The following is a 144,179-nucleotide window of genomic DNA, read 5'->3' as shown; positions in this document are numbered from 1 at the left end:
GACGAATTCTTCCTATATATAAGGAACTACAATATTTGGGGTGGGCACACGGATCTCCAAGGGTTCACATAGTGTTCCTTACAGTGTCGTTCAGAAGATATTTTAGTAATTTCGTGACTTTTCTATGTGCCATGGTCGTGCTTACATGTATTCAAGTTCTAGTTCCGATTTATTATGTGAATTGTAAAACATTTTATAGATTATAATAAAAATAATTGTGTAAAGATGTTCCGGCTCTCCTTTTGATCCTGTGACGAAAATAAGTTTCCCTCGATTTCAACATTTTGTATATATATACATAACTCAATGAGATCTTAGTAAGACAAACATTTTTATGCAATAGATAGTGATTCACATATTCTACATGTCATCATGAAAACGTTAATCTAAGCAGTACTTTTTAGTCATCCATATCTCTATACTAATATGGAATAACTAAGGGTGGTCAATAAAGGCCATGTATCTAAGATGAGTCTGACATGGAGAAACTGTCTACAGCATAGTGTGTGTATCCAGTGCCTACTCACTTTACTTGCGTGGTTCGGGTTTCGCATATTGCAGACAAATGGCAGGACTGTGACCCAATTTCAAGTTGCACACCACTTTTGTGGATCATGTTATGCACGATTTACATCTGTGGAAAGTTACGTCGTGTACTAGGGTGAGTATATGTATAAATATCTCCACAGCTAAATACCTTAATACCATCCATCCTTCCGGGATGTTCATTTGGCTATGCTGGAAATGAGGATTTGCCAATGATTCTCTCCAATCTAGACAAAAGCTTGATATATAGTGCTCGTTTCTGTAATTATTATATTTACTGTTTTAGATAAGATTATGTCAAATATATATGGAATAAACTGCAAAGAGATATAAAGTGATTCAAACAGATAATTTATATTCTCACTGGATAAAACCATCTTAAAAGTCATATTATCTGGCCATTTAATAAAAACTCTCCTTTGCCCTAAATTTACTGCATCAGAATCCCATCTCTATTAGTATTTCATCCAAGGTCCGTTCACTCCAAGAAAAATTGATTTTTTTTTTCTTAAAACAGGGAGTCTTCATAAATCCGTTTTCTGCCTCAAATAAAAATCTTCTATTGTGTACCAACATGTCTGTTGAAGTTGTCGACTGCAGCTTTCCTGTTATTCATTTGTTTCTTTCCTGCTGACATCTTTTGCTCATTTCTTTAGTAATTCTCTGTGAAACATCACAGTATTTGGCAGCTTGTTCTCTTACGGAAATTTCTAATTTCTCCTTTCGTAATTCTCGGTTTGTGCCTCATCAGTTGTCTCTATTATGAATAACTTTAAAACATAACTCTATAATAACTCACTGATTAAATTTCCAACTACTTTGGTTTAGATATCAATCCCAATAAATCCGTACTATTATTTTTCTCACGGTATATGGCATTCAAATCATTCTAACCTATCTGATATTTTTCCCCCCTTTCTTAACTGTACATGAGCACAAACGCTACTTAGGTGTAAATTTTTCTGACAATGCAATTCCCTAACCGTTTCAAATGTATATCATTTTACCTTTTAGGTGTGTTTCCAAATTATATGTAATACGCTTTGTCAAATCTGGCAACCTTTTCATAAGGGAAGCTAAATTTATTATTATTATTATTATTATTATTATTATTATTATTATTATTATTATTATTATTATATTTAGGATTTACCTTGCTTGACTGGTTTCGAAGTCTTGTGCTTCATTATCAAATTGCATTAAAAGACTTCGAAACTAGTCAAGCAAGGAAAATCTTAAATATTAACACAGTAAAGAAGTTGGAAATTTAATCAGTGGTGTATAAGTGTTAAAAGTGTATATAGAAAAATGAAGAAAGATAATTAATAACTCTTGATATAGGAAACTTAAAGACACAAAACAAAATAACGCTAATCAGACTAAAATGAAAACAAAATAACTAATTTCTATTACACTGTTTCTTAAAATAGCCTATGTGTAACTGAAAATTAATTGCTATAGGACTATGATATTGGTTAGTTTCACTTTCTTTAGGAAGGAATGTTAAATCTTTTTTACAAAAAAAAATCTTCAGCTGTATTTCAACCCATGAAATTTTGATCCAATAGCATGGTAACTACTAGACCAAGCTTTTGTGATGGTGCCAAAACTTTTCTGAGGCTTAATGAACCACATTCCCAGAATTCATGTTCCTAAAAGCTACTACTTTTATCAAGAAACAAAAATCCATATATTTATCCGTATATTTATGTCTATGTAATATACAGTAATACAACTCATAAGAACTTAATTCTGTTCAAGCTGAGGCCCGTGTAACAAACACTTGAGCTAAGTCATCATAGTCGTATGTCCTCTTCAAAAAGACATCTGTCAGTCGTATTCCAGATATGTTCTGCAAACAAAACAATATTAATTATGATTAGTCATTTAACTTCCAAATACAAAATTAAAATATTCTGCATATTTGTAAATTCATCCACATTTCCTTTCATAGACTTTTCTATGCTTTGCACCAAATATACTATGTCCACATTAAAGTATATAGAAATAACAGCTTATATCGTAACTTAGATAAGGTTTATTAAATAAATTTATTCTGCGTTGTATAGAGTAACTGAAGAAGTTTTTATTTCCACTAGTACACTTCAACATGAGCATCATTTATAGCTCGACAGGTACCAAAACGATACTCAACCTCTCGCCAGGTGTTCAGCAACATATCAAGTGTTATAAGCTCAACTGCTTGAATGATACGCTGTCTCAAATCAATCAAATTACGAACTTTTCTGCTGTATACAAAATTTTTAACAAATCCCCACGCTCAAAAATCCAAAGGAGTTAAATCCGGAAATCTAGGTGACCAGGAAGTTGGCCTGCCCCTACCAATCCAATTTCTTGGGAAGGTTACATCAAAAAACGTTTTAACATTTCGATGGAAGTGTGGTGGAGCACCATCCTGCTGAAATGTTAAACCTGGCGGAAATTGTGGAATAGCAAAGTTCTCTAGCACATCAAGGTACGTGATTTATGTGGGTTTCTAGCAAATGATTCACGCAGCTGATCCACAGTCATTTCGGCCACATGCTTTTTAGAATGTTTCGCTGTCTTTGAAATCAAGCTTCCATTATCTCGTAGAGTTCTATCCCACTCATAAATGGATTTCCATTCCCTCCGTATGCGCCGCTGAACACGCGTAACTGAATTCAATTCTGCAAACCAGAGCCCGGATTGAACTTTTTTGCTGTACCGTCCACATCCCTATTGACAAGGAACTAGACTGATAAAAATGCAAATTTTTATTTATGCAACAATAAGCTTGAAACGAAACATTGCACACAACAATTGCCATGGAAAAGGTATGAAACGAAATCTTGGAGAGTTTTTCTACTGAGTGAGCTTTATCTTAAGGAATTATAATATACGGTTGTGCAATTATAAGCTATTATTTCTGTATAGGCTACTCTAAGTGTGCACACGGTGTACATTACAGCCTATTCAATAATGCAAGCTGTCATATTATTCCTATTTTGTCTAAGGTTTCTGCAGTCTCAATTGAAACATTAGCTATCTCACACATTTGTCTGTAAAGGAAGCAACTAACTGATGAGAGTACTATCTAACTGATAATATTGACTTCAGGACTCTCATAAGAGACAGTGTTATATTAAGTGTCTCAAATTTTTCAACACGGGATATCTGGCTTTACTTCCCTTTTGACATGTTAATCACTGTTACATCGTCTCAAAAAAATCCATCATACTCGGCCAGATTCGAACCTACGAATTTCAGATCCAATAGCACACCAACCATTATGTTACTGGTGACTAAATTATACACATAAAATAGAGTTAAACATAAAAATATAAAATTTCATTTTCTAACCGATGATATTACATTTTGTACAATATATTCTGTAAGGCTGGGTGCACACAAGATGTGACGAAACATTTGGAGAAGAAACATTTTTTTGCAAGTGCAGTATTAGCATAGGCAGTATGTGGGGAATCCAACAGTGTGGATGAAGATACAGTTTCTCACTGGAAGGACACCAAAATTCGCGAGTTAATGAGGTGGTACGACCTGAAAAACATTTTCAATATCAACGAAACACCTGTTTTTCAACCTTCTAGCCAACAGAACTCTGTCGATGAAAGGTGAACCATGCCATGGAGGCAAAGCATAACAGAGTTCGTCTAACAGTGATGTTGGGGGTAAATGCTAATGGAAGTGAGAAGTTACGTCCATATGTAATTGGGAAAGCTTTACAAACATTAAGACCCTACCAACTGCGTATGAGAGCAACGGTCAGGCATGGTTGATCTCTGAATTATTTTCTAAGTAGTTAAATGCTCTCGATGCAAAAATGGGGACACACAATAGGAAGATTCTGCTTATTGTTGGTCAGTGCTCTGCCTAGCCTCAAACCTTGCACCTAAGAAATATTCAATTGGAATTTTTGCCAGCCAACTGTACAAGCAAATTGCAGTCTTTGGATTTAGGTATTATTTATGCTTTCAAGGCAAATTAAAGGAAGAGTCAGGTGCAGAGGGCTTTTATCTACATGGAGTGCGGCAAAGATGCAAAAGACATTAAGGTCTCAATTTTATAGCAAAAACATGGGGGGCTGTGACGCAGCTGAGCATTATCAACTGCTTCCAAAAAGCTGGCATCTTTTCAAGAATGACTGAAGAAGAATTGGTTGTGGAAGAAGAGGAAGTAGGCCTAATTGAAAATGCAAACTGGAAAATTCTTCAGCCAGATGCAACATTTTCAGATTTCATACCTGTAGATGATGAAATCTTGACTACAGAAGAACAATCATTGGAAGAAATGGTTGACCATTTTCAAACTGGCATTGTGAATTGTGGTGGTGGTGATAACAGTGATGATGATGATGATGATGATGATGATGATGATGAAGTTATTCCCAAAGTACACAGGTAGTAGGAACACTGTGGAAATATATTTCTGCTGCCAATGATGATGATGATGATGACACTATATTTGAGACCCTGTATAAACTGGAAAAACAAATACAGTCATTGCAAAACAAAAATAAAAAAAACAAACCAAAATATCAGACTTCTTGACAAGAAAAAAACTAGTGGAAAAATATAAATTAATTCTATGTATCAAATAAATAAATTATTGTGGTTTTGTAATACCACTAAACTGTTTCCCTCAAATCACACCATTTTTGCTGATCCCTTGGGGTTCTGCTATATGTGTATGTAACAAACGAATAAAAACTTATTCATAGTATTTTTTTTTTTTGCTCACAACGTACATGCAGGAAAAAGGAAAATTCAAACTATCATAAGAAGTATGAAAGGAAAATACAAAAATACATTAAATTATATAAAGAATAAATTAGGAGTGATAATACACACCTGTAATCCTGGTGAAAGTGCAACCATACACAAAGGTAAATATACTGATGCGCCAGGTTCAAGCTTTCCCATTTGTCGACCAGACACACCACTCCAAACGAGGCCTGAAGAAGGCGCTGATTCCAATGCAAGAACAAGATCCATTGAACGTTCACTATGAAGATAAACAAGGATGTCATCAAATATCACGTGACCTACAAATTTTAATGCACATATGTACGTAAATCAACAACAAATTTCCTTTTCAAGACTTTGTTATAGGGGCAAGGCATGTTCAAATAAATACAAGAATATGAGCACCTCCAGGTTTGCAGAGAAATGCGCTAGTTCATAAAAGTCCTTTTAACACTTTACGAACTTAGATAAGAAATTTTACTGTTTTTGAGTGATTGTACGAGTACAGCTGGGAAGCTAAGAACTGAACCAAACGTGCAGAAGGGAATTCAGTGCATTATCTGGCTGCTTTCCTCCCCTTCAACATAGTGAACCTAAAAAGGAGAACACAAATGTTACACAATCCACGCATAATAATGCAGCTGCTCGTCCTAACATGATAACAACAAAATATAAAAAATAATATCTCATTTTATTCACCAGTTCCTGAATGTCTTCCTTGTGTCTACAATATCAAAATTCCACTAATGTTGTTGTTGTTGTTTCTAATGCCAGGCGTTTGACAATAAAGTCATTTGACCTCTTGCACTCCAATATTTTTCAAAGATATTATCATGGTCAGCCACTGAAGCACAGATTTTGAGGTGTTCCGAATCCATTTCTTGGTTTGAGTTAGACAATGGGCAGTTAGGGGACTGATATATTCCAATTCTATGCAGGTGTTTGGCTAAACAATCATGGCCTGTTGCCAATCTAAATGCAGCTACAGACGATTTTCGTGGTAAATCGGGAATTAACTGTGGATTATGATGCAGAGAGTTCCATTTTTTCCCTTGAGATTGTGTTATCAAATTTTGTTTCTTGAAGTCTAAGTATGTAGATTTAATAAATCTTTTCACAGAAATTCCACTAATGTAATCGTCAGTGTCTCAAATTCCGCCACCACCAATCGCACTGCCACCATCATCAATCTCACTATTATTTACCAGCAGTTATGTTACGGAATCAATGAATGGTTCCTGAGACTGTCGAACTCACTGGCACTTTCTGTTGTTAATTGGCCTAGGGGTTCATTTCACTTTCCTTCCTCCTCTTTCTACTTTTCTGTTCCTAGTGCTGACCTGCTATGGCACTAAAATCGTCCTCCAGTGGCTTAAGGGGGGAAAGCTGGTGATCAACAAGATCTCCCAGCTAGGTCCAATGGACCCGTCGACCAACAGCAGGTGTGGTCCTCCAGACATTCTGGGGGGTTGTGTTGGATGAAGTAGCCACCAAAACGTTAAAATATGGTGTTCACTTAAATCGGCTACAACTTGCCATTTTCACTCCAATATGAAATGAGTACCATTAAGGTAAAATTATCCAGAGGTAAAATAGTCCCCCAATTGGATCTCCGGGTGGGGACTACTTTAATGTTACAGAATCAACTAAACATCCTACAATGGAATGCTGACAGTATAACATCAGCTATGATGGCATTTCTCGCATACCACTGTCCAGAGTGAAGTTCACATATTCTCTTATTAAACTCCATATTAATTCAATGGGGCTTAAGTTTGGATGCTAAGTGGAAGTTGTAGAATGGTATGACCGTACTCAGCAAGAAGAATGTAATTCTGGTTTATACATTTTTGGATCACAAGGAATGCCATGCTGTGTAAGCCAGGTTATTGTATCCGCTTTTCTGGTTGAGGGGATTTGTGTGGAGAGTTGGACAGTGTGGTATGGAGCATTATCAATAACCAGGACGGATTTAGGGGGGAGGTTAGATATTAATTTAGTTTTCAGTCACTTATCATAATTCACAAAATTCATATCATTATGATAATCTCAAGATTTAGCACGACAAACATGAGAAGAGCCCTCACTCCTATATGTACCAGAGACCTGTGTTTGTGTTGTCACACCAAGCATGTTTCTTAGTACGTGTTCCACCGACATATGTCTCATCTGCATAGAGAATGGTCGTCCTTCATGTCTGTAAATTCTTGTTATGTAAATATGGAAGATACAAATTCTGAATTTTCGTCTTTTCAGTCAGAATCTTCCGATTATTCACAGCTTTTCTCTACCTGAAACCTAAGTTTCTGAGAACCTTTCTTAAAGCCCACTTACTTGCAGAAAATTTAATTTTCCCTTTCAGAACAGGTAATAATGTTTTCAATGTTGGTCTTTCACCATTTGTTCATTCACTGTCATAAGAATTACACATTTATCAAAATCATCTACACCTGTTCTGTGGATAAGCTTCGGGGCTTCTACCGCGTTGTCTTGGTGTTGGTGGCTGACGTTTTGACCGCTGTGTTGTGGTCATCTTCAGAGCAGTTGGATAAGGAAATAGTCTGCGAGCTCGTGTATATATATATATATATATATATATATATATATATATATATATATATATATAGTAGTCTCGATGGGGGGAGTACTTTCGGTTATAGGTCGTAGGTTCTTCTTCTGGCATCTGATTGGTTCTTCGTTGTGCAATCCGGTTGAGGTCTGTATGGAAGGGAGTATTCATATTAAATACTGGCCCTCATAAGGTCCGAAAGAGTGACCTTGATACCGTGCCCGATGTCCGGATGAAGGGGGGGGGGGGGCGCCGCGTACATGTGGAGACCTGGTTTCTCGTTCCTAAGTATGATCTTGGAATAGACTTCCCCATGAGTTGCTGAGTTGTAACCCCTCTTCCTTGTTGATGTTGGGATGTTGTTTGATGTGGAAGGCTTCTTTGACCAGTCTTCTGTATAAGTTGTCTTCTTTATCTATTATCTTGCTATTGTCGAATTCAATAGCGTGGCTTGAATCTGCTGAGTGTAAGGCTATTGCTGATTTTTTTTTTTTCATCTACACCTGTTTTTGTTTCCATTCCAGGTCGCTTTTATGTGACGTACTGAATGGTTCTCCTTCTGTAACACATTTTTCCCCTTCTTTTATAATCCTCTTAATGCTGCCAACTGAAATGGTCATAGCCTCAGACACACGCTGTAGTATTAAATAATTAGATCATTTATCCATATGAAGCCAGTTGTGTAGACCAATTTACCGACAGAGTCATTGCCCAGGGTGCACCATAGGAGGCTGGTCTACATTACACCCGTGACGAGATGAAAAGATGATGATCGAGATTTGTTGGGATGCCGCAGGGGAACCAGGATCAAGGGCTGCCCCACCAAGTTATAAATTGGAGGTACACCAGGATCGAAGCCAGGTCCGCAGGACCTAGCCACTAGATCACCGTGGTGGTCAGTTTCAAATATCTATCTTTTCCTTCTCTGATTATGAAGCACTTTACTATCGCCCACATTTGTAACACGAGTACTATGCACTCTTCTTCATGATCTACATACTGCACAGACTGCATGTACACGCTGAACAACTACGTCATGAGGAAGTCTCCAGAAATCACACATTGCAATGACGTGGCTTCTTGCTACTGCCCATCTCAATGTTTGGGTCAGGTCCCACTTTCCCAGCTGTATATAGTGTTCCTTACAGATAAGAATTACTTAGTCATATTCGCTTAAATGGCAGACATATTTTTAAAACTGAAATAACTCAATATATCCCTTCATGGTCCAATTATCATTATTTTTCAAGTCTGATAAAGTCAAGGTATTCCAGAAAAAAATTAATTTGTGATCAGAAATAGCAACTTTTCTGCCTTTCCTACCTTAGAAACTTTTCTAACTGACAATGCCCTTTCCCTACTTCCTGATTTTTGTAATTCTGTATTATCTCCTCTCTCTGTCCTGAAAGCTAGTTTCCAGAAAGTTGCAGTGACTTCAATTGGATTCGAATCCATTCCTATATCGTACTTTGGAAGCTAACAGAACAACTGTGTGATATCTGGCTTTAAAATTAAATATTTAAATTCTGACAACGATTTTTTGGATAACAGTATGAGGTGAACATCCTGAACTTTCGGATTGGGATTAAAGTTGCTCATGCTATTTTCCACATCATATTAACCGCAACTGAGCTCAATGTACAGGATGAGTAAAAAATCAGGAACCATTGAACTAATGTGTGCTTTGGATGCTGAGATGGTGCTGACCAAAGACGAGCGTGTTGAAGTGATACTGCTGGCTGGCAGTCGCTCTGCAAGAGATGTTGGTACAGAATTCAACCATTAACACCCCGATAGGCAACCAATCATGCATAGTGCAGTCGTGAAGTTAGTCCAATGCTTTGCTTAAAGGTTACTGGCAGATGCGTCCAAGATGCAGAGTGCGAAAAAGACAATTATGTGGGAGGATCATTGGTCCATTTTTATCGAAGGTACCCTGATCGCCGAGAAGTACAAGATTCTCTTAGAGGAGTGTGTCTTGTCAACAGTTCTGAATGAGAACAGCAGATGGTGCCCTGCCACATTATGAATTAATCATATGTCAGTTTCCACGGCTGATGGATAAGTTGGCGAGGTCCCCTGAAGGCAATGGTTTATTCCACCAAGATTCGTGACCTACAACATCTGCAAGGGAGGATAATGAAATGTTACACGCAAATATCGCCTGCCACAATCTTCAATGTCCTGAAGAACTGGCAGCATCATCTGAACATGTGCTTTGTTGAAGAGGGTCACCATACTGAGAACAACATTTAGACAATACAAGCTGAAGTGAATAACACTATGGTTCCTGACTTTTGACTCGCTTTGTTCACCAACACATCACACTAGTTCAGTGAGTACAGAATGTTTTATTTTAAATTGTAACATCTGGTTAACTACAATAATTTAGTTCCTTCATAACATAGTCATTTTTAAATAGTACTAATCTATCCTTTAAGGTGGGTCCTGGACACGAAAAAGTTGAGAACCACAGCTCTGGAATATAGAAAATGTCTAGCATTCATTCACAATACCTACATTTGTGAGGACAAAATGAGCCAAAAGACAGAATACTTTTATAACAGTGATACTGACGGTAACAGGAAAATAAATACATACCATGTGTTTATTATTCTACATACAAATGTAAAGGCTTCTTCCAGATTTACAATATTGGGAAGTTCTTGAACAGACAGTCTAATATCCCCATAATCTGGAGCCTGAAATAAATACAAAGATTTCCACATTACCGATCTTTACAAGTACTCTTTATAAATTAATAACAAATTTATCTGTCCATAAAAATCCAACTTCAGATAATGGAGCTGACTAGTATATGGATCTCTAAACCCTGATGATGGGAGATCAGGAGCAGGGTATTATATTCCAAAATATTAAGAATGTTATTTCATACCATGTTCCTCCTCCAGTCTTGACACTGAATTGCTAGCTATTGATGCTGCTCTTCAATGTGTTACTCAAATTTCTCAAAAATCTATTTGCATACTTACTGACTTCAAGGGGGCTATATTTAATATAATCAAATATGTACCAAACCTACATATATGCACATAGAATTATTCCAATTCAGAAACAACTAAGTAAACTAAAAAAACTTCAAAAGGAAATAACATTTCAATGGATACCTAGTCATTGTGGTATACCTGGAAACGAGAAAGTCGATAATATTGCAAAACAGGCAACATATTTGCAACCAAGACCTCTTCAAGTGATATCTCTATCCAGTGCTTTTGCTTCAGTAAAGTCTCATTTTACAAACCTATGGATCAACAATTGGCTCTCTTCTGACAAAGGAAAAATTTTACAGTCCGTTCAAGAGGAACTAAATGACCTGGAAATGTACAAAAACTTGCCCAGACATGTTCAAACATTTTTAACAAGAGCCAGAACAGGTCACATTGTCACTGAATTGTACCTACACCGATTTCACATTTCTGATAATCCTACTTGTCTGTGGTGTAATAATCATGATGAAGATCTGGAACACATTCTTCTATACTGTCCATCCATAAACCACAAAAGAAGTAAATTAAAATCATCAGTACCAGTTGCAGAAGACAGGCCTGCAGTATATATTGACTACACCTTACCTCTGGCTACTAGCAACAGGCATCTAGTATGAACACCAATCAAAATACCCCTAATTTCTCGTGACAAACAACAACTGAATAGACTACATTGAACTATAGTTGTCAGCAAACAGCTGGAAACAATAATAAGATTGACTGATTGATTGATTCAAGTTCCAGAACACAATGGAATATCCAAAGTCTAATTCTGATCACAGTCACCATTAAATCAACAACTCATAATCATAACTTCTGTCAGGTCAGCAAAGAAAACAGGACTACCTGATGAAACATGCCTTAGCACTGTTCTTATTCATTACAAATTTCAATCAGACTCACAGGAATCTAAACACAGGTCTTTGGTGTAGCAAGCAGACTGAATTTGTGAAGACAAACAAAAACATATTTAAAAGATAAATAAATAAAAGTAAATTACAACTGATTATATATATATATCAACATCAGCTGTAATTTAGACACACACACATACCATCCTCTGTAACTGACTTGTCTGCAGGCGGCCTCTCTCTCCAAGATTTGATCGCCACACAATGTCTAATTTTCCAATATTGGTTGCTCCACTAAGAAGTCGCAAATCTGATGTCAGACTTGGTTGAGGCGCAAGACAATATAGGAATTGACGACTTGCTTGAGGCTGTAGTACATTCACGTGGCCGAAAACAGATTCTCCGTCTAGTGCAGTGTTCAAAGCAGTCACTGAAATATTTATATGTAGTATTAATGCAATGGATACAACTTCCACTACAATTTTGTAATTTTTATTCACAGGAGCTAAATATAATAATAATAATAATTTACTGCTAGAAAAAGATGTTACATACCTTTTTTTACATATAAAAATCACTCTAACACCCTCACTCATTCGAAAGTGGCATAATAAAAGTTTTATGTTAGATGGGAGGGGAGAAGAAGTGTATTGACAGAAGAAAAGTTAGCTGATATTCAGGAAAGATTGTAGTTAAGTCCCCGAAAATCGCTTATGAGAATATCTCAGGAAGTTGACGTCTCATACACAAAATGGCATGCAGTCCTTCAGTACACAGGAACGTCAGATTGTGTTTCCTGACTAGAGTGAAGCCTGTATTTAACCAGGAGGTGAACATTTCCAACATTTTATGTGATTTCGGTAAGTCTCAAAATTCTGGTTCTTTGTCATAAAGTCATCATCATCATCATCATCATCATTAAACTAATACTGGCTAGTAGAGTGGAGAATGAGGATATTTGCAACAAATCTTACAAATGTACTTTTTAATAGTTTAGAGTTTTTATTCTGTAAATAACTTTTCACTAGAACAATTCTCTGCCATTGTGTTAGAGTGACAGACAATACAATTCTACATGTACTAGAGCATGCCTGAGTGTTTCGTAATGTTCTGAGTCACTTCTTCTTCCTAATTGGTTATTTTACGACGATTTACCAACTGCTATGATTATATAGCGTCTGAATGAGATGAAGGTGATAATGTCAGCGAAGTGAGTCCAGGGTCCAACACCGAAAGTTACCTAGTTATTGAAAGGGCTGTATGGCTACTTATAGTATTAAGTACTGCACACGAATGTGTAAAAAGCCAACAAAGTCACATATAGAGGTTCATTTTTAACCCAATTGTAACCTAATATGTAATTTAATAGTTATACCATCTTCGTGTTACTATATTCTTACCATTAAACAGATGGGAAGATTCTAAAGAAACTTTCTCCAAGCAGATAGGTCCTGTTGTTATGTTTTGGACTTGGGCCTCCAAGTATACTTCATCTGACTGGATAAAAAACGATAAATGTTTGATTATATAAAAAGAAAAGAAGAAAATAAATTAAATGTAAAATAAAAAGATTAGGATTACGTGTTTGTATATACAGTAATAAAGCTAATTATGAATTGCATTAAGGCATAATATTGTTACAGCACATTCAATGTCCTTATAAAGTAATAAATACATCAATCAATCTATGAAAACATTCCTCCAGATGGCAATAAGGTAATTTAGATTTTAAATCGTTGTTTCAGCATCAGTGTATGATGGATTTTTGCTTCTCAATTTCTTTAAATTTTTATCTTAATTTTAATATATTTAATATCTTATCAATACTGCTACAATGTAGCAAGTCCTCTTTCCTCAGATCTTCTTGGTCTGCTAAGACGAATTTCATTTTGCGATGGGGAGCACATGTAAAATGGAATTCATTACCACCATGATAAGACAGCAGGCAAGGATGATAAGCAGTAACAGTTCAATTTTAACAATTGGAAAATTTTGCCTGGAGCCTCTTGATTCAGAGAAAACTTTTTTTTTGCGTGTTGTAAATCTACAAAGGACACCCAATTTTACTTTCCATTTAAAGAAAGTCATGCTAAGGATTTTTATCACCCTTACAAATCCATCACCTTTGGCTAGATCTGAACTTACAAATCGAATCTCATGTTATGCAAAATAACTATTCTACTGCAGAGAACTGTAGTAGATGTACTGTTTACTGTGTTAATCTCTTATATGCTAATAGTGAAATGTAATCAGAATGCAAACAGGAAGAATTTAAATGATTAACACTGAATTTAATCTACTTCATTATAAATACTATAGAGATTCTCAAACTTAACTCATGAATACATAATTATAAATAGCACTTGAAAGGTTTCTGAAAATTAATATAAGCTATTACAGCACACAAAGGTAACAATCTTTCTTTGTTACTTTGTACCAGGAACATATACAGATCAGAGGAAGAGAGTACATATTCTTCATCCTATTCCTCATCAGAAAGTCTGTTGGTTTACTGACATTACTTTCATATTAACCACATGACACAAAAAGTACAAGATGCTGTGCTACAAGAATGTGTGTAGTATAAATTAATGATGGAAGTCAAAAATTCAAAGGAAAAATACCAATTACATGTGAAATTATTTTAAATACTACACCAATTCAGCAGAGTTCTTCTTTTCAAGTTTTAAAAATTTAATAATTCAGATATGAAACTTCATTGCCATTTTTATACGCATAATAGATGCCACCATGCAATGGATGCACCTCAATAGACGCAATTTATTTTCAAACAAATGTCTTACTATAAAGTCGTAATGTTGGCTGCATTGCTTATTTCTTTACTTCAAATCTTTAAAAAACGAAACCTCTGGACCTTTTCAACACACTGTAGAATTAACTAATATCACAGTACCTTGTGACAAGTGCTGCAGTCAATTGTGTGCTAATTATTGTCCTCACAAGTTATCTTGGTAGCCGAAAGAGAGGAGAAGTCAGTTCTAGCAGCAGTGTTTTATACAGTCAGATGAAATACATTTTCTTTGTGTGTGGTCGAAAAGTTAGTTATGCCTACTACTGATCGTGTGAAGATACAAACAATGTCTCCTAGAAATATAAGACTGACCAACGTTAAGGAGGAAAGTTATGAAGTCTGTGGTTGCCTGTTGTGATGAAGAGATAAAAAACATATGGCTAACTATAATTAATATTAATAGGATAAATGATACGTTTAAAATGTATAAGAGTAGTGAGAGTTTTGGTTTGTTTAATTTGTATATGACAAACAAATTTAAGGTCTTAATTCCGTAATCTTGAGTAGCTCACATTGTAATTGGAGGTTTGATAACAAAACAATGTCGTATTAAATTTATGAATCTATTATTTAATACTGCAATAATACTGAATTATTATTTTTTTTTTCCGCTTTATTAATTATAATGTAGTGTATATTTAGAAGAATAACTTTTCTTTTCTTTTTTATTTTTAGAAATCATAAATAAATATCAACTTTTCCTATTCTTTCTCAGCAATACATATACTACTATACACACATCACCTACACAAAACACAACGTGGAGCAAAGTCGTATGATGGAGCTTCTGAGGGAAGTCAGTATGTCATAATCCATTAACACACTATAATCAACCATGCAGTCTTTGAAAATGAGTGGACAGAGAGATTGAATGACAGGCAGTCATTAATGAAATGAAAGATCGTCAAAATAAACACCTTATTACTTACAAATGGCTTTTAAGGAACCTGCATGTTCATTGCCGCCCTCACATAAGCCCACCATTGATCCCTATCCTGAGGAAGATTAATCCAGTCTCTACCATCATATCCCACCTCCCTCAAATCCATTTTAATATTATCTTCCCATCTACGTCTCTGCCTCCCCAAAGGTCTTTTTGCCTCCAATCCCCCAACTAATACTCTATATGCATTTCTGGCTTCGCCCATACGTGCTACATGCCCTGCCCATCTCAAACGTCTGGATTTAATGTTCCTAATTATGTCAGGTGAAGAATACAATGCGTGCAGTTCTGTGTTGTGTAACTTTCTCCATTCTCCTGTAACTTCATCCCTCTTAGCCCCAAATATTTTCCTAAGAACCTTATTCTCAAACACCCTTAATCTCTGTTCCTCTCTCAAAGTGAGAGTCCAAGTTTCACAACCATACAGAACAACCAGTAATATAACTGTTTTATAAATTCTAACTTTCAGATTTTTTGACAGCAGACTAGATCACAAAAGCTTCTCAACCAAATAATAACAGGCATTTCCCATATTTATTCTGCGTTTAATTTCCTCCTGAGTGTCATTTATATTTGTTATTGTTGCTCCAAAATATTTGAATTTTTCCACCTCTTCGAAAGATAAATCTTCAATTTTTATGTTTCCATTTCATACAATATTCTGGTCACAAGACATAATCATATACTTCGTCTTTTCGGGATTTACTTCCAAACCTATCGCTTTACTTGCTTCAAGTAAAATTTCCGTGTTTTCTCTATTGTTTCTGGATTTTCTCCTAACATATTCATGTCATCCGCATAGACAAGAAGCTGATGTAACCCGTTCAATTCCAAACCCTCTGTGTTATCCTGAACTTTCCTAATGGCATATTCTAGAACGAAGTTAAAAAGTAAAGGTGATAGTGCATCTCCCTGCTTTAGCCCACAGTGAATTGGAAAAGCATCAGATAGAAACTGGCCTATACGGACTCTGCTGTAAGTTTCACTGAGACACATTTTAATTAATCGAACTAGTTTCTTGGGAATACCAAATTCAATAAGAATATTATATAAAACTTCCCTCTTAACCTAGTCATATGCCTTTTTGAAATCTATGAATAACTGATGCACTGTACCCTTATACTCCCATCTTTTCTCCATTATCTGTCGAATACAAAAAATCTGATCAATAGTCGATCTATTACGCCTAAAACCGCACTGATGATCCCCAATAATTTCATCTATGTACGAAGTTAGTCTTCTCAAAAGAATATTGGACAAAATTTTGCACGACGTCAACAAAAGTGATATTCCTCGAAAGCAACTACAGTTAGTCTTGTCCCCCTTCTTAAAAATAGGTACAATTATGGACTCCTTCCATTGTTCTGGTACAATTTCCTTTTCCCATATAGCAAGTACAAGTTTATAAATTTCGCTAGATAATGCACTTCCATCCTCTTGTATTAATTCTGCTGGAATTTGATCAATACCTGGAGACTTGTACTTTTCAGATTTTCTATCGCAATTTCGACTTCTGAACGTGTGGGTTCGGGTATAAATGGCTCAGCAGTTTGTATTTCAATTTCGTCCCAATAATTTCTATTTGGCCTATGTACATTTAGTAGTTGCCCAAAATAGTTTTTCCATCTGTTCAGGACTGAATGAGAGTCTGCAAGCAAGTCACCATTCTCATCCTTGATCACATTTACCCTAGCCTGATATCCGTTCTTAAATTCTTCTATACCCTTATATAAATCTCGAATGTTTTTATTCCTACTATTTGTTTCTATCTCATTCAGTTTTTCCTTCAAGTAACCTCTCCTTTTATTCCTAAGTGTACGACTTGCTTCCCGTCTTTCATTGAAATAAATATCTCTATTCTCCTCAACCGGATCCTGTAAGAATTTCAATTTTGCCTGTTTCCGTCTTTCTACTACTATGCAACAATCTTAATCAAACCATGGTTTCTTTTTCTTAGTTTCATAATACCCTATGCTCTGCTCAGCTGCAATTTTGATATTATCTCTGATATTTTCCCACACGCTATTAACATCTAACTCTTTCTCAACTTCGTCGGAACTTCCTAAAGTGACAAACCTATTCGAAATTTCGACCTGATAATGTTGCTTAGTTTTCTCGTCCTTTAATTTCAGAATATTTAATTTACTAACATTAACTTGTTGCTCTACTTGCTTGGCTACTGATAGTCTTTCTCTTAATTCTCCAATTACCAAATAATGGTCAGAATTACAGTCTGCTCCCCTGAAGGTTCGAATGTCTACTATACTAGTATGTCTCCGTTTATCTATCAAGATGTGATCTATCTGGTTATGTGTCAATCCATCTGGAGAAGTCCAAGTATATTCATGTATACCCTTATGGGAGAATGTTGTACTTTTGACAATTAAATTTTTTGATGTTGCAAAGTTGACTAACCTAACTCCATTGACATTACTAGTTATGTGTATGGTCTCTTTTCCAATAGCTGGTTTAAAAATATCCTCCTGTCCTACTTTAGCATTGAAATCCCCCAATAAAATTTTCATGTGATATCTAGGTAACTGATCAAAAGTATGTTCCAATTCCTCATAGAAGCTATCCTTTATATGGTCGTCTTTCTCTTCTGTTGGGGCGTGAGCATTTATAACTACGATATCACACCATTTACCCTTAAGTACTAAATATGATAACCTGTCACTGATAAATTCGACCTTTTTTACTGCTGATTTTATTCTTTTATCAACAAAGAGTCCCGTTCCTAATTGGTGATTATTTTTTCCTTCCCCATCATACAACAAGTAATCTCCTATTTGTGATATGCCATCCCCACCTAACGATGTTATTGTAAGAGTCAGTACAAATTCTTTAGAAATTCCAAGCACGAAACAGAAAGCTGCAGGGAAGGCAGAAAGTACTAGGGAACCCAGCTATCAAGATAATTCGCATGGACAATACTGGTGTTTTCACAATGAATAAAGACAGGACTAAATGTCCTGCACAGCGAGTTTTAAGTTAAAAGTGATTGAATCCGCCGAATATCACAAACAGAAGCAGAGATGCTGGTCGACAGTGCAAAGTGCACAAGTGGTGGGAACAAAAACAAATCCTTTCAGAAACTCCAAGTAAAATATTTCACTCATACAAATCACCCACCCTGGATTTTTGTTGCAAAAATATGTTTAAAAAATAGGTGAATATAGTATTTTCAAATATTTCTCAACATATTAAAGAACATGAATCTACAAACATACCATACTTCTAAAATTATATAAAATAATCACTGTACAAACATCATATAGATCAGAATATTGGACTCTTTAACAAAACAGCAGAAAATCGAAGTTGCAGAAATGAAATTTCCTCAGGGAATTAGTGGGTACCTAAGTTTTGACTTTATTACAAATAAAGACATCTGAGCCAAATGAAATATTTTGAATTTACCAAGTAAGAGAAAATTATCACTTAAATGACATGACCATTTGTGAAAGATAAAATATTGAATATAAATCTTAAAGTTATTTTGTTAAACACAGCAAATTAAGAGAAAAAGCAATTACATGAAGGGGAAAACAATTTTAAACATTTTCTTTGAAGACTGAATGATCCATTAAGAGAAAAATTATTGTGGCCGATGATGTTAAAAAGTTAATCATCTTCAACATTGTTTAAATTTAACAACAAATGATATGTAAGGTCTTTATATGTCAACTGATAGAAAATTATAAACATCAGAACTTTAATACAGGAACTTGTGTGCTTTTATGGAATCTAACTTAAAGTTTGAGAATCTCTTATGTAAAGCATATTAGCATATTAACTTACTAAACAACTTACAATGAAGTCCTTGACATGCAATGAAGGCATCAGCAAGAAACATGCAGTTAGAAAAATGAAACAAAAGAAGAAATAAATACAATTTATCAACATAATTTCAAAGTACATGCACAGCTATAAACAAGTTCTTTAATCATTACATTATTAAGCAGTGACAGCGCTCCAGGAAAATATAATCACTTCCATAATAAAATAATACAAACAACAAAATTATGAATGTGAATGTTTAATGAAGTTGCATAAATTTTATTAGAATATGGTATGTGTATTTCTCCCCCCCCCCCCCAATTGCATTAAAGACAACATAACACTGAATATACACCAACTACAGAGCGAGGTTTGTACTAGCCACCAAGTGAACGAATCCAAAATAACCAATTAATAAGCATTTCTTCATTACATTTTGTGCAATAACCACCCCACCCACCAATGATTCATTAAGTCACTTATTTAACAATGCTGTATCAACTACTAGGTTATTTAGTTTCGATGAAATTGGTGATAATGAGATGGTATTTGGAGAGATGAGGCCGAGGATTCGCCATGGATTACCTGACATTCACTTTACAAATAGGTATGAAAATGTCTGGACTTCTAATTTATTTATTTATTTATTTATTTATTCATTTATTTATTATTACTATTTATATGCTGTACAACAGCCAGAGGCCAATTAAAATTCAGCACAGTACAAAATACAATAGATGATGATGATGATGATAATAATAATAATAATTTATTTTATTTATTATTACTATTTATGTGCTGTACAACAGCCAAAGGCCAATTAAAGTTCAATAATAATAATAATAATAATAATAATAATAATAATAATAATAATAATAATAATAATAATAAATATTAAAAATTATTTAATTATTTAATTTTACAGGAGAGCAAAAAAGAACTTTACAACATTAGCCAATATGTGCTTAAAATTTGAGTAAAATCAGTTCTAGATGTTATTTTTAACTTGTACCTATTTTAGTACTAAGAGATACTGCGAAATATGCACTTACATGATTTTGCCAAAGATTGACTTGTATGCCTGTCCCTCAAAACATTATAACTGCTTTAGGAGCAGTGTCATATAACGTTCATAAATTTTCAAAATGACAAATCTGGATTTGAATTTGAAATTATACAACTTGTCATAATAATGTAACAGACTATTGTACAGCAATATCTGTTTTAAATAGGAATATACAATAACATAATTTTTCGACAGTATATGTTAATAAATAATACTGACTAATAAGAGGTTTTGAAATGAATCAAGCAGTCAGTTTCTAGATAACTTTATATTAGGTACTAATATTTTACCGTATTATGTATCATGAAGAAAGTTTTAAAAGCTTTCTATATTATTTAACAATTAACAATAAAATCCAATGTCTTCTCTTTAATTTTCTCTCGAACTAGAAGCTCTGCAAACATTTCACAGAAATGAGTAATGAGTAGTATCATGTATGTGAGGATGATGATTGATGTTCCACTGAAAGTAATGTAAGGAACTTAAAATATTTATTTTAGAAATACTTTTCTTGATATTATCAATATTACTTTCTAAAGCACAAGAAAACACATACATTACAATCACAAAATTCATTTGCAAGAGAAAAAAAACCAATGTGGATATATTTACAAATGATCTAAAATGAAACTCTATATCTCTATATTATAATCTGTAAACTGATTAAATTATGCCAGTAACTAAATAATTTACACTTTAAGCAAACCGTTTAAGTACGTCAAGAGTCTCCAAGAAGTCATGTGATTTCACAAAACCTACACATATACTTAAGAATAACTGTTCAGTATAGCAACGTGCATGTTTGTCAAGTCAAACACAACCCACCTAAGTTTATGCATTCCTATGTTTTCAAAGGCAAGTCATAATTTTTGCAGAAAATGACTACAGAGCAGTGCATAAAGGCACATTATTTAAGTGCAGAATGAATTTTAATCATAAGCTTCAGTTGTAAAAGATAGCTTAGCAGATATGCGTGCCAGCTATACTAGCTGATATTCATAATTACCATGCAGATAAAATTAAAAGTACCTCAGCATTGTAAAATTTTGTTTTCACATCCAGTGGCTTGAGAACCTGGAATTTGAAGAATTTTCGAAACGACAATCGAATCTGCGTGGGTGAAGTATAACTTACTTCACATACAAGGCTGAAAATAAAAGAAACTTAAATTTACTTTTGTAGCCCACATTCATTCACCTATATTTTAACTAGCATTCCTCTAAAATGTTAGGCGATTGTCAAGATAGCCATGACTAGACCATGAGAACCACATGCCACAGCCTGTCTTTCTCGTTAGCCACAATGCAGCGCCTGTGATGTATGCCAAAGTTCCACTATGTATCTGCCTAATGAGCAGACATAACATTACTATTCTCACGTAAAACTCACATGTGTGTACCAACTTCTTTAACTTCGTGATGGATTACGTCATCCACTGTATCCTGAGGATGGAGTTCTGTTGCAACACTTTCTGTCTGATGTCCCGATAGTGGAATGCGTTGGGAACTCGTCTGAAGATCAGCCTGCAGTAAAAATAAACCATCAAGATAGATTAGATGGGCACTGATCTTGTTTCAACAAAACAAATTTTGAAATGTTCTATCTTCTCACTCCACTCTTCACCTCAATAATTTACTTCAATTACCTTCAGCAGTAATTTTGAAGAACTGGTGACAAAGCAGGCAGGACTACGGGGATGGCAGAGGAACCTGACGATTTTTAACACCTAATAAATCAGCTAGTTATAAATTTTTATATTTGATTTATTGTTACAAAGTAAATTAACAGAGAATTCCATTTGCAGACAATGCAAATGTTAACTTCGGCATCAGAAATAAGGTATACAAGCATCTGCAGGTGATTGCAAACTGTAATGCGCATATTCTCCACATTTGCTGCAAACAAGGGAGTGACTTGCTAGACATGGACATAGAAACTACTGCATGGAAATGTTTGAGCCACATTTCTTAATCAGCAAAAATAAATGCAGAATTAATTGATTTTTCAGAATTTCTAAAACACGAATTTTTCAGAGTTAGTGTGTCATGTCCGAATAAGGTGCTTACCATTAGGGAGGGAAATTGAATGTTTGCTGGTAAATTTTCTATCTCTGTGTAGTTATTTCAAAAGTACAGCAGAATGCCCTGCATACTTAAAAATGGCCTTTCATTATCAAAGTGGAATGAAAGAGATAGTGTCCAAATTTATCTTCCCTGTTCAATAATGTGGTCGACCTGGTTGGCAAGTTGGTATAGCGCTGGCCTTCTATGCCCAAGGTTGCGGGTTCGATCCCGGGCCAGGTCGATGGCATTTAAGTGTGCTTAAATGCGACAGGCTCATGTCAGTAGATTTACTGGCATGTAAAAGAACTCCTGCGGGACAAAATTCCGGCACATCCGGCGACGCTGATATAACCTCTGCAGTTGCGAGCGTCGTTAAATAAAACATAACATCAATAATGTGGCTCAACTATTAATTCAAGGAACACATTTTGATAAAATAAAAGCAATTTATCAATTGAGTATCTCCGTGGAAAAACGCTGGATGTAACATGCTGTTCAAGTGTTATTTCACGGAGGTACTTATTTGAAGTGATGAACAAGTTAAAAAATAAGCTTTTGAGCAGGATGGAAGATAACTTTGCTGAGTAACTTCCTTCGAAGAGAGCGGAAAAGTGAGAGGAGCTGAAGCTCCTTGGACATGAAATTCAGATAACTCTGAATCTTGATAGTTTTAACATAACATTAAAATGATACAATATTTTTCAGACAGTAAAAACAGAGAGACAAATATGTTTCATCAGGCAAACTGTATGCTCTTGTGATTTGTTATTTTCATGAATGTTATTAAAATATGTGATTAATTTCATTTCTTCTGTATGGAATTTTGTTCCATTGTTAGATTACCTATATGACTCTAGTAGAACTTCGTGAGGAAAATAAGTAAGTATTCCATACTGAGATTTTCAAAATCTGGCAGTCTAATCACATCACGTTCCTTTTGTATGGATGAAATTTGAGACTCATGTCTAGAATTTTGCTAATATTGTAGTTGGATTTTTAAAACAAGAGAATGACTCCTGGGACTCCTTAAGAATGCCTGTCTAACAGCCTCGATGTTTTGTGAAAAATAGATTGTGGATATTCTGACTAGTGGCTTAATTTTAAATTCAGAAGCAGCTGTTATGAAGTTCCCTACACGTAACTTTTTTGTAAAATGTCTCCAACTAAGGAACAAATCTGAGCACTCCACTGCTTCATGGCTACTAAAACAATAATAAAATTAAGCTAAGGAATGATCAATTTTCCTGCATTGTTAATATTATGATTTCCCAACAATGAAGATTATAAAATCGTCAGGATTTTCTGCTGCATTATACAATAAGAAGACTTTCTGGTAATTGGATTTAGTTTCTGTTTATATATCTGAGATTGGCTATTCGTCTTGATTCTGGAGCATTATGAAACACAATGCTAAAGAATTTTAAGATATTTGACAAAATTAATGTCATAAACAAATCTGCAATGTCGTTTGTATTGTTCACCTACAATTGCTACTTTCAAGTGCAGTAACTCTTGTCATTTAATTCCTGATGTCGCCCTATGGCCTCTAAATAGAGACACAATGTGAAAATTCCTCTAGTAATCAACCCCATTCCTATCACTGGGGTTATGAATTTCGCCTCATAGATACTTTCACCCCAGAAATGGAATTTACCCTACAACAATGACAATGGTGGTCTAGTAGCTAGAGCACTGGACTTATAATATTGATCCTTGATGTAACCCTGATTTATGGTCCAGGTAACATACATGTTTTCTCCGGGAGATTCGGTTCCTCTGTGGCATCCCAACAATCTCCATCACCTCATATCCAGCCTGCTATGGCACATCCCGGGCAACAACTCTACCGGAAAATTGATCTACACGACTGGCTTCATATAGGTGAATAACGAACAGTCAAGTATCCACCATTAGTAAAAAAAAAAAACAAAAACAAAACAGAATTTGAGAAAGGTTTAAGTTGGCCATAGATGGATCAATGTAAACTAACCAATCATATCCAAAATTGTTTCTGTGAAAGTGTTTCATCTTGTATTATACAGTATAATATAATTTATTGAAATAAGACAATACCTTAACAGATACATCCTTTGCAATTTGATTGCTATCATTATGGACACATATATAACTTGAAAAGGTTTCACCAAGGTAGATATTCCTGGAACAAAGAAATCAAGCTTCTTAGCAAACATACCTCTATTCCATTCAACTACATCTTCAGGGCAATTTTTTTGGATTCTATTTGCAGCAAACTATTTTATATTATGATGTAATTTTAAAGAATTTTGATATAATGTTCATCTAGAAAGAATGTTGGCAAACACAGTAACTTCTCTCTTTTCAATATAATATTAATATTATCACTAATAACATGAGATTTTACGCTTTCATACTGATTATGCTCAGAATCGAACTATTGGATATTCTACCATGTGCTGGAACTTAACAACTCCAAGTTTCGGAACTACATACATTAGTATACCTGCTACGAAGGCAAATAAAATCTTACAAAACCCCATGTCAACTTTATCATTTTCAACAGTTAAAAGATTATTCAACTCAAAGTATCAAGATATAATATCATATCATTTCCACGAAATGTCAAATAATAAAAGATTCGAGTGTCTCAATTTATAACAAAACATACGGAGTAATTCCTAAGCATCCAAGGAACAGTGCAGTTGCATCCTTTCGATTATTCACAGGGCATGACTGTCAAAACACTTGATCAAAATTGGAATTTTGTCCACTGTGCAATCTTCAGGAAGAAATGCATCAAAATCATCTTCAGTGATGTCCTGCCCCTTCCTGTATACCAGGCCAGCACAAACAGTGCTCAACGAGCGCACGTGCTCCTTCGGAGCGGGAGAGCGTCGCTGAAACGGAGAGGAAGATCAAAGACGTTTTATAGTTTAGGAAGATACGTCAGAATGACATAGACTTGCTATAGGTAGAGGAGAGGGAAACGACCACTCAGTTATCTAGTGGAGTGCAGTATGTAGGCCTATTCTCAGTAACTGTTTCACATTGCTTACCTACTGCTACAGTACAGTATGGAGGAATCTAAAAGACGGAACATAACATTTAATGATTTACAGCTCGAACTTATTGAACTTCAATGTGACCTAAGAGCTAAAGATCGTTTGAATAATACTACTAGTCTGGTTGAGTTTTACAAGACTAAACATTAGCAATAATATCCACGACTACACAGGCTGGCTGTGAAAATGATGGCTTTGTTTGGCTCAACATTTATATTTGTGAGCAACTGTTTTCTATAATCAACTTTAATAAAGGCAGACATTGAACATCTGTAACTGATGTTTCATTATGATCAATAGGCTACTGTTCCTTTCAGCTGCCAACAGCATAAAATCTCGTTTTGTTGTACCGATAAATAAAAATATATAACAAAATGATATTGTACATTTAAGTAGCTATAGAATTTCTATTATTTCTGTAAAATAAATATTTCTTTATTAATTAATAATAGTCCAAGATAGTTTTGCAAACACTGAATGGGAATTCATTTCATAAACACTCGTAATAGTACTTCCTTTTGTGTATATTTTGTACGAGATCACCCCTTCTTCCAGTCCACCCTTATACAAAGCGCAGCTAATATCTGCATTCCACTCATGAGCTGTGAGCCGGCTCAGAGAGCGCAAACCTTGTGCAGGCCTGATGTATACCCACTGTGGGTGAGAAATACTGGAGAGCAAGAGAGTTAATGGCCTTAATGCCAAGAACTCAGCATTGGTTAACAACATTAGTATGGCTAATTTTCCTTGAAGGTGAAACTTATATGCAGTTCGAAAATTTGGAGATGTTAAGTTCCAGCACATGGTGGTATACAAAAAAAAAAAAAAAAAGTTTGCTTCTGAACACAATTACGGTAAAAGGCTAAAATTGTATAGTACAATTGTTAATAAACTTGGCAGAGATATATCGAGTGATCAGCCTACACGATTTCAAGGAGCTTTTGTTCTCGACATGTGCCATCACAGTGCTTTACTCATGTAATTTATCCAAGAAGGTGTTGAAACTGCCCTACTTCCTTTACGAAATGTTGCATCACTCGCAGTTCACATCATGATATGGAGGCTATTTCCTGTCAGATATTGCTTCTCTGTTCATCTAGATTGTATGGGTTTGTTTTGTATACTTTTATTCCAGTACAATCAAAGGGGTGTAAGGTCAAGGAAAGGTGAAGTCCACACATTCTTGGTAATTATCTTGTCTACAATCACATCACGAATTGCCTGTAAAGAAATGTTGGCAACATGCACTGTTCCAGAATCTTGTTGACAGAAGCCGAAATTACGATCCTTTTCAATCAGCTGATTAAAAAGTGGCCGGAAAATCAAGGTGCCTATTGTCTACTCAAAAAAAAAAAATTGTGCACACCAAACACGGATTTTCTAGTTCTAGGGACACTTCATGGCGGAAGTCTGGTTTCTCTATACCTATTCCAATATCGATCTTGAAAATTTACATATCAATGCAGGTAGAACTAGACCTCGTCTGAAGAAGAATAAGAGATGGGTTTATCTCCCCATCATAAATGCAAGTCAAAATCCATTCATAAAACTGGATCACCTGGTCTTAATTCATTGTTAACTTTATAGGGCTTTAGTTTTAATAATTTTGTTACCGTACTTTCTGAACCCAACTGTAGTAAATTCTAACTTATTGAGAAAGCCACCTGTTTATAACACTTTCAGTTTTCCGAAATATGTCCTGACCTACATTAAAAGTATTAATTCTGTAAAAATTCTTAAATAATTAAAAATATTTCAATACCAAATGCAGATTAAGTAATCCGACGCTGTAGCTACACAAAAACAAAATAAAAAAAAAGATTAATTTTCTTTCAAAATAATTATCAAACTTTGCAGACTATCCATTTAAAGATACAGATTCCACAAATACATAAAAGTGGCGTTATTGTATAGAAGTATCAAGACAACCAAGTACTGTAGGCTATTATTTAGAAGTTTCAAAACCTTAATTAAGTACTGTAAGTTAACATACAAACTACTTACCCAAAACTTTGTGGCAACAAAAGAAACTGTCCTGCAGACAAAGTCTCTATCCCAGAAACTGATGTAATATCATGTTTGAGATCATTATTCAAAAGGTTTCCTGGAAGATCTTTTGAATCACTCGTAACAATAATAGGACTGCACAAAGTTGGTCTTGTTAATCGCATCACTGCAAATATAATTGTTATGAGCAAAGATTAAAACAATTCAATGTACATTACAAATTATTCACATCTATATGTTCCGATAGCTTTAAAAATATGACTTGAATAACCCCCGAAATTTACAGGACTGTGATGCATCTGGCAGTCAATGTCAACACATATATTGTTGTCGTTTGTTGTTTAGTCAAATGTACGAAGACAGGTTGAAACCTCATAAGTAACACCAATAGGGCATCACTTATGAGAAAACTAAGAAAGGAGATAATGGTATAGAGTGGTCAGTTTCTTCCCCTCCCACCCATATTGCATACATCACTAACTTAGTAACGTATTATACTAATCAAGACTAAAAACACATACATTAGACCTACATAATTATTCACTTTCGCGCCAGTGGTTTACCGTTTTTGACACATATTAATGGCAGCGTCTGATCGTGGGGAATGCGTTGCACTGTTTTTTACCCTCTGCCGACTTGTATTTCCGTAGGATTGCTAAGTGACATGATGTCATTTCTTGTCACCAGTACACTACACCGTGAAAGTGTGAGTCGTATGCGACAATTTGTGGGACATTCCAGTATAACATTAAAGTCATTAGATATGACACATAGGCTACATAATATGATTTTAATGTTTTATATTCAGTGGATAAAAATTGTTACAATAATGAATAAAAAAATTAGGAACTCACATCCACTCATTACAACGTGCAATAGGTGAATAGTACTAAGTTATTCTGTGGAAAGGGTGAGTGCCGGAAAGTAAAACCAGTGTTTAGTACTGTTCTATTAACAGAACACAATTGTTCAGAAAAATGATGCCCGTTTTGGTCTAGTTTTTCTGTAGAATCTTCAATAACTCTAACGTCCCTCCTATAGCTGATGTACCATACCACAAAAAAACGTGATTATAAATATTTTCTGTAGTATGACTGACATTCACACTAATGGTAATGATAGTTTGCTATGAAGACAAGTAGTAATTAACAATTAAATACGTAAATACACTAATGGACACTTAATTATAAACCTTTCAATGCTAAAAGGTGTTCATTTCTATCTCTTCCTTCCATTTTCAATGATTAATACTTATATTTTTAGCATAACCATTACAAATTCAATTACAATCAAAAACAATTAGCAGACCAACGTCAACGCTTTCATTTAGCGCCCCACCGTTGCCAACATCAAACAATTTTCCAGCTAGTTGCTACAAAAAATATATGCCAACATTTGACAGCTGGCGCGACAGTAGCCCTCTGGCGGCAGGCAAGTTAAAAGTGTGCACACGACATATTATAACACATCAGACTCGTTCGACTGTAATGGCGGTCTGATTCAAATGCTTATTTTGTCTAGACTAGATAAAGTGACTGTTATTTCTGAATTAGATAAAGTGATTGTTTGTTCTGTGTTCTAAAGTGAAGCATATTCTTTCCTGTGAATTAGTGTTTATAGTTTCTGAGTTTTTACATAAGTATTTTCCTTCTTTCTTAATTCTTTCTCTTATAGAACTTGTGTTTGTGCGATAGCTATGCAAGATCCTAGATCTACTAGCTTGGACACTTGTGAAATGAATGATAATCTCAACACATTATGTGACATAGCATTAATAAACTGCGATTCAGAAAATATGGAGATTAGTAATCAGCCTAATACTAATAATGATAATTTTGTTTTGAACACATCTATTCTTTCCAATGACTCAACAATCAAACAAATGAAAATCAGAAAATCAACAGATGAATACACACCAGCTAAGAAAACATTAAAAACAAAGGCTGCTAAACAAATAGCAACATCAATGAAGAATCCTAAACCTATCCAAACTCACAACAAATTTCAAATACTAACTACTGCCACGCCCACAGACTGTCATAATACCATCAGTAACACTACACCCTGCGTCGGCACATCTACAACTCCATCAAATATTAATCCCGCAATATGTGCAGTTTCAAAAAACACAATTTCTCAACCCAAACCTAAGAAACCACCACCAATCATTTTATTGACCAAAGTGAATTATTTTGATTTCGCAAAACAACTAAAACAATTTCTACGCGAAGAAATCAATGCACAATATTGCCCACAGGGCTTAAAAATCTTTGCTGCTAATAATGACGATTATAATGACATAGGTAATTACTTGAAAGCTAACAGTTATGAATTCTACACCTTCCCTAATGGACAAGTTAAAGTTCATAAAGTAGTTATGAAAGGTCTACCTGTAGAAACATCAAGTGATACAATTCAAAATGAACTTGTTTTGAAAAAATTTTCGGTCCAAAGTGTCAAACAAATGAAGAAAAAGATAATAGATGACATTTCTGGAGAATTAGTGTCCCTACCTATACCAGTATGGATTATCACTACATATCAAACTCCAGGAACCCCTGACATCCATACTCTAACAGGGCTTTTTAATCTGAAACTAAACATAGAAGATTATAAAAGTTTACAAGGCCCAATCCAATGTTTCAGGTGCCAGGGTTTTGGACACAAAGCTGTCACCTGTTTCGTCCAACCAAAATGTGTGAAATGCGGTAATGCACATTTTACATATAATTGTGATGCAGTCTCTGAAGCAATACCCAAATGTGCAAATTGCAATGCTCAACATACAGCTAATTTCAAGAACTGTCCAAAATTCCTAAAATATACTCAGGGAATGCAAAACAAAAGAGAACAGAGCATTAATAATTTTACTCTTAGAGACCAAGATTTCCCACGTCTTCCAAATAGGAATCCAACTCCCTACAGAAATCACAATCAGGATACGCTTAACAAACAAAGGGACAATTCATCTACAATAGAAGACTTACAAGACATCTGGAATTTTACAAAAAATATTAGGAATTATATCCAGAATTTAAAAGTATAATGTCAAAAATCAAATCAGAAAATAATACTTTGACAAAAATCGGAATACTAATTGAAGGTCTTATAGATATCCTTGATCTCGGAAACGGCAGTGAATAAACCTCTGAAACTAGCCTATTGGAATGCCGATGGCGTAAGAAGAGATTATGATATTCTAACTGATTTCCTTGAAGAGTTTGACATAGACATATTTTTAATTAATGAGACGCATCTAACAGCCAACCAACGTTTCACAATCCGAAATTATACAATATATCGCACAGATGGACCTCGAGGACATTATGGTGGCACTGCTATAGCTGTTAAATCAACTTTATATCACCGACATATATCTACACCTAACTTTACAAATCTTGAAGCTACATTCATAGAAATTCCAATAAACAACTCAAACTTGCAATTAGGAGCTATCTATTACTCTCCAAATCTGAAACTTCTAGACAATGATCTAGATTTGCTTCATGAAATGTCAAAAAACTACATTCATGCTGGTGATTTCAATTGTAAAAACCCAAAATGGAACTCAAGAATTATTACTCCGAGAGGAAAACAACTTGAAGCACACGCTTCCCTACATAAATATAACATAATAGCTCCTTCACAGCCAACTCACTTTCCATACAATAATCTGCATATGCCGGATGTATTAGACATTGCCCTTGTCAATACTACTATTACACCTCTATACATTGAAACAGTTTCTGCTCTGTCTTCAAACCACGACCCAGTCATTCTAGTTCTAGATCACATTCCAGCTTCTTCTATATTAAAAAATGACAAAAGAAAAACAGTCAATTGGAAATTCTTCAGGGAACTCGTAAACTCTTCCGTGCCAGGCAATATAATCATTGAATCAAGAGAGGACTTAGATAAAGCTGTACAAATCTACACCTCCACAATTAGCAGTGCTATCAAAATCGCAAAAACTGCATACAATAAGAACCCAGACACAGCTAAGAACCTAGAAATTCAAACTCTTTGCAAACAGAAACGCTTAGCTAGGAAAAAGTGGCAAAAAACTCGAAATGAAACTGACAAAAATATCTATAACAATTTAAAAAACAAATTACACAGAAGAGCTTTTGAACTGAAAATAGATAAATTTGAAGCCGATGTCAAGGATGCTGCATCTTCGAATACTATCTGGAAAATAACAAAAAGACTTACTTCATCTAACAACATCAATAAACAGCAACCCATACATACTACAAATGGCATCAAATACAATCCACAAGATAAAGCTGAAGCAATTGCTGAATATCTAAAGGATCATTTTAGTGAACCAACTGCTGACCCGAACTATATGATCTCAAATCAAGACATGATTGACAATATTAATAGAGATTTAAAAGTTCATGATGCAAGTACTATTCCTCATACAACCCCTTCAGAAGTTAAAAAAATTATTAAGACTTTAAAATCTTCAAAATCTCCTGGACCAGACAAAATTAGTAACTTAGCTCTAAAAAATCTACCAAAGAAAGCTATATGCCATATTACTAAGTTGTTCAACTCAGCATTGAAAACTCAATATTTTCCCTCATCTTGGAAACATTCACAAATCATTACAATTCCTAAACAGAACAAGAACTCTATGTATTGTCAAAATAGAAGACCAATATGTCTTTTGAATACACATGGAAAATTATTAGAACGGATCATCCTCAAACGAATGTTGCCTTATACAGACACCATTATTCCTCCTTGGCAAACAGCTTTTCAAAAAGGAAGATCAGTAACTCATAATGTAGTCTCTCTCGTAGAAGACATAACCAAAGGCTTTAACAACAAATTCTACACAGCAGCCATCTTTTTGGACGTTTCTAAGGCATTTGATAAAGTTTGGCATTTAGGTCTGCTGTATAAACTTAATAAATTTCTGCCTCGCTCATTAACTCACCTTCTAGCTAGCTACTTAGAAAAGAGATCTTTTCAAGTCCTCATAGATGGCCAACTATCTTCCACTTATATAGCAGAAGCTGGAGTTCCACAAGGCTCTGTACTTGGTCCTATATTGTACTGTCTCTACACTTCTGACATTCCTACTACTCTCAAAACTAAAACACTTCTGTATGCTGATGACACAGTTATATATAGTGTTAAATTCAGTCCTCAATATGCTGTCTCCGCAGTTCAAAACCATGTACTTCTATTAGAAGAATGGCTTAAAGAATGGCGTATTTCTTTAAATCCTGAAAAATGTCAGTCAATAATTTTCTCCAAGTGTTTAAAAAGACCTCGTGACAAAATAAAAATATGCAATCAAGAAATTCAATACAGTGACCATGTAAAATATCTTGGTATTACTCTTGATAACAAATTGTTGTGGCACAAGCATATAAAATCTGTAACAACTAAGAGCTCTCTTAGAATATCTCATCTTTACCCCCTGTTCAAATCTCCTGTCCTCAGTCTAAGAAGAAAAGTTATGCTATACAAAATGCTGATTTTACCGATTCTAACTTACGTTGCCCCGGCTTGGTGTTATATTCCAAAAACAGTGTTTCAACCTCTTCAAATTGTTCAAAATAAAGTGCTCCGAATAATACATAATTCAGACTGGTACACAACAAATGCACAAATACACTTTGATTTGGACATGACATTTCTGAAAGACTCATTACGTGAACAAGTTAAGAAGTTTTATAACAGTGCAAATTCAAGTGAAAATCCATTCATCAAGCGTCTTGGTCAATACAATGCAAATTTCTACAAGAAACACAGAACACCAAAATCCTTTTTAAGTGAATAACATGCACTTTTCCACAACCTCTGACTTCCTTAAACCTACACTAATGTCTCTGTGCCCAATTGTTTTGACAGCTGGACATGAACAATATTTGTGCATCGTTATTTTAATTTACACTAAAATACGAAAAGGCAGAAAACATATTTGTTTTGGAACTTTATCAATAAATTGCTGAATGTGAAAAAAAAAAAAAAAAAAAAAACACATCAGAAAACGGGTTTTGCGTAATTTATTATATATTTTTAGCTATACAATAAGTGTATATGGTTCTTACTAATTCTACTTTAGAATCCTGGAAGAATTTCACACGCAGTTAATTTACAAGTTTCACAAGCTGGGAATAAACGAAATTCTTTCTGCTCCTTACAACTGAATCATGGCCCTGATCACGTATCATGGTTTGAAATAATATAATTGTTTGTACGTGGACGGTTAATTCAATTCATTCCTAAATATATTTATAAACCATTGGAACTCTATATTTCCTGTGAGAAGGGTCAAAATTGTAGGGCATATCTCGTAGGGTACATCGCGTGGTGAACTCCTCTCTCTATTTCCTGAGAAATGAACTATTTTCCATACCGCAAATTGGGGTAAACTCGGCCGCTGAGGTAAACTTAAAAATGAAAAAGGGGAAGATTTAAACCTTAATTTGACAGACATTGATTTATTAAGTTCATTATTTTTTTCAATTTTTTATTATTTTTAGTCGCTAATAGTGCTGATATTATGGTTTAAATTTTTATGAAAACTTTGCCGCATTTTACATTACATTTCCCGTTTTCACACATAAGCTTAATTTCAACTTACCCTACCTATATAATACGTAATTTACATCCACTTACTGTTATTATGACGTAGGTGAGAACAAATGAATACACAATTTTGTTGAAAAAATTGTAACTTCAATTAATTCAGAAAAATGTAGACCTAATTTTATTTTCAGAGCAGAAGTGGTGTAAGTCAAAAATGGGTAATGAGGGGTTAAAGTAAACATTCTGTAAAATACAGCGCAAAGTAGCAGTTAATATTGAATTTATTTAAATTATTAGGAGTCAGTGAATAGCACGAAGGATATATTGCTACTTTGCGCTGTATTTTACAGAATTTTTACTTTAAACCTTATTACCTAATTTTGACTTATACCACTTCTGCTCTGAACAGCTCAAATAATCGCTAGTAATGTAAAATCAACACCAATAACAGTCATGCAAATTATTACAGAAAAGATTGATTTTTATATTAAATTTAAAAAGGCTCTTTTATTTCTTGAGAACCTAATACGTCATCACATGAATCTACACCAACACATCAGAAATTTATCGACACAGTCTGGATTTATTCAAGAAGTGAATATTTTGCTAAAGGATTATAATACGCCATGAATTCTTGAAAAATTAACACCATAATCCCTACTTGAATGCAATATAACATTCAACTTTTGAAAAATATAAAGAAAAAAACATGAATAGAACAATTATGGAATTACTTGCATTAAAAACTGTAGATACATTATCCAAAATCGGAATGGTTACACATTTACACATGATCTCTGCAAAACAATACTATACTGTAACAGGTATTTACTTTGTTTTTATTTAAACTCAATTTCCTGACATACAAATAGGGGAACAACTGGATAATACGCACGGCAGACCAATATCGATAGTCGACTCTACTCGCTGGCCACTAGTCACCGGGCCGTACCGAGCCGTATCAAACAAAATATAATCGAAATGGTGGTAGTCAAATTCGCGACTATATTCTTAAATAATTCACTCCATTAGTCAAGTTCAAGGTTTTATGTAGTACAGCGGCGGTTTTTTGAATGCATTAAATGATAATGAAGATGTAATAAGATAATAAACTAGGTTATCACAAGGAAATTAACAGGAAAAAAGATGTGTTTCACGGAATACAATTAAAATGACGGAAAGTAAATTTCCGGTTAATGTTCGCCAAAGCGTAAAGTACGTAATTATGACGGCGTTGCTGTTTTATTTCTGGCCTATAGAAAAATACCTAGCCTTTTACGAAAAAAAAATTTAAGGACCATGAAATTATTCACCGCTTTCATTATAGGCCTATTATTTTTTAACAATATTACGAATCAAAAACTGTCATATTATATAATTTTAACTACTACATGGACGAACCAAATCAAGCTAACCTAACCTAACCTAACCAAAGCTAACCTAACCTAACCAAAGCTAACCTAACCTAACCAAAGCTAAGCTAACCTAACCAAAACTAATCTAACCTAACCAAAGCTAATTTAACCTAACCTAAGCTAACCTAACCTAAGCTAACCTAACCAAAGCTAACCTAACCTAACCAAAGCTAAGCTAACCTAACCAAAACTAATCTAACCTAACCAAAGCTAATTTAAGCTAACCTAACCTAATCTAAGCTAAGCTAACCTAACATAACATAACATAACCTTCGTAAATGCAAGGCCTGTAACCGGAGCAAGAAGGGATCTCAATCATTTAATCTGCAAGTACACGCAAAAATAAATTCAAGTAAGGATCACGCTCCCACTGCATGATAGGTCCGCGCATGCGCTACAGCAAAACTGTTTCTGTCCCGAGCCTCTCATCTAAGGCACTCGTCATAATTTACTCGCAATATTTACGCAAATACACATTGTCGCTAACAGTGGTGCTATCTCTCAATAATGTTCAGAACGAAGGAGGTAGACAGAGAGAGAAAAAATTTCTCCCGCCAACTACGCCACACACCAACGTCACGTTCTTATGTTGGTGACATTGTGTATTTACTTAAATTTGGTGCTAAACGTAACGGCACGGTTCAAAGTGACCGTGCTAATTCTCCAGTATAGCGCAAATAGGTAACTGAAAACTAATAAATGTTTTATAGAACACAATACGTAGGCTACCTACAGCGTGGATTATAGGTTATGACTGAGTTATGATTTTCTCTTGGTCTTTAGGGAATCTGAAGAACGACAAATTCGGAGATTTAAACTTGTTGTTACTGCAATTTTCGTCATTGCACACATTGTCTTTATTCCGACGCATGATTAAAACGTTATTATAACATCTCGCATACCTTCAAAGCAAGTGCTGGCTGTATCAATCCTATGACCAGTGCCTTGCCTGCCGCTTGAGCGCTAGTGTCGTGAATGTTGGCAAAAAGAGTGTTGAAGTTGCGCGACTGTATATATTAGACTGTGATAATACTAACTTCATCACGAGCCCCTACCACGCCGTAGCGAAGAAGTGAGAAATATGTTCCCAAATAGAAGCAGCAGAAAGCCGCCATTTGTTAGGTAGAAAACGCGCGGGATTTCGAAACCGCTATTTCAATACGTGTTGTATTGCGTATCCGAAAGCTAAATGTTTTTGCTTAAAGGAACAATACTTCCTTTGCGATACCTTTAATACCGTGTCTCTACTGTCAGCAGAGTTGCTAGGTTTTCTGCGAGGGAAGTCGGGATATCAGAAGCTAATCTAAGACATTAGACTTGTCAACAATTTACCCTATCATAAGATTTATAGCAGTTTTCTGCACAGTGTTCACGTGCTTTTTAATGTAATAGGCCTATTCACCTTCGCGAGAAACACTAAAATACGAAGGACACACAGTACAGTGAACACGTCCACACATGTGGAGTAACGGTTAGCGCGTCTAGCCCCGAAACCAGGTGACCCGGGTTCGATTCCCGGTCGGGGAAGTTACCTGGTTGAGGTTTTTCCGGGGTTTTCTCTCAACCCAATATGAGCAAATGCTGGGTAACTTTCGGTGTTGGACCCCGGACTCATTTCACCGGCATTATCACCTTCATCTCATTCAGACGCTAAATAACCTCAGATGTTGTTAAAGCGTCGTAAAATAACCTACTACACTACAATAATTTTTTCTTGTACTAACCGCGAATAGCCTATGTTTTAACAATTTGCTAATAAATTAATTTTGGAACCGGTACTGCAACAGTATCACTATCTGACGATGAATCCATGTTTAAACGTAGTTCACTAAACTACAAAATGCAGCAATTGTATGTCTCTGTTATTAGTGTAATGTACGACATAAAAACGCTATCTTTCTTTCCAGTGAACGCACTTGAAATACACAATGTTTACTAATTGCGAGAACAGCGACTAGGGATCGGAACGGATTAATGAACAATGCGGTAGAACTAGAAGAAGTATTATTTTGCGAGTTTAGTTATCAGCTGGGCTACCTCATAGACTTACTAAATATCCGCAGGTTATCTCTGTGTTTACAATGTTACCATTTGAGTCAATATATTCGTGTAAATAAAAATATCGGATAATAGGAAATACAGACTAATTTGTTTAAATATGTTCAAGGCTAATAACTGTAAAATCGGGATTTTTGTCTCTCTTTAATCGGGACTCAACCAGGGAATTGGGAGAATCCCACCTAAATTGGGATACCCGACAACCCTGGCTGTCAAATTTTTAATTCAATCTGTAGGTTAAACTGCTGTATGAAGTCAAAAAAATAGTAGCAGCAGTAGCAGCAACAGTAGTAGTAATAATAGCAGTAGCAGAAGCAATAGCATAAGAAAATGTTTCATTAATCCGTAACTAAGACAGGAATTACTTTCAATCAGTTATATAAAAAAATATATTTCTTTGATTTATGCAGTTTATGTATGTTTAAGTTCGGTGAATAATTGTATTATTCATGTATGCACTGAAATAACAGCTGTTTGAAGAAAATAAATGCTATAGAGTGAGTGAAGGACAGTAACAGTGTATAATAACGTAGTTTGAAAGGTAATTACTATCTTCGAAATGAGTTGAACACACTGAATGATTCAATGTAGGGTAGAAATTCTCTCTGCGGATTTCACCTATCCACTTTCGGTTAAGGGCATCTTTACTCAGAGGAAACTTGAAGCATAAAGAGTCACATGGCAAGTACAATAGTTTGTCTTCTGTTACATAATATGGAGAACAAATCGTCGTAGAAATTAAGGATTAACTAACCAGTGAAATATAACATTTGTTCCTTCTTTATCGTTACATCCGTGTGCATTGCTGCAATAAAAAGCAGCACACGAAAGAACCATACTTATTCAGCTCTACCAAACAAATGGCCGCTCGTCGACTGTTCAATTTGGGAACATAACACTAGCGCCAGTGAGCGGTCTAGCGGTTATTTAGTAAGTCTATGCTTCATCACAGTCATGTCCTACAACATCCGAGCCACGTCCCTTTGTTTTGACTAACCGAAACATGGCGGACCAATGTTCAATTGTCAACTTTCTGAGGTCTTTGGCCTCTCTATAGTATCTAACTCGTTGGGTTAAACCACAGTCTAGTATATACAGTCGCGAAGCTCAATACGTAGTAAATATGCAAACATTAGATAGTTGCTCACCACTAGGATCGCTAATATCGCCTCATTACAGGCAATACAAAATAGTACCGTCACAGTCTATTGTTTCTAGCACCCTCAAAACTCAAGCTTCGTGACTGTATATAGTAGACTGTGGTTAAACTATAAAACGCCTTTGGTCTCGTTGGTTTGAGAAAACCGAATAGAAAACATTCTGAGATACGAAACGAAATTTTTCCAGAGGAGTAGTGAAATTCTGGTTTTCCTTGTTGGCTGCAATCAGTGTTGCCAATTCAGCAGTTTTCCCGCTAGATCTAGCGTTTTCCAGTGTTAGTTTAGCGGATAAAATTGATTAAATTGGTATTGCTGATATAGGGATTTAGCGGGTATTTTTAGCACTCATAGCGGCAAAATAATCTAATTTTACATTGACAATATAGCAATTTAGCGGTTTCTGCACGGTCTCATAGCGGATTTTTTAGAATCGAGTTGGCAACACTGGCTAGAATGTAAAATGGGGTCTGGCAGAAACCGCTGAAAGTGAATTGTGAAAATGTAAAAAAGAAAATATGTAGAAAATGAGTTTATTAAAACCAATAATAGTAGTAGTGAAAGAAATGTTCGTTGTGGAACAAATTTGGCATCATGTTAGTCTGAATTACCGGTAATAACGCAAAAATAAAGGGGTTCGAAATTCTGAAGTGATGTGAGGTTAAACACATGTGGAATGCATTTATATTCTTTGCCGAGTACCATTGTTACACTGTGAGAACGTCCTCATGTTATAAATTTGTATATGTGTTTGACCCTAAATGCCATTATCAATGTATATGCCTATGGCTCTTGTAAAAGCCTTTTCTTTCAACCACTGTAAACATGGAGTGGCAAAAGCAATACTTTTGGTTTTACGAACTACATGCAAAACATCTTGCAAGTTTTTTTCACTTAATTACCCAGAAAGAACGTTAATGAGCTCAACGACAGATGTGCTTGATGATTTTACTGATAAACTAATACAGGAGAAGTCTGACAAATGGAAGTGTATCACTGCACAGAAAGTTCAGTCAAAAATGTCATATGGTGGATGTCAGAAGCAGCAAGATGACATAGAGTTGGACAACGCAAAGATAAAGATTACTTCTGTAGACAAGTTGCTTGAAAATGCTTTAAATATGAAGGATTTTAAGAATGCTATGTTAATACTAAATTACTGTACAAAAGAACATTTTTGTCCTTCTTCAGAAATGCTATTGAAAGTCGCAAGTATGTTTTCAAGACATGGTGACAAAACTGGAGTATGTGCTATACGGAAAATTTGCAGAGTTTATAATACAGCATTACTTATCAGTCAAGCAGATTATAAACATTATTTGGCCGAAGCTGCTTGGATAAATGGTAATGTGAGGGAGGCTTTGGACTTGTTTGCGGATGTGTATAAGCATAGTGCCACTTTACGCAGGAAAGTTCGGAATATGACAAAATTTTTATTTGCAGAATGTATATCCAAAAGAAGTGAAGCATCTGTTGTTTTGATAACTAATTTTGCGAAAAACTTCGCCGACGACTATAAGGATTATTATTTCTTGTCATCCCTTTGGCAGTTTTGCTTTTTGAGTGAATGGTTTTCAGATCAGAAAATGGCTCAAGAACTTCTTGAGCAATACGAGGGTCTCAGAAAAGCAATCAAGGATAAAATATACGTAATTGCTTTGACTGCACTAAAACAAGACGATGTGGAAGTAGTCCATCGGGTTCTTGAAATTGTGTTGCGCTATAATATGAGACAACAATATACAGTCATACTTCGAGAATATTTTGATTATAAATGTAAGTATGTTTGAAGATGTTGGTGTTTGAAATGTCAGTACCTATTCTTTTTATTCATAGGCCTAGTTACCTACATAACGTACCACTACTTACTATTACCACCACCACTACAATCGATTAAAACAACTGAAAGGGTCACGGAAAGAATCTCAGTCACTTTTTATTTATTGGTCCCATCTGCTAGACCATAAATCTTTCTAGGAAATCAGAATAGGAAAAAGCCTGCATTGTAACAGGTAGCATAGTCGGTATAGTGCTGGCCTTCTGTGCTCAAGGTTGCGGGTTCGATCCCGGCCCAGGTCGATGACATGTGACAGGCTCATGTCAGTATATTTACTGGCATGTAAAAAAACTCCTGCGGGACAAAATTCCAGCACACCAGCAATGCTGATATAACCTCGGCAGTTACGAGCGTCGTTAAATAAACCATAATTTAAATCCAGATGTTTGAGATGGGCAGGGCATGCAGCACACATGGGTGAATCCAGAAATGCGTATAGAGTGATAGGGATAAAGACCTTAGGGGATGCCAAGACGTAGATGGGAAGATAATATTAAAATGGATTTGAGGAAGTTGGAATATGATGATAGAGACTGACGGCGGACTTATGTAAGGGCAGCAATGACCCTTCAGGTTTTCTAAAAGCCATTTGTAAGTAAGTAAATCTAACCAAGGATGACTGCACAGGGTAGGGACCAATGGTGGGCTTATATTATTGTGAGGGTGGCAATGTACCTGCGGGTTATTTAAAAGCCATTTGTAAGTAAGTAAGGATGACTGTAGTAAATTGTTTCCTCTTGAAAATTCGCTTTATGTTCATTACTAGTAGGGTATATTTTGATATTTTTAATAGTATTTGTATTGGAAGATGTGAAGAGTTGGGTAGATTGTTATGTGTTCTTATACTGGTTGAGTGAAAGAGAAGGCCTTATGGCCTTAACTCTGCCAGTAGAAATAAATAAATAAATAAAGATATGTCAGTGAAGTATTTATGTTTTAGATTTTGTTCTGTCAGTCAATATAATGTCTGATATGTTTCTATTGAAGGCTGTTTAGCGCATTTTGTATTTCACGGCTAATGTAACTTGTTGCAGGCTGTAGTCTATGCTTCTCCATCTGCTTTATGGATTGACAAGTACTTTATTCATAATCTTGACAGTGCTATGGTGTATTTGTATTATGTATTTACTTGTTCTTTACATACATCCAGATGTTATGTGGCCTGTTATGATTGTTATCATTATCATCATCATCAATTTCATCAACAACTTTATTTCTACTTTCTCACTTGAGAAAGTATTGTGAAGATGCAAAATACCGATTTCGAGATTTTCGCGGAAATATATATTTTTAGCACCATTGATACAAAAAAAAAAAAAAAGAAGTAATTTTGAACATGAACATTCTCCCTCTCCCACGTCCCCTTTTCTTTTTCAGTGTTTTTAATTTTCTACAGGGCACTACTTTAAATTAAATTCAAGGGTCATATTTTTGTTCTAGGTGCCCTGGGGGACCTCGAGGGGTGTTCAGCAATAATATCATCAGCATCAGAACTGAATGTGTCACTGAAAGCTGAGCAGCATGAGAGGTTTCTGGTCCTTCTGTTGGATTCAACGAGCAAGTACAAGCCATTCAGAAGGACTAAGCAACAGAAACGTCTGCATAGACCATTACAAGTGCCTTCGTTCCAATTGAAGTTCTGAACTTAAATGTACCTAACATGGAAAAGTAATTATGTACCTATTATAAACACATTGTTTCATTTTTTGTCTGATGATTTCAAACAAATAGGTCTCCTAGAAGCAAATTTGCTTATCGAATCCGAAAATGTCCTCAGTTTTTCTCCATCACGTCAGAATTTTCACTAATGGCGAGAATTATGTGAAAATGCAACAAAATTATGAGATGTAGATTCATTTTCCGGGCTGAGAGGCAGTGGTCTATTAGTTGGTTTTATACCAGACGTTTCGTCTGCAACTGCGGCAGACATCTTCAGTGGAGTGGTATCCGAGGTCGCAAGACTCTTCTCGGCGTACCTGAGGCAACTGAGGTACAGGTACGCCGAGAAGAGTCTTGCGACCTCGGATACCACTCCACTGAAGATGTCTGCCGCAGTTGCAGACGAAACGTCTGGTATAAAACCAACTAATAGACCACGGCCTCTCAGCCCGGAAAATGAATCTACATCTATAGACTCCGGCCGTGAAAGCCTACACTGCAAAATTATGAGAATTAGAATAATTTTAAAATGTGTTACAACACAATACAATATCCAACAAAGAGAAATAAAATAATTCTGTTAACAATACAAATGTTTGCTTTTTGTTTATGAGTTGAATTTCTGCCGTTTAGGCTCATATAGCTAGTGAAACCGTCTCTCTTCAGCATTAAACAGAAATTCGCCTTCATATACTTAGTCCATTTTCCTTGATACCTCTTTTCCATTTCCTTTATGTCTTGGTGAAATCTTTTACCTCGCTCTTCACTTAAACTACTCAGATTTTCTGGGAAATATTTCAAATGCGAGACTAAGAAATGCACCTTTACACTCATATTGCAACCAAATTTTTTAATGCTATATAGCATGTCATTCACAATTTGTTCATAGTTTGGATTCTGTACATTTCCTAAAAAGTTAAAGGTAACATTCTTGAAGGCATTCCAGGCCTGTTTCTCGCACTCGTTCATTGATTTCAAATTCCTTGTTCATCATTAATAACACGAAAATTCCGGCTGTAATTTTTTACATATACTTGAAACTTTCACTTTTCCTGCTGAGGACGTTTTCTAAATATTTCATTAGGCATAATTTAATGTGTAAGGGGAGGGGGGCGCAACACCTTCTTTGGATCAACTATGGGATTGTATTTTATATTTTTTGGTCCTGGAGTATACACATTTCTACAAGGCCACTGCTTTTCTTTCCCAATGTTCGTTTCTTACTTGACTGTCCCATTTGCAAAGAAAGCATTTTTGTAAATCCAGATTGTTGACCTAGAAATAAGCCAATTACTTTGAAATCTCCACACAGTAATCAACCATGATCATTGTAATAGACTATCTATCACCAATTTTATGTTTCCGTAAGTCTCCTTTAAAGAAACAGAATGCACTATAAGGATAGACGAGTGTAACAACTTCTTTTATTTAGAGGAGTCTATAAAGAATCTCCAGTCAGAAGCTTTATATGTAATGCCGAAAAAGTCATTAAATCAAGAATATTATTATAGTACATTAGTTTTAAAGGGGGTTTCCTCGACCACATGATCCTTCACAATAAAGGAAAGAAGGGGACTGCCTCATTCTTACTCAAAAAAGGAAACGTGGTTTTACAAATATTCTTGATTTCCCACAGCTTAGGTGATTTACCCCAACTACAAGGGTAGTAAACATTCTAAAACTTCTTCTAACATACTGAAAGACTTTATGATAAAATATTTTGTAATGTAATAGTATTTTTAAGATCCGCTACTTGCCACTTTTCATCATTAAAAATTATTTTATATATTTTTCCCCAAAATGGCCAAAACCTACTTCTGCCGATTTTATGGAAACCTGACGTGATAGAAAAAATTGATGATATTTTTGTACTCAGCTTCAAAAACTACATAAGAAACAATGTTTAATTTGCAATCATAAATTTCATGCATATCAGTGTATTAATTGTTTGCTCTGAATAAAGGAGTAATTAGTTAATCTTGTTTATTTTAAAAGTTGTCTTTTGCATTTAACATGTATATGCCAAAATAAACTTCGTGCTTACTGTGGCTTTCTTGAGATCTAGATCAATCATGTCAGACTGAAGCGTTATGCCAACCTTATTGATAGGCAACATCTTAACAGAGGAAAAACCGAATTCATCCAAGTTACAGATATGGGCAGATGAAAGGGAAACTGACATAAATCTTCAAACGTTTTCCAAACACTGGTGACAATAACACTCTCACTTCCAAGGACGTTGTAACCACCTTAAGTTAGAATGTTCAGAACGTTGCAAAAAGTATTTTTTAATGAAACATCCACGCTCTGGAAGGTTTATTATTTAAACCTGGATTTAATTACAATACACAACTCAACCTTATAGAGTGCAAGTGTTTCGTTAAAAAATACTTTTTTCAACATTCTAACTTCTGGCAGTTACAATGTTGAGGTGATCCAGTCAATTGTATATTAATATGCTTAAGCAAAGTGTTACATTAGTGTAGAACTGGCGCTAAAAGGCAGTGCCAAACATAATTGAAATCAATTCATTTTCCTTCCATAAGAACAGTATGTCTTTAGCGAGAGCCATCAATGTCTCTGAAATGGGCTGTGTGACACCTCTGGTCTAAATTAAAATGTACAGTAATCACTAATATACAGAGTGACTCAAAATAACACCGACAACTCTCAATATGTTTTACATGATAATTTTTTAAGCAGAGACCCATATCTAGAAATACATAGTTTGGGTACTGTGAGATGTCAAAGTGTGATGATGCTTCGGATATAGTAATGGACGTGTGTTCCACATTTTGTCAGTAAACATCCACCAACACAACAGCAGCATCACATCAAGCTTTAAATTATAAAATGGGTTCGATTTGTCGACCTCAAACTTGATTACAAATCGTACAGAGATTGGCATATGCAGTCAAAGACGTGTGGTTGTGTACTAGGTATTTCAGTTGCTGCGTGGATTTGTGTGGTAAGGTCCTCTGATGTTACAGGAGTCTCGTACACCATATCTTCATAGTCGAGAGGCGTAAGACAAACAGCTGCCCCTTATCATTGCCATCCATTCTGCTGTATGCAAGCAGGATATCAGTCATTTTCATTTTCGTAGTTGTGTACTGATACATGTCTTACTGCTGTCAACAAACTGCCCGATTAGGATGTGTAGCATGGACTATGGAGTGATGTCGCTCATGTGCAGTTAGTTCATCCATCTTGCGCTTATGGCTAATGGGTTGCATAACTACCAGGACGCCAAAAATAATAGGAACAAATTTTGACACCCCATTGCAGTCAAACCACGCATTTCAGGACATGGGTCTCCTCTTGAAAAATGATCAGTTTGTTGTCCTGTACAGCATACTAAGAGTTGTCGATATTATTTTGAATCACTCTGTATAAATACAGCATATAAATCAGTTAACTTGGCATATACCTATTTATGTTGTTTCCCTTTATTTCTCTAATCTTAAGGGAACTAAAGGAAAAAACAGAAATTTTACACTTAAGCTTCAGTTTTGTAATTGCATTCTCTTTATTTAATGTTTCCCCCCCTCCCCCAAATTACACAGGTTGTCTGAGACGATAAAATGATATAGCGATGGTGAAGCAAGCTGTAATAAAATGTAGAGCAATAAGAGTACTGCAGCTGTCACGTTGTCTCAGACTGTGTGAGATATCAAACCTTGGGTGATGCAATACTGCATCTGGACCTGACTAATGAATTTTACAAGACAAATGTTACAATTGGTAGAAAACTGTAATCCAATACTAAAATTATCTAGAACATAAAAATAACCAAGTAAAAAATTATGGGTGTAGCAGATTTATAACCCCTTTAGCATAGCAGAGGTATTAAAAAAATTAACATAACCTTCTTATAATATTCCTAACTGCCCCAACCTAAATCCTTATTTCAGTCCTACCATACACCAATTCCACAGATTATATTCTTTGTGCTTTTTCATACTTCTCGTTGGCATAGTTAATATTGACATGCTGAAAGCTGTGCATTCCTTAGTCTCTTAACCCTTCATCAGTCTCCAATTGTCTGGCGTTTCTCTGTGTACTCTTGACATTTCTCCCCTGTTTATTATTTTCTGAAGTCTCTGAATTCCTATTTGTCTCTGCAGTGTTGTACCAGCCATGAATTTCATTGCTAATTTCACCGATTTGCTTGCTTATAACACTAGCTCGTTGCCCTTCCATTGCTCTGTTCGACTATTCATCTTCAATTATTCAACTTTGGTCCAAAACTCTGGTCAATCGCAATTCGTTTCACACTATTCAAGATCATATATTTTTCCATTAATTTTTAATTTGTCTTTAATTCATAACTGCACAATGTCTTTCTTGCTGTTTTTAGAAATGGTAACAATTTTCTTCTTCTCATTTTCAGATCTCAATTTTGTCCCTTTAAGGTTTTTCAATTTGTTCATAATTACTTCTTTTATTCTTAAACTTCGAAATTTTACTAGTACTGGGCACATTTTTCCCCTTGCCTAATCTGTATATTTCTTTTATGTGGACGTCAACTTCTACTTTGAATAGTTCCATATATAATACAATGGACAAAGATGAGAGAGAGAATGTTTTTTCTATTCCCCAGGTGGATATGCACATTTGGACCATTTTTGCTCCTGTGTATATTGATTCATTAGGGCTTTAACTTGATGTCTGATAGCCTATGCCAGCTAACCATGGGTCATTTTATTTTCTCAATATGTGAAATATTTGTAGATGCTGCAAGAAATTATTTCGAATTTTTTACGAAATATATATATATATATATATATATATATATATATATATATATATATTTTTATTCCTAAGGAAGAAGTGTCGGTAGAAAAAAAAGGGAACAACTTTGAAAGATTAAGCAAAATCAATTAAATGAACTACCGGTACTCGAAGTATATGAAGTGTGGAAATGTTAAAGAGTAAAAGTGATTTTGGTTTTTGTAACGAGAGGTGGGAAGGATTGTAAATGTAATTATAGTTACTCTAAGTGTGATAGACACTAAAAAAGAATGATCAATATTCAGAAAGATGAAACAGATCAATAGACTAAACTGTATTAAGAAAAGTAGAGATTTCTATTGCTTAAAGTGTGAGAAGTGCTGAGATGTGGGTATTGCAGTTATTTTAGTAAGACCAGAATTCAAGAAGGAACTTTAGTGGAGTTGATCTGTGAGGAGAAATAACATAGTAGTGATGGTGAGAACAATAGTTTGGGAAATAGATTCCACATCAGGACATCAATAAAATTATAGACTAATGTAGACTAATTAGAGAGGTATGATGTGAAGGTGCACTACAACATAATTATATTGACAATAAATACCATATATCAATGGTGTTCAACAGCAACCTCATATGTCAAGATATTCAATTTTACAGAAGAAAAAAAAAAAAAAATTTAAATGTATGTACAGTATGTATTTACACTGCAAGTGGGCAAACACCCGATGGCAGTGATAACTTAATTACTTACTTACTGGCTTTTAAGGAACCCGGAAGTTCATTGCTGCCCTCACATAAGCCCACCATTGGTCCCTATCCTGAGCAAGATTAATCCAGTCTCTATCATCATATCCCACCTCCCTCAAATCCATTTGAATATTATCTTCCCATCTATGTCTCGACCTCCTTAAAGGTCTTTTTCCCTCCGGCCTCCCAACTAACACTCTACATGCATTTCTGGATTTGCCCATATATGCTACATGCCCTGCCCATCTCAAACGTCTGGATTTAAGGTTCCTAATTACACACAATAATTACATATCTTGATAACGAACAAATATCTGACATGAGGGTATTTAAATCTCTTCTTGTAAGTTTGCATCTATGCCTGGACATAAGATGTGTTTGCAGAAGACTTTCATAGGGAAAACTGAAATCTCATTTCGTTCATTTTTTAACATACAAGGTTGCTGTTCAACACTATCCATATAATATCACATATTTCCTAAGAGAAATAATTATTTACAGAATATTTCTACTTTTTGTTGCGATTTTAGTCCAAATTTTAACCGTCCTCCAGCTAGAAGATACACAGGCAGGGAAAGGAAGTCCCCCTCTTAAGAGATTAATGATCATTATTTAAAATACCCTTTCTTTAAGCATGAATGAAATTCCAGACGCAATAACTTACAAAAGGACTGGGAGAAAAAACTACACAATGTGAAAAAGAAAAATGCTTGAAATCTCATTTTAAACCATCATCTTTTAAAAATTATACCACTTAAAATACCAATTCTAATAAAAAGATAAATATTAGAAATGATTACAATATATGTGAATCTATGAAGAATTGATGATATACAGTAACCTATAATATTTATAAATCAGATTGTAAAGAATGTCTTTTGCTTGCAATCCAGAATACAAAAGTTTTATCTTTTGATTTGTAAAAAGATTTCATTTATGTTGAGCTTTTAAATTATAATTCAAGAAAATAAACTATAAACAGTGACTCATTACAAACATGACAAAGGAACTGAATTGTCGCAAAACCCATAAAATGTATGAGAAAGTATGTTGTCATGACATTTGATTTGTTGTTGTATGATATACTTATTTCACCAGCTTACATCACAGTGCCATCACCTCTTGGATACATATTCTGCTAAAGTTTTTTTTTATCATCTGGCTATTACATAATATGTTGTTGTTGTCGTTTTCTAATGCCAGGCGTTTGACAATAAAGTCATTTGACCTCTTGCACTCCAATATTTTTCAAAGATATTATCATGACCAGCCAATGAAGCACAGATTTTGAGGTGTTCCGAATCCATTTCTTGGTTTGAGTTGCACAATGGGCAGTTAGGGGACTGATATATTCCAATTCTATGCAGGTGTTTAGCCAAACAATCATGGCCTGTTGCCAATCTAAATGCAGCTACAGACGATTTTCGTGGTAAATCGGGAATTAACTGTGGATTTTGATGCAGAGAGTTCCATTTTTTCCCTTGGGATTGTGTTATCAAATTTTGTTTGTTGAAGTCTAAGTATGTAGATTTAATAAATCTCTTCACAGAGTAATACGTAGATTTAGTAACAGGTCTGTAAGTAGCAGTGCTGCCCTTCTTTGCTAAAGCATCCACATTCTCGTTTCCCAGGATTCCACAATGGGATGGTATCCATTGGAATACAATTCTTTTATTGAGTGATATTAATTGAGAGAGCATTTTAGTTATTTCTGCTGTTTGAGATGAAGGTGTGTGTTTAGAGACGATTGATAGAATAGCTGCTTTGGAGTCTGACAATATAACTGCATTCCTAAATTTATTGATGTGGCATAGAAGATTCCTGAGACATTCACTTATTGCAATGATTTCACCATCAAAACTTGTTGTTCCATATCCAAGTGATCTATAAAGTGAGAAGAGACAGCACGTAACACCTGCACCGGCACCTTGTTCTCTGGAGATCAAGGATCCGTCGGTGTATAAATGAAGCCAGTTTTGTGGAGGGTACCTAATATTAATTGTCTCTAAAGACAATTGTTTCAGTATTTCAGTGTTTACTTCTGATTTCAGTATTTCTTCTGTTAAATTTAGATTATATTCTATATTTAATAGAGTTAAAGGGTTTTGTTTAATTTGTAAGTTTTCTTTTAAATTCGGGATATTGATTTTCTGTTTTAATTCTTGAACAATGGATATGAAACTTTTTTGAGTTTTCAATCTACAGAGAGGACTGTATGAATGCCGTTTCCTGGTAATCCGATAAGTTTTTCATATTGAATCAGTGCTTTTTCTTCTATTGTCATTTTGATACTGTTAATATTAGTGAGGAATCTCATAGAATCTATTGGAGTTGTTTTGATTCCACCAGTAATGAGTCTGAGAGCTTGGTTTTGAACATATTCTATGTCGTTTATGAAAGATGAAGTAATTAAAATTTCTCCGCAGTATGTCAGCACTGGCTGTATTACATAATATAAATGACCTTGATCACTCTTCTACCATTTCATCTGTTTCACCGCCCTTCTTTTTCTACTTACTCCCTCCCTTCCTCATTTATCCATCTTATTCTTACTAATATCATTTAATTAAACACTTACTTTTCTCATTTCCCTATTAATTGTTCCCAACATTGTTTACATTAAGTTAAACTCTTCCATAGTTGGCATCCTATTTTATTCACTTGAATCACTAACATTCACTGATCACTTATTCCAACTAATCTAATCTATATATTTTTCGAAGTACTATTTTCTACACTTTCATTACATTTTCACCTCCCACTCTCTTTATTATATTTGGATTACTTCTTACTTTTCATCACTCCCTGGCTATTGCTTGTGTCTTTCTCATCCTTTTCCCTTGCCTTACCATCTTTTCTGTCACCATCATCATTTTCATTTTATCACTTTCCTATGTTTTGTCACTCGTGCACCAACCTCTAAAGTCATAACTTTTGTGTCCTTTACTTCTTTCCACTGATGTACCTCTATTTGGTGTTGCTGAAGTTACTCCATCCCTTCCACTTCTTGCAGAATCTTGACTTCTTATCTCACTTTCTTCTTCTCTCTGTCCCTTTTGTAATTGCTGACCCATATTTATTCTTCCTGCTCTTTTTGCAGTTCTCAGCTCCTCTATGCTGTCCTTTGGTTTTCCCCTGTTGACATGGTGCCGCCGTCATTATTTTAGTGTAAGTCTCTTCTTTCTTCCTCAATCGCTTGTTTCATAAAATGCAAAGGAAGGAAACCCTTCAACTAGGGAAGTGGGATTGAGGAAGAGAGAATGAATATACGACGTAATAATTCAATTCTGTTTATATAACTTTTTTTTACAGTGTATGTACTTATAAGAGAACATGTATTCGTTTTCCTTTTTCCAACGAGAAATAATCATTATAAACTCGTAATATCCATTCATATTCACTGAACTATGCAACACACAAATCTAATTTCATTTTTTGTGAAGAGTAACTGAGATGTTTGACGCTTAATCACTTATTACAATACAAAACAAGAGGACAAAACATAAGCTGCCTTTGGTACTGAATGAATGTAGAATATACTGTATTTCAACAATACTTGCCATTAGAGTACAAGTTTGAACACAAAAAAGATATTTTTATGGGCTGTTTTGGCAATTGTAAGAACCACATATTGTAAATTTAAATAGGTACTAGTTCTATTCTTATGAGGCTATCTTTAAAAAGTAAACTTAATGAGAGATATCATTACTGACGAATCACAGCCCTGATTTGATTCCATAAACGTATGTATGTATGTATGTATGTATGTATGTACATGAAATTTCTTTCGTAGTTGGCCTCTTAGATCTGACTCTCGATTACAGATAGACGATAAGACCAGTATTACATGTTCTGCACATAGAGCAGATAACAAAAGTTGTTGTGGGTCAAGAATATAAATTACATTTGCTCTAGTTATGCCATGCACGGATAATTTCATGTCATTTTTCTTTCTGAAATATTTTATGTACGGACATCTTTGGACATCATGCTAATAAATTGATTTGATGTGAAAACGAACCTCACTGCACACCCGCACTACATTCACACCATTCTTTCTTCGTCTGAACACTTCAAATTCATTTTTAAATATTTAGAGTTATTTTAATGTTGTCACAATTACATCATCTTAATTATCTTTACTAACATTATTTATTCCATATAAACTGTCAATTTAATGAAATAACCGACTTTTTTTCATAGCCGATTATGATGATTTATAGTACTTCTTGCAACTTCTAACATTTGGCTGCCAATGGTTACAATTTAAATAATATCTGAATTGAAACTTTCCACTGTTTTATACAATTTTTTTAAATTTTGTTTTCATAAATTATCGTAAGCATCCCAGTAAAGTAAATGTATTTTTGTAATTAAGTCTTCAGAAGTGCAGTATTAAAAAAAGTTCTTCTGATAATGACAGTTACTGCTAGACCCCTAATCCAGTCAATTACTTTTTCAGTATAGTGTTCGAACAGAGACAATTTTAGAAGAAAGCAAAAATGGTGTAACACGTATGATTTGGCATGAAATACTCTTCTTTAGTCCATACTGAAGATCATCCTTACTGCATTTCTTTCCATTTCCTCTGAAGATGGCGGAGGTTACGAAGAAGGAATTGAACAATGTATGACTGCATAGTGGTATAAGAAGGTCCACTTTTATTAAATCTGGAAGTGCATCATAACACATGGTTCTGTTGGCCAGAGCGTGCCAGAGATACTTTTCCTGCTTCACACCCAACAAAGTGAAGAATAGTGGTATAGTGAACAGCTCTAATGTTGCAGCCACTGCAGGGTAAGTGAAAACTACTCAAGGAACTGCATTTCTTTTTCACTATGTTATGATTTATAACTACTACAGCAAAATTTTCAACTATATGTTTTTCTCTGATCATAGAAAATTCACAAGGATGGCAATTTATTGCATAAGGAGAATGTAAGTACATTCAAGCCTTCCTTCAGCTAAACATACGCATATATACTGTATTGTTGAAGGAAATATAAAAACTGATGCTATGATTGCTAACATACAAAAGATGAAGGCATTATCTTTATATTTCACAAGAGTAATGGTAAAGCTAAGATCTTAAATATCTACATGTAAAGCTCTCTCAGGATTTAATAATAAAATGTACGAACTAGGGATTAGCAACTGGATCTTTACATCTACATGGAAGGCACTTCATCCCTGCAGCTTGTTTAGCACATAAACACATACTGTAACACAATATGCTACACAATTCCATACAAGTGAACCCTCTTCTGTTGAAATAGACAAGTTTTAAATGTAGGGATATTACATTCATGTGTTGAGATGTATTCAAATATATTAATAAAAATAAACTATGCTACAGAATTATTTAGCTTTATTTTGTAATTACGTGATTCTAATTTTATAGTGCTCTTTCTCATTTCATTCTTTACAAAATTACCGTACCATTCTCAGTTAACATTCACCTTTCAATGATGTCAGTAGACATCCTACTAGCAAGAGGCCAGCATTTATTATTGTTATTAATATCAATACTGGCCATGGAAGACCACGTTTATCTTTAATGAAAAGATGGAACATTTTGTGCCTAATATTTTTATATGTCCTCTTCAAACATTTTCATATTAGACCATAACCACACATACAGAAGGCAAGATAAATCTACATGACATTCTGATATGTATTTCCTACAAATATCACCAATAATAAATAATATAATATAAGATGTAATATATTCAAATTATAACATGATAAAAAAATCCATTTGTGAGAGCAAATTGGCAATATATCAAAGGTATGAGGCAAACAATACACAAGTTAATGCCAACAGACTATTGTTCATTCATCTGTAACATTCTAACAATCGTTTGTTTACATTCAATTCGTTTACCATTTTGAATTTAATTTTATAAAAACATTGTTAACAGATTAAATAGGATAGGTGACGAAAAGCAGATGGGCAATGCCACAGTGTTATCTGTTCATAGCACCAGGCACATTAAATATTCTCCAACGAAACAATACAAGTTTACCTGTGTGGTGCAACCAATTATCAATGTCTGGTGCACTTTGCTTACCATCAGTGAGGCGATCTAATAATCCAGTGCAATTTATCATCCTGCTCTTGCTGGGAAACCTTAATTTCCTCCCCCCATGTCTACATATATACATATATTATGAATTCTACATAGTGGACTGTCATATATTTACAATTATGTTAAAGGAAACTGTGCCAACATAGAGATTCCACAGAAAGGTAGCTGTTACGTGTCACTCTTCTTAAGATATTAAGGCCACTTGCAGACGACAATGTCAGGCCATTATCCACAATAATATGTACCATATTGCAGGGCATCTTGAGCACAGTACAATATCCATTCTTTTGCACAATGTGATACGGTTAATACAAGACGATTAAATCAAGTTTTATATGCAACTAATATCTCAATTTATATCAAGGTTCAATTTTTTTTTTTTACAAGTAACACATTTAACCTCGTTAGCAATGGTAGATCATCAAACAAGCAAGTCTCTGACGTAAGGGTACAAATCATTTAAATGATTGAGAATTGCAATTCTGCAAAGCCACATTGCTGACTACTAAATAAATAAGAGTTACCTTCAAGTTAAAAAAATTATATCTTTTGTTGAAGAGATCTGCAGCAGTCCATGTAAATCAGCAATTGCAGACAGTTACGAAACACGTGATGAACACAGCCATCATCATAGTGCTGCCTACTGTTTGTGATCTTCCACGCCCTCTGACATCCCATAGAACCTTGGCTAGAAAAAAAAATTATTTCATTTCAACACAAATTTATTGGACATTCATAAACCACTAACCAACATACCAAGATGAAAGAAGGAAAAAGAAAATGGAAAAAAGTTTTCACTACAAAACATAGCAATAAGTACACAAAATGCTTTGACAGGCAACATGAGTGACTAGTTACCCACAAGAAGACACTTTAGTCATTTTTTCACTTTGGAATTACTTAAACAATACAATATTAATAAAGTTAACGAGATTTAAGCAAAAGCAATATAACAATGGCACTATACTGAATTATGTAACACATCTCAAAATAATAAGAATATAAGTGTCCTTGAAAGTCATATATCTTGTTTCTGTTGTATTGTTTTGTCTTAGTGCTCTTATGATTGATCAACTAACAACAGGAAGGGATAGAAAACACCTAAATATAGAAAATTCAGTTTAAGCGAAATTTTAGTCATATTATGTAGTCGAATTTTGTCATATTCGTCATTAAACTGAAACTCGCAGATTTGAAACCTATTCAAGGGTTATGTACTGGTTGGTGCATAAGTTCGTAGTGTTTTTGTTTCACGTGATGGTACATTTGATGGTACTCCAGTTGCTATGGGTTTATTTATTGATTGTCATTTTTTATTTGAAGTTCAATTGTTGTGCTTGAGTTTACATATTCCAGTTTTAATTTTTGCATATAGAGTGGAGTCGTGGACACTAGAAAATGGACTGTAAAGTGGAGAACGTGGAACATTTCCGAGTATTCTTCTTTTGAGTTCAATAGAGAGGCGAAAGCAGCAGAGATGCCAGAAACATTTGCGCTGTGTATGGGGACAATGCTATCGGAGAGAGCACGGCAAGAAAATGGTTTTCTCGTTTTAATGAGATCGTTTTGACATTAGTGACACTTCACGTTCAGGAAGACCTTCGGGGTTTGATGAAGACCGTTTAAACACATTACTCCACAATGATCCATGTCAATGTACCCGAGAATTAGCAAATGTGATGAACTGTGACCATTCCACCATCGCGCGACATTTATTGCCACCAACTGAGACGTCTTGCACAAGCAATCCAAGAAAAATGACCAACAAGACTGCGTGAAGTGATACTACTCCACGATAATGCCTGCCCGCACTGTGCTAACCCGACACAAAACACTATCCAGGAGTTGGGTTGGGAAGTCATTTCATTATGACAAGTGTTGTATTGCATGTTTCCACGTATTCACTTTTTTTTTTATGTTCTAGTGATATTTAACTTATTTTATATTTTTGTTTTCATATTTTCCGATAATGGTATATCTCTAATGTGATAAGTTGAGCTATATATAATCATAATTTTCCTTACATTGTATGCTTTGTACTGCACTATTTTATTACTACTATTAGTATCAGTATTACTATTAGGCCTGTTATCATTATTATTATTACTACTACTATTCTTATTTATTATTATTATTATTACTACTACTATTCTTATTTATTATTATTATTATTATTATTATTATTATTATTATTATCATCATCATCATCAATAATTGTCTTATTTTTTTTATACTTTGTATGCCTCATTTATTTTTGACCTGCTGTTCACATTTTATTATGTTTTTTTCTTTCTTTCTCTATGTTATATATTATGTCTGATTTCTTCTTACTTGTTGTTTACATTTTATTATTATTATCTTATTCAGTTTTGTGTGTAAAATTGTAGTGTACTTTGTAAATTTGTAGTGTTTTTGTAACGCAGTTTTTACTCCTGGTTGATAATTAGAGAAGGCCGTATGGCCTTAACTCTGCCAGGTTAAATAAATCATTATTATTATTATTATTATTATTATTATTATTATTATTATTATTCACCTGATCTTGCATCCTCAGATTTTCATATTTTTTGCTCTCTATCGAACAACCCAAGGAACTCCCTTTCTGGATGAAAATGCACTCCGAACATGGTTTGACAACTTCTTTAACTCAGGCGTGGAATCGAAAAACTACTCCAGCGTTGGCAGACTGTTGTAAGTAGTGAAGGAGAATATACATTTGTTGGTGATTAACTTCTCTATCTTATGTGTTTAAACTTATAAAACATTGCTATGCACCAACCTAATATTTTGAAATGCAATAACAAGTCTTGGAAAAGCTTTCTTCAGAAGGGAAGTAAAGTACGTTTTAGTATGTGAAATAATATCTCTAAAATGAGAGAGTTCAGTCAAAATTTTAAACTTCTGACTATGCCAAAATTGAACACTGCTAATAGTCATTCTCGTCTTTGAGCATACTGCATTCAGTCTTATTTATGCCCTCACTTCGAAAATGAATGGAGGTATTGAAAATCAACTAAACAGCTTTAGGATCATTCCAGAACAGTAACATTTTCTAGACAATCCACTTAAAGATTGACTGATTACCATGACTACCATAGATTCGAGCTTCACAAGTTTGGACTCAGTTAGGGCAGTAATTCCTTATTACGCTTCCTTAGGATGGAAAATGAAGCTAGAAAGCATGTGTAATAGATTTACACGCTGTAAAATAATCTTGTTTCTGGATTAAAGGGGTCTGGCCAAAATGTATCAATTTCTTGCTATGTAAAATATGTAATTCAACTATGCTGGCCACCATCTTCGCCTATCATTCTATCATCGGGGTTATGAATTTCTCCTAAGAAATGTTCCACATCAGAAATAATTCTTCACACACCAGACTAGAAGAGAGTAGTGAATTGTTTAACACTAGAAACTAACTTCATTATGATATAGAAAGTTAATATTTAATAATAATAATAATAATAATAATAATAATAATAATAATAGTTTATTCCAAAACAATCTCCTGAACTTACAGGTTGCCAAAATGACAAGTCATAACAATATACGATATTAATGGTAATAAATGACTAACAATTTAAAAAGTAATATAAAATCATAATTTTCTACATGGTAGGCCCAAAGACCTGTTCCGGCTCAGAGAGAATCTCTCCATTTGGTTCTAAGATGACCAACATCTGTATGACCTTCTGATTTATAATGTAGAATTTTTTACTTATTCCATTAGGATCCATTCACATTATGTGATCATACCAGCTGTTTTTATTTAAAGTAATTTTTAAATTTAGGTTAAATATATTTAGCCTATTTCTGATTTCATTATTGATCACTTGATGAAGCAAAGTAAGACCAGTAAATTCTTCTTGAAAACTTCAATTCACTTGTTTCAATTTTCCTTCTGTGGAGGTCCACACCTGTGGAGTAACAGTTAGCAAATCTAGCCGTGAAACCAGGTGGCCCGGGTTCGATTCCCAGTCGGGGCAAGTTACCTGGTTCAGGTTTTTTCCGGGGCTTTCCCTCAACCCAATATGAGCAAATGCTGGGTAACTTTCGGTGTTGGACCCTGGACTCATTTCACCGCATTATCACCTTCATTTCATTCAGACGCTAAATAACCTAAGATGTTGATGTTACAATAACCTACTAAAATAAAATAAATCCTCCTGTGGCCAATTGTCTGAACTATCCATTAGCATTGTGACAGCCATCACTTTATAAAATTTGTGTTGTGTCGATTCAGGTTTTGTTTCTCAGAGTTCTGTGTACGAGGCCTGTCTAAAAAGTATCCGACCTTAATTTTTCCCGCGTAAAGTTGTGATTCTAAGGCGGCGCCACTGTGCATGGTGGAAGGAGGAACTGTAATGCGCATGCTTGAATTTTTTCACCGCATTTGCTTGTGCCAGTCACTGGCTGGTGGTCGCCAAGTAAGGTGCTGTTCTAGGTGTTTGTCGGATTTAGTTTTCTCGCAAGATGACTGAACGAATTGAGCAAAGATACTGCATCAAATTTTGTCAAAAGCTTGGTGATTCTCAAAGTCAAACAATTCGTAAGATTCAGCAGGTGTTTGGGGAAGATGCGATGGGTGTAACACAAATTAAGGAGTGGTTCAACCGATTCAAAGATGGCCGCACATCAGCGGAGAGTGAGCAGCATTGTGGCAGGCCCCAAACTGCTCGGAGTGCAGCTGTTGTTGAGAGGGTGCGAAATTTGGTGATGGCAGATCGTCGTTTGACCGTGCGGGAGATTGCCGAAGAGGTTGGAGTGAGTAAAGATTCTGCACATGCAATTTTGTGTGATGATTTGAACATGAACCGAGTGGCTGCGAAATTCGTGCCCAAGTTGTTGTCCCTGGAACAAAAAGACCTCCGTCGTGACGTTGCACAGGACCTTCTGGACACCGCCAACACTGATCCTGGGTTTCTGAACACCGTGATAACTGGAGATGAGTCATGGGTGTACGGGTACGACCCAGGAACAAAAAGACAGTCGTCGCAATGGAAGCATCCCGAGTCTCCAAGGCCGAAGAAAGCGCGGCAGGTGCGAAGCAAAATCAGGGTGATGCTGACTGTTTTCTTTGATGTCCGTGGAATTGTGCATCACGAATACGCACCGGAAGGACAAATGGTGACAAAGGAGTACTATCACGATGTTCTCTGGCGACTCCGTGATGCAGTTCGGCGCAAAAGACCAGACATGTGGACGGCGAACAACTGGCACTTGCATCACGACAACGCCCCCACACATTCATCCCAATTGATACACACTTTCTTGGCCAAACATGGAATTACAACCGTTCACCAACCTCCCTACTCTCCAGACCTGGCTCCTTGCGACTTCTGGTTGTTTCCAAAATTGAAGACACCACTGAAAGGATCCCATTTTGAGAGTAGAGAAGAGATAATGCGGAATGCGACGACGGAGCTGAACACCATTCCAAAAGAAGACTTCCAGAGGTGTTTCCGGCAGTGGAAGGATCGGTGGGCTAAGTGTGTGCAAGCACAAGGGGCCTACTTTGAAGGGGATTAGGGTCCCAACCCCGTCAGGTATTTGAAATATTTTTTCTGGCTAAAGGTCGGATACTTTTTAGACAGACCTCGTATTGTACCACAATATAAAATGAGTTACAACAAAAGTAATAATAAATTGCAATTCAAATAAAATTCAATCTTCCCTTTTAAAATGTTGTACATCATCCTTATTGTTTAAGAGGTTAACATACTTATCATGTGCAAACCTGGCCAAGAGATGGCTTTTTTAAATGTGGTAAGAGTCTATAACAAAAATAGAAGGACCAAATTAAAATGTATAATTTTTAAGTATATCAAATTAAACCCTATTAATCATCATTCTCAAACAGCAGGCGATAATGAATTCCATCTGTATTACTCTGTCAGAAATAGAATTCTTAATACTGTGAGGCTTAAGGGTCCGGAAAGTATTAAGATGTCCATTTTTGGAGGTAATGAAAACTGCTACAGACTTATAATAAAACATTAATATTTTCTAGATCAGTATTTCTCAAACATTAAGGAAGAGGGACGCAAGATGCCTTTATCATTTAACTTATTTATTTTGGGTTCATAAGACCATTTTGTGTATTTTGTTTACAATGACTACCGTTTATTTCATATGAAGAGTCCACTGCAAGAATGATGGATGTCACTTTCTTGTCGAAAATGAACCAAGACTGTCAATGCATAGCTTAAGACATAATGAAGGGTACACGGGAAAAGCGATCAAGGTCCATCAAAAATCGAAATTGAGTTAATAATGCTATCTTGTAGTGGAAAGGAAGTACTATCATGTGGTCTAGCTAGTAATAAGAAATCATCGTTCTTGACATTCCACTACGTCAATTTCTATTAAATAAACACATAACAAAGTATTAAGTGCTTAAACTTTAAAATTCGTTTTTCTCGAAACTTTCTAAAATGGACCTTGATCGTTATTCCCGTGTACCCTTCATATAGAATGTACATACAGAGTTACTGTATATGGCATTAACACTGATCGTCATTGTCCAGTAATGAACGGAAAATCACAGTTAAGCTTTGAGCACTAAGCATTTCAAACTTTCAATTGCTTCTCCTGAAAAATGTATTCCAAATGACATCCATCATTCTTGCAGTGGAATCTTCATATGTAATTAAAAAAATAAATACACAACAAAAATTAAAGAACATTGTATCCTTTCATCAACTCAAGCAACACATGAACTAAAATACTTGGACTATACACCAGAAAATGGATGGGTAGCAGTCAGCATATTTTTTTAAACAATTTATTGTGAGTACTTTCAGAAATAGAGGAATAGAGTTGCTCACGTCCGTGACATTCTCTCAAGTCACACGTGCAAAATGAGCCACTGAACTGAAGGAAGAAGCACAGCAGTGCAGAAATCCGAGGCAAGAAGCGAAATGGGTTAAATGATCTCAAAACAACTATTGCTTTCAGAAATAAAAAAAGATAAGTGTCACTTCGAAAATATAAACACAAGCATGCTTTATCTCCATATGTCCCATTGTGCTTTCGTCATATCACGTTAAGTGTTCAAGGTATAGAAATGAATAAACATTATAATGAAAATTAAAACATTAGCCATTTTTTATTGGGAAATGCAAAGCAATGCTTTTAGCTCTGGGCTTACTTATGACATAAGTAACTCATGTATGACCTACAATATCAAGAAATTAATAAAAGTTTGGTGCATGTCATTTTCAAAAGTAGAGTTTTTACTTCAATTGCTTGTGGACCAAAGTATTACAGTTTTGAACCTAGTCAAAAAGACAAATTTTTACAATAAAAAAATCGAAGTACAGTTTCTTCCAGAATAGAAGGAAAACTGGAGGTCCTATATCACATTAAGTTTGAGACAGACAAAAGAACTTTATAGTTTTCGATCAATAACAAATGTGTATCAAAAACAATACTTTCAATAATTGTTGTATTATCAATCTATCAGATGACAATGTCAGTTAACCCCTGATGGTTATCTTTAGGAATCATCTGAAAAGTTCTTCTGCTAATCATCACTCTCGCCTTCCATCACTGGTAATAAATTCTATCTGAACAGATACATGACAAATGAAATTTAGCAGAATTCTAATCAAATTTCAGTTGATCATTTCCAGAGGCAGTGCAACCAACCAAGTTTGATGCTTTTATCACTTGATCATGTAACTTTGCTTCCATATCTTAAATTATATACTAAACATGCTAATATTATAAACAATTACACTTACAGCTTACACAAATCAGGCAAATATCAAGCAGGTTAAAAATAATTCCAAAGTAACAGGAATTGAAGTAATTAAAATCGTATGAACATACAATTTCCAGAATAGAGCTGTGGAAGTACTAAATAAATACCAACTGTATCATAAATATGTAAACAAATTTGCATTTGGCATGCCTGTTGGTATCTGAAGTTACTTGAGCATGCAGTATTTTAGCGAAACCCAAAATTGATTCTAATTACAAATCAAACTCATGTTATAGTGTACAGCTATGAACAAAATTCAATAAAAAGCATTCCAGTATTTACTCCTTCACATTTTAAAAGAAACTTTTCAGACTATGTCACCTATCATATGATTCTTTGAATTAGTTTCTTTCTCTATAAAGAAGAAAGCTGATCTAGATCACACTCTCAATGAATGCGTGTATCTGTTTTCATCTCATGAATAAGTGAACCCACTGGATCTCTTTAGGCTGATTTCAATGTCAAGCACCATGATGAAGGCAGTATATCAATGGTTAGTAGCAGTGCTTTTTTCCCTGGCGGAATGTGACATTCCAGCACCTTTTTGTTGCATTTTTCATCACGGAACCGAAAAATGTATAACTATGTTTTTAACATAATTTTTCTTCAAATTCCGCTTAGTCCTTGAAAGTCTTAGTTGGACGAAAAGGAGATTGAAAACGACAAAATTCCCGTGCACTGCACAGTAATCACCTGCCAGTCTACTATAAAATATTTTACAGAGTTTCACCATCTTTTTCTCCAGAAGAAAAGCACTGGTCAGTAGTAATACAACAAGTACTTGTGATAGATTTTCCATTTGTCAATAATAATGGAATCAAGTTTCAAAAAATTAAAACAGCAGCATGGCATGCACACAGCATTTTGATGTTGAAGTTTTAATTTTAATTTCTTTTTTTTAAGGACTGTGTAATGTAAGACATTTAAGTTTATTTTTAGTTCATGATTATGTATACATGTTATGGACCTCTATAAAAATGTACTCACTCTTTGCAAGTCCATATCTCGTGACATTTGACTTAACGTGACAATTTTTGGCACTGACAGAGGGTTATGGTATGTGTTCGAAATGACCTCCACCAACTTGTACACAACGCCCATGTGCCGAGCTGCACACTGAACTACGGCTGTTAGTGTATCTGGCATAATGGCAGCACATGACTCTTCGATTTTTGCACGTAGCTCGTCAATTGTTGCTGGTCCTTGACGAGACACGTCATTCTTCATGGTCCCCCAGAGGTGTCAAATCAGGAGACCGAGGTGGGTACTCAACAGCACCTCTTCGACCCACCCACTGTCCGGGTAGAGTTCTATCAAGGTACGACCTGACATCTCGACGATAATGAGGCAGTGCTCCGTCTTGTTGCATCACCATACAGGTTTTGGATGGCAGGCACAATCCTTCATGGTTGGCCGGATCTTTCCTTGTGAACATCTTTAACTCGAATGCGGGCAATTGTTCGACGTGTTCCAAACTCTCTCTGCCACTGCTGTTGTACCTCCTTAATGTTCTCGTACTTCCAGTATTGGGGTCCAAGGGACAGTGATGCATAATACATGATCTCATCAAATGAGATCACTTAGCCTCTCCTGTCCACCTCTGAGTAACCCTGTCCAAGGTTGTGGTAACCAATTCTTTCGGCAGACTGGGTCAGTGAACTAGCGAGAGACAGCAGTCCTGGAAGAGCTGCTTGGGGGTAACCCTGAGATTAGGTCTTCTAGGATGATGTGAATTGGCAGCAGGGTTCACATTGGGGTTGGTGGCGGAGGACGGCAGCACCCGAGGCCCAGTTAGGTGGCCTACTGCGAAAGGGCAGAAGGATCTCTTTAACCAAGGTGACGGCAACCTTCTAGGAGTTGGGTCTCCGAAATCAAGTTTCCCTGGTCATCCAGGTTGGGAGTTGAGCATGAGACTAACAATCTCACCTAGTAAAACTTTTATCATTGAAATCCTAATGAAAGATGCCAAATTGATAAAACCAGGAACCAACCGAGCAAACGCACCATGGCTAGCATCAGGGGTTCATGTTTCCGTTTCCTTGCGCTTTTCTTCTCGCTGGACGCGCGTGCAACCAGACGCGACCAGACGAGTGCCACAGTATGGTGGTGCATTTGACTATTAACTTGGAGAACTACATAATAGGGTCGGTCTGGGTGGCGCAGTCGGTAGAGTGCTGGCCTTCTGTGTCTGAGGTTACGTGTTCGATCCTGGTTCAGGTCGATGACATTTAAGTGTGAAATGCGACAGACTTATGTCAGTAGATGTAAACTGGTATGTAAAAGAATTCCTGCAAGACAAAATTCCGGCACACCAGTACCTAATGCTGATATAACCTCATCAGTTGTGAGTGTCGTTAAATAAAACATAATTTACGATTTTACATGATAGGACTTATTTTATAGTTAAAAGCAGAGAAGCACCTTTCTTAGCTAGTTGATTCGCTTCCTCGTTTCAAAGAATTTGGCAATGAATTGAGATCCATTGCAATGAGACTGTTCAGCTTTTGATATGATTTGTTCGAGAATTTGTTGACAGTTGTGAATTTCTACAGATGCAGGGAGGTTGTATATTACCAATCGATTGGATAGCAACTTTTGGGTCTGAGAGTATTGCAGCATTTCTGAGTTTTCCTACATGTACTAGCTCCATTCTGTTCAGCAATCCACATGATCTCTCCCTCAGCTCTCAATAAATGAAACAAAACACAATAATTGTAGCATTTTTGTTTACCATGGCCTACTTCATGATTAAATTACAAACCATAAATAGAAATGGAAGATAGCAGTCATTTCTATTTGCCAAGTGACTTTTGTGTCGCACAGTACATATAAACTGACGAATTAATTTATAGTTTCCAATTAAACTTTCATTTTGCTACCTTAATACTACAACTAGGTAACTGCACTTTTGCCTGAAAATGAGTTATCTACATTTCCTGAATGTTTGAGTGAGTTTTTGTTCCATATTCTTAATATTCTGTTTGTAAGAAACAGGTATGATCAAAACAGCTAACATGTGTAATGCTACAATTAGGTACCTTCACTTAGCTACTTGTAGCATAATATTCAAATCAGCTTCCTGTAAATTTATGAAATTTGCAGTTACCTATTTTTTTTTCTAAAGATGTTATTAATTGGTCCAACAGAATAATATCTGTTATAGTGACAATTAATATTTGAGGAGAAAAATCCGCTCCGGCACCAGGGATCGAACCCAGGTCCTTGGTTCTACGTACCAAGCGCTCTGACCACTGAGCTATGCCGAATTCAATCCACAGCACCGGACCGAACCTTCCTCCTTCAGTGTTTCCCTTTGTGGCCTGACTCCAAGTTAGGGATATGTGTTGACGTATATGTCTAGTGTCAACTGCCATTATACTAGGAGCGCACTCAGCTGAGTTGACTTGAAATATAAACGTCAGCGTAAACGCCTAACTTGGAGTCAGGCCACAAAAGGGAAACACTGTAGGAGGAGAGCTCAGTCCGGTGCTGTGGATTGGATTCGGCGTAGCTCAGTGGTCAGAGCGCTTGGTACATAGAACCAAGGACCCGGGTTCGATCCCCGGCGCTGGAGCGAATTTTTTTCCTCAAATATTAATTGCAGTTACCTAGTTGTAGTATTAAGATAGCAACTTGATTCGTGATAAAATTAGAAACACTTTCCACAAAATTCCACCTAATGAGGCATTCTTCCTTCACATAAGTTGAAGACAGACATTAGAAACATTACAAGAATTTGGTGTACTTCAAGTACATATCCAACAGGACTTTCTTTCTTTATCTTTTTGCTTCCTAACATGGATTATTACCCGTTGTTTCAATGTTGTTCATGTCCTATGGAATTTTCTTTGTCTCTTTACAAAATACATAATTTGGTGATTCGAAAACTCCTATTCATAACTGGGGTGCTGAATGATCACATTCTGTTGTTACTACTGTACTAAGTTACCACCTTCCTTGGAAGTCCAGGCAACACAATCAGGTTCATGAATATTGAAGATTCGGTACATTTGACAGTGAAGTTTCTAATTGTTTACATTTTCTATTTAGTATTAATTTCATGGAAGGACAGTGCAAAAATCTATTTCAATACTGTTCCTGTCTCCTTTCCCGCTCCCCATCTCTCCATTTGAATTTCCACCTCTCTTTCCATCTCTATTTCTTTCTTAATAGTTTGTCTGCTCTCTGATTTGTATTAAATCCACAATGTGCTGCATTCTACTGCACATTATCATTTATATATTGATATTTTACTTTACTGATTAATTTTCTCTCTCAATGAGGATTTAGAAGAGACATCTAATTCTATTCAAGATATTTTATCAGTCAAAATAACTGTCTTCATGAACGATCTGATTCTAAATAGTAACTGTCTCTATGGTTACTATTTCTCCAACAAAGTTAGTGCCAGTTAGATCCGAGAAAGAACATAAAAGTTGAAAATTTCACTATGTTCTGCTATTATTATTCAATCTACTGTGGCTGAATAAGATAACTAGCAGCAAAAATGAAAGTGCTTACAATATAATAAATCAGAATTACAAATATCAGTCTCAATGACTGAACAATGCATCTCTCTGATTCTAAACATAAATTAAACTTCTTAATTTGTATCTGGATACAGACATGCAAAATTTACCTGCAGCCAAAACATTCAAATATTTTGACAACATCTGATTACTTAACTGCTACTCATACACTGATGTCTCCTCGAAAAGGGTTGAAAATTTTTTGGTATTTCTTTCCTCTTGTCTCTGTATCATAAGGTTAACACATTTTTTTTTTTTTACAATTTCTGGGTACATATAAAATATAATTTCAACATTTCTGTTACATTGTCGTTCACTTATATAATTTTTACGCAATTTAAAGAATTAAAATACTGGTACTCATTCTATTTACAGACTAAATTACTGTTTTCTTTTCAGAAGAGGGAATTTTTTTAAGCAGGTCTTCTTCGCTCATAGATACCGTTTTTCAGCAAATTCCTGACAGGTCATGTTGAATGAAGCATGGCTTGAACACTTTCTAATCTCTTTCTGGATTTTTGGGATATCCATCTCAATTGAAGCATTACTTCCAGGAAGACACAGAATAGTCCAATCAATAAGGAATTATTTTCTTAGAAAAAAAAAAAATTAAAATTCCGCTCCATTTTGAGCAAAGGGTAGTATTTTACTTCATTCAACTTCGCCATTTTCTCTGAAGCCCACATATTTCTTCAAGCAAGAAATCACATCAAATTAATTATCTTCATCCAGGTCAAGTCTGCATTCGAAGAAAAGTAATGCACTGTTTCTTCTCTTTCTAGAGTAGGTTTCAGCAATATAAGTACATTTCATAGACATCTTGTAAATAACACAGGCACTGGGATATTCAACAGAATTTTCATAAGAGCCATTTCTTCTGAAGATGCCTGGAAATTGTGTAATTGATGGCAGAATAATTTTTTTTTTCTTTCCTGGAGTTCAGTTTTTAGATAACAATAAGGAAGACTCAACTACATCATCACCTTCAGTTTTGATTATGAAATCATGATAAAGCTGCAAAGTCACATTAGCAAAATTTATCATAGCACTGTGCAAGGATAATTAAACCATATTAATACTAGCAGTGAAAATCTGAGGATATCTAGGGAAAATTATTAAATTTGGGGATAAGAAAGCAAAATTCGTTGACTGTCCCCAGAAAACGGGGATGTCTGGTAACCGTACTGTATCACAGACTACGCAATTTATAAAACTAACAGCAGCCCTTCAGCAACCACATGACTTTTCTTCCTCTCCATATTCCAAGCTTTAATTAAGAACAGTTACTTTGTAGATCACAAAAGTTTTATATTCATGTCATATAAAAGAAGTCCCCAAAGTTTATTTTTAATTGATTGTAAGAGTTCATTTTATAATATTTGTTCTTGCATCAGTATTAATATTCAGCAATAAATCAATGTTTGAAGACTAAAAAAGCTGTTGTGTGCATTCGGTATAAAGCTAAATTTGAGAGCAAATCAGAATTCTAATATAAAAATGAAAAATACGTAGCTAAATGTTCTAGCCCAAGCAACTCACTGTACTTACTTCACTCATGGACTGAGATGAAGCAAATCTGGAAGATGACATGGTATACTTTCTCTCTTAAGGGGAATAAAACTGGGCTGTCATGTAACTTCTGGAACCAACTTTAATGGTGAAATCTGGAAGCCATTGAAGGTAAGTGACATATAATTTTATTTTAATTTCGACCAATTCCTTTCAGAAACAGAGATATTTTCTGAAAAACCTTACACAAGTATAACCTTACAAATCATCAGTGACTCCATACTATTGCACTAATAAAATGTAAAGCATAATGACCTTACTTAACTCTGGTATTATTAGGTTGGTGCATAAGTTCGGAGCGTATCTGTTCATCATCACAACACTGCGTTGTTAGGAGATTGTTGTATTATGCTTGTAAATACACCTTGAATTTTGCGGATTTGACTAAAGAAGATGGAGTGTCGAGTGAAAAAAACGAACACTTCAGACATATTCTTCTGTTTGAGTTTAAAAGAGGAGCAAAGGCAGGGGAGACGGCTCGAAACATTTGTGCCTTGTAGGGGAGAATGCCATTAATGAAAGCACTGCAGGAAAATGGTTCTGTCATTTCAGCACACAAATTAGTGTCCATCCACAGAAGATGATGTGGGATAAAGCTGTTGTGTGCTACAAATTGCTTCCCAGGAATGTAACTGTAACTGCTGACATTTAATGCCGATAACTAAGTTGTCGCAATTAAAGAAAAAGGACTTGAAGACTGCATCAAGTGCTGCTGCATGCCCACACTCCCGTGACATGACGAAAAGAGCTATGCAGATGGCTTCACATCCCTCAAATTTCCACCTTTTCTGCTCTTTATTCAACAATCTTCATGGGAACTCCTTTGATAATGAAGATGCTTTATAAACTTGGCTTGATTACTTCTGTAACTCCAAACCAGCATATTTCTTCAGATGTGCAGTCGAAACACTACCCCAATGTTGGCAGAGAGTCATAGATAATGTAGAATATATTACTGATTAATTTTTGTCTTCATTAATTTCAAATAAAAATTTTTGTCACAGCGAAAAAAACACTATGAACTTTTGCACTCAACCCAACATACAAGTACTACCTATGTAATTTGCACAACAGAATGCAATTCATTAAGAAAAAAAATGTTCATTTTTGTCAATGATGGAGCCGTGTTTAGCACGACTCCAATTATGAAACTTACTTCATCTTATTTTGTACAATTCATGTCTTGAAAGGGAAATGGCACAGAAAATTATGTGAGCAAAGTACCATGTATTTAAAGTACATAAATATACATCCTTCAAGAACAGAAAACACTTTTTTAAACATTGTACTCACAAATTAATATGTCAGTAAAATTTAATAATTTCTGTGAAAAAAAAAAAAAAAAAAATGCTGTATGTGATGGAAAAAAGAAGTATTTTAATTAATTTGTCACAGTGAGTCTGAAATGTAATTTTAAAAAAATCGCATAAAATGTTAGGATACAATATTGGTGCATTGAGTTTCGTATGCTGCCTTCATGACTTCGATGGTCTGTTTCTTAAAATGATTACTTCGACTAGTGACAAACTTAATATTTGAGGAGAAAAATTCGCTCCGGTGCCAGGGATCGAACCCGGGTCCTTGGTTCTACGTACCAAGCGCTCTGACCACTGAGCTACGCCAAATTCAATCCACAGTACCGGATCGAACCTTCCTCCTTCAGTGTTTCCCTTTGTGGCCTGATTCCAAGTAAGGCATATACGTTGACATTTTTCTTCTCAAATATTAATTGTCAATATTACAGATATTATTCTGTAGGACAAATTAATAAAATCTTTAGTGACAAACTGACAAGCAAATCAGAGACAAGTGAAAAGTTGAGTAAGTAAATTTTGTTTCTTACGTGTTTTGACAAGCTTATCAAGTGATTGTCAATTGTTGACAAGTTTGACAAATAAGAGGTAGATCACAAGATAGCACTGCTTCATAAAAACAGATTATTTCAGTGCATTTTCACCAAAAGAAGAGAAAACTAAAATATGAAAGAAAATTGCTCTGTTCTTGATAACCATTAATTCGACCAGTGTTTGGTCTAAATTCTTCTCAAATTATAGTTAAAAGTTGTTCCATTTTTTTAAACTTCAATCTCTTATTAAATTCATATGGATTTTCCATACCAGAATAAACAACTTTTTTGTGTACTTCCCCACGCTTTTAGGGTTTTGTAGTACAATTTCCCCTTCTGAATCACTTGAACACATTTCTTTTTCACTATGTACTCCAAAAGTATACACTTGACTAAGTCTGACCATGTGTCTGGGATTTTTCAAAACACCTAAACATTTCTTCAAGAAACAGAACACTGGTCAGACTAATTTGCTTGTCACTTGTCTTTGTGTTTAACCCAATGGACTCATATTTAAATTACTTAAATTCCCTGCACTCTAATTTAAAGTCCAATTTGCAGAGTGCTATAAAAAATTCGATAAACAAAATAACTACGCAAGATTTTTGATACAGAATTTACCAGAGACCATGCCAAAATTTATACCTACTGATTAAAATGTCTTGCCAAGATATTTTGGTGTGGTAAATCTCACGCGAGCACAATTCGTCAAACGAGGTGATTGGGTTAAGAAACAAAAATCTGATAGATTGGTAGTTTGCACTTTTTCTTTTTGTCACTAGTCAAAGTAGTAGTTTTAAGAAACAGGCCCTTGGTCGAACTTACTCGATCCCAACTACCACAACATTGCCCTGCTGCTGTTAAACCTAGTTTCAGATTGTGCTCTGCAACATCTCTCCCCTTTATGTGTCCTATAAATTAGTTACATCAATTTTCGACTACTTTCGTCGAAAAATTTCTAAGTTCCTTCAATGGAACAGTGACAAACAGAGTGAGGCAAGTGGTCTACCAGCTTGTAGGTCACGCAAAATCTTTCCCACAGTCTCAAATCCCTTGCAAGGACAAGCACTCACATACCTCTTAATTATTTTTTTTTTAAGTTTATCTCCATTTGAGTGAGTGATTAAATTTAAGATTTTCACAGAAGTTGGGCTGTGGTACAGATTTGGTAATTTCAACACCCAAATAAAAAGTTCTAAACATTTAACATTCCTTACTCATTTGATCAGTAATGACACATGACATTCAAGTTACAGTTCATATAATGAACTACTCTTCGTAAAAAGTGTGTGATAACTACTATAAAAAAGTGAAAAGAAAAAAGCAGTAGTGTAACTGAAATGTGTAATATTTTTGTTGTTGTTTTCTAATGCCAGGTGTTTGACAATAAAGTCATTTGACCTCTTGCACTCCAATATTTTTCAAAGATATTATCATGACTAGCCACTGAAGCACAGATTTTGAGGTGTTCCGAATCCATTTCTTGGTTTGAGTTGCACAATGGGCAGTTAGGGGATTGACATATTCCAATTCTATGCAGGTGTTTGGCCAAACAATCATGGCCTGTTGCCAATCTAAATGCAGCTACAGATGATTTTCGTGGTAAATCGGGAATTAACTGTGTAATGTAGTCATTGCAATGTTATTGTATAAATTTTATAATACCGTAATGTTATACCAGTAAGATAAGTTGTGTTTTTTATTTAAGTGAAAATAGACGTGAAATTAAGTCAGTAGACTTTCTTTGTACAGATCACAATGATTTATCTTCTGCTACAACTTGATAGAGATAAAATAATCCACAATCATGCAGAAAACAGATGGAGTTTTACTACATGTTGTCTGTTTAGAGGAAACACACTGTCAAACACCAATCATTCTAAATATCAAAATAGTACCGCACAGTGCCGGATTAAGGGGGGACGGGGGGCTAAAAAAGTTGCAATCACTGAACATTACTTTTTTAAACTTTAGTCAAGGTGAAACCTATTTTATATAAAATATTAAGTATTTTAAAAACGCAAACTAAATTTGGAAATGTTTTTAAGCACTTGCTGAACACCCTATAATGCTAGTCATGAGCTCTCTAGCAAAAATAGGTCTAGAGATAAATACTAGTAAAAGTAATGTAATTTCGCTTCAAAGGGGTCAGCTTAGTTCCCATCCTCTTACTGCAGCTGATGGCAATGAATTCCATTGCATTGCCCCTCACGGAACGATTAAATATCTAGGGATTAACTTCAATGATGAAATAAAATTTAATGCTTCTGAAGTTATTGCTCAACTCGCTGCAAACCTGAACCAACTTGTGTCATCCGCCTTGCTGATTCCTGACCAAAAGTTAAACATAATTAATCAGTACATATGGCCGCAGCTCATATATCCCCTGCAGTGTGCACCATTGAAAGATCTAACTGCAAAGTTTCTAGCTGACGTCGATAAAATTATCCGTAGTTCTGTTAAAGAAATCATAGGATTACCAATGGACATCCCTGATGCCACGATATATGCACCGCGGAAGTTAAAAGGTCTAGGAGTTTTCAGAGCTCAGTGGGAAGCATTTCTTCAGCACATAAATGTATGTCAGCTGCTTCTGGATGAAAACATTCCTTATATTGCTGCTACCCGAAACCTTCAAGGCGAAATTGATCTGAGGAGTATTAGTCGCTTACCCCTTCAGCCAGACCAAGTTAATGATTTTCGTCCAAAATGTTTGAGAAGAACACTTCGTGAGGACTCCTTTAAGAAATGGAGTGAACTTCCTGCAAAAGGGAAAGGTGTCACATTTTATTCCCACTGGAAGAAAGGGGACGGATGGATTTCCAACAAGAAGGATCTCTCCTGCAGCCAATGGAATGAAGCGATCAAAATGAGCTGCAACGTTATTCCAGTCAGAACCCTTGGTACTACCCACTGCAGAAGATGCGATGAGCAAGAAACCTTACCCATGTACTGGGATTTTGCCGGAAGGGAGAATTACTGAGAATTGACCGCCATAATAAAATTCGCTCCATGATTGCCAATGAACTTTGCCGGGCTGATAAGTATGAGGTGCACGAGGAAATTGGGTGCCTTTCTGCTGACGGATAATATCTGACGGTGCACATGTACAGTATCACCTGTTGCTATGATATGAGTAACGTCCAAGCAAACTCATGTCAATGTGGCTTTCTAGGATATACGTAGAAAGGGCCCCACATTCTTAAATAGCCCAAAGCCCCCAAAAACCTTAGTCTGGCACTGGCAACTACCTATTGTGGTTAAATATAACATTTATTAACAGCTCTATAATTAGTTTAAGGAACAAAATTGAGGAAGAATGTATTTCCTATAGCTTAGGGGAAAGGAAAAGTAGGAATTAAAAGCTGAAATAAAATCTAGTTAGCAACTACGTAACTGGAATAATGTAACTACATTCATTAGTCGAACATGAAGTCTCCTAAATTAAAAATATTTTATATATAAAACCAAAAGCCCAATAAAAACGCAATTTACAAGAAAAGTGTTAGCTACAACACAAGCATTCCACACCATTCTGAATAACATACAGTGTGTAATGTTCAAAGCCTTGTTTGTTATGAGACGGTTGCCCTCAATGGCCGCCACTCTGTTGGGCTTTGTTCCCCACAATCCCAGGAAGACTGAAGTGCAAAAACAACATTCTGCACCAATTGTAAACTATCATACCTTCATAGAATCTTACATTATCACACACAACTGAACAACACAAGTTACTTGCATGCTACATAAAGAACAACTTCGAAATCAGTTATATGGATCACACTTCACAATTTTAAGGCATTAAATAAAGTTCAACACACACACTGGAAGTGAACTGTGTGTGCAGACTCTTTAATTGATTAGCCAATGAAATGAGATGTCCATTAATAACAGTAATAATAATAATAATAATAATAATAATAATAATAATAATAATAATAATGCTCCTTGTTCTTCTCCCCCTCACTTCACGATTTTTTATAATTATCGAAATGTCAATTCACAGCAACTGATGAACGACAACTGACAACATCTTACAGGTGAAAAAAAGATTTCCATAATAAAACTCATTGTTGATATCACGACATTTTTAATGTCATCGTCGTAGTTATCATCATCATCATCATCATCATCATCATCTCATCTGTCAAGATGATTCCTAATTCTTATACTGCTACATACGGAGTAAGGGAAATCTACCAATTGTCAAGTTCACAGTAAGCACTGCAACACTAATTAGAAACTGTTACAATAACATTTATCATGTTACCTTCATTCTTGCATGAATATGAAAATTATAACTTATTTCTGAACAAATGTTCCCTTAATAGTCAGTTCCTCTACGAATTTTAAGATCTATCATATCATCAATTTTATGTACTCTAAGAAGAGCTTGTAAAAATATCACTGGATAAACTTACCTCATCATGAGCAGATGAGTCTTGATGTGATCTATTTGCCTCATCCTCTTCATCTGAATCCTCTTCTCCTGAAGAATCACCAGAACCACTTCGTTCTTTTCCATCTGTTATGAAAAAAAAAGTATAAATAAAGGATTCAGTTATGTCCCTCTATCTTAACAATATCAAGATAAGAGAGTGTTTAGAGAAATGTTTCGAAGAAAACTTCATTGAATCAGTGGATGACGACTGACAGATCAACGTTCGAGACCATAGTCGACTACCTCTTGGAGAAACTTGGTGATTTACTGACTCACTCATTTATATCATCTCACCAAAGTATGTTTCTAGCTGATATGAAGTCATCTCTGCAGCCATGCCAGCTTGTTGTGTTATGCAAGATGAAATTCAGTCATACCACTGAACTAATAAGCAGGCAACCATTAATCCTTTTGTAATATATAATAAAGAATCATCATCCGATACAGTCTCTATTAAAAATGTCGTAATAATTTCAGACTGCCCAAAACATGACACTACAGCTGTACATCTGTTTCAAAAATACCTAAAAGATTTTATTAAAACAAATATCATCACAAAAAATTAATGTATTTGTGCGATGGATCCTCTGCCCATTATAAAAATAGAAATAATTTCTCTAAACCTCACATTACATGAAGAAGATTTTGGATTTCCAGCAGAATGGTATACTTGAAGGAAAAACTGAATGAGGTAGAAACAAATAGTAAAAATAAAAATATTAGAGATTTATATAAGGGCATAAAGGAATTCAAGAATGGATATCAGGCAAGGGTAAACGTGATCAAAGATGAGAATGGTGACTTGCTTGCAGACGCTCATTCAATCCTGAACAGATGGAAAAACTATTTTGGACAACTACTAAATATACATAGGCCAAATAGGAATGATCGGGACGAAATTGAAATACAAACTGCTGAGCCATATATACCCGAACCCACACTTTCTGAAGTCGAAATTGCGATAGAAAATCTGAAAAATTATAAGTCTCCAGGAATCGATCAAATTCCACCAGAATTAATACAAGAGGGTGGAAGTGCATTATCTAACGAAATTTATAAGCTTGTACTTGCTATTTGGGAAAAGGAAATTGTACCAGATCAATGGAAGGAGTCCATAATCGTACCTATCTTTAAGAAGGGGGACAAGACTAACTGTAGTAACTTTCGAGGAATATCACTTTTGTTGACGTTGTACAAAATTTTGTCCAATATTCTTTTGAGAAGGTTAACTCCATATGTAGATGAAATTATCGGGGATCATCAGTGTGGTTTTAGGCATAATAAATCGACTATTGACCAGATATTTTGTATTCGACAGATAATGGAGAAAAAATGGGAGTATAAGGGTACAGTGCATCAGTTATTCATAGATTTAAAAAAGGCATATGACTCGGTTAAGAGAGAAGTTTTATATGATATTCTTATGGAATTTGGTATTCCCAAGAAACTAGTTCGATTAATTAAAATGTGTCTCAGTGAAACGTACAGCAGAGTTCGTATAGGTCAGTTTCTGTCAGATGCGTTTCCAATTCACTGTGGGCTAAAGCAAGGAGATGCACTATCTCCTTTACTTTTTAACTTTGCTCTAGCGTATGCCATTAGGAAAGTCCAAGATAACAGAGGGGGTTTGGAATTGAACGGGTTACATCAGCTGCTTATCTATGCGGATGACGTGAATATGTTAGGAGAAAATCCACAAACGATTAGGGAAAACACGGAAATTTTACTTGAAGCAAGTAAAGTGATAGGTTTGGAAGTAAATCCCGAAAAGACAAAGTATATGATTATGTCTCGTGACGAGAATATTGGATGAAATGGAAATATAAAAACTGGAAATTTATCTTTTGAAGAAGTGGAGAAATTCAAATATCTGGGAGCAAGAGTAACAAATATAAATGATACTCGGGAAGAAATTAAACACAGAATAAATATGGGTAATGCCTGTTATTATTCGGTTGAGAAACTTTTATCATCCAGTCTGCTCTCAAAAAATCTGAAAGTTAGAGTTTATAAAACAGTTATATTACCGGTTGTTCTTTATGGTTGTGAAACTTGGACTCTCACTTTGAGAGAGGAACATAAGTTAAGGGTGTTTGAGAATAAGGTGCTTAGGAAAATATTTGGGGCTAAGAGAGATGAAGTTACAGGAGAATGGAGAAAGTTACACAATGCAGAACTGCACGCATTGTATTCTTCACCTGACATAATTAGGAACATTAAATCCAGACGTTTGAGATAGGCAGGGCATGTAGCACGTATGGGCGAATCCAGAAATGCATATAGAGTGTTAGTTGGGAGGCCGGAGGGAAAAAGACCTTTAGGGAAGCCGAGACGTAGATGGGAAGATAATATTAAAATGGATTTGAGGGAGGTGAGATATGATGATAGAGACTGGATTAATCTTGCTCAGGATAGGGACCAGTGGCGGGCTTATGTGAGGGCGGCAATGAACCTCCGGGTTCCTTAAAAGCCAGTAAGTAAGCAAGTAAGTAAGTAACTAAGTAAGCAGAATAGTATTATTTTGGCACACTGCATGACAAAAGCACTTGCGACGGTGTAGATGGAACACTTGAAAGGCTTGGGACTTGTGCTAGTTTGCAGAGACCATCCGATAACACCTAGGGAATTGTATGATTGGACAAATGATCACCTCCCAAACATTAATACTGTTTATGTGACTGAAACAAGCTATGCTGTAGAGGATTTGCAAAATCTACCGTAGTGATCTGGAACACTCAAGTTTCATACAGTCATGCCATTTAGGATGGGTATTATAATTGCCAAGCAGCTTTCAAATGCAGCTGAAACACAGCATCATGTCTGGAAAGGTAATCGGGTGATTTCATCTCAACAATGAAAAGTAAGCATTTCTTACAATACTTGAGGTTTAACAAAATCCATGTGACCAATAATTTCTTTGAGGTAACAACTGAAAAAATTCGAATGGTGTATTACATGTTAAATTACATAGCAATATTCAATAGTATGAAATACAACGAATGTGTGGGGCATTCGCGAGCTATACAGTTAGCTTACGCTTGCAGTGACATAATAACTTTTATCTTTGTAATGTATGATGATTGCAAGTTGAAACTTAGCAGTTCATTATATGACTAATTGAGGTGTACTATATATCTTTTTCCTTAAAATAGAAGACCTGCATTTTTAAATATAAATATATGAAAAATATTTTACCATGTTTTTTTAGTCTAATTGAATACTTACAAAAAACAATATAAGCAATAAAAATACTCACATATTAAGAATGTATCACCCAATTTTTGTAAATTTATCTGAAGACGTTGAGATATATAATTTTGATTGAAGCAGCATGCTTACTAAAGTATGATTTTTCTTCATGTTTGAAACACCACTGACAGAAAATGAAAAGGACATGAGCTGTGAAACTCGGCAGATTTAGTTTCTAGGCAGGTAAAACAAACCTTCAAATTTTGAAAAGAATCTGAGTCGGTCGGGTTGAGTGCCTTGATGATTTGATATGGAATGACCAGTAAGCAATGTTGGTAACCCTACTGTTTGAAACTATACCACAGAAAATTAAAAAAATTAATTATATCATCAGCAAATATACTCTGTGTTGTACATTTAGTAGCTATTTAGTAATTTATTTCCATCACATCAAACATTAAAATATATCCAAACAATATAAAGTATCATTGGCACATTTGGGGGGGAGGGGCAACACTGGTCGCAATCACTGCAAAACAAAACCAATATCAAAAATGCTGCAGCTGGAATCCTGAAAACCCTGTTCACACATCGCAACACACAGCATGAAGAAGTAGCGAGCAGCTGGTTTGGCAGCCACTACTTTTTGGGTTGCACTGTTGTTCACATGTCGCAGTATGAGGTCCTGTGTGACTGTACCTTTATGTACCTTTATGCTGTCTATGTGCTGCACCAGCTGAGCGGGTACTATACTACTCAAGACATTAGGTGACTCATTTTTAGATAATGTTTTATTCAAATTTTAATTTTGCAATCTTATCTTTAGTATGGATTGGATAGCTATGTATGCAGTTTGAGAGGAGGTTTTGACATGGCATTCATTAGCATTTCGTTTATAAGATTAGTAATATAAAACGTGGAATAAAATATTTACCTTTATGAAGAGAATTATCAGCTGGGTTTCCCATGTTATTCTGCTGAACTCTGGCACGTGAAAGTGTATCATAACAGTTTAGACACACTCTTAGAGGTTTGGATGATTGACTGGGCAGGAGAAACCTTTTATTCGAGCATGGACCGCACACAACCGCCCCACACTTCCTACAGTGATGCTAGATAAAACAGAAAAATACTTTGTATTGTGTCATCAGATTATTCATCATTGAATTCTAAAGGCGAAAACAGAGAAAACAAGAAAATGAAAGAACCAAGAGAAAATAATAAAGAAAAAAAGAAAACAGGGAAGGAAAACGAAAAAACAAAAAAAGAAAAGGGACACAAAAGAAGGATAGACGAAAATAAGGAATCAGTTAAAAATATGTAGACTAGAGCCAAAATACACGCTATATAAACTCGAACAGGGAATGTATATCAATAAGAACAAACGCAGTAAGTGACCCCATGTTTAGAGCAACACTAGGTGTACCATGTTGCTCCAGAGTAAAAATATTGTAAAAATAATAGTAGTATTTTATTTAACCCAGCGCTGGTCCCTATATGAGCATTTTGCTCAATATGAAATTCAAACGACAATCACATCAAAATGTAAGGTGTTGCAAGTTTTTCCTTCTCTCTGAATTATATGAGTTACTTATTACCTGCCAGAAGAATTTTCTTCGAACAATACACAGTACTCTGCAGAGAAAATTTTTGTCAGACCAGTAACGATGGAATAATTATGGTCATGTCTTTGTAAAATCAATGGATTTCTAATCCTCCCTTCATAGTGAAACATAGTGGAACACGTGTTGTTAGCAAATAGCTGGATACACTAAGAAGATAGATAGATAATCCTCCCTTCAGAAGTTCCTAAAACTTTCTTTGAATGCAGGTGTATCGCTAGGCAATTTAAGACTTCCTAAAATAAAATAAAAACATGTATTTTGCAGTACAAAAGCCAGTTGAACAGTTGGGAAATGTTAAAGCAACTATGAAAATTCTTTTCAAAGGAACTATATTGTGATACATCAAAAGAAAGTCCCAAGTCTTAAGAAAACATGTGTTCTCACTTCAGATCGATATTTTATCCCTTTAAAAAATTATATAAGGAAAAATCCAATGCTGCGCTAGTCTTGGTAAAATGCTGGGTATGCGATCACCCGAGCTATACTGCACATAGCGACCTCTGCTTTCAATGGCAGAGGTTATTCAAAATTCAATGTGAGTGAGAAATGACCGATAAATTTTGTATGGAATTCTCTCAGAATAGGAACAGCATTCCTTTAAATAACAGTAACCACTAGAACATTGAAGACCTATTAGAGTATTGTAATCACTAATTAGTAGTGTAATAGAGAACAAACTTTCATATGTTGCACAGTAAACCAAAATTCAAATAATTACTGTTCTCATTCTTTGAATTTTCTATTACAGTTTTCTAGAGTTTCGAGAGTATCTTCAAATTCCTATTGTTTCATTTGTTATTCTCTTTATAACTTATTGCCTTTTTTATGTACAAAAGTGTTCATTAGTATTCTCAGTCGAAGTTGATATAAACTTGAATTTTATTATTGTATTATGAGGACTTCAGTTGGGAAACAAAAGACATACCGATATATAGGGTGAATCTTAAATATACCGACAAACTTCTAGGGGTGATAAAGGACACTGAATTAAACAATATTAGATAGGAAACCCCATATTACAAACCTTTATTTGCTGAGTTACAGGATGTTAAAGGTCCCAGGCACAAATCCGTTTTTATGCTATTCACTGCAATGCACCGGTACAATTAATGTATAAACAGCATAAATACTGTACAATACATTGATAATACAATATAATTGTATGGTTTCGAGATGCTCGTATCACTGATCTCCAGCAGACACAGTATGTGATACATTGCCTACACAGAGTCCACTACTGTACACTACACTAAGGCACTCTGTCAGTGTGTACAGTCGCATAGGCTTAGAGATGAGTGGGTTGTTAGTAAACAATCCAGAATGCAACGATTTACATGGGCTGAAATGGCCGATATACACTTGGTGTATGGTGCATGTAGAGAAAATGCCATAGCTGCTCAACACATGTACGCTGACAGATATCCAAACAGACGTGGAGCACACCATGCCATGCGAGTATCACGTACTGTGTCTGCTGAAGACTAGTAAACACAGAGACACGAGCACCTCCAAGCCATACAATTGTATTATCAATGTATTGTACAGTACTTATGCTATTAATACATGAATTGTACTGGTGCATTGCAGTGAATAGCAAGAACACGGATTTGTGCCCCGGACCTCTAACACCCTGTAACTCAGCAAATAAAGGTTTGCAGTATAGAGTGTCGTTTATCACCTCTACAAGATTGTCGGTATACTTAAGGTTCATCCTGCATTATAAACCCTACTATTGTTGTATAATCAGCTTATTTGTCTAGGCTTTGAATAAACTATCCATTGAGAATAAAGTTTAGAAATACCGTATCTTATACATTCGAGATGATACATAAGCACATCATAGGAATGTGGGAAGCAGATCTTCCTATAAATCAGATAATACTGTCCAGGGAGATATGAAGGCCATACATCAATTGTGACAATGAAAACATCCATGGATAGTCAAAAAGACCATGGTATAGCATATGGAGTGCAGTCAGTTCACTATTTTACCCTGTATTATTATTAGTAATGTCATTAAAGGTTCAGTCCGCGATAAAATTCTATATTTCGATTATATTATAGGATGTTTACCAAAGTAATCGGATTAACGGCATTTGTTGTATCTCTCTACGCCGTTTAGTTTGCAAAATATTAAAGGTCTTACTGCAAGCTCTGACGTCATAACCACTGATCGCTTCATAAGACTGCGTTGTAGTTCTGTTTGACATCAGTGTAGAATGAGTAAATACATATTCATATGTTACAGTCAGTTATTATTAAACACTTCGGACCTATCACATGCATATACTGTAATAATAATAATAATAATAATAATAATAATAATAATAATAATAATAATAATAATAATAACTTACCCAAACTCTATTCCACTTTAAATCCCGTCTACAATCCATTCTGTTCCGGAAATATTCACCACACATGAAGGTATAACCACTCTATTCCTTCTTCCAATTTTAATATTCCTTACAAATGGACTGCAAATACGTGTTTATCTCACGTCAACAATAAATTAATACATGGTTTATATTATTCTACTGCGTTATGGTTGTTCAGTCACACAGTTTAGGCACGAATGCTATGGATCATCGAATTGCAGCAGTTGATAACCATGAACTAATTCCAAGACATTTTTCTGTATATCTTCTCTCCACGCATTTTCCTTCCAGCTGTATGTTTTCTCTTCCACCCATCATCTGAAGCCAGTTACATCTCTTTTCACATTGTAATTATGGTCCACTATCGCAATCACAGTTGTTGCTACCATTCCACCATATGGAGGGCGTTTTTTCTAACGAGTGCAAAGCAATCTCTCGTTATGGTATGATTTTAGGTTTCCTGGTGTGACAAAATTGATTAGTCTGCTTTAGGTCTTTTAAAAGGGCAGGGTTACGTACAACTTTTTTCAGAGCATTGTAATCGCTGGATCCAGGTTCAATCCATTCCCTCTCGCTATTGTATGGGTGAATGTGTGCACATCTTTTATTATGTCTCTGTTCCTCCCCCCTCGTGTATATTACAAACATGATTTAATACAGAAATGAATCTGTCTTCTAAGTCGTCAGAATCACCTTCACATGACCACATAGGTAATTTATGATGCTCTCTTTCCACATTTGTATTATCTCACATGTTTTTTGTGGCGGCTTTCAGGTTTTTAGATCAGCTTTCTGCCATGTGTCAAATGTCAAATTGATGGTCCATCCATTCTTATTTGGTCCTTATCAATTTCCTAATTCCTCTATGGCGGTCCAACAGAAAGAGGGTAATGTTCATTTTTTCTTTTAGGCGATCTAGCACTTTTTCGCATGCTGCTTTTTCAAGATTGCCTACAATTAGGCCCTTTTGCAGAACTACGAAGTCTATAATCTCATCTGAATCGAGATCCATTACACTCTAAGTCACATATTTTGCACTGTAACTAGGTGAGTCAAATTGGCCATCACCGCGATTTGCATGTTTTTATCTTTTAGGAAATTGATAAGTTGTTCATGAATCTGAAAATAACTACATCTGATTGTTGGTTCTACGAATTTCGAAATTATTTTATAAAATGTTGTCTTGCCATTGAAACATAGTTGTAAAGTTTTTAAAAATTTTTCGAACAATTTGTACCTTATACCGCATAAGTATTACGCAGAACTCACTGCTATGCTTCACCTCGGTTCAGACTCCCACTCCCAATTATGGGCATTCTGGCAAACTGCATTAACTTTCAGCAATGTTCCTATTGTTTCTACCAAATATTTGTAAAAGGGGAATGATAAATATTACAGAAGAGAAACAAAATTTGTAACACTGATCAGAATACAAAAAAACACTTTTTGACTCCCTATATTACTTTCTCTTTCATGTGCAGCGTCCTCAGAACCTGATGAAGTAGAATTTGAAGTTTCTTCTTCTATTTGAAAAGATGTGTCTAAGTCAGTTTCTGCTCCCCCACATCTGATTCACCACACACATTTCTTAGCGTCTCGCACTGCACAACTTTGTTTATATTAGATTCCTGTGAATTTTCAGCCTCATCGAGAACTACACACACATCAATATTTTCAGCTATAGGTGCATCACTGCAACTTGCTATTACTTCTTCGACGACCTTCTTTCATTTATAAGCAGAGGAACGCGTAGATCAGAACTGCCTTGGGGAGATTCTCCTTTCAAAAATAGGGAAGGGACAGAAGTTTTCTTCATTTTCATAGGAGTTCTATTGTCTTTCATTAAACGTCTTTTCAGTAGAGACGAGTCTTCAAAATCAGTTTCATGGAAATGACTGGAACACAACAGTAGTTTTCGGTGGTGTAAAACCTTTTCTGTTGATTTTCTTCACCCACGTTTGAAATCTTTGCAGTAACTTTTCTCTGTTCGGAAATACATGAAATGATACCCCTTCTTCATGTTCTGTTTTTGTTGTTCCCTCTGAACACGAAAAATCACGACACCACGGCATTTTAAACTGTATTACGATACAATTTCTTCTGTTTAGTCTACTGTAGTTCAAAATCGTTCATGTAAAAGAAAATACGTCTACATAAAACCACAACATTGGTATGTGCTATTTTTATGATTAAATGAAAGGCAAAATATGACTTCACACAATCACAACTAAGTCCGAAATTCTGTTCATGTTTACTACGGCGAGAGAAAATTATTTAATACAAAGCGCTGCACTCGGGATGTTCTCGGCCTACTACGCAATCACACCAGTTCAGTGGCTGTGACATCAAGTATTTGTGCAGAGTCAGTAACTCAAGAACCATGCCTTGCATTGACATGCAGTAAATTACATTCTACTTAGATTGAAAAACGTGTTTGATTAAAGCCAACTTAATTTTATCGCAGACTGCTCCTTTAAATAAAAGTGTATGAATAATTTGAAATCAACTAAAATAAAATAATGAAGAAAAATACCATACTAATCGTATTTAGTTTTTTTTAGGATTAATCTCAGAAAAAATCTATGTGTCCTGCCATATTTCCAAAGTTCCTGGAAAACAAAATAAATTTCTCTCAGGAATACTAATGAATGCTTCTGTACTTTATTAAAATACAGCTTACTGTTACTATGGCCTGTGCATTAAAAATCTCGTTTGCATTTACTACTGTTGAAGTCTTAAGTGTACTGTCGACATTCTCATATCTGGCTGTATAAAAATAAATGTTTCAAAACATACATGTGTCACACTTCAACTTCAAAATCTGGCTTAAATAATAACGTAACATTAACTGATTTTATGCAAAATAAAACAGTATACTTTCTGAGGTTAGTTTCTTTCAGAAGAAAGGTTATGTTTTCAGAATTGCTAAATCTACTTTAATCCTGGGGGGGGGGGGGGGGCAAAAAAACTAACAAACTAACAAACAAATAGACTGGTTGGATGTGGACACTGAGCAATTTCACAGAAACAGATTAACAGTACAAATGTGTTATTTATCCCACAGATCACATTTGGCCAACAACGGACAGTGTCTGATATAATAAATTACACTTTTTTTTATTTATAAAGCAGAAACTATGAAACTATGATCATCTCATACTGCTTATAGAATATCCCAAAAGTCTTCTCTCAATCTCTATCTGGAACATTAACTACATAATTTTTGGGTTACACTTTCCCCACTTAATTTTATTAACATATCATAATTTTCCTGTCCCTATAACACTTACTCTTCTGTTGAGTACAGTGAACTGTGTCTTCTTGCAATGCATGCAGACCGCAGCCTCTGAATCTGGCACCCACACAGCAGCATGCACTTCTACTGCCTTCTTCCCACCTTTAAAACATTACCAACTAAAATGTATGCACACTTTTATGTATTAATATTATATGTGAAGGTCTAAATAATTAAATTCTCACATGTCTTGGTCAGATGTAAAATATATAGGAACTGCACAGTTAGCTTCATGACTTTCTATGAAAGACACCATAGTACCAATTTTGGCGAGTCCACACCTGTGGAGTAACGGTCAGCGCGTCTGGCCACGAAACCAGGTGGCCCAGGTTCGATTCCCGGTCGGGGCAAGTTACCTGGTTGAGGTTTTTTCCGGGGTTTTTCCTCAACCCAATATGAGCAAATGCTGGGTAACTTTCGGTGTTGGACCCCGGATTCATTTCACCGGCATTATCACTTTCATCTCATTCAGACGCTAAATAACCTAAGCTGTTGATAAAGCGTCATAATATAATCTACTAAAATAAAAAAAATAAAAAATTTTTGGCGAGACCACATACAATCTAAATTCTAAAGATACAGTGCTGAAGATTTCTTCTTTTATCTATGATAACATAATTTGTAACTAGCATCACTCATGCCGTCAGTGCAGAAAGCAGCTTGACTATACTATCTACCAGGAAAGGTTCTGTGACGAAGTATGTCCTATAAACTTTGTAACTGGACATAGGCATGGCATAAAATCTAAAATGCGCAGAATGCATGCCTCATTCCAGTCTTGATTTGCTAACAGACTGTGTTAATGGAAAGTCAAGTGAACATACACACTGCAGAACAAAAAATACAATATGTTTATAAAGTATGTATTACATTGAAGACACCAAAAGAAGATTCAAAGAAACATTCAAATTGCATAATACCAAGTAAATTCAATATTTATAAGTTAATTGCAAAAGGTTCTTAATATGATGTGAAATACAGAATTTACTGTATGATCAGTGCATATAAAATATTCATGGCTAGGTAATAAATTTGAAAGATGCATGTTAATGACATGAAACAAGAGAAAATTTACAGATATTTTATATTTCATGCAGGACAACGTATGTAGGCCTAATTTAATTCTCAGTGAACAAGATTAAATATGCATTCAATGATCATGCACTTCGTCAAGCATGGTGGTCACCTCAATTTCAATATTTAAACCTTGTGATTTCTATTTATGGGGAAAATTTAAAGATTAGAATGTATCTGAACAACATTTTTAAGTTAGGATATAACAGAATATTTACACTGAAATTTCCAACTCACAATGTTGCTAGAACAATTTCACAAAATGAGAAGGATACATCTAATGTAGTCATCACTTCCAGATTCGTCAGGATATGATTCCTATATTCAGAAAACTAGTTAAAACAGTTTTTGAGGCAACAGCACACTGCTTTATAGCTTTGGATAGGTATCCTATTACATGTCTCTTCTTTAAGTGTGTTTCAGTATGTTAATACTCACTCTTCCTAAGAAGATCTTCAATACATTTATTAATATGAGCCATCCATTCTTGTTTTTCAGTTGATGTGGCTGCATATACTGCGAATGATTTAGATGCCGTTCGTATCAACCACCCATTTCGAAATTCTGAAAAGAACAATTATTTGCTGTATATTAAACACATAGGCATGCTTTTAACACAAATGGATCATACTATATCAAACTTTCATTTTTCAAATACTTCTTTACATCTAGTATTCTAATAATTGTCAATGTAAACTAAAACTCTCGAATATATATTCTTTAACTTATAGTTTCAGATTTTAAAGGTTTTATATTGTTTCCAAAAAAATAACATTTTTTGTTGTGTGTGACCAAAGAACAACTTAAATTTTCTTGACTCAAATCTCTCTCGGGCTACCAGCCAGGTAAATAGTTGGAGATGAACCGACATTTCGAAGATTTTCATCATCCTCGTCTTCAGGGTGAACTGATGACTAGGACACTATCGTGCTCTGTATTTATATTGCCGGGGTGAGGAGTTAGGTGCTGATTGGCAACAGTGTAAACAAGACCAACGTGTTCCCCTGTGCTATGCGGGGCTGACTGAGCACTTATAAAGCCTGGTAGACATGTTCCCCTGTGCTCTCTGTAAATGATAGGTCGTCGTCTGGGTGTTAAGATGGTGTCCAGGAAGTGCCAAGTTGGAGACCCGGGTCCCGATTAAGGTTACTGTTTTTAGATGCAATGGCCAGAATTTCTTTAACTCTCCTATTCCAGTAGCCCGAACACTTTGCTAGAACTTCGTTCCATTGAAATTAGCCCTATGGCCTTTTTCAATGTCCTATTATTCTGTGTGCATTCAAACCACACGAACTCTCCATCATGTAGTTTAACTTCACGCACAACCTGAGGGTTTGCTATCCTCCAGTACAGCTGTTCTGTGAAATGACATGATCATGTAATTCGAACCATGCCTCATCCGAAAATATGATCTACTCTCCGTATCAGCAACACTTCCTAGTATCCAGTTATAAAATCGACTCTACCCATGTGATCACACATTAGTAATTCTTGGACCACTGTATTTTATAGAGTTTTAATTTAAGAATCTTAATGGCATTTCTTGCTGAGGATGTTGACATGTATGTTCCCTGAGCAAGTAGACTTTTTTGGGGTATGTTCCAGTCATTCATCTATTTCACCTAATTTTTCATGTGTAAGAACTCCATCTAGCAATAAGTTTTCTTTTATATTATTAAGAGATCCTATTTGTCGTAAATTTTTAACATGATGACAAACAGCTTCCCCATCTGGAACTAGACTACTACAAATGACCTTACCACTGTTCTGCACAAATTAGTTCTCACGCGCGCACGCACGCGCACGCGCACGCACACGCACACGCACACACAAAAAACTCTTCATTGCAAACCAGTAGTTGCCAACTTGTGGTCTGTAGGCCTCAGGGGTCCATGAGTGATTAAAAGAGGGTCTGCAGAACAAAGGTGTGTTTTCAAATGATACCTCAATTTTTTAAGCTTAACTTTATCATGTTCACAGACTTTCTTAGTGTGTTGGAATATGTATTTCTTTTTTATCTCAGACTTTTGAGACACAGAGTTTAAAAGGAATGACAACATTTGAAGGACTTCTCTTCACTTGCAAGTCTTGCCTACCTGTCTGATACCTAAATTCTCTAAATACCAGTCTTCAGGGTCCAACTTTAACAGTGTTCACTGCTCAGAATAAGAGTGAAGCAACATTAAAGAAATTAAACTACTATTGAAATACCTCATTTGCAGACTGAAAAAATCAAGTTTTTATTAGTAGTGTATACCAAAATTTTTCAAATTTATTTCCAAAAGGCATAAGTAAAAATTAGCTAATGTATGTTTTTAACATTAGTATTGAAATCTCAAATGTTAAAAATGTTATGTTTTATTTAACGACGCTCACAACTGCAGAGGTTATATCAGCGTCGCCGGATGTGCCGGAATTTTGTCCCGCAGGAGTTCTTTTACATGCCAGTAAATCTACTGACATGTGCCTGTCGCATTTAAGCACACTTAAATGCCATCGACCTGGCCCGGGATCGAACCCGCAACCTTGGGCATAGAAGGCCAGCGCTATACCAACTTGCCAACCAGGTCGACCCCTCGTCAATCACTGAATGGGTGCAGAGAAAGTAAATGGTATGTAAGGTGGCTTAAATACAAACATAAATTTAACATATTAATAATATACTTACGTCCATCATCTTCCAAAGATTCAAGTTTCACCTCTTCCAATGGAATGATGTGCTGTTTATTATACTGAAAATTGAATAAAATTTTAAGATTATGTTTTTTTTTTTTTTTTGTTATTACTCGACTAACAAGCTGAAAATAATGGACAAAAACGTAATTCACCAGAAGAACTACACCAATGCTCCAAGATCCAACCATGCTTTTCAACATCAAAAAAACATTAGGGTAATGGGGAAAGAGAGAGTTTTAATGTGACGGTCTACACTGTAGCCTTGGCTACAAATATATGTTAATTTGGTGTAGTGAAATTTGAAGTTCTTATTCTTGTTGTCAATGTCACTAGTCATTATATTTAACATCTCTACATTAATGGTGCCATGAAATGGAAGAACGAGAAGATTACACATTTGTTTATTAGCTGTCACTGTCCTCCTGAAATGCCTTCTCTCTTCTCCAGTTCTACCTCACATCTTCCTTTCTCACTCTCTGTGATATAGCTACCTGTAATAATAGAGTACAATCTGAGGCACGACAGTCCATGAAGGACCATGATCAACCAACTGGCTGCTGGTCTCACGTCCACATGTCGGAGCAGAGGTGGACGATCATCTAACCAGAATGGAGGTATCGTGTGGTTAGCACGATGATCCCCCAAGCCATTATCACTGGCTTTTGTAACCGAATTTCGCTACAATCGTAGCTTCCCAAGTGCATCACGATGGTGGGTGGGCACCAGTCCCATACACTGGCCGAAATTTCATGAGAAAATTTCTTCCCCCATGAGGACTCGAACCAGCGTGCATTCCATAACGAGAGTCCTAGGTAGGATGCCTTAGACCACGACGCGGGACATACAATCTATATACAACTATTTAATTATACATTTCTTACCTGAGGTCAGGGCCATTTTCGACGTAAGTACTTGTGTATCTCTAAAATATTATGTAATAAATAATCAATATTATAGATCATCTAAGAAGTAATGTCGATTTTTGAGTTTGGTGTTTTGTAAGATTTTAATGATTTTCTTTGGTTGGGCAATGCAATTTAGAGGATGTTTTGGTTGTTATTGCGTATTGTGACCATGTGATAGTCATCAGTTTTTAATATATTACTATGATGTACCAAAGTATATATGGAGTTTCAGTAAAGTAATTCTGCATTTCCATATGGTGAAGAATTGGAGAGAGAAAAATTCTCTCCGGCACTGGGACTCAAACCCCGGTTTCCAGCTTTATATGCTGGAACTTTATCCACTAAGCCACACCAGATTCAAGTTCCGATACCAGATTGAATCCCTCTCAGTTTAAGTTCTACCTACTGCAATCTGTTGGCCTACCCTGTCACACTGTGTCCAACCACAAGTAATAATTTTACTAGATGGTCACTGTGGGCAAATTGGTTTATCTTGCTGGTGGTGCATTTAATTTGAAGTGCTCTCTTCAAACTCATTCAGAATTGAAATATTATCGGAAGAGACAGGCTACACTGTCAGCAATCAGTAAGTAATAACTTACTGTGTTAGTGTTATGCTTACATGTCAGCTGCGAGTGAGTGTTTTTTATTCACATTTTTTTAGTCATGTCTTAGTGGAGCGAGATATAGACAATTAGCAAATGACAGAAATGAAAAACAAACTGAAGTTTTGGTTTCCAGAAATCTTATGAATACTCTGATCCTAGCTGATCGAAACCTCATGAATCTGTTGATATTTAGAATGATGCAACTTTAGCTGTGGGTTTGGACGATATTGAAGTTGTGGAGGAAGATAAAAAGAAGTCAAATTTCGACTTCGTGCATTTTCCTGATGTCAGTAGTGTTTCTTATATTTCTAATAAGGATCTGGCCAAGTGGATTGCTGATAATTCCACTCATAACTATCTGTTCTTAATGCCTCAGAAATTCGATAATGCTCAATGCGAGTATAGTGATCACTTTTGCAGTGTATCAAAATCAATGTTCGTAAGGGATATACTAAATAGTGAAAAGGTATCATGGACTTGACTAATATTTTTGGAAAGTACGGGTCGAGTTTACCTGTGGGCCATGTTATCTGATAGATGGCTAAGCTGATTCCAACTGTCTTCGAATTGTTACATTGATTGATAAAATGCTTCAGTGCGCCTTAAAGGTCATACAACAAACACACCTTCAAAATATACAGAAAACCAACCACCACCACCACACATATACACAACACAGCTAATCACCCCACACAACACAAACATGCTGCATTCAGGACAATGGTACACAGATTACTCAACATACCCATGAGCCAACAACACTACAATGAAGAAGTGAACACAATCAAATACATAGCACAAGAAAATGGTTACAACCCAAACATAATAGACAACATCATAAGGAAGACAAAACAAAAACTCAACACAAAAACACAAGAAATGCATCACACTAACATACGAAAACAAAAACACACACAAGATCGCATCCTCATTCAGAAAACAGAAATACAACATAGCATACAGAACTGAAAACACACTACAAAGACATCTCCACACACAAACAAATAAATACAACCACACAGGCGTATACAAACTCACATGCAATAGTTGCGACAGTTTCTACATTGGTCAGACAGGCAGATCATTCCAAACTCGATACAAAGAACACATTAAAGCAATAACCAGAGGACACAATACATCTACATATGCCGAACACATAACTAATGCTAACCACACATACAATAACATAAATACAGACATGGAAATCCTACACATACAACCTAAAAACCAAAAACTCAACACACTAGAACAATACGAAATATACAAACACACTAAAACACGCCCTGCTCAAATCCTCAACATACAGATCCATTTCAGAACACACACACTATTTGACACCACATTTCAACACTTTTCAACAATCGAATGCACCCACAAAACAGGCAGCGAAGTTCGAGATGACGCCGAGATCTAGTAGGCTCTGAGGATGGTGTGAAGAAGCCGCACATGCTTACACAATTAACACGAGTAAGATTGCCAGTTAATCAATTTTTTTTTAATTTAACTGCTTCTATAAACAAGAATACACTGTTGAAAATCATATTGGATTTATGCTTTATGAATAACAACCACAACTCAGTGGTGCAGATAAAAGTAGCCCGCCTCCTGTTGCAATATTTTGAATCCTTGAAATTCCATTATCGTATTGTAAACAGTACAACAATGGGCAATTTTATGCAATAATCGATTGTTGACATTCTTCCTGTCAGTTATCAGTCGAATTATACGTGTCTGTTCGCATTCTGCAATACAAGAAACAATGGAAATGTGTGTGGGAATAGGTTCGATTAAGGAAACCCGCAAAATGTTCAGGACAAGTTTCCGGAAAGAGGACAACTGGCGAGGAGAGCAATACAGAGTTTCGTTAAAAAGTAGTGCGCTATGGGATCTGTGCAAAATGTATGTGAACATGATTAGACGTGCAGAGCTGTGCTTGATGCTGCAGGGAGCCACTTTTAACACCTTCTATGAAAAGTGAGTCCTTTTCAGCACTTCACTTCTGTATTTACTCTATACTTACACGGGCTACTTTTATCTGTGCTACTCTGTATATCGCCAAAAATACTATTTAATCATTTTTCAGCATGTGCATTATATAATTCGATAATGAAAGGTTAATTCCGCAAAGAGTTGGAGATTATTTTTCAATTTACTTTATACTCCCTATCACAACTGAACAGACTACAGTAGACTTCTATGTTGTCGCAAACAGCTGGATACATTAAGAAGATTGATTGATTTATACTCCCTATCGAAGTAAGAAATACTCGTAATAATTGTACCACCAACAAAACCAATGCTTAAAAATAAACCACAGCCTGACTTCACAAATCAATTTTGTTTCAACAATGAATAAGTTTGAATAAGTTTCTTTGCATCGAGTCTGATGTGCTTCGTCAGATCGACTTTGATGACATCAACAATACTTTCTCTGTGAAGAAATTGCGAAGGAAATCTTTAGAATTCACAAGTAAGATGTGTGTCTTGATTCCGGTAATTTGTAACCTTTCATTTAAAACTAAACATTACCTGTATAATAGATGTGGCAGTTGGGGGACAGTCTGGTTACATCTTGTAGATTGGCTCAAGAGGTCCAGAGGAAATAATGTTTGAATGAAAGGATTAATGTTATCAATGACGTAATTAGTGGGAATGATGGGTGGCGTATGATTTAGGAGTAAGGGTTAACAATGGCGGATTATTTAATAGAATGGAACTGAAGAGTCAGCTTCTATGAACTGGAATTTTTCGATTCTATTATTTCGAAGAGAAATAAACAAGTGTTGTAATTTTTGTAGGAGTGTTAAGACAGGCAACTTGCGAGCGTTGTGGAGATACAATACTAGTAATTTGTCCTGGATCTCTCGGCAAAGTGGTAGCTCAAGGCAGAGATTGTGTAAAAACATCTTATTATGACGTAATATATAATCGAATATTGAACTTCAGTGGAAATGTTTTCTTTTGTGACGTGATGTATATTGATGGAGATGGTGGGGAAGGGAGTCAGGTGAAGCACTGATGGCAGTGAGGAAAGGGACCGCTGTATAACATCAGGAGAGACAACTCTGAAGGAGACAGTGAATACATCAACAGTCCACAAAAATACCTATAGGCCTATAGGTAAGTATCATATATCATGCATTTTTTATGTTCAAAGCAGTTGAGTCTGCAAAATAAAAACACAAGTTTTATCATTATATACAGCTCACAGAGAAGCCATTGAAACAAAAGAAAAATTGTGACTCCTTTGGTGTAGTTCTCCTGGAGAAATACTGCCAAATTAAAGAACTTACTTTTTTCTTATTGATGACAATGTTTCCGTATACAAGAATGTCATTGAAAAGAAAGAACTGTCTTGCTTTAGGCTTCTTTCGGCACATTTTGGTAAGAACGCCTTCTCCAACCAACACTCGACCAGGCACACCAAGTGGCTGAGAATGATAAGAGAATTCGTAAGAAGTAAATAAAGGCATCTTATTCTAAATTATCTACGATAAATGTAGATTAATTTATTAAACAGGCCAACACCACGAAATTCATTTTTCGAAGATTTATCTTAGCTGCAAACTCTACCAAAGACTGTACAAAATGCAAACATATTAAACAATAGTTACGATCAGTATTTTTCTTCTGGAGAAAAAGATAGTGGAACTCCATGTAAATTTGATTATTGTGGACAAAGAAATGATTACTGTCCAGTGTATAGGAATTTTGTCGTTTTCAACCTTCTTTTCATCCAATTTTAAGACTTTCAAGACTTAAGCGGAATTCAAGAAAAACATAATTATTACCACATTTTTCATTCTATAATGAAAAATACATAAAAAAAGATGCCAGAACGCCGTGTTCCACCAGACAAAAGGCACTAATTGAACCGGAATACTGAGAAACTCCACATGTCTAGAAAGCTAAACTTTTCAGGAGATACAAAAAACATCTCAGATCCTAGATTTGTGCTCAAATTATTTTTTTCTTAACACTTTAGCTAAAATGAATGTTGATGGGAATATGTGGGATTTCTCTTCATAATATCATGAATCTAGATGTTTAGAATACGAAATCATACATAACTCAACTCAAAATTTGGACATGTGGGGTTTCTCAATATTGTGATTCAATTATCGTTTTTTCAACAATTCTACGAGTACATGCATACCACCTGTAAACAATACATTACCTGACCAGAACTGCCGAAACAGCTCTCAACCATTGCAATGCGTCGGGCATTGGCCTCACTGTTAACTATGGACATAAAATATCATTGTTAGAAATATATTGTATAGTACTTTACGGTATATAAAAATTATCTCAGGATTTTTAATCTTCTTGGTATTCTGATGTGAAGGGCCAAATGCCAACCAAACCCTTTAAATTTACTCGTTCTATGTAGGCTTCAGTATTTTGATGTGAAGGTTCATATGTCAACCAAAGACTTTAAACAGTATGCACGTTCTATGAAGGCCAGTTTGCAGATATTCCAAGATCGGTGTCGTATTAATGACTATCATTTCCTGAATTTCTGATCAAAAAGTTTCAAAGACATAATTAGTCACCCCTGAAAGCACAGGTTGTGCCAGCTAACTGCTACTTATAGGAAGGGAGGGGGTTTACTGAAACTGCATTCCAAACTTCAACTCGTGAGCAGCGTTTCCAACCGTGGCCAAATTCAGCTAAACGTAGCTTAGCCAAAATGTGACTGAATTGAGTGACCACTTCTAAGGATGTGTAACTACTTTCTTGTATGAAATTTATTTCCTCAAACGCTAATACCTGTAAGAAGCACCTCGCTTCCTAAAAAAATCACAAAAACAAAATAGAAAATTTAGGGTGGGGCTGAATTCTTCATTTATGGAAAGGAAAGCACTGTTATTTGCTGCGAAGTGAATTGAGCTTATTACCTGACAATTCCTGAATTCGTGAATTCAACACCCAACAGGGTCTTTATTGGGAGGTCAACTACCAGTGCCGTCTTAACACATGGGCACAGTGGGACCCCACGAGCACAGGGGCTCCATGCTAATCTAAGAATAGACCAGAATCTAACATTAATTTTCCAATCACCTGCCTCACCATTCAAATCTCCTACAAACTCGGTACAATTACGACTTGTAGCAGAGAGTTAGCAGGTCTGACATGCTGAAGGACTTGACTTCAAGCCAATTATCAAGGCATTCGTAGTTGATATAGTCATTAAATGTAACAGTTTTTTCATTGAATCATAAAATACATTAAGTTAAAATCAAACAATATTAAAAAGCACATAGCAATATGATTCAAATTCATTCGGTAAACATGTTTGAGGATATGCTCTCCCATCATCCTGGTCAGCATGAACAATAGCCGAACCAGTCTCAATGCTACTGATGATGGAATAGCACATCTCGAAACATGTTTAGCGAATGAATTTTAACTGTGTTGCTGTGTGTTTTTTTATACTGTTTGATTTTGACTTACTTATATTTTATGATATAAAGGCATTCTTCGTAAAGAAATTTCGAAAATGTTTGTGTTGAACACTTGTCCATGATAAATTATTCATGGTAATTTCATAATGTGCGCCTGTATCATCTCACTATGATTTACCAGCCAAGTACTATTTTTGTGTTCAAATGTTTGTTTTCAACTTCAAGGCTCATGTTATATTGTCCCAACATTTGTAATAATTAAATTAACTTTGCTATAGACCTACATCATGTTTCTTTACTGACTCTGTTGGAGGTACTAATAAGTGTAAGTTTATTGTATAGATAATTTTCATTTTTACTCCTGTGTAGACAGGGTCCTGTGCACTGCTATGCCCAGAGACTTATAATGCTGTTAAGATGGCCCTGTTGCCTACCCAACAGAAAATGAATAAGTAGGCCCTATTCTGATGAATGGCACCTCAAACACATCCGTCTTTCAACTTCGTAACTGTAACATAGGTCGCCAGTTTCAGTTTATTACTCTAGAATAAGAGCTTCTCCACATTAGCTGCTAATTACGAATTTACTTGTGTTGTTACAATTGTTTTGCACAAAGTGTCGCTACAAGTCAATAATGATATAGATATGAGTGGGAAGAGGTAGTTTTTAAAATGGGGGACTTAGACTATGTTCCATTGCTACTTGTTTATTTGCATTTATGACATCTTATAGTTTTGAGCTTAGCTTAATTTTGGTATTTCTAGCTGAATTTCAGGACGTTTGTAGTTGATTCGATCATGTTGAGGTTGGCAAAGCTGCTCCTGAGCCAAACAGATGGGCCACAGTACAAATTCTTCTTCTTTTGAAAGGCAGTTGTTTCGTGAATATAAACATCGAGCAGGAGCAGGGGCAAAGACTGCACATTAAATTTTGCGTGAAAAAAAATTAAAAATGTGACAAATGCTGGAAATGTTAAGCACTGCTCGGTAAACATGGAGCTGTACATATATTTACGTGTGGTACAATCGGTTTAAAGAAGGTCGCAAGAATTCAAGATGACCCTCGTTCTCGGCAGTCCTCGATGTCTCGTACATCAATGATTGCTAATTTGGGAGATTGCTGAAGAATTACATATCATATGGAACATGTCAGGCAAGGCATTGCTAAAGAGAATTTAAACATAAGATGTGTTAAAGCGAGTTTTGTCTAAGGATCAAAAACTCTGGTGCACTGAAGTGTGCGAAAAACTGAAAAATCTAGCTAAAATGAACCGAACTTTTTGACACGCATAATTGACAATAAAGAAGGGGTGTATCGATATGACTCGGAAACAAAGCTCAAGCTTGATAAGAGAAGTCACAAAATTCTCTCCTGAAAGCAATGTTGATTATTTTCTTTGACATTGGGATTGTGACACATTACGAATGTCTTCTCAGGGGCCAAACAATTAATCAAACTTCTACATAAAAGTTTTAATGTGTTTGTGCAAGAACGTGTGAAGAAAATGCCCCGAGATCCTTCAAAATGAGCATTGGATTCTCCACCATAACAATGCACCTGCCCATTGTGTCTTCTCTATCCAAGAACATCAGTCCAAAAAAAATCCCTCTTATTACTCCACCCTCCCTATTCACCAGATATAGGCCTAGCTCCAGCAGACCATTTCTTGTTTTCCAGAATAAAAATGATGCTGAAAGGTCGTAGGCTCGATGACATTCATACCATTCAAGAGAATACAACAAGGAAACTAAACAGGACTCTGTCTCCAGAAAAGTGACTTCCAAAGGTGTTTTCAAATATGGTAGGAATGCTGGCAGGCTGCATTACGTCAGGTGGAGAGTATACTTTGAAGGAGACAGACACTAGTTTAGACTATCCCGTAAATTTCTGCTTTCTTGTTACAATAAAGAAATTCGGTAGAAAACGTTCATCAATATGGCGGACATCGAGGATCAGTGACAGCTTGGGTTTAGTTTGTTCAGGCTTTTGGTATGCTTACCAAAAAACGTATATGCAAGGCATACTAAAAACCTCAACAAACTAAAACTAAGCTATCACTGATTCTCGATGATGTCACTGCTGTCCGTCATACTGACCAATGCTTTTTACCAAATTACCAGAATCTTTAAACAATGTGTGTGTGTGTGTGTGTGTGAGTGTGTACACACATGTATACACAGATATATTATACTGGTATTTGTATTAATAACAAATGTAACAAATAACTTGCTATAAAATCTTGGAAGAGAAAAAGTAAAAGAACAGAAACAAAGTAATTTATAGTACAAATAGAAAAGAAACGAGAACACAAAAAAAAAAAAAAAAGGAAAAAGAAACCAAGACAATTACACAGGACGCAACGAGTAGAAAAAAGCAGAAATGAAATTAGGAAAAAAAAGGAAAAAGGTTTGGGTGGGATCATATGTAGTCTATACAGGTACGTGAAGGTGTGTCGCTGTAAACTGAAACTCTGCAACTCCTTGTTATAACTTGATAAAACGAACTTCGATTAAGCTGATCCAATTGAACAAGAGTGATGTTTGAACAAGTACTGTTAGCCTACATTAATTTATACCAGTTTAATTTAGGGCTATTTTTCTTAACTTCGTATTCATCACCCTGACATATTATTCCACAGTGACACCACAAACGTCGTGCAAGTTTGCACCATAATTTTGATATAATTTACAATTAAACATTAAATACGCTTCGAAATATTTGAAAACAAACTCTCAGGATCTGATGAATATAACAAACACTATCTTCAGTTCCTCTTACAAATAAATTTTATTATTTTATTTTTAGCCTATATAGACCTATTGTCGGCCTCGGTAGCGTAATTGATATAGTGCTGGCCCTCTGTGCTCGAGGTTGCGGGTTCGATCCCGGCCCAGGTCGATGGCATTTAAGTGTGCTTAAATGCGACAGGCTCATGTCAGTAGGTTTACTGGCATGTAAAGGAACTCCTGCGGGACAAAATTCCGGCACACCGGCGACGCTGATATAACCTCTGCAGTTGGGAGCGTCGTTAAATAAACCATAATTTAAAAAAATAGGTCTATTTCATGCCTTAATTCATTAAATTTCCGATTAAGCACATAATTATAGAGGCAGCTCGTTCGGTCTCAACAATAAATAGTACATCCTAATATCCTGCGTACTTATCAGTTTTTCCATCTCTGGGTTCACATCAGAAAAATTGTTTGCCAATCAGTCCATGCCTCAGAAACATTGATATTTACTGTTGAAGGCCTACATGACGTATGATGAGGAGGTATGTTCAATTATAAATTAGATTGAGTTCAAAGGTTCTAAGAACATCGATACTTAATGGGTGATTTTATTTGCGAATTTTCTTAATACAACATCAGTCTTACAAGTAATGTAGGTCTACTCCTGCTATACGTGTAAAACTGGACTGAATTCTCACATAACCTCAGTAATTCTTTAAGAGCTGACTCAACCCATAATGCCACAATCTGTTTCTCAAACAGAAAACGTAACATATGAAAGAGTATTCTGATTAATATTTGACAGATACAAGAATAAGGAAATTTGCAAAGTATCTTAGAAAGTTACTCCCATTACGTCCATTGAAACACGAACTGTCACGTTAACGATTCCCTAAGCGTTGAATGATACATTTGAATATAAATTCATAATACCTTATATGGCTACGTTTAAATATGCACTACACCTATAACGTCCACAATTGTAACTTTCAAATATACCGATAAAATTACAACGTCCATTAAAACAAACTCACCTAGTCTATCAACCATGTTTCAGCGTGAACCAATTCCACCAATTCGTAAGATTCAGAATGAATCACATTCACAACAAGTAGTTCAATCGTATTATCGAACATAAAACAAAATTATAAGTATAATTAAAACGCTTACTCAAATTAACTGGCATTACACGCTATTATTCTTACTTAATTCATCATTCGCGATTTTATAGACATTAACTTCTATCTCATGCGATCCGATTATGGGTTCGAGATTATGCATCACATGAGAACAAGTGAAGGTGGCAGGTTGTTAGGATACTTGTGTGTGGAATCGAGTAGAAGTGTAGATTAAAACTCAGGAATATGAAGATTTGTGGACCAAAATTGTCCCTTTGTGGACTGATAATTAGCGTCTGGGGAATTTTCCAATTGGTATATTCTTCATTTTTGTTGTTATTCTTGGACTGTCAAAGAAGAGAATATCTCCTTTCTATCCTCCTTTCTTACTTACTTATTTCTTTACAGGTTTTAATGGGTATATTTTATTATGTGAGAAGCATAGCGTTAGCCGAGGATCTTCCCGGAGCTGAAAAAGAGGGTGGATATGAGTCGTCGGATGAATTCTACAAGATTGCTGAAAGAGGTTACATACAGGTGTGTATCGCCTACATGTCCCAATTGTTTGACTGACTGTATTTTCCACTGCATGGAACTTTTCGGATATGCTATGAATGGAACCTTAAAAGTCCAAAATGTATTGTAAGAGTGCATTATCATTATTGGGGAATTGTGCAATTACAAGCGGTTTTCATCGTAAGCATATCGAAAATTCATATCTCGTCCACTGTGCCGACCCGGATTCAATCCCCGTCTTGGTCATGAAATTTGGGGAAAATTTCAGTATACACAGAACACTCCACAGTCACCCTCACTCTGAGAGGTTCTGAGCCAGGTCTTCAGAACAAATAAAAAAATGCCCTAAAATTGTAGGTACACATACGTGTTTAGGACTGTTTTCAGAAATTCATATTTTGAGACACATTAGCCTACTATTTTGTTATATTGATTTAACTACCGGTATCAATTTTGTAACATAGAAATTAATTCATGTCCATAATTAAGGATTTGTTCACTTTTAGTACAAAACTTTAAAGTACTTGTGGACACACCTGCACTTAGCCTACTACGCCAAATTGCTTAAATTAACGAAAACATTAAGAATCCATTTGAGATTCTAACTGTGAAATTATCATTGACATGTTAATGTTTAGTTTCCATTCTTGTTGAAGATAAGCATAACTGAAAGATGTTATCTGCAACGTGATGTGCTATTCTTTTGTTTCAGAATGCCTACAACTGTTGGATTGCAGCTTGTCTGTACATATTTACATTGGTCATATCAGGTCATCAGTTTTATGTTAATAGTCGTTCATCTCTGAGTATGTAATGCAATAAATTTCCAGTCAACAGTTTTGTGAAAATTCTAAGACTCGTCAAATTGAATAGTAGTTGGCAAAAGAAAAAAAAAAAGAGAGAGAGAAAATTAAGTATTCCACATTATGCATTGTGAAGAATTTGATCTTCCAAAATACATTCTTTTGTACAATGTTTCCCAGTGATTGGAGAAATACAGTATATAATGGTAGTAGGGAAAGAATTAGAATTTCTTCAGTCATTCTTCATGCCTAGTTTTCTAGTGTTCATATTGTTTTCAGGAGATTTGCAGCTGTATTTAGCAGTAAAACAAGCTTAGTATCTTAGACATTTGCATTACTGCTTAATTGTACACGAAGTATTAAAGTATTAATTAATTGCAGTAGATTGAGTTATACTTAAACTTGTATAAATATTTGTGGAGATTTATTTTGTTGTAAGAGCAAAGTAAAATTTTCATTTTGTAAGAATATGTATTATAATTTAAAAAAAAAAGTATTTGTGAAGTTCGCTTATTTTTTTAATTTTCAAGTACCGTATTTGTGTATAATATTCACCTTTGTGTAATTCATCTTATCCTACAACTTGTTAATGGGGAAAAAAAAAAAAAAAAAAAGGGATATGGTAAAGGTAGACCTATAGGTTTATTTATATGATTGGAGTTGTGCAGTAGAAAACATCTGATGTCACCTGCTCCAAGGAACTAGTTTAATCTTGGAATATTACTGACTTTTACATTCATCACTATTCCTCTTCCTCAAAAAGAAAAAGCATGATGTCGGAATGGACACAGATTCTAAATTTATATTTATTGTTCTCCCAGCTTTGAATTTATTTGTAAATAATCACAGTTATATTGAAATTCTTTAGTTATAATAAAATATTTCATTACTTTCAGTATTGTGAGTGTTAGTAATTTATGCACATTTAATTAAATTTTGATACAGTTTTACACGTAAACCGAAAACTACATGGAGGCTTAAAACACTAAATAATTTATAAATAATACTTTGGAATCCTCCAAATGAAAACATGTTACCAGGCTCAGCTCTCATTTTCTGGAGTTTGTGCATGAAGGTGATTGGTAGGTTAAAGATGTGTTTGTAATTAGGCCTATATACATAATTTTGATGAATTTCACAAAGGCATCATGTTATATAGTTGAGAGTTAAATTTGAAAAGCAATCGTTATATTTGAATAAAACTGAAAATACGTATGTTCCAAAATTGGCATTCAGCATTTTAAAATTGAAAGTGAACTTGAAAACCTCTGTAGAAACATTTGATGTTCCTCCTCCCCGCCATACAAGTACACAATAATTTTAAAATACCATAAACCACTGCTTAAAATTTTCTCGAGTTATCATGGTCATTAATTTATTATGATTACGTATCTGCTTAATTATTGTCATTTCTGGATTCTGCTATCCTTTAAAATAATGTTCCATTGGCTGCATTTATTATTTTTATGGAAAGTTTCCATCTTCGTTTAATAGTACTTTATGTAAATACTGTACGTCAATTTGAGAACAAATAATTTTATTCTGTATTATTAACTGAAAGTGGAAATTTACCAAATGGAAAGAAAAGTAGTTTTGTGTGTTATTTTTGTCAATTTGGATTTCATTTAAAATATTTTAATTAGCCTGTATAAATTGCTTTTTTTAAGATCATGCCATAAAATTAAATTTATTTGCTTCACAGTTCTTTAAAACAAAACAAAATGATGTCGTTATTAATTAAACTTATTTCATGAATTTAATGAAATCAGAATTTAATTTAGTCAATATTTTTCGTCTATAAATTCATGTTTCGTATATAGAGAAACTGGGTAACACAGATTTTGTGATTATTACAACTATAACACACCTTCACTCAGTACATGTGTGAAGCAGTTATTTAAAATTTGTATTATAGCATTTCTACATATTTCTCTGTTGGATATAAATAACATGACTGAATGGCAGGCACAGTTGGCCTGAGTATAAATTACTGCTGTGTAAGTTTCGGTGTATTTCACATATAATTGTATCTAGTTACTTGGCACTTGCTTGTTGTTGAGTTCTGATATATGTACTTGTACATGCCTTTTTTTTTATAATATTATTTGTAGCAAATTCATATTTAACTTGTGCAGATATTGCTAAACTTGTATTATGCACTGGGTATCCAGCTTTCAGAATGTAACAATACGAACTATGTAAATACAGCAACAAAGTACGTGTTCAAATTAGTTGTGTGGTCTCAATACACTAAACATTCTGGCAGGCATATGCAAAGAAATTAATTTGTGAATTGTCGTGTATAGATTCAGTTCAATCTTGTACCTTGTAATTTGAATATATTGAGATTTGTAGGGATCCTCATTCCATTAAATTGAGACTTGGGTATGTTTGTGAAAATATGTGTAATTACATAGTGTTACAAAATGTATGTATATTTGTAAAATAAAGTTATGAACATAGACGTTTTATATTAATGTTTTCCGAGTTTATTGAAATGTAAAGTTTGTTCATTTGTTGTAATGAGAAGACAAGGGTCCATTACTAACATAGTAGGTGAATCATCGAATTTCAATGCCAGTGATAATGAAATCAAATACTGGTTTCCAAAAAAAATCTGTTGTTGTTGTTGTTTTCTAATGCCAGGCGTTTGACAAAGTCATTTGACCTCTTGCACTCCAATATTTTTCAAAGATATTATCATGACCAGCCACTGAAGCACAGATTTGGCAAGTTGTAGCCGATTTAAGTGAACACCATATTTTAACGTTTTGGTGGCTACTTCATTCACACACAACCCCCAGAATGTCTGGAGGACCACACCTGCTGTTGGTAGACGGGTCCATTGGACCTAGCTGGCAGATATTGTTGATTACCAGCTTTCCCTCCTTAAGCCACTGGAGGACGATTTTAGTGCCATAGCAGGTCAGCACTAGGAACAGAAAAGTAGAAAGAGGAGGAAGGAAAGGGAAATGAACCTCTAGGCCTCGAATGCTCTAATGCCGTCGGGGTCGAAGAAAGTTAGAGTTCAGTCAGAGGACTGGATAGGAAAGGGTAAAGAGGGAATAGGTATTGGTTAGAGGAAAATTATACCAAATTCAGTCATTAACGCATCAAGCTGACCAGTGCTAATTGATGAGTAGCCCCTCCCTTTAGTTCAGCTTGTAAAATTATGCTTACTAACAGCTGCACCACGGGAAGGTAGGGATGGGACATTGGGTATTTGTCCAGGTTGGTTCCTTAAAGCCTTCAATGGGAAGGATGAATGGCTCTCCCCCCTGTATCCGACAGATACCCTTTTGCAGCCAAAAAAAAAAAAAAATCTGTAGTGAATATAAAAATTATTTGGTGGGGGGTTTTCTCAAGGTACTCCATGTCATTTATGCACGATTCACAATCATTATTGCCGAACGTTCCAGAAAGCAAGTAATTGTAGGGATTTCAGCAGGAGATACCAATTTTCGGGTCTTCAACGATGAGATAAGGTACACTCCATACTTTTACTTCACTCTCGTCCGTGAGGTAAAGTGGTTCTTGTGCTTGCTGTTGTATCTGATGTCCCTAGGTTCAAACTTGGCCAGTCATAGAAATCTTAGTGTGGCTTGCTCCAGACTGGAGTGGTGGTGTAGTATATTTATGGTTTGAAAAAGAATTCTATTACTGAATGAAAAAAGAAAGAAAAGAAAACAGATCTAACAGATATATCCTGCCATTTTTCGTCTCCAACTCTTTTAGTCATTCTGGCACATGTTATTTAAGTTTATTTATACATGCTTCGACATTTGTAATCATATTGCTTGTGTAGGATCTTTGGATGGCAAACTCGTATAGTAAACAGGGCAGTCAGTACAACAGCAGCTGTAGTGAGAGAAGCTAAGTGCTCTGAGAGCGGCTGTTTCTCAGTCCTGATCGTTAGGCTGTTTTTACTATTGTTTGGTTCTTGTTTTCATGCAACTGTTTTTAGATTAACGTTTATATCTGAGATTGAGGTGGCGATGAATCATGGTATGTAAACTTCCAATCCTGCATTTGCCTTTGTGACCCCGAGGAAAACCATGAAAACACCAATCAAATTGGCCAACCACGAGGTTTGAACCTCCCAAGTGCCAACTCGCTTAGTATATTAGATACATTATTATTATTGTTGAAGTATGAATCCTGCTTGTAGATGTCTCCATATCAGGATTGGAATGTTTTACACTGCCAGGCTGTCAGTTCAGGAAGGCTTCACGGACTACTTAATGAAGGTGTCAGTGACAATACTGTTATATAAGACATAATGATACAAAGGAGTATAGTATGGTTTCCGGGAAATATATGAAAGATAATAATTTATGAGAATAGTAATTTAAAGTACAGTATTTTTATATACGAAATTGAACTTCAAAATCTGTTATAGGTACTGGATCTCTTATTAGTGTATTAATTTATTCTAAAGCCGTTATTACTGCTATAACCCATCTGTCACCTAAAAGTAAAAAAATAAAATAATATTGTTGGGAAAATATACACCATCTGATGAAACTTAACAAAAGTATACTTTTTCAATGGGTACCAGCACACTATGGGTTATCTGGTAATGAAACTGCTGATTGTCTTGCTACAAAGAGAAGTAATATTTTACGAAATCCCTTGTCTACTTTATCATTTCCATAAGTTAAGAGATTAATCAATTCAAAATATCAAGATATGAATCACTTATTTATGAAAGGCCCATTGTCCACAAACTTATTTTTGTGGGAAATTAAAAAAAAACTTTATTGAAAATACTAATTATATTAAAAATCTCAAAACATATGTTATACTACAAGATAAAGGGAATATGTTAAGGAAATTTTCAGTTTACTATATCAGAATTGTCAAGCATACAGCTTTTTGAAAAGGCTGGACAAAGAGGCTTTCTTAAATAAACACATTTCTTCCATTCTTCAATGAAACATTTATTACAAAAATAAGCAGTAAACATGTAGGCCCGTTTCCTTATGCCTCTTCCTCTTTCCCTTGGCTCTTTGCCATGAAGATGTGAGAGTGCAGAACAAATCTTCTGACTTTGGGAATGTAGGAAAAAAGCGATTTCAGGTCACGAACTTTGTCTTCTGTAATTGTTTGACAGTCAGTGTAAGCTTTTGGTTTGGAAAAACTATTTCTGCTCCAAATGCAAATAGAAAGTGCTTGGTTTTTAATTCTCCAATGTAAGGTAATGCCTCTAGCTATCCCTTTTTTTCTTTTGTCCAGATGAACTCGTGGTATGTTGATATTGCAATGACTTCTCTCTTTCCTTTCTTAGAATTCTTCAATCTGTGAACTTGACTTTCTTCTGATACTGGAGATCTCTTATATATAGTGGAGCACCAGGTTTGGAAATCCAAGATGTCTTCAGTTCTAACAAGTCTAACACGAAATTTGTAACTTGCATTTGCAATAATTTCTGTCGCATCTCTGACTGTATAATGTCTATCCACTTTGTTTAGGCTGCACTTCACCGTACCAAAATCTCTGTCATTTGGCAGATATGAATGTCCACGTATTGATAGTCTGTACACAACTCTTGAAAAGTGACGCGCATCCACAAGTGCCATCAAGAAGCAAATCATGGAATGATTTTTATTTTGCTCTGCTGCGTTATCACTGTAAATATACAGCTCACCGATGTGCTTGAACCTCTTCCCTCACATATGTGAGCAAGAAAGAGCACACTTCACTACTCCCTCTCCTTGCAATGCCTTCATGATATACAAAAAAGTAGGCCTCACCAGACTTAACATTGGAATTGAATATTTAATTTTGGTTCAACATATCGCTCATTTGCGATAAGAGAGCCACAACTCAAAATTTTTCATTTTTGAGATTCTTACAAAAGTGAACTCCAAAAGTAGTATATTTTTATCGAGAATAACGACAAATACATGATTACATTATTTTTCCCCCAGATGGCAGATGTGTCTTTATTAAATTGTTTTAATCTAACAAAATCATTACAACAAGAAAGACTTAATTTTAGTTGTTGCAAAGCATTCAAACTGAAACGTTTAAATCTTTTCATGAAGAGTGACAGAATTTGTGTTGCGTCTTTTCATTGAATAATTTTTTTCAGCGGCAAGGATTTATTCTGCGTTGTGTCATTATTTTAGATAAGTAACAAAGACTTATTTAACTTTCCTTATCATCAATAAGCTTACATTTAATATTGTGACGGTATTTATGATTAAAACTATTTTTAATTTAATAATTATTTAATGTTATGTTTGTCTATTTGAAAAGTATAATAATGTTTTACCTCTATTTTTTAATAGGGTTCGTAATTTTTTTTACACGGAAATGAGTCAGTTACGTTCCTATCTAATTCTAAAACTGTCAAAAGAATCATTTTTAGAAAATGATGTCTGGTAGCCGGTTTCTCAAACACAATTCGAAGGTTTTTTCAATAATATTCAATATATCCCTGTAAATGAAATAAGTTTAAAATAGGCTATGTAACATGAATAATGATCTGCCCTGTTATTTACAGAAAGTAAGTAGGCTAGTGTAAATGATGCTGATGCAGATTCTAAATAGAATGTTTTTAATTTAACATTTTTGACTTGAAAAAACTGATGTCACCTGTTTCATTTGGCATGTGAGAGAAGCAGAAAGAGGTGTCAATGAAATAGGTCTCTGTGTACTTAACTTCTTGGAAGAAAAATAAAAAATGTCGACTGAAGACATAAACATAATTTTCTATACTGATCATTGCTGAGGACTTCTGTTCTAAGGTTCATGATCCATCTGTACATGTTTACTGTATCCAAATTCCCAAATCTGAAATCCATTATCCATAAATTCTTGATAACTGGACACACTTAGGACGAAGGTGATAGTGCCCTTTCAATGATCGAGAGCGAAGTAAAACGCGTGTCCAAAAGTGGTCCGATTTACACTCCACATCATTTTGTCTCTATTGTTAAAGCTGCAAAGAAAACAAGACGAACCTACAAAACTAAGGATATATCCCATAAGGACTTTTTCAATATCAAGAATCTAGGAACAAATTACAAGAACGCAGATTACTTCAGGAACACAAGGAAAATCAACCAAGTAAAGGTTTTGACAGTGCATCAAAGTCCTCCATTGTCATTTTTCTACAAAACATTCTATTTCGACGAAGAATTTCAAGAAGTACAACTAAAAAAATGTTCTGCAAGAAGTAAAACCAAAACCGAGACTCCAGAATTGCCACAAGTTTATAATGAAAAAATAGGTATAAGTGGGAGGAAAAAGGCAGATTTACTAGATCTGATTAAATCGAATCACATTCCAAGCTTCTATAAAGAATTCTTTGAATCTCTGAAAGTGTAGAGAGGTGTTGTGAACTGTATTGAAAGTGTTGTGCTATAGTTTATGTTTACTGGGCAATTTATTTCTAAAATAATTTTGTGTAAAGAATTTCAGATTTTGTATAATGCTTTCTCAATATAGATTGTTGCTATTATATTATTTTTTCTAACATAATTCATAGTCATGTATTTAAAAATAGTCTTTAAATTATACGGTTACTTATAAAGTATAATTTTCATAAAAACGTATTACATTCGTTTGTCAATACAACAACATCTTTGTTAAAATTTAAATTTATTAATGAATGTCACAGAGCACCCTTATAATATTATTGCGTAATGACATGCCAATAAATTATTCCATTGCATTACTTTATCGAAAAATTACTTTTCTACAAACACAATAATTGTGCAATTATTGTACAATTGCAATAATTGTGCAATTATTGTACGTCAGGTAAATATTCTCACTGTTATAACTAAAAACAGACATATATTTATTTAAAAAAAGAACGATACAACTTAAAATAATGATTGAAATTAATTAATAATTATAGTACTATAAGCTACAACACTAGAAATATAATACATGTGTAAAATTGCATTCCGTTTAGAAAAAGCATGTGCCTACAATTTGATTTTTAAGAATATGAAAATTTTAAAATGCTTCTCCTGTAAAATTAGCACTTTTTGAGTTGTGTCACGCTTATCGCAAATGAGCGATATAAAATTATAAAACTTGCATAACAAATTCGTGAATAGAAAATACCAGAGTTTTTTTAGTGTGCAGTCATACACAATTTGTGCAGTAATAAAAGTTAAAAGACAACAGATGCCAAGTTAAGCAATAGCCTTTTGTTCATGGAAATTTGCATTGTATAGGCCTAAGTTACAATAAACAGAAAATTACAAGTAACGTAAAAAATTATTGTAGCATAATTATGCAAAATTGTAAGAAGGTGACTCGTAACAGCCAACAGTATCTCAGAATGTCTTTTTCTTTGTTTTTGTGGCATTGTCCTGTGGGCTGTCTCCTTGACATTTCTTGGCATGCCTGAATATGCCAGTGAAGTACTCTTGTGACAGCTTCCGACGATTGCTGGTACATCGTTCACACTTCTGGAGCCAGAACAGTACTGCTTCCCAAGGTGGCATGTTATAGTGAACAAAGAAATAAAGGTTATCAGTTTGGTAGTCATTCAGGCATTTTTGTGCTCTTCAAGGAGGTATCTGAACCACGAGTCGCTCCACATCAGCAATGTAAGCCTGAACCACAAGGATACAGCAAAAAGAATTGCTAGATTTTTGTAATTTGCTGAAGAGGCAAAATATTTCACTTTTTCTGCAAGTGTTTTGCCACGGAGAATGTCTATATTTGGCAAATCCTTAAGATCTCGATACTCAAAGTCTATTTCTGATAGATTGAGATCACTGGCAATGGTATTAAATACAGCCTTCACATCTGCATCCTTGGGCAGATCGCAAAATGGCTTCACAATGTCAATCGTCCTTTCAACTAGATTGAAATGGTCGCTTAAGAAATTTATGAGGCCCTTCTTCACCTCCACGAATATGGCAGTTAAATTCCTGTTATCAGTAACATAGAGATTGTGTCCCTTACTTCTTTTTGGTCGTGAAGTCAGATCAACGCTCTTCAGCTGTCTCAAATTACATGGGAGTACAGTAATGCTTTCTGCGACCTCCCAAGATGGAATTGTCAAGCAAAGATGACTTCACGGATTCAGTTAATTTAGCCATGTCAACAATATTAGTAGAATTTGATTGGAGTGCTTTCTGATACCTGCTGAAAACGGACAGTACATCGGCCAGAAATTTCAAGAATCTCAAGTTATCCTCCCTGCAGAGAAATTTCAGGTGACCATGGCAAGAGCTATGAGCACAGTTTTTTGTAAGTACAAAACTGAAGCCTGCCAAGACCGTAGCACGGTCTCCACCACTGCATACGTAAATTCAGTTCAGCAAACCTCGAACATTTCAGGAAGAGTGACTAAATCAACATTATTCTCCTTAGCTATCATGCGCAGTTCCCTGGTTCTGAGTCCAGACATGTGGAGAAAACTGCAAATTGAAGACAGTTTCTGAAGCAGGATATTCAGTTCTGGAACTAAATTGCAGACACTTCTCCATGCTAGGTTTGACCTGTGTATGCAGCACCATATCTTCAGAAGGGGTGGAGCTGGTGTAGGCATACAGTCGAGGGAAATAGCATATCTAATGTTAATGCGACCGTTAATGGAATACGGAACTACATGTTGGGATCCCTATAGGATATATCAAGATAAATTCCTTAGAAAGAATTCAGTATAGGGCAGCTAAATTTGTTAAAGGTAAAAGAGAAGATGGAAACGATACGATAAAAGAACTTAAACAGGAAACATTGGAGAACAGACGTAGAAAAACTAGAATAACATCATTGTATAGATCACATCTAGGTCAGAAAGCCTCGGTTAGAGAAGCCAATGTACTATGGTAGGAACGATCATGATTTTAAAATCAAATGTAGGAAACAGAAAACAGATGTAGATAAATTCTCATTTTTAAATAGAACTATAAATGATTCTTGGAGCAACAGTAACAAATATGAATGATATTCGGGAGGAAATTAAACACAGAATAAATATGGGAAATCCCTGTTATTATTCGGTTGAGAAGCTTTTATCATCAAGTCTGCTGTCAAAAAATCTGAAAGTTAGAATTTATAAAACAGTTATATTACCGGTTGTTCTTTATGGTTGTGAAACTTGGACTCTCACTTTGAGAGAGGAACATAGGTTAAAGGTGTTTGAGAATAAGGTGCTTAGGCTCACATAGGGCTAAGAGGAATGAAGTTACAGGAGAATGGAGAAAGTTACACAATACAGAACTGCACGCATTGTATTCTTTACCTGACATAATTAGGAACATTAAATCCAGACGTTTGAGATGGGCAGGGCATGTAGAACGTATGGGCGAATCAGAAATGCATATAGAGTGTTTGTTGGGAGGCTGGAGGGAAAAAGACCTTTAGGGAGGCCGAGACGTAGATGGGAAAACAATATTAAAATGGATTTGAGGGAGGTGGGATATGATGATAGAGAATGGATTAATCTTGCTCAGGATAGGGACCATTGGCGGGCTTATGTGAGGGCGGCAATGAACCTCCGGGTTCCTTAAAAGCCAGTAAGTAAGTAAGTACTATAAATGATTGGAATGACCTACCTGCAGCGGTCTTTGAAGGCTGTCCTTCCTTAAGGAGATTCAAGAATAACTTTAAAAGTTGTGTATAAAGTGTAAATTAAAATTAAGGTAACATTTATTTTTTAAGATGACACGTATTTATTTAGCCTGACGAGTTACTCCCTTGGTTTGAATTGTAAATTATTTAAAAATAGCGTGTAAGAGGGTCTTAGACTAGAAATGTTTAGTTTAAATGTAGTTCTGTTTGTAAGTATGAATAAGGGTGTAAGTATTTATCTTATTTGAACTGTTGTATCAGTGAAGTTATGGTTTTACAGTGCAGTGAATAGTTCCGATCAGTGATAATTTATAGTGTCAGTGAAATGTGTCATAGTGATATTACAGTGAGTGAGATGTGAGTAAAGTGAAATATTATTATCAGTACCAATGTGAAACTTATGTAGGTTGTAATGTAAAATTAGGTTCACTTATTAATTGAATCAGTCGGAGCTAAAAGGAACTAAGTCACTTTTCACAACTTTTCAGGAGAAGCAAAAACATTCCACTAATAACACAAATGTTTATATTTTTATGTTATGGAAGACAAAAGAATATTTAAAGTCTTAAGTTCCTCCTTCCACCGTTCCATGCACATATCCATTGTTCAAATTGTTGTATAACCCAAAACTGCATATTTTGACTTAGTTCCTTTTAGCTCCGACCGATTCAATTAGGTTATTTTATGTATTATTATTATTAATTGTAATTATTGTGTATAATTGTATTATGTATTCTTATTGTATTGTGTATATAATTGTATTGTTTATTGTAATTTTATTGTGTATTGTTTATATTGTGTATACCACTGCCACCGGGTGCTTGCCCACTTACAGTGTAAATAAATACATAAAGAGGAATGGAGAAAGCTTGTACAGAAGGCCAGGGCTCACATAGGGCTGTCGTGCCATTGTTGTTGTTATTGTTATTGTTTTCTAATGCCAGGCGTTTGACAATAAAGTCATTTGACCTCTTGCACTCCAATATTTTTCAAAGATATTATCATGACTAGCCACTGAAGCACAGATTTTGAGATGTTCCGAATCCATTTCTTGGTTTGAGTTGTACAATGGACAGTTAGGGGACTGATATATTCCAATTCTATGCAGGTGTTTGGCCAAACAATCATGGCCTGTTGCCAATCTAAATGCAGCTACAGACGATTTTCGTGGTAAATCGTGCCATTGTTGATTGATTGATTATAAGACATAAGAGGTCGTTGAAGTTATTTCCCATGGAAAAAAGTGATCACTCTAGAAATACTTTCATTCATGGTTCTGCATTCATTTCTAAGTGATTTCTTAGCACTATTTTTAAATAGTATATGTATAGTTTCACTGTTATAAGTGTTGTTAAAACTTATTTGATTTTCCACGGAAAATATTTACACAATTCTATAAATTCTAAGAGAAATGCATGAGAATAGTTCCTTAAATCTGAACTTTCATAGCTTGCCACCATTTCACTACAGAGAACTGCAAAACATAACAACGAAATCTCAAGCGATGCTTGCAGTATCATTTGTTTCTATGCTTAACTTGGAGAGCACTACAGTGGGAAAATTTCAAGCAATCTCTAGAAGTCTGAAGACTTATCTTAAGGCCAAAAGTCTCTATACTTTTCGCCCGTACACGAGGAGAATTGTCTGTGGATTTGGGTTTGCACAGACTTACCTCTAGGTATGGGTCCCTCAACATAATATATCTACCTTACTTTAGGCATATGAAACAATCATGATGCATGTCACCCATAATATAATATGCTTTTGTATTTCCTTTAACAGAGTGTTTTGTAATGTATTGTTGGCAGTTCCAAAGGAAAACAGACGGATGTTTGATAATCATTATAACACACGGCAAGAAATCTAATGAGAAATCTAAAATTTCACAAACAAAATTTAAAAAAATCTTAGCATGACTTCCTTAAGACTTTTAAGTTTTATTAGTGCAAGAGAAATAAGGATGGGAGTCGGATGTCATAGATTTACAATATGTAAAAGAATCCTGTCCTCCAAGTAAAATTTACTGATCATTTCTTAATAATGGTAACGTCAAATTTAACTCTGCTTTTTGATCATCAATCATCAACATCACTGAGTAATTAATTCCACCTTACAGAATTCTTCACAATGTCAAACTAGCAGAGTCTGTTTAGATCGATCATATCTGGTTTTACTTGTGGCATCCAAATGGCTGTCAGTAACAAACATCCATAATATATGATGGGACTCACGAAAGTGACTTTCATGCAACATTAAAACTTTATCTTATGAATTGTGTACCTGAACAAAGATTTCGATCCTATAAATGAGAATGAGAAAATTCGAAATGCATAGATATTAATTTCAGTGTCTCCCAATGTTTTGTAGAATAGATACTTCTCATATTCTGCAAAACCTAATTTTGCAATTTCTTTACTTATCAAACGGCAATGTGATTATGTACTTAGTTTCTTTATTTGTAAATATGATAAAGATTATTTTATATGTAACTGTAACTCTCTATTTTTCACTTTATCTGATTCTGGACATGATGTTGGTGAAAATAAATGGTGAGACAAATATGAGCTTCAACTACAAGGGAGGTAAGATGGCAAATGACACAGAGAACCATGAAATTCTGTATTATTTTATTTTATACCTATTTTTGCTACAACATGAAAGATTCTCTTCTTAAATGTAGGTTGTACATTTAAGGATCACTGGGTTATTCATTATTGTACAAAATAATTATTCTTTCTTACACCTTACACTGCAAACATATATATAATATATAAGATTACTTAAATTAATACATTAGTATCATAGTTACAGTCATATGGGTACAAAAATATTGCATGAAAGAGGTATACTCTTCATAATGGAATATTAGAGCTATTCTAACACGCTGGAAATTGATGGAATAAAATTAATGAATTATCACATTGCACCTGCAGGCTAATTTTCCAAACGAGATAAAGAAGAGAATGTCTATTCAGCACACTCATAAACCAACAGAGCCATTCTCCGGTTTATTATGACCAGCCAAACAGTTCACTTTTGTTAATTCCTGATATGATTTACATATAAAACAGTGACATAGTCTTCGAACACTGCCTGTCCTTGGAGTTACATATAGAAAATATCAAATGTGTGTTAACCTTTGACAGTCATGTCACTGTATTTCAGAACCCACTACAGAGTGGAAAAGAGAGAAGTATGTGCAAACACAAATATATATTTTACGTAAAAAAATAAGGAATTGAAGTCGAATTAAATTTTGAAATTGCTTTCTAATATGAAAATGCTCTTCGAAAAACTAAAAGGTTATATGAACAATGGCTCTTACTGTTATATCCTCATTCATAGGAATTAAATGGGATACTTTCTTTCGTATCTATTGAAAATACGAAGTCTGTATAAATCTCTTTCAATGTATTATTTGATATTAGTCTCTCAACATTCGCGCTTGTATATCTTTTCCATGAATTTGAAGAAAAGCTTATGAGGCATTCCACGCGACACTTGTTGAATGTGTGTTCTGATGATATTATAACTCTCTTCCTCATATATGGCATATGTAGATGGCAAGCCCAGTTGATTGTACAGTTCCTTTATTACTGCAACCTTCTCTGGATCTTTTGAGCCGTAGCATTCCTAATCAACCACAAATATAACATCAGAGTTAGGTACAGCATTTTTAATTTAAACTGCCATATTACAAAGCACATAACTGGTTAATACTGGTACGTCGATACAAATAGACTGATAGAAATAAACAAGACATTTAAAACGTGGCAACAGCACCAAGTCTTGTCAAATTATACATATAAATATCCAAGATAAGAAAGTAAGCACTGTGGAAATATGAGGATCTCAAAACAGCAATGCATCTGAATCATACGGTATATTATCACTGATGCTGTAGCAAATGTTACATTGAATATCCTTCTATCATTCCTCAAGCTCCAGGCTTGAATGCAATACACATAACAGCAATTTTAGGCATTGCACACAACATTGACAAGATTCTTGGATAGTACTGTTGCCTTTCCAACTGTAACTCCAGGAATTTTTATTCACTCTCGGTTACTCTATACTTCAAAAGCTCTCAAACTTACCGAAAACAAGGCCTTCTGTTCTGAAGTAGCTCGCTGCAATGCAACCACTGCCAACCAGGTACATTTGCCATCCTCAATATCAGTACCAATTTTACCAGTTACTTCTGGATCCCCAAAACAATCTAAATAATCGTCCTATCAAAATATAAACATTAAGTTAGCTGGAATTTTGTTTCAAAGCATATATTCTCACTTATTAACTTTTAACATGATATAATAAATTGTATTATTACACTAAAGAGCAAAAATGAATATGCATTATATGAAAATTACTGAATTTCAACATGGAAAAAAATGTTTGTGCAGTACAATATCTCTTTACATAACCTATAAACGTATTTTTCAATTATCCGACACTGGCTTTGTCCCACAGTTTTCGGATATGAGAAACTCTACTGTACAGTTGTCAAAAGAAAAAGTGGCCGCTCTCTAGAAGCAAAGTTCCCTTCGGGTATCTTCGCTACAATTCGGAGACAGGCGATGTTACATGTTGTTGGACCACGTTGCCTGATATCTACAGTAGGTATTCTGTGTGTTACTGGATAGCTTAATGGTAGCGTTCCGGCCTGGTATTCATGAGGTTCTGCATTCAAATAAAACCTAGTGCTTTTTATGTTCTTTTTGTTTTGTTTTTAAGAGAGAGACAAAATATACATAATTGCTCCTTTCTCTTTTATGATTATTTTAGTAATTAACATCAGGTTCATGAATGTATTATGCCATGACTTTGTCATTATTTATTACTGTCAAATGGGCAAACTTGGAACATTATCATAGGGTATTTTCGTTTTGTCACAGTAACACCAAACTGTAATAGAACTAATGTGCTGCACAAGAAAGTAGCAAGTGAAGATTATGTTGCCACTGTGACAAAACGAAAATGCCCTATGATAACATTCCAAGTTAAAATACTGTTCCAAGTTTGCCCATTTGATGGTATGACATTATGGCTGCAAATGGAAAGAAAAAGATTTTATTCTCAAGAAAAATATCTTTCGTGGGATAAACAAAACAAACTTACTGGCGTCTGCCTTAGAACATTCAAACAATTAAGCGTTCAAAAAAAAAACAAAACAAAAAAGACAACAAAAACAAAAAGCCACAATTCAATATTTAGTGTATCTTCCTCCATCTTGCAGTCGAGTGGGCATGGAATCGACTAGAGTCTTTTCAAATAGTGACTGTTCTCAGCCAAAAGAGACCTATTACTCATGAAAACTAACCCAGACCCTCTTTGTCAAGGCTAAATTTCATAGCATTTTCTGTTTACAAGAATAATTACCATAAATGGAAGTTAACAGAAAATACAATAATTTGTAGCTGATTTTAAATAAAAGTACAACAAAGCTTACTTTTCGTAACTAAAATATCACATACCTGGACCTGAAAAAACTGACCCATTTCAAGAAGAATGGTCTTTGCTTGACGATGCATTTCTTGATCATTATAACCTGCCTGAAAAAAAAAGTGAATAGGCCTATAGCTTTTAATTATATATAGAACAATTATTTTTATCCTGTAATTCCTATAAATACTGGTATATTATATTCTCTGTTTTATTCTTTGGTAATTCACTGACGTCTATGCACCATTTCTACACAAATCCCCATACATTTTCACCCTCTATCCAAAGTAAGGAAATCATGTTAGAGCATTTAAAATGTTATTACATAAAACACACAAAAAAACGTAAATTTAAATATCCTTCCAATAATATTACACAAGTGAATGAACTTACCATGTACATGGCTAGGGCCACAGGGAAATAAAACGAGTAATATGCGGTTTTATACTTCACAATTGAGTTGTAACGATCCATTGTGAACTTCTCCAAAACAGGTTTTCCTTCAGTCTGAGTTGAAAGGATATCCAATGTCTGTCCCATTGTAGTTTTTAACTTGATCTGTGCAGGATAAAGAAACCGCATTACAAGGAAGCTCAATTGCAATCATAGACTGTTTAAAAGTGTTCTCATGATCGCAGAGATGACATGTAATTTCAACATGTCTCTTCACACAGTCATTATTTCTTAAGGAGATGTACTTCGTTCGTAATATTTTTAATTTAATCTGCAATGAAAATATCAATGTACTAATACATAAAACATAAATCTGTATATATAATTTGAACTGGTAATGGAAATTATGGGAAAACGGCTGAATGGATTTTAATGAGTGACCCATCATTTTGAAGCTTGGCATCCAAGGTTTTTCACAAAAATAGTAACTTTCAGTGAAGCGTTAGTTTTCCTACATAATTTTCCTATTTTGCAAAATCCATCTTTCATCAGTTTTGAGAACTAATTGAATTTCAGAATAAAACAAAAAACACACTACAATAAACAATACTACACGAAGGCCATGATCTGCAGGATTGCCGACATATATTTTAGATTCTCTAACATCATAATGCCAATATGTCGATCTTCATTTGTGTAATTTTTTCTTATATACTGATTATTAAAAACTCTAAGACTTACTAAAAAGAATTTACAGGTTTGATTCGTGTGTAATTTTCTGAGTACAGCCTGTGTATTGAATATTACGAACTACAAAACTTAAGAATGTTTGATGACATAATTATGATTAAAATTGAAACATTATTATAGTTAGTGCCATGACGTGAGTATTTATCACTAATAATTATACACTTTAATGCTATATTGATAATATGAAGCTGAAACCTTTTGGGATTATATAAGTAGATGTAGAGAATATCTTAAATTAGATCTTCATTTCTATAATTTACTGATAACAGCTATGTACTATATACGTGTATGTTACTAAAAACTACAAAACTTACCTTACGTAAGATAACAATATTGCTATTAAAAATTTAATATTTTTATAGTTATTAATCAAGCGATGTGGGTATTTTTCATATATTTAATGGTGGTGCGATGTAGATATTTATATGCATAATTCTCTAATTTTCCTTGGTAGGAATGCAGTATTATGGAAGAGTTATTAGTAGGCCTAGTTGAGTCATGCTTCCTATTTTAGTTGGGTTTTTAAACCACATCAAAATTAATTTCATATTCTTTTGGTTTAATCGATCAGATTTGTGATCGCTACCAAGCATATCATTTTGTTGTAGGGAGAACAGCAGGCCATTTCACTTCCTGCTGCTGCAATGAGTTAGTTTATTTCTCGCAACCAGCAATGAATGAAACACTGGAACTGCTAATGATTTGCGATGAACAATTTTATTTTGGGCAAATAAGTTTCTATAACTCTGACATAGCATTTGCCTCATTTTCCACATCTCAGCATTAGATTTTTCACAACAGCTGAAAATATATGGGATTGGAGAAAGCTGCGTTTGCAGTGAAAGACCTGCCCTTGGGCAGATCACTAAATGAATGAAATGAAACACATAAATAACTTAGGCCTCTGACTTCCTGCCATTAACAATTCATTACGAGCTGATGGCCAATTTTATTATACATCATTGATTCAACATATGCTAACATTCATTCATTAGTCACACAAGTTAATTCAGCAATATTTGGTAGACCAATATTGTCTGGAGGAAGCGCAAAAATGACAGTTCCTAAGGAAGACCAAAAGATAAGAAATAAGAAACCTACAAGATTTTGTAGTCTCCTGTTTACCTCAGCAAGATCTCTTAGCAGGAAAAAGTGATTCTGTCCTCTATATTTCAAGGTAGTTCACGAAAAATGCAGTAGCTATACCAAGATGCTATGTCTATTGTTGGAAAGCATGGCAAACCTGATATTTTCTTAACTCTCACCTACAATCCACAGTGACCTGAAATAGCTACTGTTTTACTCCCAAATGAAAAACATACTGATCATCCTGGCATTGTTACTTGCGTTTTCGCACTGAAACTCAAGAACTGATGATGAGTAGGTTCAACAAAAAGTATTTTGCAAAAAACACCATTCAGAGGGAATATGTTTCATTATTATGGAAGGAAATAACTTTCAAAGTATCTGAAAAAATTGTATTTGAACTTCTAATGAACTAGTTGTTTATAAAAACAGTTGTAAAATATCTTGGATTAATTTCTTTACATAGTTCTGATACTTGAAAGCAACATAAAATGGACGCATAATGGGTTGCTAGCCCAGACGGGATTAATTGGTGGGGTTACCACCTATGTAGCATTTCCTCTCCATCAGATGTTAGTTATTCCACTGCTACTCGGTCACCAGAGCCCCGTTAGTTTAAAACAGGGTGTACCACAAGGAGGGGTGGTAGGAGAAGCTATAGGTCTTCGCAATCTCTACCCCTCACACTTTATTCAGTGATCAGCGCAAAATACGACAATGGGAATAATCAACAAAATTATGAAGCCTTCCCTAGTACAGTGACACACAAGAATACACTTCTATGAAACCTTAGCTAGACCTGTACTATGTTACGGAAGTGAAGCCTGGGCAATGAGAAGTACGGATTTCAGCACAATAACGGCCTGTGAAATTACATTTATGAGAGCAACACAAGGATATAGTCGCTTGGGCCGCAAAAGAAATGAGGATATCATGCAAGAACTTCAATTACAACCAGTCTGACAGTTTATAAACAAGTACCAGCTGCAGTGGAAAACCATGTCCAGCGAGTGAATCAGAATAGACTTCCAAAAGCCACGCCGTCCCCAAGGGAAGAGATCTTTAGACTGTCCAAAAAAAGGTGGACCGAGAATGACTCACTGAGGCTGTAAAGGGGCTTGGGCCTTATACTTGTTTGGATGATGATGATGATGATGACATAGTACTGAAATAAGAAGTTTTATGTCTAAAACAATAATAATATAAGCATTTTTTACTATATAACAAACAATAACGCTGCATATGTATTTGTTGCTGAAAGTTGATATTTTCATTCTACACAAGAAGCCCATATTTCTACATGTACTGGTAAAAGATAAAGGTATCCCCGTAACATGCCTTGAAGGCACTTGGGGGGCATGGAGGTAGAGCCCCATGCTTTCCATGATCTCGGCACTAGAATGAGGTGATGTGGTCGGCACCACGCTTTGACTGCCTTTTACCCCCAGGAAAGACCCGGTACTCAATTTTATAGGAGGCTGAGTGAACCTCGGGGCCATTCTGAAAGCTACCTGTACACATACTGGCTTTCTAATAATGATTTTATAAAAGAAAAAACATTACAATATAGAATAGAGATCCATCTACAGCAGTCAACAGTGAAAAATGTCGTTGTTGTTGTTGTTAACTAATTCTTAGTTCTTGGCAATCAAGCCATTAACTCTCTTGCTCTCCAATATGAACTGTTTGGAGGACCACATCTGGTGTTGGCCTAGTCAGGAGGAATGTCAAATAACTTCACCAACCATATCCTCTCTTCACCACTTACTTGTTAATGCTTGCCACTGCAGGTCAGCATACTGAAATGGCATTTCCTCCACTTTTTGTGGAATGTTATACCGCTGTGACTCAGTCTTTAGAGCCTCATTTGTTAAAAACAGGTTACACCACGGGAAGATGAGGATGGGATTTAAATAGGAGAGGTTATGAAACACTTCACTACTTCTTGCAATCCACAGTGTAGCAGTAAGACACTAATGAAAAAAAAGACAGAGAAGGATATAAGAAAAAAAGGAAGTGGGGCTGGTAGTATTGATTGTGATGATGACAAAGAGGAAGTGGGGCTGGTAGTATTGATTGTGATGATGACAAAGAGGAAGTGGGGCTGGTAGTATTGATTGTGGTGATGACAAAGAGGAAGTGGGGCTGGTAGTATTGATTGTGGTGATGACAAAGAGGAAGTGGGGCTGGTAGTATTGATTGTGGTGATGACAAAGAGGAAGTGGGGCTGGTAGTATTGATTGTGGTGATGACAAAGAGGAAGTGGGGCTGGTAGTATTGATTGTGGTGATGACAAAGAGGAAGTGGGGCTGGTAGTATTGATTGTGGTGATGACAAAGAGGAAGTGGGACTGGTAGTATTGATTGTGGTGATGACAAAGAGGAAGTGGGGCTGGTAGTATTGATTGTGGTGATGACAAAGAGGAAGTGGGGCTGGTAGTATTGATTGTGGTGATGACAAAGAGGAAGAGGGGCTGGTAGTATTGATTGTGGTGATGACAAAGAGGAAGTGGGGCTGGTAGTATTGATTGTGGTGATGACAAAGAGGAAGTGGGGCTGGTAGTATTGACTGTGGTGATGACAAAGAGGAAGTGGGGCTGGTAGTATTGATTGTGGTGATGACAAAGAGGAAGTGGGGCTGGTAGTATTGATTGTGGTGATGACAAAGAGGAAGTGGGGCTGGTAGTATTGATTGTGGTGATGACAAAGAGGAAGTGGGGCTGGTAGTATTGATTGTGGTGATGACAAAGAGGAAGTGGGGCTGGTAGTATTGATTGTGGTGATGACAAAGAGGAAGTGAGGCTGGTAGTATTGACTGTGGTGATGACAAAGAGGAAAAGGGGCGAAATCAAATAATATAGTCAGAAAGCTTGTACAAAGGAAATGTTATTTGTACAAATTTCCAAATACGAGGGCTATTCATAAAGTAACTTCCGTTTTCATATAGCGTGCGTAACAACAGAGACAGTGGTGCTGCTCTTGCGGTGGAGTGTATCTTGAAGTAGTACACGTCGAGCAGTGGTAGATTCAAGGTCGTGTCTTTGTTCCTTTCTGAGCCACGTGCTGTCAAAATGTGTGCTGCAACCACAAGTCCCGCCAGGTGTGAGGTACGTTCTGTGATAAGATTTCTTGTGGCCAAAAACTGTAAAGCTAGTGAAATCCATCACCAACTTTGTGAAGTTTATGGGCCAGAAGTAATGAGGGAAGGTGGTGTAAGACAATGGTGTTGTATGTTCAAAAATGGGCGAACCAATGTCCATGATAAAGAGAGAAGTGGTCGACCGAGTATCATGAATGCAGATCTAATTCTGTTTGGTTGACGAAAGGGTTAGAGCAAACTGCAGGTTCACCATGTTGGAGCTTAGTGAGGATTTTCCACAGATTAGTCGTACTCTTCTGTATAAAGTGATTACCGAAGATTTGGGCTACTGGAAACTTTCTGCCAGATGGGTGCCTAAACTCCTTTCTGAGGAACAAAAGGCTCAGCAGATGGGAGCAGCACTGCCCTTTCTTGAGCGTTATGAAAGAGAAGGTGATGCTTTTCTAGATCAGATTGTGACAGAGACGAGACTTGGGTGCGGTATGTGAATGCAGAAACAAAGCTTCAATCAATGCAGTGGGGCCATACTCACTCCCCGAAAAAACCCACAAAATGTCGTCAAACACTTTCCATGAGGAAACTCATGGCAACTGTCTTCTGGGACAGAAAAGGAATTTTGCTAGTGGAGATCTTGGAGAGGAATGCCACAATTAAAGCTGAGCGTTACTGTAACACACTAACAAACTTGAAAGGGGTCATTCAAAACAAACGTCGTGGCATGTTAAGCTCTGGGGTGATTTTCCTGGATGACAACGCCCGGCCGCATGCAGTGCATCATACTGCGACCTAACTGCAAGAATTCAACTAGTAAGTATTAGATCATCCTCCCTATAGATCAGATTTGACGCCTAGCGATTACCATCTCTTCATGCACATGAAGACATGGCTTGGCTCGAAGAGCTTTGACGATGACGAAGAGTTGAAAAGCAGCGTCGTAGGTTGGCTTCAGTCGCAGGCGGCCGAATTCTACGATTGCGGAATTTCAAAGCTCGTCAAACGCTATGACAAGTGTCTCAATGTGATTGGAAACTATGTCGAAAAATAAACTAGTGCATACTTTCAAACTTATTGTAACCCAATTCTGTAACGTCATTCACAGGTTTGTAAAAAATAAACGGAAGTTACTTTATGAATAGCCCTCGTAACCTCTCTTGTTACTCATTAGTCTGCCAAAATTCCCACAAAACGCAAAACAGAACATTTTTCATTAACATTTTTTTCTACTGTACTACATTGTGATCATTCATAATTTCCCATCGATTTGTTCTCTACTTTCTCATGTTCTAGACAGGCTTCTATGAAAGGTATGTTAATGCACAGCATAAGCATAACCATTTTTTTCGTGAAATGAATATATCAAAAGTTATTAGCAATATTCCATGCTTAATTAACACTCCATTTAATATTATACCTTTTTTATCTCATATATTTTATTAATTACAGAACCATATAAAGGAACAGGAAGTTTTCAGAAAGTGGTCCTCTAGTTTGTTTAAACAGTGTATTAGCACTTAAATGAGTGAACCTAAAAGAGACTAAATATGTAACAAGATCAAATAGACTTGTGTATATGACCCTGTGTGAGTAATATTACCACAATTCCAGCCGGGTTATGATTATACTTTTGCAGGAGCAATACAAACATTACTGAAATTAAACTTACATCATGGAATAACTCAAGAATGTTCATATAGTATGGCTTGTCTTGGAAATACTGTCTCAGCAATTGGAATAGTCCATGTCCAAGCAGAAGGCCGTCATTTACAGCAAGTACTCCAAGATTATTATGACGATACCAACACAGCCTGCCTCTCCTTGTTACAGAATTATCCATTATATCATCTATCACCAGGAAAAAAGCTTGCATCTGTAAATAATCATTGGTTATTAAATTACACATGGTTCATATAAATTAAAATAAAGAACAGATTTCCACTTAAATTGCCTTAAATAAAATGATCAAAAATGGATTAAAAATATATACATCAATAAATAAACTAAGGAAAACGTTTATAATTTTTTTTTTTCATTTTCATATAAGGCGATTAATGTATAGCGTAAGCAAATTTCCTTAATTGTATGAGTTGTGTAATGACTAATGATTTACAAGGAGAGTCTTCACTAGAACTCAGATATGTATGCGAAAATAAAGACCAACAGACAAAATGCAAGGAATTAGCTGCTTATGCTAATTGGAAGATTGCGAAATTAGAGCATGAATAAAAGATTATTGAACAATCGAGTAGCCCCCGGCCTTGAGCAGATAGTGGCCACTTACATATTCGTATATCGCATGTTACGTGAGCAACTAAACTGCTCCCTCTAAGTATGCGTCACTTTTTTTAATGCAACACTCAAAGTAGGTTTTCCCAACTTTACAGCTAATAGGAGTAGCTACTTTGTTCAACTGCGTATCTGCTGTGCAAATGAGCTCACCGTCAGTAAAATTTATCTATACTCATCACTGAAATGTTTCGGACAATGAATTTGTTACCGGAATAAAGTTGCCAATTTACATAGCATCAAGTAGCAAATTATTATTATTTTTGTTCCATTCGTCAGTACCGTAAAACACAATGCTGCTTTCTTAATAAATTTGAGATTTAAAAAAAGGCATCTATAAGTAAATGCATGTATTTTTTTGTATAAATAAGAAAATGTGCATTCAAAATAATTTTCCATCAAAATATGCATTTACATGCACAATTACTCGTAAATTATTGTAAAATCGTCTAAAATATAATTTTCAAATAAATAACATTTGCATACAAATCTGGGCTCTGATTATTAGAGAAACTTCGATTTTCAAATACAGTTGAACTCTGTTATAGCATCATTAAACGACTAGCAAATGATGTCACAACAAACAAGTGTTACTACAAAATAAATAACAGTAAATAAAATTCAAGGAAGAAATATGTTCACAATATTACGTATTTTGTGCACTACTATATAATTTCATTCGTAATTTTATATACAGTACTACACCTTCTTAAATACTGTATCATTCTTGTTTTTTTTTTTTTAATAACAATACTGTACATCTTGATTACACAACTTTTAACATCATACCATATATATATACCGGTATGCTTTCACGTGTTAATTAATTAACTAGGTTACCTTGTTGACTAGTTTCAGCTGGTGGATTATCAGCTGGGCTATTATCAGAACTGGATGGTCTTCAGACCAGTTTTGATGATAATCCACCGGCTGAAACTAGTCAGCAAGGTAACCTAGTTAATTAACACGTGAAAGCATATATGTATTTTATATTCCGAAAAAATACTGGACTGTAGAAGATAATGAAATACGAAACAAAATTATATAATGTATAATAATTAAAATATACCTACATTGTACTCACAATTAAAAACGTAATCTGTAATTTTCCTGCTTCCATTTTGCAAAATACTGCATCTGTAAATCATTCACAATTGTTCCTTGTCGTTGTTTAGTCAACTGTTCGTAGACAAGTCTGAACCTCACAAGTGATACTTGACAAAACTAAATTTACACTGCAAATCAGCTTTGCTTTTACCATTCTCGATTTATTTTAGAACATTAACTTTATCTTCCACACTTGAACTTTTCTTTTTTTTTTCCCCCGAATGCATTGTACAGTCCCAAGAAAAAAATTGGCCAGACTCTTGTTCAGGTCAAAATCAAAGTTTTAACATAGGGTTTACTTGTCGTTTCAAAGAAATATTGATATGATAGCCAATCAATAATCAAAGGAGTAATTGAATGTTCGTCACTCAGATGATCTCCAAGCTGCCTATAGTCTAGCAGATAGAATTGTGGCCTAATATGCGGGAGATGGGGGTTCAATCCTGGCTGGAAAGGTTTTTATTGTATAATTTTTCATCTCCTGTATTTATAGTTTCTATACCATTTTTTGTTGAAAGAACTGGCCATATGTATCCCCTGCAACCGCGACCACTGATGAATTATGGCAACTAATTCAGAATGCCTGCGATGCTTTGGCAGAAAGGTCAGATTTAATTTCAAATATGAAGGGTACACGGGAAAAACGATCAAGGTCCATCAAAAATCGAAATTGAATTAATAATGCTATCTTATAGTGGAAAAGAAGTACTATCATGTGGTCTAGCTAGTAATAAGAAATCATCGTTCTTGACATTCCACTACGTCAATTTCTATTAAATACATACATAACAAAGTATTAAGTGCTTAAACTTTAAAATTCGTTTTTCTCGAAACTTTCTAAAATGGACCTTGATCGTTATTCCCGTGTACCCTTCACATATGGTATGGTCCATGTACCAGAGATTATAGGACGTCATACAAAGACATGAAAAATGAACTTCCTACTAAAAACGTGGCTTTTTTTTTTTTTTCAGTTATTTATTTAAATTATAGAAAATGATACAGGTACTTTTATTTTGCGCCTCAGTTATATTTTTTTTGTAAAATAATACTTTCCTTCTTAGCTTCCTATGTCAATACCTAAACTGCACGACTTCAATTTTATAACATGCATTATCTAATTTACTTATAAAAAATTCATAGATGCAAGTGACTCGAACTGGAGAACTCTGGATTAAAACTCAAAGTAACATGTTGTAGTGAATGCCTTTTCATAATGATACTACTCCGTCATAAAATTTAAACACATATTAAGAAAGAAGTGATGCTTATGGTTAGCTCAGTTTGAAACACATGTTATCTCACTCCTCAATGACGTCAATTAAATCGTATTAAGGCGTATGAAACAATAGACAATAATTCACTTACTCAACTTATTCTCGACGCCAAAATCCATTTGCTGCCTTAAAACTGTCATAAATATGGAATGTTTAGAGGGTTTTTAGATCACTAAATTCATGGAATTATACTACACAGATATGCTACAAAATGGAATTAAATAATTCTGTCACAATACAGATTCAAACTCATAACGAAAAGATTATAGAACCAAAGGTCTAGTGCTGAGCCATTCTGTAGTCTTGTGGACACTCACCTACTGCAGGGGGCATTTCGAACCTATTATAATAGGCAGTTTATTGATATTTTAAGCCACTATTCATCTTTGTTACAATACAGAATGTTGGAAAAAAATTACTGATAATATCTAGATTTAAACTATTAAGACGTAACCCTTCAAAAACATATTGCCTTATGTAAGGCCGTCCCACACATGCGTAATTCCACTTTTCTGAGACTTAGAAAATTCCAGCCAGCCATTTTTCTTTTGTGGGGAGGAGGAGTCACTGTACTGTATGTACAGTAATACCTGTTTGCACATTTAATTCCTAGAGTTACAGTCTGAAGTGAATGTATGAATTATACTATGGTACACAATTCGGTTTGCTATTGTTGGCACAATAGGAGTTTGGCTACCTCATACTACATCCACTTTTCTTAGAATTCCAGTTCTTGGCCTGTAAAATGCTTTTGTCATAACTTGTGCCATGAAATTAATGTTATTAAACAATTTTCCGAGCAATAATATTTAATACATCACTACTGTCATACCAACTCATTCTTCATAGACTATGATATCAAACTATCCAGCAATATAAATTTGACACCGTAGTTATTTCTTTGTTAATGCTGCTGTACAAAGAACTGTGTGAAACACGCTTATAATGTTATACTTGTCAAAATTAAGTACTTTGCTAGTTTGCTACACTTTGACTCATGCAATAAAATGTAACATTATAAACTATAATTAATTAATTAACTAGTGGACTTACTCATGTTAATTATGTAAGTTTGAGCGGCTTACAGCTGTTTCGGTGCTTCACACACCATCCTCAGAGCCTACTAGATCTCGGCGTCATCTCGAACTTCTCTGCCTGTTATGTGGATGCGTTTGATTGTTGAAAGGTGTTGAAAAGTGGAGTCAAATAGTGTGTGTGTACTGAAATTGATCTGTGTGTTGAGAATTTGATCGGGGTGTGTTTTAGTGTGTTTGTATATTTCGTATTGTTCTAGTGTGTTGAGTTTTTGGTTCTTGGGTTGTATGTGTAGGATTTCCATGTCCGCATTTATGTTATTCTATGTATGGTTAGTATTGGTTATGTGATCGGCATATGTACATGTATTGTGTCCTCTAGTTTCATAATATACTATTTTCAACTACGTAAATAATTTTATTTTCATTTTATGATCTATTTTCAATCATTAAGAACTACTAAAAATTACTTTGCATTTGTCATACATATATATCAATATTTTCAAAATTAGAAGGTCATGGTTTGGTTTTTGAAAAGCAAAGGGTATGCAGACCTTCAGTAATTGGGAATCCCTAATACAGAAGAACAGACTTTCAACTGGCCTATTAAACAAACTGTTTAAACATATGCTACTCAACATTTCCTAGATTCATTTAGGTGCTGTAAGAAGAAAGAACAGCATTATTACGTACCATTTCTACACACCATCCCATTATTTGTGACAAACGAATGTTTTCTGGTGTAAGTTCATCTTTGGGAGCCAACATACGATAAGCATAAACCAAAGCCAGACCACGATTCTTCTTTCCACCCGGAACATTATATTGCAAAACCTGAAAATAAATATTAACAGAGTTATTTCTTTATTATTGTCTTCCTCCTCCCATTCTTCTTATTCTGCATTCTGAAGAGAAGCTAATTAAGCTGTTCTGGCAGTCATCTCAGTCCAGCAACAAATATTTTGTGTACCGGTACTGAAAGTAAGATAATTTTCATACAACCAGGTTCCTGTCCTGAAGCATAGAAAATATTAAGGTGTTTAACAGAGTAAAATATAATTTTTCCTCAACTGTACTCAATTTAGTGAGCATACCTGTAAGATAAGTGTTTACTTCATATTATACATGTAACTAGTGCAGTATCACGATTATAGTTAAGATAAAATATAATTACATTATTCTTGTAATGTTGATGGTAGACCAGTTTGTATATAAGTAGGTTCAGCTTCAGTACAAGCAATAAGAAGCCCCACTATATGCCAATGAAACAGGACACTTCCTTATCGCAATGATAATAGGTAAGTGATATCAAGGAAGAAGGGAATTTTTCGGTAAAGTCTACTTTAAGACCAATCTTTTCCATTACACTTCACTCAGACTTTTAGAGATTTTAACTCTGGTCTCAAACACGGGAAAGCATTCAGTTAATGTTGTACAGTCTATAAGTAAAATGAAAAATCTCAAAATAACAGTTTATAAGCTCTTATTGCACCCACATCCTCAATTAAATTACTGTGGTATGATGTATGAACATATATAACATACCTTTGCATACCATTTTGTAACATCTGGTATTTCTAAATGTCTCCCTGTTTCAGTCAGATCTCTTACTACATCAGGGAAAACAGCCATAAAATCTCTGCTTTCATCTTTTGTTGCTACTGTCCCACTGATGGCTAATGGAATAGTTGGAGAGTTGAGTGTTGACAGGGATCTATAAAAATCATATCCGTTTTTTACTTCTGCTATATTTATTAAGTAATAGACATTGGACTTAGATACAACTAAATAAATTGCATGTGCCTATATAACATTTGTTAGAGAAGAACTGGAGAAAGTATATTTTGCTTAATGATTATATATTATATAGCACATGACAATGGATATAACCTCGATATAATAGAGAACATCATAAGAAAGAATAAACACAAACACAAGAACAAAACTAATACATCACACTAACATACGAAAACAAGAACACATACAAAATTGCATCATCTTTCAAGAAATTAAAATGCAAGATTGCATACGGAACACAAGAGACACTACAAAAACATCTTAAGACACAGACAAGACACACAACTAAATACAACTTAGGCGTATATATGGGTGTGCAAACTATCATACAATATTTGCAAAGACTTTTACATTGGACAGACTGGAAGATCATTCCAAACACGTTACAAGGAGAAACATACCACAGCCACAACCAAACTATACAACAATTCAACCTACGCTGAACATATCATAAATTCCAATCACAACTATAGCAACATAGACAATGACATGAAAATACTATACATCCAGCCAAAAAACCAGTAACTTAACGACACTCTAGAACAAAAGAAAATTTACAAACATACAAAAATAACCCCCCTAAACATCCAACTCAATTTCAAAACATACACACTTTTCCACACAATCATGAACACACCCCACCACCAGGGGCGAAGTGTGCTATGAGACATTGAGACAGTGTCTACCCAACTTATCTGTGTTTATAATAATTAAAATTCTAAGTTATATTAATATTCCGAGTTTACGAAGTTACTAGTTAACATGATTTCATTATTGTTACTGGCACTGCACCACTATGTCAAAGTGCCACAATACAGTTCAGTTCTGCCATTCGGCTGGTTTCAGGAGTGTAGACTGTGTAGTATAGTCCATATCCAAATCTCTTCTGAACACTGAGATATTCCCAATATTGTCTCAGTTCTCTCACGTCTAGTGTGTCTGTTAGGCAGCAATGCAGCAATGAAAGCTTAATTTCTAATGTGCTGAGCATTAATAGTATGATGGATTATTAATTATATTATCAGTTATTTTTATAAAATGTGTGATCAAAGTAATTCTGATTCAATTGAATTTTTATTAAATACAGATTTTTCGTCCTTATCTTATGAACAAAAGTGCGACATAAAAAATCGAAAACCTACTCTCAATTTAAATATAATTCAAAAGGAAGGTAATGTGAACAGGAAATTCAAAACACAATGGTATTCAAAATACAAGTGGTTGACTGGTAGCACAAATAGAAATAAATTGTATTCCTTTGTTTGTGTTATGTTTGGAAGTGAATCTGAGTGGAGTAAAGATGGCATCTCAACAATAAAAATTTTTGAACAAAGCGTGCAAACATCAATCTCCACAAGAACATTTAAAGAACAGTGAAAAGTTTTCATATGTTAGGCCGAAATCGAATTGAACACTCTGTCAGAAAGTTCGCGTCTTGCTGCTATTGAGTACAATGAAAAAGTTGCTAATAACAGAAAAATTCTAGGTCACTTTATCCAAGCAATTACTTACTTATGTAAACAAGAACTCCCACTTCGTGGTCATCGTGAAGACGAAGATTCAGCAAGCAGGGGAAATTACTCAGAACTTTTAGATTTACTAGCTGAAGAACAAAATCTAAAAAAATCATTTGCACTCCAACACCAGTTTCAGAAGTGCTTCTAGCGACAAACAGAATGACTTGATAGAATGCTTAACTGACGTGCTGCAAGGAAGAATGAGGGATGAAGTAAATGAAGCACTACTTATTTCTGATCAAACAGATGACACAACTGACGTCTCGTGCAGAGCTCAATTAAGCATTATATTCAGATATGCAATACAAGACAGAGTTGAGGAAAGATTCTTAGGGTTCTTTAATGTCTCAAAAAACAAAAGTGCAGAAGAAATGTCGTCCATTATTATGGACAACTTAAAACTCTGGAAACTAGGGAATAGACTAGTATGCCAGACTTGCTTAGCAGGAGGTCATGAAGGTGTTCAGGTCCTTGTGAGACAGTCTTATCCGCATGCAATATTTATCCTTTGTTATTCTCATCTAGTGTTATTGAATGGCTCGAAACACATTAAACAAATTAAACTGTTTATTTGTGATCTCACTATGCTCCACACATTCTTCAGTAGATCTACAAAAAAAAAATATCAAGAGTGAACTCTTGCAGGAAAAAGGTTTCAAATTTCTCCCCACAGTGACAAAGGTGGAATTATCATTATCAAGCCACTGCAACAATAAGATCTCTTTAGGTGGGCAGTAGAACATGTAATAGACGATGATGATTGGGATCCAGTGTCAGTTAGTTGCGCTTGGGGTCTTGTTAGGAAATTAAATGACTCAACTTTAGTGTTTTTGCTGTGCCTCTTTAGCAAAGTGTTTTTGTTCATTGATAATCTGTTCAATGTGCTTCAGGAAAAGAAACATCTATACTAATAATAAATCTGTAGCCAAACATTTTCTGGTAATTTTCGATTTTCCAAAAATAATTGGTCCTAACATATATAATTAACCATCCTGAAACCGAAAATCGCTTTTTTGAAATTTTTGTTTCTATGTCTGTCTGTCTGTCTGTCTGGATGTTTGTTACCTTTTCACGCAATAATGGCTGAATGGATTTCGATGAAAATTGGAATATAAATTAAGTTCGTTGTAACTTAGATTTTAGGCTATATGACATTCAAAATACTATATTTAAAAGGGGAGTTATAAGGGGGCTTGAATTAAATAAATCGAAATATCTCGCTTATTATTGCTTTTTGTGAAAAATGTTACATAACAAAAGTTTCTTTAAAAATGATTTCCGATAAGTTTTATTGCATGCAAAATGTTGATAGGACTGATATTTAAGGATAGACAAGACTTTTAAAATAACAATATAATACATTTTCACCGTCACCTCAGATTATAGCGTTGTTGTTCCTGCAGTAACTCTTATGTGCAAAATATAACATTTTTGAGTAGGAAGAAAAACCACATTTATTCATTCCATGGCAATGGTACATAGGAGATCGTGAATTCTTACATTTTCGAAAGAAAGAAATATAATTACATACACAATATATGCTGTATCACTATTTAAGTTATTTGAAGGGTTCAGAACTAAAGTGGGCCAAGCGCCATTTACTGAAGATGTAAAAATTAAGTTATTACCATAATTCAATGGAAACATATAGCAAGTAATATAAAGTATACACATTAAAACTAAATGATATGTCACTCTTCATTAAACTATGGTTGCATGTAATAACAATTAAGAAACATGTTAAAGGAATTGTCATTGCACTAAATGAGTGGTCTCTGGATCAAAATGATTGCATTTTAATTATTTAAATACAATTTAAATTAAGTAACATATTCCTTCTATCAAACACGAATGTTCCCTGGATCAAACGTCATATTTTAATTATTTCTAACAGGTGCAGCGGAGTGCACGAGTATGGCTAGTCTGACATAAAACTGTGCATCAATGAAGTTAAAAATGCATTATGCAATTTCAAAGTGATGAGAAATGAGGCTACAGTCCCTCACTGTTGTAAGCAAACAAAACTGTTAAATGACAGCATTGAGTATAAGAGAGATGTCACCAAACTGCTTATTCTCACATACGAAATTTTAGATTCATTGGCTGTTCAAATGAAAAATAGATTTGAAGATTATGAAGAAATAAGTTTTGTGGAATTGTGGAATGAAAAAAACGTTCAGTGACTATAAATTAAGTTTTTCTCACAGTAAAGTTATAAAATTATTGTCATTATATCCATTTTTCAAAGATGAGGAACTGAAAAATGAATTAAATATAATCTATTTGATTCTGAGAAATATTTGTCACCTCTTTAAAAAAAAAAAGAAAACGCGCGTGCACACTCACACCCCCCTCCTTCTGAAATCCATTCACCAGAATGATTTACAGATATTTACGAACAAGTGACAAAGCTTCTGCATTTAGTCTTGTGCTATCCTGCAATAACTATAAATGAACGTAGTATGAGTGCTATTAAAAGGGTTAGGACATTTTTACAAAATTCTATGACCAATGAACGACTATCACGTTTATCTTCCTTGGACATTGAGAAGACACTACTGTCTGAGATGTCAAAGGATTCTCAGTTCAAAGATAGAATTATTGATGTTTTTGCAGAGAAGAAATTCCGTCGTATTGAGTTAAAATACAAACGTACCGTATTTAGGTGAGTGCCATATTCAAAAATTTGTTTTTTGTAATATATATACTTTAGAGTTGCAGAACAATATGCATATATATGTTGCATGCAATTTAATTATAAGTGATTTACGGGATTTAAAAATGTTTGGATGTCTACCCTTGTTATATATGTACAGTGCACCACAACAGGAAACCAGAAGATAGTGCGGCATCTTCACTAGGCTTCTGACAATAAAGAATACCACTTCGAAACTAGTCAGCCAGGTGAAATTCCTCATATTAACACACACAGTAAAGAAGTTACAGAGTTAATCAGTGATCATTTAAATTTTATAGTTCATATCGCACCCGTAGAATTACTATCGTAACTCCCAAAAATTGAATTTTGAGTTACAGGCAGTTTTGTAATCTTTATTTAATCCTCCATCAAACATTATAACTGTCGTATCTCTAAGTTCAAGTGCAAAGTCTGCAGGGCTCATACTGATACTTCGTAATTCTGAGTTTTCATACAAGTTTGAAATGTTTATCTTGCATTTACTCAAAACTTACTTTCGGTAGTTGTGACGGTATTATTTTAAGGGTGCGATATATATATAAATGCAAGACAGCTCACTTTGTACATAGGCCTAGACTGTGGTTTTGTTTTTCAGACAGAGATTCCAGTCATAACTTTCAAAATGGCTCCGAAATACTCTCCAACATCCCTATGCAATGAATGTGAAATGTCCTCTTCCTTTGGAGGATAAATGAATTGTGTATAAGTAGCATAATGTTAACTACCCCATAATGGTGCCAAAACTACATATCAGAGCTATAAGAATCTGAAGCATTTTAACATAAAATCAATGCACTGGAACTAGACCGAAAAAATCTCCCTCGAATGGTTTAAGGGCTATTTATTTTAACTAGGCCTATCTATGTTTGTTGTGACTTTGATACAGAAAGAATCATACAACTTTCTGCAGAAAGGATAATCAGATAGCACAAACATTGCAGTGATGTATAAAATTTATTTTATTTCACATTTATCTTATTTTATTTAACTTCAAAGCAGAATCATAAGCAGTGGCGTACCGGTGGCTGGATTAGGGTTAAACCACCAGAGGTAAAAAAAAAAAAAAAAAAAAACAAAAGGATAGAAAAAACATAACGGTATTAAGTTCAGTCAACTTCATCACAAGTAAGGGATCCTTAAAATGCTTATGATTACTTCAATCTGATATTCGTGGTATTCTTTCTACCTTGTATTTAGCTTTATGATTAATAAAAATAACCAACATTTATTTGTTCTCATATACCATACCAAATCATACCCTGGCCTAGTCGTTTTAATATGTATTTAAAAACATTCAAAAGTCACTTCAAACTTTAGAGAGTTAATATGAATATAATATTTGAGGTCGCGAGAAAAAATTTGTTTGGCAAACAACTGAGTTTGGTTTCTATGAAAAATCAAGAATAATATCAGCCATTCTCTTGTTCAACAAACACCATTCTCTCTGGAATACTATGCACAGCATTTTGCAGATGATGTTCTGGAATATCCCAAATTTCTTACGAGATAGCATCTTTCACTTATTGTAGGATTGTTGAGTGTACCACGAAAACTCGTTCATTAAGGTAACTCACAACACAATAAAAAATTTGCAGGATTGAACTCTGGAGATCGTGGAGGCCATATTGTTGGAAAGTGCCTACTGATGACATAATAGCCAAAGACTAATTGCTTTGTAGGGGTTTAGATGCGAGACAATGAGTTATCTTGCATGAAGAATATGTTTTACAGCTGTGATCCTTCAGTCTATGAATAACGAAGTACTGTAGCATACTGTAGTAGTGCTCCCAGTTTACTGTGACAGTAGTCTCTATTATTCCATTGTTGTCTTCTTCAAAGAAATATGACCAATGATGAATTGCGAAGTGAAGCCATACACCATACAATACAGTGACTTTCAAATGACGATAACTTTGTTGAATTAAAACCTGGGAGTCATTTTCTGGCAAAATTCTGTAATTACATGTGTTACCACCACCATTAAGAAAGAAGTGCGTTTCGTTTGGCCATAAAACTTTATCCAGCCAATGATTACCAAGTTGAATATCTATTCTGCTAGCACAAATAAAGCAAAATCACATATTTCCTGCTTGTCACTTTCATTGTGTGCGAACACTGGTTTCAGTTTATATGGGTACAGGGTACAGTTTTTGAATTCTCCAAACTCTGCTGCAACTCATTTCAAGATGCTTGGAGTTGACTAATTTCATTACTTGTCTGAAGCATCTCAGCAACACTAACTACCGCTGGTCTGAAGCATCTCAGCAACACTAACTACCGCTGGTCTGAAGAATCTCAGCAACACTAACTACTGCTGGTCACTACCGCTGGTCTGAAGAATCTCAGCAACACTAACTACAGCTAGTCTGAAGCATCTCAGCAACACTAACTACAGCTGGTCTGAAGCATCTCAGCAACACTAACTACCGCTGGTCTGAAGCATCTCAGGAACACTAACTACCGCTGGTCTGAAGCATCTCAGCAACACTGGTAGCAACAGAATCAGTTTCTTCAAACCTCCTGATTAAATCCCCGCAATTATGAATGGAGCATAGCCCTTCTCTTAAATTGTTGAGTTCTAAGTTGTCTCATATTCTGAGAAAGACTCCTATTGTATCCTAACATTTAATGATAGAACCATGACTTTCTTTATTGTCAACTCTCTAGCATCTATTAGTGCTTTCCAGTTGTGATCACTGATAGCATTTCATATCAACAATGCAAAGCTGAAACTTGTGTTCAGGTTTCTGCCCAGTGACAGTTCTGATAAAATAATTATATTGTATTTTTAAAGATTTCTTAATTAAAAACCCGACACACTCACATTGATACAGATTTCCAGACTAGATCAGCCATGTCAGACTTCAGTGCACGTCTAGGAAGTCGCGAGCACAGTAATGCTATGATGGGTACCTGATCTGAGGTAGGAGAGGAAAGTGTCCAGAGCAAAAGGGAGAGAAGGGTTGTACATAACGTAAAAATCACTACAAACTACTGCATAATGCTTGGACTAAACACTAATATTTATATTTCCACGTAACTCGTAACATTATCTTCTGGAAAAAAGCAAGGTAGCCTATACACCAACAACAAAGTAAACAGTTTTTATTTTCGTGCAATAGTTAGGCCTACAGAAGTAAATCATTTTAACTTCCCTTCTGAGCAATAAAATGTTATAATAAAATTGATAACATAAACTGATCTTGCTATAGTCATTACACAACTTATTTTAAATTAAGACAATTCTTATAACTACATAATTTATTGCTAGAACAAAGATAAGTTACATTTTTTATATATAAAAATCATTATCACCCCAGAAAGAGTATATACTCGTGCTCAGGGAGCATTTCACAAAATTTTAAGACATTTTATTAATTAGGTAACACAATAAAAAATAAAAATAGAATAAGAAAAACACAGATATTACAGTGATTGAAACTATTTTATATTTTCTCCCTAAACAATAATTTTTTAACTGATAAATTCTGTAGATTTATGTTCTATTGAAAATTGCAGAAAGTGAAAAATTGTTTATATGATCATATATAAGCTTGGTAATTTAAGTCACACAGCTTTGTGTCTGTGACAAATTATGTAATATAATATTTGTCAACAAAGAACCATTATGAAATAATTGAAATGAAGTAAGTAAAGAGAGCTGTTTTCTTTCAACCATTTACCCATACAATTTTGTGGATATAATTCCATAAATTCATGTCACAAGGACACATCTACGTTACGGTACTTTTGTCTAATTTTCAGTGCACTATTATAGGACTCTTGCCTAACTGAAAGGAGAAAACAAGGAAAGATTGAAAACCCTCAACCTGTTGACGCTATAATACAAATAGATTACAATGAAGCAGCAAGATGAAGTTCCACTGCAGCACTGGACCAATGCAATATACACTGCTGCTGTTTGGTTGCATGGAGCCGAGAATCTTTGCTCTGGTAACAGACCACTTGAGCCATGATAAGTACTCAATGTACTTCTTCAAGGAGCTGATCACGAATATCATCATCAATAATAACAAGATCAAAATGATTCACTTTTTCTCAGATGGTGCTGCACAACACTTTAAACAGTGTTTCACATTATGCACAATCTCTTTCAGAACAGACGTAAAAGTTGCCACCTCCATGGCTCCCACGGATGGAATTGATGGCTTGCTGGATCAAAGTTCGATCTTGATCAGTCGTAATTAATACAGCTGAAGATTTCGCTGAATGTGGTCAACATGTTATGAAGCAAACCCATGTGATCCATGAGCCGAAAATTAGGCTCTGAAGGCAGAACTGGATGAGTAACGGACCAACATAACTCCAATTCCACAAGTGTGATGGCACAATTATTTTTCCTCACTTTCGCCTTATGTGGTGAAATATAAATTGACACAATGAGGAAAAATGGCACAGATTCTGTAATATACATCCATGGAAGAACAACAAAGTACCAATAATAACATCGCAGAAATACTATTCAGGATGAACATTTAAAAATAAGTGACTGGGTGGTAACTGCATTCAAGTTAGCATCAGTATGAAATATCGTGGACAAATAATAAAAGCTGAAGAAAGTGAATCAAAAACCAAACCTTTACTGTCAAGTAACAAAGGCACAGAGTTCTTTTGACATCAGAACGATTATGTGAAGGTAATGTTCGTATCATTAAGAAACTAAATTAGCCTCAGCTAATTAAAGGAGGACAAGATTCTCATTTTCTCAAACGACCATATTTTCATTTGTAATAAGTAAGTCCAGTCTGTTCCATTAACGTATGCACAGTAGGCCTAGTGTATAATGTGACAATGGGTTAAATGTATGTCTAGAAGAGGAACAACTTTGGACAGTATAGTATGTAGCCTATTCGTGACAATAAATGTGTGCCTGTGATAAAACAATATCAAATAACAAGTTTCATAATTTGGCTTGTGGAATTCAGACAACTTATTGTAAAGTTATTTTCTGTGTAGGCCTATATACTGAGTATAAGTTATCAAGTAGTATTTTTGGCAGACAAATAAAATATTTGCGATCACTGTGTGTTTAGTATTTAATGAAAAGAGAATCCATATGTGTGTCCCTGACAAATGTATGCCCCAGCAGTAATAATAAAATCATTATTATTTTAATCAACAAAATGGTAACTATGAAAATGCAAAAAGTAACAAATAAAAACTCTAATGATCAGTTACTTTTTCAATAATTTTATACACCTACATTAATTACAGGCATTAAAATATATTAAGACAGAATGTTAATTTTGTATTATTCTTTTAAAACAATAATATTACCTTTATAAACCCGTTAATAAAACAACATAAGTGAAACCTTGCGCTGAAATAATGTCATAGTTAATAGTAAGAGGTTGAAAGTCTTGGGTTGGGATTCAACTGCATAGAGCAGTGGTTCTCAACCTTTCACAGACCGCGGGCCAGTAAATTATGTTTTCGTAACACGAGGGTCCGGTCCCAACAAAAATTTACTCGTAAATACCTTTCCGGTTTTTTTAAAGTTCATACATTTAACTAACAGAAATATTAATAGGCCTAATTTAAGTATGGCGTAATCTTAAGACTTGGCTATTACTTCACTATGAAAAAAGTGCGACAAGTTGACAATTTAATTATCAATCAATGCATTAATGAAATTTTGTAGCATGTTGTAGTTTCTTCAATTCAACATCTTCAACTAATTTATGCTAATTTTCATCGACATAGTCTTTTATCCCTTTCTGCTCACCAAACACTTGACACAAACATTGATAACATTGGTCATTGTATTATTAAATTGATTTTAATTATGTTTGTTTGAAAACGAAAAGGTAAATGATTATGCACTGTAACTCACCACAGAAGCCAGCTGAGGAGGAAGCAGAAGGATGTCAATATGTCGGTAAAACACTTATTACACATAAGTATGGTACATACGACAAATGTTTAATATGTAATTTTGTGTATAAAATGTATGAAAATCTCAATTCTAAACACTAGTCACAATACTAATTATATATTTAAAAACGTAGCACATTACCACAGCACTAGCCTAATTATAACTTACTGAAAATTTAACCGGTGTTTAGTTTATTTTATTTTTTATCACAACTGAGAATTTTTAAAGATTTAGCGAGGCTAGTGAGACTTTTTTTGCTGTTTTCTATTCGTTAGCTTGTTAATTCTTTGATGAATTGAAGTGACAGCCAAACGGAGACAAAGTTGCAGGCAGTTCCTCTGTTTCAAGCACAGCCGTGGCAGAAAATGTAGTTTCACATAGATGTGTGGTGGAAAAACAAAAAAAGAAATCTGATGGGTAAGTCCTGTAATTTTGGATAGGGAGGATCTGGATCTGTGCTTTTCGACACAATCATGAAAATCATTCTCCTAAGAAAAAAAATCTTTAGAAAAGTAAAATGATAAATTCCAGGAGAACACGTTGCGGCCCAGTATAATTGATGCCAGGGCTTGGTTCTAGGTTACAGCCCAGTGGTTGAGAAACACTGGCACAGAGAACATTATTATTTAGGCTACTTATATTATTTTATAATTAATACACTAAGTTATTTTATAGTTTCACACAAAAATATTATTGGAAGCCACTTCCATAAAGAAAACCAACGTACACAACTGAATTTTAAGTACAAATGATACGGTATTAATTTTGTGAATTTGGTTGATGTTAATTTATGATAATGACAGAAAACGAACAGCACCTCCAAATAAATACATCATGAGCTAGTAACCAATTTTTTCAAATAGTAATATATAATTGTCTATCCGTTTGATTGTACCTATTCGTTTCATTATACATGCATCTCATCAACTTCAAGAATTTCGATTTTAACATCATTAACAATCCAGAAAAGGCAAATATCTGTAACGGAGTTTACGATTGCCGAGATTAGTACCGGTACTAAGAACCTGTGAGATAGGACTAAACAGTGAAATAAGAACACAGTTTCCACGCCCGCTTTGTTTACCTCAAATTTTACACATTGTGCCACAGTTAATGAATCCTGGCCAATTGCTAAATACAGTATCATTAGTTGACTGAGCTATGGCTGAGTCAAAATAATTAATTTACACATTTCCTCAAATGACAGTTCTGAATAGCCTATACTTTCTACCATTCGTTTTTTCTTGTTCAAATGGATGGTAGTGTAAGAACTCAAAGAAGAGAAAATTAATGAATGACTCGGACCAAATTCGTTATCAAGATGCAAGAATTTCTTTCAGGAAATAATAGTTTCTTGCCTATCTAATGAGCTGTATTACAACAATGAGACATGCATAATATTGTATTTAGTCAATTTGTTTCTTGTTTTGATGTCATTTAGTTGCATTCAGTGTGTTATTTTTATCAAGTAAAAGACATGCTTCCAGTCTATTATAATAATAGTTTGCCAAATAAACCCAACATGCATAATTAATTACTTATTCACAAAGACTAACAAAACGTCATGAAATCATCATGAAATTATTTGTACACAAAAGCATACCGGTAATGCCTACATTGACGTTCTGTCGTACAGGTATTCTTATCATTACCCAATAACTCGTTTTTTTCTTGCGTTTGAAGCACAATATGGTCAAGGGCAAAATTGAAATTTTTTTTCATACAAAGCAGCCGTGAGGTCAAACACAGTAAATACATTATTGAGTATTAAATTACCGTATTATTTTCAAATCTCATCATATCCTGCAGTTTTTCAGTCACTATCTGAAGGTTATCTACTTACAGTATCTACTTACCGATTATGGTTTCTTTTTTCAACAGAGGATTTGACAAATTTATCACCAAGTCCGAAACTCTTGTCATCTTTAATGCTGGATAAGTTTCCACTGCTAGAAACATATGCAGTCTTTGTAAAACTTCGTCGTATTTCTTGCCAGGAAGACTGTGCAACTAGTGCACAGCCTTTCCGAATCGATCCCAACATCTAAATAATTTCTTTACACACGTTCGGTAAAAATACTTCGCTCCAAACAATGCTTCCTCGCAAACATAACCTAATACACCAGGAGGCTACAGACATCTGCCTACAACTGTCTACGTGACCATACCTTCTGTCGCTATTGCTTCTATTCCACTCGCGCATCACACTCATTTTGTTTACTGTAATGTAATCCTCCAATCGTCACAAAACATCACTCTGCATCAGCCAATAGTAAAATACGCGCGAGATTTAAACTGTGTCTCAATCATGACAGTAAAGGGAGTAATACACATTGTAGCAATACGCTGATCATGGCATATACAATTCCGGCATCATGTTTTTCGGTGTATAGCTCAAAATACCAGTAGTAGCAAGCCATGCTGGATACGCCAAGCATGCTACTGGTTGTCGTAATACCTCCACAGCAAGACGTCGTTATTTGGGTTTCAGCTTGCTGAAAAGTTCCTTGTGTGAATATAAAAACTTTCGGATAATCCCAATTTTAAATATACATTTTGATTACACACTTTCAACACTTGCATCACTAATTATTTGCCAATTTGTTATGTAAACAACTCTTTTATTTTCTTGTGTTAATAGCAAGTTGTTTATACAATAAATTTAAGAAATCGTTACAGAATGGGAGCTAGTTCGAGTCTTCATAGCGGAAGAAATTTTCTCATGAAATTTCGAAATGTGGGATTGATGCCTAACCAGCATCGTGATGAATTTGGGAAGCTACTGTGAGCAGCGAAAATCGGTTTGGCAAGCCAACTACAAAGGCTTCGGCAACATTGTTCTAAACCGGGGGGTTCCCAACCTTTTGAAGATTGTGAGCACCGCCACGTGTGATAATGCCAGCGAGCACCATGGAATCGAATGGGTTTAGCAGGCCTATATGAATACAACTAAAACATATAAGTAAATAAATATGTAAATAAATAAATAAATTTTTAAAACACTCACAAGAATTACGACTTCCTTGAAATTGAATGTTACTCAGAATTTCAGTGACGCCCAAGAAGAAGTCTTGAAAATGTTAATCGTGAACTTGAGGTATTTCATAAGTGAGAAGTATTTTTTTTCGCATATGCAGGTTGTTCTGGACAATGCCAGACATTTGAGAGAAACACTAAGTAGTAGTTAGAGTTTTTTTTTTGTATCTTCTGCTCCCCCAAAGGCTATGAATTTCTCCTTTTAAAGCAAATATTCAACGCTAAGGAGGACTGGAGATCTATCAACTGAAGTTCCTCATATTATTCTCTTGAATTGACTAAGTCCACACTGAATTGAAAGGAGTTATACACGATAAAGCCTATCAGGTCTCTAACATATTACAATGGATGGATAGCAACATTGTTTGTTCCGGTTCGTACAATAAAGCTTGAATTGAAGAAAGACCTCAGGAACGAGCAATTTTTTACTCGCATGACGAGAGCACCAAATGTCATTAAAGAAGCACTATGGTGCACGCGGGCACCAAGTTGAGAACGCCTGTGCTAAACAAAGGTTACCCGCACTGGTTGAATGATCGTTCACCTCTTTTGAGGCGTTTGGACGTGAGGCCAGAAGTTAGCTGGTAGTACTTGACTCTGTGTGGGCTATCGCTCCAGGTAGGTATTCAATTTTAAAAAGTAACAGGGGATTCACAGAATCCCGATGATTGCGTGAAAACATCTTCGTTTTATTGTTTTCTATTTTGTATCATATCATCAAGAGGAATCTAGACTCAGGACTGGACATGATCTTGTCTGGATTTGCATTCAATCTCGTCAGTACAGTAGATCATAAAGCACTCGATAGACGATAGAATGCATACGTTTTGGCATGTGTAGCTCTAGCGGAGACTTTTTGAACTTTGTGTTACGCTAAAAGCTTGATATTTGCTAATCACTTCTACCTCGTATTCACGTCAAAACTTGGAGGAAAGGAACTGACCACCTTGCCCCATCATCTCCTGACTTAGTTTCCTCATGAGTTATGCCTTATTGGTGTCACTTAATGAGGTTCAAACCTCTCTTTGGACAGTTGACTAAACAACAATGCCAAAATTTTTTACTCAAAAAAGTAGCTCACAGTTTGAAATTCGTTATATTCAGAGCTCAGAAGAACTGGAAGAAAAATCAATTTAATTATATTAGTATTTTTGGACAAACTTGAGGATAATTTTCCAAACTGCAAGAAATTTCTATGGCATGGTTTTGTTATTAACCTAAAGATGAAAATCCAGTTTCTTTGACACGAATAATATACGAAATATTTTCAGAAGTGGACGTCAAGATGCTTTGAGAATATCCACCACCTTTTACATTCCAAATTAGGTTACATTTCCACTGAACATAGTCCTCATTTCTTCCACTATGGTTAATTTCAATATAAAATAGATGCAAACATCTTTGTTTGCTGGCAAAGTTATCACAAAATAAAAGTTACTGTAAATGAACATTATACATCATAAGAAACCAATGTAATAACCCTTTATGAAAATAAATACGTTTCTTAATCATTTGAGTATTAAATTACTATTTCTGTCCTCTGGCTTTCGACTGAACACCATAAATGAATATGTTTTCTCTGAAGAAAAGTAACTGATCTAGTTATTGGAGTGCACTCTCGGCACGTAATTATTACTTCCACTTTTAAAAAATATGTGCATAGGAATACACAGAAATTCCATTGTATTCTCATATACACTGCTTTTACATTTTTTTTTTTTTTGCATTTTTAAAACGACAGCGTAGGTAGGCCTGCTGCAGCTTGATAACAGAAACTGCCACTCAGTTCAGTTCACGTTCCGTATCATTGGCGGTGTCAGACTTCTTTGTTTGAGCGGGTAAAATATGGGTTAACAGAAATTTGGATGGGTCACATTTTAAAATTATATTTTGCCTTCTACAGCTAAATATAATATAAGGAAATATAACGAGAAACATTACACAAACGTTTCCAGAAAATTGGCAAATTTATAGGGTAAAGTGAAGCTTTGTCAGGCGGACAAGTGGGTGGACTATAAAACGTTTTGATGGAATTCAGCCCACCCCAGACCACCGTTATTGCG

At 35.1% G+C, this 144,179-nt stretch overlaps 4 protein-coding genes, 1 long non-coding RNA gene and 1 other non-coding gene across 13 annotated transcripts in view; 3 read left to right on the top strand and 3 right to left on the bottom strand.

Moving 5' to 3' along the window:
- LOC138691050 (uncharacterized) overlaps nt 1-228 on the top strand; it is a 2,958-nt gene extending 2,730 nt beyond the window's left edge. The window contains exon 2 of the long non-coding RNA XR_011329734.1: nt 1-228. This exon is cut by the window's left edge and continues 2,196 nt beyond it. This is a non-coding gene — a long non-coding RNA (uncharacterized lncRNA).
- Nucleotides 229-2,235: 2,007 nt separating this feature from the next.
- LOC138691049 (trafficking protein particle complex subunit 13) lies at nt 2,236-28,776 on the bottom strand. 4 transcript variants are annotated; one of them, XM_069812711.1, is made up of 11 exons: nt 28,719-28,776; nt 27,429-27,597; nt 24,457-24,541; nt 21,710-21,843; nt 21,350-21,467; nt 19,276-19,296; nt 13,120-13,216; nt 11,923-12,149; nt 10,462-10,562; nt 5,397-5,550; nt 2,236-2,398 (listed from the first exon to the last, which is right to left on the bottom strand). In XM_069812711.1, the coding sequence occupies exons 2-11, from the start codon at nt 27,593-27,595 to the stop codon at nt 2,303-2,305; spliced, it is 1,200 nt and encodes a 399-aa protein (XP_069668812.1). In that variant the 5' UTR covers nt 27,596-27,597; nt 28,719-28,776; the 3' UTR covers nt 2,236-2,302. The 4 variants fall into 4 exon arrangements, with proteins under 4 accessions (XP_069668812.1, XP_069668808.1, XP_069668810.1 ...); XM_069812707.1 differs by having other exon boundaries at nt 28,624-28,768; XM_069812709.1 differs by lacking the exon at nt 28,719-28,776 and adding an exon at nt 28,286-28,554.
- A 22,088-nt stretch (nt 28,777-50,864) lies between these two features.
- On the bottom strand, nt 50,865-99,103 carry LOC138691046 (pleckstrin homology domain-containing family F member 2-like). 5 transcript variants are annotated; one of them, XR_011329733.1, is made up of 10 exons: nt 98,751-99,103; nt 93,757-93,821; nt 92,873-93,010; nt 88,059-88,122; nt 85,829-85,954; nt 84,312-84,418; nt 77,953-78,130; nt 73,810-73,913; nt 67,522-67,637; nt 50,865-54,367 (listed from the first exon to the last, which is right to left on the bottom strand). XR_011329733.1 is itself a non-coding variant. In XM_069812699.1 (10 exons), exons 1-9 carry the CDS (start codon nt 98,764-98,766, stop codon nt 72,964-72,966), a joined length of 864 nt encoding a protein of 287 aa, XP_069668800.1. In that variant the 5' UTR covers nt 98,767-99,103; the 3' UTR covers nt 50,865-54,367; nt 72,937-72,963. The 5 variants fall into 5 exon arrangements, 4 of the variants coding, with proteins under 4 accessions (XP_069668800.1, XP_069668801.1, XP_069668803.1 ...); XM_069812699.1 differs by lacking the exon at nt 67,522-67,637 and adding an exon at nt 72,937-73,029; XM_069812700.1 differs by lacking the exon at nt 67,522-67,637 and adding an exon at nt 72,937-73,029 and having other exon boundaries at nt 98,887-98,939.
- Nucleotides 64,946-65,018, top strand: TRNAY-AUA (transfer RNA tyrosine (anticodon AUA)). The gene has a single exon. It is a non-coding gene; the product is annotated as a tRNA-Tyr (tRNA).
- Nucleotides 99,081-102,624, top strand: RNASEK (Ribonuclease kappa). The gene is made up of 3 exons (XM_069812704.1): nt 99,081-99,149; nt 99,243-99,371; nt 100,063-102,624. Exons 1-3 carry the CDS (start codon nt 99,081-99,083, stop codon nt 100,162-100,164), a joined length of 300 nt encoding a protein of 99 aa, XP_069668805.1. The 3' UTR covers nt 100,165-102,624.
- Nucleotides 102,625-113,311: 10,687 nt separating this feature from the next.
- On the bottom strand, nt 113,312-141,256 carry LOC138691045 (farnesyl pyrophosphate synthase-like). Its single transcript, XM_069812698.1, has 8 exons — nt 140,937-141,256; nt 128,718-128,886; nt 127,866-128,006; nt 123,135-123,338; nt 116,537-116,701; nt 116,176-116,253; nt 114,799-114,933; nt 113,312-114,334 (listed from the first exon to the last, which is right to left on the bottom strand). The coding sequence occupies exons 1-8, from the start codon at nt 141,122-141,124 to the stop codon at nt 114,134-114,136; spliced, it is 1,281 nt and encodes a 426-aa protein (XP_069668799.1). The 5' UTR covers nt 141,125-141,256; the 3' UTR covers nt 113,312-114,133.
- Nucleotides 141,257-144,179: the final 2,923 nt, after the last annotated feature.

Source organism: Periplaneta americana, chromosome 16 (assembly GCF_040183065.1).
Source record: "Periplaneta americana isolate PAMFEO1 chromosome 16, P.americana_PAMFEO1_priV1, whole genome shotgun sequence".
Classification (NCBI taxonomy): domain Eukaryota; kingdom Metazoa; phylum Arthropoda; class Insecta; order Blattodea; family Blattidae; genus Periplaneta; species Periplaneta americana.
This window is presented reverse-complemented; position numbering and strand designations above follow the sequence as displayed.

Coding starts and splice junctions, on each gene's coding strand:
- LOC138691049 (XM_069812707.1), bottom strand. CDS start 28,666: ATGGAAGGAAGAGATAGAAATGAACACCTTTTAGCATTGAAAG. Junction 21,844..24,456: donor CAAAGGATGTATCTGTTAAG/GTATTGTCTTAT, acceptor TTTTTACTGCAG/GCTGATCTTCAGACGAGTTC. Junction 10,563..11,922: donor CAAGTCAGTTACAGAGGATG/GTATGTGTGTGT, acceptor TATTTATTTCAG/GCTCCAGATTATGGGGATAT.
- LOC138691046 (XM_069812699.1), bottom strand. Junction 78,131..84,311: donor TCACTGTACTCAACAGAAGA/GTAAGTGTTATA, acceptor TGTTTTATCTAG/CATCACTGTAGGAAGTGTGG. Junction 73,030..73,809: donor ACTCATCTGCTCATGATGAG/GTAAGTTTATCC, acceptor TTTGCACTTCAG/TCTTCCTGGGATTGTGGGGA.
- RNASEK (XM_069812704.1), top strand. CDS start 99,081: ATGAAGATTTGTGGACCAAAATTGTCCCTTTGTGGACTGATAATTAGC. Junction 99,150..99,242: donor TCTGGGGAATTTTCCAATTG/GTATATTCTTCA, acceptor ATTTCTTTACAG/GTTTTAATGGGTATATTTTA. Junction 99,372..100,062: donor CTGAAAGAGGTTACATACAG/GTGTGTATCGCC, acceptor CTTTTGTTTCAG/AATGCCTACAACTGTTGGAT.
- LOC138691045 (XM_069812698.1), bottom strand. CDS start 141,124: ATGTTGGGATCGATTCGGAAAGGCTGTGCACTAGTTGCACAGTCTTCC. Junction 116,702..123,134: donor TTCTTGAGTTATTCCATGAT/GTAAGTTTAATT, acceptor TATCCTGCACAG/ATCAAGTTAAAAACTACAAT. Junction 114,335..114,798: donor AACAGAAGGCCTTGTTTTCG/GTAAGTTTGAGA, acceptor GTGGTTGATTAG/GAATGCTACGGCTCAAAAGA.